This window comes from Macaca thibetana, chromosome 20 (assembly GCF_024542745.1).
Source record: "Macaca thibetana thibetana isolate TM-01 chromosome 20, ASM2454274v1, whole genome shotgun sequence".
Classification (NCBI taxonomy): domain Eukaryota; kingdom Metazoa; phylum Chordata; class Mammalia; order Primates; family Cercopithecidae; genus Macaca; species Macaca thibetana.
In genome coordinates, this window is record NC_065597.1 from 10004640 (window position 1) to 10126535 (window position 121896).

A 121896-nucleotide genomic window follows, 5' to 3' on the forward strand; every position below is an offset into this window, starting at 1 on the left:
TCTTAAGACACGAGTCTGCTGACGCTCCCGGCCGAATAAAAAACCTCTTCCTTCTTTAATCTGGTGTCGGCCGGGCGCAGCGGCTCACGCCTGTAATCCTAGCACTTTGGGAGGCCGAGGCAGGCGCATCACGAGGTCAGGAGATCGAGACCATCCGGGCTAACATGGTGAAACCCCGTCTCTACTAAAAATACAAACAAATTAGCTGGGCGCGGTGGCGGGCACCTGTAGTCCCAGCTACTCGGGTGGCTGAGGCAGGAGAATGGCGTGAACCCGGGAGGTGGAGCTTGCAGTGAGCGGAGATCGCACCACTGCACTCCAGCCTGGGCGACAGAGCGAGAGACTCCGTCTCAAAAAAAAAAAAAAAAAAAAAAAAAAAAAAAAAATCTGATGTCTGAGGAGTTTTGTCTGCGGCTTATCCTGCTACATTATAGTCTTTCTTTACCAATAATTTTGCAAAGGAAAAAGAGGCTGGGTGCAGTGCCTCATGCCTGTAATCCCAGCATTTTGGGAGGCCAAGGCTGGCAGGTCACCTGAGGTCAGGAGTTCAAGACTAGCCTGGCCAACATGGTGAAACCCCATCTCTACAAAAATACAAAAATTACACAGGCATGATGGTGGCTGCTTGTAATCCCAGCCACTTGGGAGGCTGAGCAGGAAAATCACTTGAACTCGGGAGGCAGAGGTTGCAGTGAGCCGAGATCGCACCACTGCATTCCAGCCTGGGCGACAGAGTGAGAGTCTGTCTCAAAAAAAAAGAAAGAAAAAAGAAAAAGAAGCATAGGCCAGGCATGGTGGCTCACGCCTGTAATCCCACACTTTGGGAGGCTGAGGCGGGCAGATCACCTGAAGTCAGGAGTTCAAGACCATCCTGGCCAACATGGTGAAACCCCGTCTCTACGAAAAATACAAAAATTAGCTGGGTGTGGTGGTGCATGCCTGTAATCCCAGCTACTTGGGAGGCTAAGGCAGGAGAATCATCTGAGCCCGGGAGATGGAGGTTGCAGTGGGCCAAGATCTCACCACTGCACTCAAGCCTGGGTGACAGAGCAAGACTCCATCTCAAAAAAAAAAAAAAAAAAAAAGCGTAAAATAAAAAATTAAAATTAAGTTATAGTCATTATCTAAAGATAAATAAAAACCACAGCATGGGGCTGGAGACGCTAACTGTCTTCCCTGGAGGAGCATGCAGGAGCTCTCTCTCTGACTTTGGAGATGTCCAACCTGGCTCCTTCAACTACTAAATGTGGGAAGCTTCCAGAAAGGTGGCTTGATGGGAGTCCAGAGAATGGGGTCCAGGCCCATCTCAGCCAGGAGCTTAAAGTAGGATTCTAGAGAACTTGCAGAAGTCAGTTTAGGTCTCTGTACTTTATTTTACATCTTAAAGAATAGATGGGCTGGGCAAGGTGGCTCACATCTGCAATCCCAGCACTTTGGAAGGCCAAGGCAGGAGGATTGCTTGTACTCAGGAGGTTGAGACCAGCCTGGGCAACATAGTGAGTCCCATCTCTACAAAAAATAAAAATTAGCTGGGCATGGTGGCACATGCCTGTAGTCCCAGCTACTCAGGAGGCTGAGGCAGGAGGATTGCCTGAGCCCAGGAGGTCAAAGCTGCAGTGAGTTGTAATCATGTCACTGTACTCCAGCCTGGGCAACAGAGCAAGACTCTGTCTTAAAAAAAAAGGATAGAAGGGTGTCTCACAAAGTACATGAGTCCAGTCAGATGTGACTAGTTTCTACAGCAAAGAGGAGGTTCATGGGGAAGCATTTGGCATTGCTGCAATAAAACTGGATGGATTCCTCTTACTGCAGAATTTTACAGTCTTGACTATATACACTGGGCATTCTGAATCTCTTCCAAGGGTGGGTAGGGGGCTATGACTCTTTTCTCTCAGATCATTTTGTGGGATCATGTTCCAGGGAGCACGCTTTAGGAAAGCAGGAGGGAGATGCCCTCTCAAGTCCTTTCCAGCCCTGGCCCAAGGGTTGGAGATGGGGCAGGCAGCCCTGGCCATAAAATCCAAGCCCTTCCTTTGGCCCACAAGGCCAGGACCTTTGCCCCTGCTGCTTTCTCTCCATGGAATGCTGTCTCTCAAATTCTATGAGGATTCATCCCCTAACTTCCTTCAGATCTCTCTTGAAAGCCTTCCTGGACTTGCCATCTACAAGGTTGGTGCCTCCAGTCCTCACCCACAGGGCAGGTGCAGCTGCACCCTGGCTTCCTCCCTGTTGCCTTCGTGCCCCAGAAAGTGGGTGTGCTGTGTCTTCTTCCCTCCCACTCCTATGTGTAAGTGTGTAAGCCAGACTTTAATGAATTGTTCCTGATTACTAAATATATGTTCCATGTTTAAAAATAAGAAAAGTAGGCCAGGCGCGGTGGCTCATGCTTGTGATCCTAGCACTTTCAGAGGCTGAGGTGGGAGGATTGCTTGAGTCCAGGAGTTTGAGACCAACCCCGGGTAACAGAGTGAGACTCTGTCTCTATTAAAAAAAAAAGGATAAATGAGTAGGGCCGGAGTGGTGGCTCACACCTGTAATCCCAGCACTTTGGATGACTGGAGAGGATTGCTTGAGCCTAGGAGTTTAAAACCAGCCCTGGCAACATAGCAAGACCATGTCTCTATTAAATAAATTAGTAAAAATAATAATAATAATTTAAAAGATATAAGAAAAGTAAATAATGAAATAAATGGAAAAATAAAGAATGTGAGAGTTCCAGCTGGGCTGTGGTAGTGCACACCTGTAGTCCCAGCTACTTAGGAAGCTGAGGCAGGAGGATCTGTTGAGCCCAGGAGTTCAAATGCAGTGAGCTATAATTGTGCCACTGCACTGCAGCCTGACCGGAGACTGTCTCAAAAATAAATAAAGAAATAAAGAAATAGACCCATAGTTTTATGACCCAGAGATAAGCATTGGTAACTGCTGGCTTGTGTGTCCTACTAAACTTTTCTCTGCATATAAACAGGCGTGCACACGGGGAGGAGAAGGGGAAAGAGAAGAAATACAGAAATAAATTATTGTTGTTATTATCAAAACGCCTTCTCTTCTTTGTTGTAAACGTGTTTTTCCACTTGATGTTCTGTCCTGGCCAATTCCAACCGCGCGCCTGCTCAGGCCGAGGTGGGATCCCTGCAGCCCCCACCTGGGGTGCTGACACCCTGCACACCACCCTCGTGCGCAGACCCCGGGCCTGGCATACTTTTTGCATAGAGTTGCTCACCGGCTCGCTCCGACCAGGGCTTCCCCGGAAAAGCTGGGGAGGGGCTTCTAGGCACTCGCGGTTTCCTGGAGATCCACCGTCTCCCGGGGTAGCTCAGGCCGGTGCTTCAAGGCCATTGCCTGCTGACGCAGCAGACTCTGCAGTCTCCCACAGCGGGCGCCTCCTGGGCGCAAGCTCGCCGGGCCGCGCCCCCTGCTGGTCGTGTCCCCTGAAGCCTCGGCCGCAAATGCGTGCTGCTTGAGCGCCTGAGTCTCCTCTCCCAGTTTCCTCTTCTCAGTCCACGCACACCAGACTTTTAGGCCGTTCTACTCTCCAAACTACCTTTCTTGAAAGGATGTGAGTCATTTGCACATTGGAGTGCAAACGACAACCACAAAGCCCACACAAAATGCCCTTCCATGTAGTTTTACTGAGGCTAAGAGAGAGGAAGTGACTGGCCCCCAGGGTCACACAGCAAGTAGGTGGCAGAGCTGGGCCTCAGCCCTGAGACCCACAGGGTGATGGAAAATTCTTCTCTCTCCTTCCTCACCCTCCTCCTCCCCTCCCCTCCCCTCCCCCCTTCTCCTCCTCTCTCTCTCTCTCTCCTCCCCCCCCCCCCTCCCCCCTTCTCCTCCCTCTCTCTTCCTCCTCCCCTCCCCCCCCCCCCCCCCCCCTCCCCCCCCCCCCCCCCCCCCCCCCCCTCCCCCCCTCCTCCCCCCCCCCTCCCCCCTCCCCCCTCCCCCCTCCCCCCTTCTCCTCCTCCCTCTCTTCCTCCTCCCCCTCCCCTCCCCCCCCCCCCTTCTCCTCCTCCCTCTCTTCCTCCTCCCCCTCCCCCTCCCCCCTTCCCCCCCCCCGCCTCCCCCCCTGCTCCCCCCCCCCCTCCCCCTCCTCCCCCTCCCCCCCCCCCCCCCTCCCCCCCCCCCCCCCCCCCCCCCCCCCCCCCCCTTCCCCCTCCCCCCCCCCCCCCCCCTCCTCCCCCCTCCCCCCCCCCCTCCCCCCCCTCCTCCTCCCCCCCCCCCCCCTCCCCCCCCCTCCTCCTCCCCCCCCCCCCCCCCTCCTCCTCCCTCTCCCCCTCCTCCCCCCCCTCCCCCCCCCTTCCCCCTCCTCCCCCCCTTCCCCCTCCTCCCTCCCTTCCCCCTCCTCCCCCCCTTCCCCCCCTCCCCCCCCCCTCCTCCCCCTCCTCCCCCTCCTCCTCCTCCCCCCTCCCCCTTTCTTCCCTCATCCTCCTGCCCCCTTCTCCCCCCTCCTCCCCTCCTCCTCCCCCCTCCTCCTCCCCCCTCCTCCTCCCCCTCCTCCTCCTCCCCTCCTCCTCCCCCTCCTCCTCCTCCCCCATCCTCCTTCCCCATCCTCCTCCCCCATCCTCCCTCCTCCCCCTCTCCTCCTCCCCCCTCCTCCCTGCTTCTTCTCCTCCTCCTCCTCCTCCTCCTCCTCCTCATTTTTCTTTTCTCTCCTCCTCCTTCCTCTCCTTCTTCTTCTGTTGGCCTGTCTCTGTTGCCCGGGCTGGTCTCAAACTCTTGGCCTCAAGGTATCCACCTGCCTTGGCCTCCCAAAGCACTGGGACTACAGGCATGAGCCACCACCCCTGACCAAGGTGATAGAAAATTATGAGCCTACTCCTGAATAAGGCCTAATTGGGGATGAGTGTGAGTTGGTGGTGGCAAAGAGAGTGGTTGTTTTGCCCCTAGGGCACAGATCACTGCAGTCTTGTGTGCAGCTGCTCTTTCTGGTGAGTGAAAGGAATTGCCCCTGTTTGGAAAAGAAGCTGAAAAACACAGGTCATATTTCCCCCAGAGAGTCTGCCCATCCTCCTCTATAGAAGAGCAAGCCTTAGCATTGGCTTTAGCTTGAAGCCCTTAAAACAACAATTTTTATGTCTGCGGACAACCTGGTAAACTTGTTGGTATTGTTACTTCAGAGGATATTTGAATAAAGGACTGAAGAAGGACTTGTATTTTTCAAAAATTCTCAAGCATTTTTCACTGGCACAGCCTCAAGACTTGCTAAACCATCCCTGAGCTAGCTGCCCCACAGGGAGGGGTAGCCATTCCCTCTGAAGAAAAGGGGGCCCTGGGGGTGTGTTTGTGTGGGCCCACATGTGTGGTTAATTTGGGAGGGGACAGTGCCAAGAAAATTCACCTGGTAAGCTAAAAGATGGTGAGGTGGCCGGCCGCGGTGGCTCATGCCTGTAATCCCAGCACTTTGGGAGGCTGAGGTGGGTTGATCACGAGGTCAGGAGATCAAGACCATCCTGGCTAACACGGTGAAACCCCGTCTCTACTAAAAGTGCAAAAAATTAGCCGGGCGCAGTGGCGGGCCCCTGTAGTCCCAGCTACTCAGGAGGCTGAGGCAGGAGAATGGCATGAACCTGGGAAGCGGAGCTTGCAGTGAGTAGAGATCACGCCACTGCACTCCAGCCTGGGCGACAGAGCAAGATTCTGTCTCAAAAAAAAAAAAAAAAAAAGATGGTGAGGTTAAATCACTTGATTTGGGATGACACAGGTCTCTGGGAGAATTTTCTCAGGGCAAAAATATACTCAGATCCACAAGAAGGCTCTTCTGGCTTTATTCAGATGCTCTGGGGAGTGAGAATGCCACAGAACTGCTGCAAGGACAAGCTTTTCTGCCAGCTGGCAAAGAACAAAGACGCTTGAGATTTTTGCAAATTATCCTAGATATCAGCGTGGATGCTACAGCTTTTTTTTTTTTTTTTTTTAAAGACAGATTTTTGCTCTGTTGCCCAGGCTGGAATGCAGTGGCATGATCTCTGCTCTCTGCAGCCTCCACCTCCCGGGTTCAATCAGTTCTTGTGCTTCAGCCTCCTAAGTAGCTGGGACTATAGGCATGTACCACCACACTCACTTGGCTAATTTTTGTGTTTTTGTAGAGACTGGGTTTCACCATGTTGGTGAGGCTGGTCTCAAACTCCTGGTCTCAAGTGATCCGCCCACCTCAGCCTCCCAAAGTGCTAAGATTATAGGCATGAGCCACTGTGCGTGGCCAGATGCTACAGCTTTAACAGTGAGAGAGAAACTGGCTGCCACCATCTCCGATCTTCCTGACACAAGATCATCCTCAAATCCAGCTTTCCTAACATTCCATAGAACTCTTTTCTGTAGCCAGGCACAGTGGCTTATGCCTGTAAGCTCAGCACTTTGGGAGGCCAAGGTGAGCAATCAGTTGAGCTCAGGAGTTCAAGATCACCTGGGCATCACAGTGGGAGTCTCTCTACAAAAAAAAAAAAAAAAAAAATTAGCCAGGTGTGGTGGTGTTTGCCTGTAGTCCCAGTTACTTGTGGGTCTTGAGGTGGGCGGATCGCTTGAGCCTGGGAGGTTGAAGCTGCAGTGAGCTGTGATTGCGCCACTGCACTCCAGTATGGGTGACAGAGCAAGACCCTGTCTCAAAAAAAAAAAAAAAAAAAAAAAAGTCTTGTCTGCATAGGTGAGGAATCAGGGGACTTTGCAAGAATCATCCAAGAGGTCCATTTCGCTAACCCTGTGACTCACCTGGGTGGTTTTGTTTTTGTTTTGTTTTGTTTTTGACACAGAGTCTTGCTCTGTCATCCAGGCTGGAGTGATCTCAGCTCACTGCAACGTCTGCCTCCTGTATTCAAGCGATTCTCATGCACCTGGCTGTTTTAAAAATAGTTTCGCGCCCAGGCGCGGTGGCTCACGCCTGTAATCCTAGCACTTTGGGAGGCCAAGACAGGTGGATTGTCTGAGCTCAGGAGTTCGAGACCAGCCTGGGCAACATGGTGAAACCCTGTCTTTACTTAAAAAAAAAAAAAAAAAAAAAAAAAAAAGCCGGGCGTGGCAGCGTGTGTCTGTAGTCCCAGCTACTCAGGAGGCTGAGGCAGGAGAATTGCTTGAACCCGGGAGGCGGAGGTTGCAGTGAGCCAAGATTGCACCACTGTACTCCAGCCTGGGCAGCAGAGCAAGATTCTCTCTCAATAAATAAATAATAAAATAAAAATAGTTTTGCTTTTTTTTCCCCCTCACTATACAAGTTATGCTAGATGGAGTAATGTATATTTACTGTAGAAAATTTGTAATGTTCACCTTTGTCTCTTTAGGATAAATTGAAAGAAGTAGAATTAGTGGATCAAAGATATAAGGTAAGCCCATTGAGTAGCCTCCATGTACGCTCTGTATTAGTCCATTTTCACGCTGCTATAAAGAATACCTGAGACTGCATAAATTATAAAGGAAAGAGGTTTAATTGACTCACGGTTCCGCATGGCTGGGGAGGCCATAGGAAACTTACAATTATGGCAGAAGACAAATGGGGAAGTAAGACACTTTTTAAATGGTGACGGGCAAGCAAGAGCACAGGGGAAACTGTCACTTATAAACAATCAGATCTCCACAAGGTCAGGAGATCGAGACCATCCTGGCTAACACGGTGAAACCCCATCTCTACTAAAAATACAAAAAATTAGCTGGGGGTGGTGGTGGGCACCTGTAATCCCAGCTACTTGGGAGGCTGAGGCAGGAGAATCGCTTGAACTTGGAAGGCGGAAGTTGCAGTGAGCTGAGATCTCACCAGTGTACTCCAACCTGGGCGACAAGAGCGAGACTCTGTCTCAAAAAATAAATAAATAAATAAATAACATCTCGTGAGAACTCACTCACTATTATGAAAACAGCAAGGGGGAACCGCTCCCATGATCCAATCACCTCCCATTATATCCCTCCCTTGACACATGAGAATTACAATTTGAGATGAGTTTTGGGTGGGGACAAAGAGCCAAACCATATCACACTCCCTGCTAAGATGGCAATGCTGTCTTGCCAACATTATGTATTTAAACCATGTTTTAATATTTACCAGGTTGACTGACAAAAATCAATGGTTGAAGGGGTGGCCTGCCCCTCCACACCTGTGGGCGTTTCTCGTTAGGTGGAAGGAGAGACTTGAGAAAAGAAATGAACGCCTGTAATCCCAGCACTTTGGGAGGCCGAGACGGGCGGATCATGAGGTCAGGAGATCGAGACCATCCTGGCTAATATGGTGAAACCCCGTCTCTACTAAAAAAATACAAAAATTAGCCGAGCGCGGTGGCGGGCGCCTGTAGTCCCAGCTATACGGGAGGCTGAGGCAGGAGAATGGCTTGAACCTGGGAGGTGGAGCTTGCAGTGAGTGGAGATTGCGCCACTGCACTCCAGCCTGGGTGACAGAGTGAAACTCCATCTCAAAAAAAAGAAATGAGACACAGAGACAAAGTATAGAGAAAGAAAAAGTGGGCCCAGGGGACTGGCGCTCAGCATACAGAGGACCGGCGCCGGCACCAGTCTCTGAGTTCCCTCAGTATTTACTGATCATTATCTTTACCATCTTAGAAAAAGGGAAGTGGCAGGATAATATGATCATCATAGGGAGAAGGTCAGCAGTAAAACATATGAATAAAGATCTCTGTGACATGAATAAGTTTAAGGAAAAGTGTTGTGCCTTGATATGCACATGCAAACATCTCGATAAACCTTTTCAGCGCATAAAGAGTGGCATTGCCGCTAGCATGTCCCACCTTCAGTCCTAAGGCGGTTTTCTCCTTTCTCGGTAAACAGAACATACAATCGGGTTTTACACCGAGATGTTCCATTGCCCAGGGACGGGTAGGAGACAGATGCTTTTCTCTATCTCAACTGCCAAGAGGCCTTCTTTCTGCTTATACTAGTCCTGCTCAGCACAGACCCTTCACGGGTGTCAGGCTGGGGAACAATCAGGTCTTTCCCTTCCCACAAGGCCATATTTCAGACTATCACGTGGGGAGAAACCTTGGACAATACCTAGCTTTCCTAGGCAGAGGTCCCTGCGAACTTTGGCAGTGTACGTGTCCCTGGGTACTTGAGATTAAGAGAACGGTGATGACTTTTCACAAGCATACTGCCTTCAGGCACTTGTTTAACAAAGCACACCCTGCACAGCCCAAAATCCGTTAAACCTTGAGTCACCACAGCACATGTCTCTTGCAAGGACAAGGTTGGGGGTAGGGTCACAGATTAACAGCATTTCAAATACAGAACAAACTGAAGTCGCTTATGTCTACTTCTTTCTATATAGACACAGTAACAGTCTGATCTCTCTTTCTTTTCCCCACAATGGTTCATTTAATTACCATTTCTTTTTCTTTTTTTCTTTATTATTATTATTATTATTTTGAGACAGGGTCTGGCTCTCTTGCCCAAGCTGGAGTGTAGTGGCACAATCTCGGCTCACTGCAACCTCTGCCTCCCAGGCTCAAGCCATCCTCCCATACTCCCACCTCAGTCTCCTAAGTAGCTGGGACTATAGATGCGTACCACCACGCCCAGCTAATTTTTTTTTTTTTTTTTTTTTTGAGACGGAGTCTTACTCTGTCATCCAAGCCGGAGTGCAACCTCTGCTTACCAGGTTCAAGCAATTATCCTGCCTCAGCCTCATGTAGCTGGAATTACAGGCATGAACTACCATGCTTGGGTAATTTTTTGTATTTTTAGTAGAGAAGGGGTTTCACTCTGTTGGCCAGGCTGGTCTCGAACTCCCAACCTCAAGTGATCTGCCCACCTTGACCTCCCAAAGTGCTGGGATTACAGGCGTGAGCCACCGTGCCCAGCTTAATTTTTGTATTTTTTGTAGAGAGGGGGGTTTCATCATGTTGCCCAGGATGGTCTCGAACTCCTGAGCTCAAGTGATCTACCTGCCTCGGCCTCCCAAATTGTTGGGATTACAGGCATGAGCCACCATGCCTGGCCATTTCTTTGGTTTTGAGTGAGGCTGAATATTTTTACATCTTTTCTCTAAAAATGCCAAATGAACGGCTGGGCATGGTGGCTCACGCCTGTAATCCCAGCACTTTGGGAGGCCAAGGCGGGTGGATCATGAGGTCAGGAGTTCGAGACCAGCCTGGCCAATGTAGTGAAACCCCCTCTCTACTAAAAATACAAATATTAGCCAGGTATGGAGGCACATGCCTGTAGTCCCAGCTACTTGGGAGGCTGAGCTGGGAGAATTACTTGAACCACGGAGGCAGAGGTTGCAGTGAGCTAAGACCACACCATTGCACTCCAGCCTGGGTAACAGAGTGTGACTCCGTCTCAAAACAAAAACAAAATAAAAAAAAAAAAAAACCTGCCAATTAAGCTATGCCTTCCCTTTCTTGAAGGAGAGATAAGTAATCCTTTTCCTTCGTATTTGCTTATAAGACCTTGGGACAAGGAAGCTTGAGAGATCCAGTGAGGGACTTGGGCTGGCCATCCTATATAGGGTGACTGAACTGGTTATAGCCTTGAAATGAAAGTTTCAGTGCACATAAAATCCTCCAGGGTGCATTTTTACTTTGGAAGTGGGTGTGTGTGGTAACTTAGAAAAACTCAGTGGTTTCAGACTTGGTGGAATGATGTAATTTTTCTCAGGAAAGTGGTGGGGGCAGCCATCTGCGTGTCTCAGCAGTCAGTCCAGGGCCTGACACCTTGTGGGCACCCATAACGCCTGCAGATTGAATAATTAAACACTGCTGCCTCTGTCCGGAAGGGTAACCCATTGTGACCCTATATGACCTATCTGCGGGGATGGGGGGAGGGCGGAAGTGTGCTTTCGCATTCTCTTGCACTCATTTATTAGAAACCCTTAGACTTACTTTTAGTTTGAGTCTGAAACAGTCCTCTTATTATGCAGGAAGACAGATATTGCAAATCCTGACTTTGAACTTCTGGAAAGGGCTAAGGGTGAGTGGAACTATAAATATACAAGGGCAAGTCTGACAGGAGCTGTTTTATTGCAATCACGTCCTTGGGTCCAGAAGGCTGGCCAGGCTCCCCAGGTAAGCCAGTGTGTCCTCCTTCTGGAAGACCACGTTCTCAGGGCTCCAAGTGGTTTTTTCTAGTTGTCTTCCATTTTTCTCTGTCTCCAGGGAAGGACTCCATCTGACTTATCATAGTTACAAGAGTTCTGTTAAAATAATTTATAAGGAAGCAGGTGATCACGAGAATTCCACAATGTTAGGACCAGAAGGGATGGAGGGATTATCTGGTGTCAGGATTCTCTGTCTCTCTCAACCTACCAGCCACCAGCCATACTGGGTTAATTGTCAGTAGTAGGCCAATATAATGGTCAGTTCAAAGCTTAAGGGTTTGTGGGAAACCACTAAAGACGTTAGGGCAGGAATTTGAGGGGTTTTTTGGTTTGTTTTTTTTTTGAGACGGACTCTCACTCTGTCTCCCAGGCTGGAGTGCAGTGGCATGATCTCGCCTCAGTGTAACTTCCACCTCCCTGGTTCAAATGATTCTCGTGCCTCAGCGTCCTGAGCAGCTGGGACTACAAGCATGCGCCACCACTCCCAGCTAATTTTTGTGTTTTTAGTAGAGACAGGGTTTTGTCATGTTGGCCAGGCTGGTCTCAAACTCTTGACTTCAGGTGATCCGCCCAACTTGGCCTCCGAAAGTGCTGGGATTACAGGCGGAAGCCGCCGCCCTCGGCCTTGGAATTTGAGTTTTAGAAGTGTCATTCTGCCAGGCGTGATGGCTCACGTCTGTAATCCCAGCACTTTGGGGAGGCTGAGGTGGGAGGATCGCTTGAGCCCGGCAGTTTGAGACCAGCCTGGGCAACATTGAAAGACCTTGTCTCTACCCTCCAACCACGAAAAAAAGGGGCAGGGGCGTCATTCTGGCTGTTCTGCTCTGGGGTTAGGACCAAGTCAAAGGTGGAGGAGGGAAAACCGGAAAACCAAGTGAGAGGCTTGGAATAGGGTGGCTGCGTCGCTGGATGGATGAGGGGAGAGAAATTTAGAAGATCGGATTTACAGGATTAGATAATTGAAAAGAGAGGGTGAGGGAGAGAAAGGAGTCAAGACCCGAGTCAGGGGTTTGGCTTGGGTCTCTGAGCAGATGGTGGGTCCATTACTGGGTTAGGAGAGAAGAGAAAAAGCAAGTTGGCAGAAGCTGAGTTTGGGGGAAGTTATGTTTGAGGCGCCTAGGGGCCTCCAGAGGCAGGTGTCCAGGTGGTTGGATACCAGGGTGTGGCTCTTAGGAGAGGGTTCTGGAGTGGTCGACACCGAAATGGAGAGGAAGCAGTGGGGTGTTCTAACAGCGGTGAGGAATTGGGGAGGCCGCTGGGTTCGGGGTGTGCAGATCGGCCACGTAGCTGGCGATCTCAGGCACGTGATTGCCTGGTCCCGTAGCCCCGCTCTCGAACACTTTCAGCACCCAGGCAGCGGTAACAGGCGGTGTTGGCCCCTCCCGGGTCCCGCCTTTCTGCCTGCCTCTCACCCTCTTTAACCATTGGGCAATAACTCTGTCCATCAAGGGCCCGCCTCCGCTATTGAGCCAACCAGGGCTGGCGAGAGGGCGCTTCCTTCTGGAGCTGGGTCCTGACTAGGGACTGCCTGGGTGAGGTGAGGACCTGGTGGCCGCAGTTGTGGCACTGTGCGCAGGCGCGGGACTGACCCGACCGAGCAGGCGGCTGTGGCCTCGCCAGCTGGTGAAAAGTGGGCGAGGGTCCGAGGTAGGGAAGGGAACGAGCGGGGGATGTGGACACCTCTTTCTCCTCCAGGCCTCGCCGGCGCCTGACCCTCCCAGTCTGCGGCACCAGCTCAGGTGACTGGGCGGAGAGCTGAGGTGAGGGGGCGGGCCCGCGGCAGAGAGGGACCAGCTGGGCCTACGACCACGGTCACCCCACTCACGTGCGCGCGCCACGTGGGCCCGCGGGCTCGCCGAGGACCCTTGGCTACCTACCGAGGCACCCCACTAGCTGCTCTGGCCCTTCGAGCACCCCTTGGAGCTCTGTGTCCCGACTGCGCGCTCCTGTTTTACAGGCTGGCAAGCCGGGGCTCAGAGACACCAAGCGGGTCGCCCGGGGGCACCCAGCTGGGGTACGGCCCACGGAGTTCTAGGCAGATCGGTTTTGGTGGGCTCCGGAGTCCGTGCACTTAGCGATGAGGCTGTAGTCAGATATTTGAACTTGGGACCTGTCTGTTTTCTTTAAGGATGCAAAATGGTTTGCGTCCCGGGTGCGGTGGATTGCCCTGCACCGCTGTCTGCCTTGACTGCAGGGCCAGAGCCTCAGGCGCCCTCTGCTCCCGGACCGACCGCCCCCGCCCCGACTTCTGCGGGGTGGGCTGGCAGGGGTGGGGGAGTGAGGGGACGGTCCTCAGTCCTGGGAGCTCTTGAGATCCCGACAAATGATCTCGAGATCCTGAGGGCAGGATTCATACATGAAACCGCAGAAAAGCTCATTATAATGGGTCAAGGTTTTGTTCTTTTTTTTTTTTTTTTTTTTTTTTTCTATTTTATTTATTTTATTCCAAGGAGAAGTACCACCAGAGGCTAGTGAAGGGACTAGGAAACTCGTCACCCCCTTGCGGAGGCAGATGTGAAGCTTTTGGAAATCAGTTTGGCAATGAGTCTACACCCTTGGACCTACTGACTCCTTGTTTGGGAAATAACTAGGATAAAACCTAAATAGAGAAAAGGTTACTGCATAAGGCAGTACAGTTTGGTGGGGTTTTGTTGTTGTTGTTGTTTTTAGAGACAGATCCGGCTCTGTCGCCCAGGCTGGAGTGCAGCGGTGTGATCATAGCTCACTGCAGCCTTGAACTCCTGGGCTCAAGCGATCCTCCCACCTCAGCCTCGTGAATAGCTGGGACTACAGGCACATACCACCATGCCCAGCTAATCTCAAAATTTTTGTAGAGATGGGGCACTTCCTGTATCACCCAGGGTTGTCTTAAACTCCCTAGCCTCAAGTGATCCTCTCACCTTGGCCTCCCAAAATGCTGAGATTATAGGCATGAGCCACTGTGCCCAGTCCAGTTTGGTATTTTATATTAATAAAGAGCAAGTAGTGGAAATAACCTCTAAATCTCCAGCGGTAGAGAATAGTTAAGTAAGTTGCAATTCTTTATGCCAAAATGTAGCCATCAGGTGTGAAAAAATACTCTTATCAGGAAAACTAGATTCAAAGTTGTGGTTACAACTCTACAAAAATATGTACGGAATGACAGGGTGCGGTAGCTCCCACCTGTAATCTCAGCACTTTGGGAGGCCAAGGGCAGAAGATCGCTTGAGCCCAGGAGTTTGAGACCAGCCTGGACAACACAGGGAGACCCTGTCTATTAGCTAGGCATAGTGGCTCATGCCTGTAGTCCCAGTTACTTGGGAGGCTGAGGCAGGAGTATCCCTTGATGCCAGAAGGGCAAGGCTGCAGTGAGCCATGATCTTACCATTGCACCCTAGCCTGGGCACAGAGCCAGGCTCCATCTCAAAAAAAAAAAAAAAAAAGTGCAGAATGACTAGAGGGGTATATACCTAATGATGAAAATAATAACTACTTTTTTTTTTTTTTAGTAGAAGGGTCATATTTTATTAAATTCTCACAAAACCTTCTAAGACTAATATTCCCATTCCACCAATAGATAACTGGAGTGTTACCTCATCAGCAGTGTGTCTGATGCTACACAAGATAGTATCACAGCTAGTGTGCTATTGGGCCTCTGAAAATGTCATATTTAGCCAGTATTTGAGGACTTAGTGTGTGCCGGGTACAGGTCCAGGCACTGGAAAGCTGTTGGTGAGTAAGGCAGCCATAGTTGCTTGAGTCATGGAGTTTATAGACTAGTGGGAAAATACATATATATATATATAAAATTTATTTTTTGAGACAGGGTCTTGCTCTGTCACCCAGGCTGGAGTGCAGTGGCAGGAGCACCGCTCATTGCAGCCTTGGCCTCCAGGGCTTAAGCAATCCTCTCACCTCAGCCTTCCAAGTGAATGGGACTATAGGTGTGTGCCACCATGCCCAGCTAATTTGTAAGAAAATTTTTTGTAGAAACCAGGTCCCCTTCTGTTGCGCAGGCTGGTCTCGGAACTCCTAGGCTCAAGTGATCCTCCCGCCTCAGCCTTTGGAGTGGCTGGGGTTATAGGTATGAGCCACTATGCCCGAAGCAGATTATTTATTTGTTTGTTTGTTTTTGTTTTTGTTTTTTTCGAGACAGGGTCTCACTCCTTCTCTAGCAAGAGGCCCAGGCTAGACTGCAGTGGCACAATCACTGCTTTCTGCAGCCTCAACTTCCCAGGCTCAGATGATTCTCCTACCTCAGCCTCCCAAGTAGCTGTGACTATAGGTGCACACCACCATGCCTGCCAATTTTTTTTTTTTTTAAATTTTTTTGGAGAGACAGGGTTTCACCATGTTGCCCAGGCTAGTCTCGAACTCCTGGGCTCAAGCTATCCACACACCTTGGCCTCCCAAAATGCTAGGATTACAGGCATGAGCCACCACGCCCGGCGCCCGAAGCAGATATTTAAATGAACACTTATAGTCTGCTGGTGAGAGTGAGTTTAGTGTATTGTAAATAGTTTATTCTAAGTCATTTTTGTTCAGGATATTAGCAAATGTTTTCAGAAGTCAGTATGTTTAAGAAATTAAATTTGAAACTTCAACTTTTTAATTTTTAGGTTTAAAAATATCCTTGTTTTGCTGAAGGAACACATTTGCTGATATAGTTTCAGAATGTCAAGTACTGTGTCCTACTGGATCTTAAATTCTACAAGGAACAGCATTGCCACACTGCAAGGGGGCAGACGCTTATACTCCAGGTATGTCTCAAATAGGAATAAATTAAAATGGAGGCTCTTTTCCCGGGTGCCACCCACCCTAAACAGTTCCCCATGTGGTGGCTTCACTCTGTGCAAAGCCTACAGACACACATCAACAGAGGAAGATGATTTTCACTTGCAACTCAGCCCTGAGCAGATAAACGAAGTGCTTCGAGCTGGCGAATCAGCCCACAAGATTCTTGACCTTGAAAGTAGAGTTCCAAATTCAGTGTTGCGGTTTGAGAGCAATCAGCTGGCTGCCAATTCACCAGTGGAGGACCGGCGAGGTGTAGCCTCCTGCCTGCAAACCAATGGACTAATGTTTGGCATCTTCGATGGACATGGCGGTCATGCATGTGCCCAAGCAGTGAGTGAGAGGCTCTTCTACTATGTGGCAGTGTCCCTGATGTCCCACCAGACCCTGGAGCACATGGAGGGAGCTATGGAAAGCATGAAACCCTTGCTGCCCATCCTGCATTGGCTCAAGCACCCAGGGGACAGTATCTACAAGGATGTCACATCCGTGCATCTTGACCACCTCCGTGTCTATTGGCAGGAACTGCTTGACTTGCATATGGAAATGGGACTAAGCATTGAAGAAGCATTAATGTACTCCTTCCAGAGACTGGATTCTGACATCTCGCTGGAAATCCAGGCCCCTCTGGAAGATGAGGTGACAAGGAACCTGTCACTCCAGGTTGCTTTCTCTGGGGCAACAGCTTGCATGGCCCATGTTGATGGAATTCACTTACACGTGGCAAATGCTGGTGACTGCCGAGCCATCCTTGGTGTCCAGGAGGACAATGGCATGTGGTCTTGTCTGCCCCTTACCCGTGACCACAATGCCTGGAACCAGGCCGAGCTGTCCCGGCTAAAGAGGGAGCACCCTGAGTCAGAGGACAGGACAATCATCATGGAGGATAGGCTGCTGGGTGTCCTCATCCCCTGCAGGGCCTTTGGGGATGTTCAGCTGAAGTGGAGTAAAGAGTTGCAGCGCAGCGTTCTGGAGAGGGGCTTCAATACTGAGGCCCTCAACATTTACCAGTTCACACCCCCACACTACTACACTCCACCCTACCTGACTGCTGAGCCTGAGGTCACATACCACAGGCTGAGGCCCCAGGATAAGTTCCTTGTGCTGGCCTCAGATGGCCTGTGGGACATGCTGAGCAATGAGGACGTGGTAAGGCTGGTAATGGGGCACCTGACTGAGGCAGATCAGCACAAGACAGACCTGGCCCAGAGACCCGCCAACTTGGGGCTCATGCAGAGCCTGCTGCTGCAGAGGAAAGCCAGCGGGCTCCACGAGGCTGACCAAAATGCAGCCACGCGGCTGATCAGACATGCAATCGGGAACAATGAGTATGGGGAGATGGAGGCAGAGCGGCTGGCAGGGATGCTGACATTGCCAGAGGACTTGGCGAGGATGTACAGGGATGATATCACTGTCACTGTGGTATATTTTAACTCAGAATCAATCGGTGCATATTACAAGGGGGGTTAAGAATCTCCCATCCTATTGTCAAGGTTAACATAAATGCTCTTCTAAAACGTTTCACTTACTCTTAAACTAGCTATCCAAACCTTACTATTAAAAGCGCAGGCAGGTTTAATTTGCTAAATAGACTAACAGGAGGAAGAAACAAAGAAACAAACAGCCTAACTTTAAAAAACAGTTAAATAGCAGTGATTTCATGTCCGTGTATGTCTGATCAAGTCTTATATGCAGAGAGGACAGAGCATAAAGTCTACAGAATTGGTTTGGGCTCATGTAACCCAAGTCGTTTGATAAAGATGTGAAACTGTGTCAGCCTTGAGCCTTCAAAGGGTAAATTTAATCATGATTCTGAGAATAAAGAACTTCAGGATCTTGTGAGGTCTTGCCACAAAAATCTGCAAATTCAATAATTCTCCTGAATTCACAATCATGGACTTCTAGATTATGAAGAGATACTTTATTTGTTTGTCTTTTATTTAAATTACTAAGGCCTAGGTTTACAAAGCATACTACAGGACACTTTTCTATGCAATATCCTAACTTTTTTGTGTGTGATTATGGTTATGAGAAATTTTGTAATACTACATTCTAGCTCTGTTTTCGTTTATTTTAAAACTGAATCCTTAAGCTTGCAAACACGCCTACTGTAAGCATGCTTGGAATGACTTGTTTTGATTTTCAGCTGATAGGATCTATGCCTCTGGACCAGCTGAATTTACTGTTGCAGCTTTTGGTTCCCTCTACTGAGTCCCATTCCAGAAACTTTGAGCCATGCTAGTAGGTAACTAGTCTATGCCTTAACTCCCGACCTTTCCTGCATTAGTAAAATTTCCTCCTGGGCTGAGCCTTTGGGGGTTGATTCACAGCATTTAAAGCTTTCTGATTATACCTCTCAAATATTCTTCTGTCAATTCCACACAATCCTTCTACCTCTGCTATGCTGAATCCCTCATTTACCCTGCACCTGCCAACTACAAAATACTGTCTGAAAGAATTTTTCACATGTTCCTGCTGCCTATGGCTGCAGGAAAGGAGAAAATGTGATTGCATATGGTAGTTGTGGTGATAGATGTTTAGACAGGACAGGTTTATTTAGCAGATGGTGGACTTAAGATTCAATCTCTATCTGGAGAGGTGAAAACACAAAAGGCTTAAGGACAACAGTTTCTAACCAAGGTTCTCTGAATCCTTTCCTGAGAGGTGGTGGGGAGGAGGGAGAAGTGAGACTTATCAGATGGGACACTTGCCCTAAGACTGTGGGATAAACCACCATTGCTAGTCCTCAACTTTAAACCATATTTAGTATAGGAGTTGGGGCAAAAATAAAAAATAATTTGTAATGGTTTCTGTGGGCTGTAGACTCTTTGTATTTACTTGGAAATTCGTCATGTGGATACGTTTTTGGAGATGAATTTCATCTCACGAGTTGCTGTGGGATTTAAACAACAGGAAATATGTCCCTAAATGGGAACAAATATAATCCCACAAAACCAACAATTTTATTTGCTTCTACTACATCAGGCAGAATTCTTCAATTAAGTTGAACTACATTTGTTGATCCCTTTTCTCAACTTACCCCTTTATGCCACCCACTGAAAAGAAAAGCAAATAGCTAGGTCTGGCTTCCTGTTTTTTGTCTACGTCCCAGCTGACATTCAGTCAAATGCTGGGATACTTCTAATTTGGTGGTGTTTCTCTGTACATTTTTCAGTGCAACTGTTTAGTCATGTGTTTTCATCTAAGAAATTCTCTTTTGAATATTTAAGCCTTGATGCTTTTATTCTGAAACCATTAATATTCCTTCTTGGCCAGGTGCGGTGGGTCACGCCTGTAATACCAGCACTTTGGGAGGCTGAGGCGGATGGATGACCTGAGGTCAGGAATTCCATACCAGCCTGACCAACATGGAGAAACTCCATCTCTATTAAAAATACAAAATTAGCCAGGTGTGATGGTGCATGCCTGTAATCCCAGCTACTCGGGAGGCTGAGGCAGGAAAATCACTTGAACCTGGGAGGTAGAGGTTGTGGTGAGCTGAGATCACACCATTGCACTCCAGCCTGGGCAACAAGAGCGAAACTCTGTCTCAAAAAAAAAAAAAAAAATCCATCTTATCTCTTAGTCCTTCCTTCCTCTCTCTCTCTCTCTCTCTCTCTGTATTTCTTTCATTCCTTCCTTCCTTCCTTCTGGACAGGGTCTCCCTGTCACCAGACTGGAGTGCAATGTCATGATCTTGGCTCACTGCAACCTCTGCAGCTGAGGCTCAAACAATCCTCTTGCCTCAACCTCCCGAGGAGCTGGGACTATGCACCACTATGCCTGGCTAATTTTTAAAATTTTTGTAGAGACAGGGTTTTGTCATGTTGTCCAGACTGGTCTCATACTCCTAGACTCAAACAATCTGCCCACCTTGGCCTCCCAAAGTGCTGGGATTATAGGCATGAGCCACCACACCCAGCCTATCTCCTAGATCTTAAAAATAAAATGTAAATCACTTCCATTCTGCTAGCATGAGGGTTTGTTGTTAAAATTGAGGATTCTATCTGATGTTCACTTTTTGTTGTTTTTTGAGACAAGGTCTTGCTTTGTCGCCCAGGCTGGAGTGCAGTGACATCATTATAACTCACTGTCAAACTCCTGGACTCCAATGTTCCCTCCCCTCTTAGCCTCCCAAGTAGCTGGGTCTACAGCATGAACCACCAGGCCCAGATAATTAAAAAATATTTTTTTTGGTAAAAACATGATCTTGCTATGTTGCCCAGGCTGGTTGTCTGACATTTTCTTTGTTCTTTATTCTTTATAGCGGCTAAACCCTGGAGTACCCTTGAAGCCTTTACTGGCATACAGAGTACCTGAATCTTACTTTGGAGCCTAGCATGGGTCATAAATGTATCTGATTCATTAACTTGTGAGACAGCTGAGAGAACACAGACTCCTTACCTGTGTCTCCAGGCATATCTGGAGTTTCTCTGCCTAATAGATTTTCCTGCTTTCTAATTAGTAATATTGAGAAAGAAGAAAGGCTTATTTATCATTTGCTTTTTTTCCATTGTGAATCATCAGTTCTTTCCATGAACATTCTGGGGAGCACCTCCTGATTAAACTCCTGTCTCCCTGACCACTATCCTGCTGTCCTTGGACTTCTTGAAGCACATGGGCTACTTCCTCAGGACACTGGGATTTGAGAGGAGGTTAGTGGTACTTGTCAGGTCTTTCAAAGCATTTATTATTGCTTTTATACAGAGATTTCAGTATTGAGACTCAAAATGAACTGAAAAATAAAATTGAGCATTTAATATTTTGGATGTAACTTTTGAAGAAAGTATGCTTTGGTGCTTAAAATTGTATATGATTTTAGGTAAGAAAGTTTGATACTATTGGTATAATTTAGATTTATTTTCTTTCTTTCTTTTTTTGAGACAGTCTCACTCAGTCGCCCAGGCTGAAGTGTAGTGGCACAATCTCAGCTCACTGCAACGTCTGCCTCCCAGGTTGAAGTGAGTCTTGTGCTTCTGCTACCAAGTAGCTGGGATTACAGGCATGCACCACCACACACCGCTAATTTTTTGTATTTTTAGTAGAGACAGAGTTTCGCCATGTTGGCCAGGCTGCGAACTCCTGAGCTCAAGTAATCCTCCCACCTCAGCTTCCCAAAGTGCTAGCGTTAGAGGCATGAGCCACCACGCCTCACCAGATTTTTAAAAAATATATAACTGTATCTCTGTTGATTCTGGGGCTTGGTCAAAATGGATAGGTAAGATAGTATTCTAAATTCAAATTTGTGGCTAGGCACAGTGGGCCACACCTGTAATCCCAGCACTTTGGGAGTCCAAGACAGAATTCTCGCTTGAGCACAGTATGAGACCAGCCTGGGCAACATAGATCTTGCCTCTACAAAAAAAAAAAAAAAAAAGCCGGGTGTGGCACATGCTTGTAGTCTCAGCTACTTGGGAGGCTGAAATGAGAGGATCTCTTGAGCCCAAGAGGTCTAGGCCGGAGTAAGCTGCGATCATGCCTTTGCACTCCAGACTGGGTGACAGAGTAGACTGTGTCTAAAAAATAGTTTGAATTAAAAAAAAAAAAAAAAAGTTGGCTGTGCATGGTGGCTCACACCTGTAATCCCAGCACTTTGGGAGGCTGAAGTGGGTGGATCACCTGAAGTCAGGAGTTTGAGACCTGCCTGACCAACATGGTGAAACCCCGTCTCTACTAAAAATACAAAAATTAGCCGGGCATGGTGGCGCTTGCCTGTAATCCCAGCTACTTGGGAGGCTGAGGCAGGAAAATCCCTTGAACCCAGGAGGCAGAGGTTGCAGTGAGCCGAGATCGTGCCACTGCACTCCAGCCTGGGCAACATGAGCAAAACTCCGTCTCAAAAAAAACAAAAACAAAAAACAAAGTCAAATTAGCATGGTAGATCAGGTTACTTAGATTCAACTTTCTGAGATGTTATTTGTTAACATTAAGGCTAATTTATTATAATGAAAATGCAAACTTTGAGGTATATTAATATATAAACATCTTTTTCCCAGAAGTACCTTTGACCTAAAAGGTCTTTAGTATTCAGCCCACTGCGTAAAGTTCAGTTTAGACACAATCAAATTGGCATCTTTTTTTTTTTTTTTTTTTTTTTTGAGACGGAGTCTCGCTCTGTCGCCCAGGCTGGAGTGCAGTGGCGCGATCTCGGCTCACTGCAAGCTCCGCCTCCCGGGTTCACGCCATTCTCCTGCCTCAGCCTCCCGAGTAGCTGGGACTACAGGCGCCCACAACCGCGCCCGGCTAATTTTTTGTATTTTTAGTAGAGACGGGGTTTCACCGTGGTCTCGATCTCCTGACCTTGTGATCCGCCCGCCTCGGCCTCCCAAAGTGCTGGGATTACAGGCTTGAGCCACCGCGCCCGGCCCCAAATTGGCATCTTTTAAACATAAGTGAAATATAGAGAGTTTGAACTTGAGTTACTTAAAAAAGATACAGTATAATTAATTATACAGAACAAAACAAAAATGTGTTTAGAATGACTCTGGCTTGACTCTTTTCCATCAGCCCCTAGTGGCCTATCTTCAGCCTTTAGGAAGTCTTAACTTCCCAGGTTAAACTAGAATATTCTGGAAGTGAGCTGTGCAATTTTCATCTTAAAGTGAATCATTTGACTCTGAAATGTGACTCTTGTGGCAGAAAAAGTCCTGGTGTTGCCTTGGAGCTGGGGATAAAGGCCAGTGAGCCAGCCTGTGATGAGAGCTGCCCCTGGCACCATCTGAGTGGAAAGCTCATTGGGACAGCCGTGCAGCTATCCGAGCCTGAAGCCCTGTCCCTTATCCCTCAGGCACCTGACGCTTAACTTGCCTCCTGGGAAATAATGATTTAACATTTACTTGGAACAATTATTAATCATGTTCTTTAACAATTACTGACATTTGTATTTTAAGCTGTATGCCAATGTTCGTATTTGACACTGATTTTCTAACCATTAGAGATATTTAATTAAAACTTGTAAGTGTAAGAAAAAAAAAGAAATTTGGTTTCTTTTGGTTTGAATCCTCATTTTTTTTTTTCAGTCCTTAGGTTCGTAGATTAGGCCAACCTTTGTTTCACCACTTTTATCTGACCATGGAAGATTTTAGGCTGTTCAAGAGTCCACCCAAAAGAGAAGTATGCTGCTCTGCAAAGTTTTGGTGGCTATTGCCCAGGAAATTATTGTTTAGCGTTAACCATGTGTGTGGAGACCTGAAAAGAAGTGAAGGCTTTTGTCGTGAGGGACTCCACACACTCAGGGCCAAAGCCTGCCAGAATTTCATACTATTTAACATGAGACATTAAAACCAACTTGGCACATTACCCCACCCCCTGGAAGAGAGAAGTGGACAGAAGTGGAAGGGTGCGGTGGCTCATGCCATCATGTCCAGCCAACCCTCCTTTTCAGCTTGATCAAATTGATGCCCAGAGGTTGAAAAACACCCACGACACAGTGGTAGGGCCAGGATTTGAACCAAGTGCAAAGTCCCAATAGCGGGCTTTCAGAAAGGGATAATTATGTAGTTTTTTGCACAATTTTGGCCTGGAATGGGTGGGGCTGGGAGGAGAGGTTGGTGGTCCTGAAAGGAAGCTAGAAGGCTTTTTGGGGGTTATTGCTGATAACATAGTTCTGTGGGCAGAGTGTGGTGGCTCACACCTGTAATCCCAGCACTTTGGGAGGCCAAGGTTGGAGGATTGCTTGAGCCCAGGAGTTCGAGACCAGCCCGGGCAACATAGTGAGACCCCTCCATCTCTACAAAAATAAAAATAAAAATTAGCCAGGCAAGGTGGTGTGTTCCTTTAGTCCCAGCTGCTACTTAGGGGGCTGAGATGGGAGGGTTGCTTGAGCCCCGGAGGTGGAGTCTTCAGTAAGCCATGATTGTACCACTCCACTTCAGCCTGTGTGGCCAAGTGAGACCTAGTCTCAAAAATAATAATAATAAAATAAGGCTGGGCGTTGTGTCTCATGCTTGTAATCCCAGCACTTTGAGAAGCCAAGGTGGGCAGATCACCTGAGGTCAGGAGTTCAAAAGCAGCCTGGATAACATGGTGAAACCCTGTCTCTGCTAAAAACACGAAAATTAAATGGGCATGGTGGTGCACACCTGTAATTCCAGCTACTTGAGAGGCTGAGGCAGGATAATTGCCTGAACCTGGGAGGCGGAGGTTGTAAGTGAGCCAAAATGATGCCACTACACTCCAGCCTGGGCAACAGAGTGAGACTCAGTCTCAATAATAATAATAGTAATTATTATTATTATAATAAAATAAAATAGCTCTGTGGACTCTGATAATGCTTTGGCTCTTACGAGTAAAGCTACATATATTTAACTTATACACATGCCAATGTCCCATCATTTTGGAACATGATAAAGTGAACACAGGGAGAATTATTTTTTTTTTTTTGAGATGGAATTTTGCTCTTGTTGCTCAGGCTGGAGTGCAGTGGCACGATCTCAGCTCACCACAACCTCTGCCTCCTAGGTTCAAGCGATTCTCCTGCCTCAGCCTCCTAAGTAGCTGGGATTACAGGTATGCGCCACCACGCATTCTTAGTAGAGATGGGGTTTCTCCATGTTAGTCAGGCTGGTCTCAAACTCCTGACCTCAGGTCATCTGCCCACCTCGGCCTCCCAAAGTGCTGGGATTACAGGTGTGAGCCACCACACCTGGCCAGAATTAAAAATTTTAAAATTGAGCTGTTTGAGCTCTTTAAATAGACTGGGAAGGAATTAGATTTATAGACTTATTTTTCACCTTTCATCTCTATAGGTTTTGTTTACTTGTTTGTTTGTTCATTTGTGTTTTGAGACAGAGTCTGGCTCTGTCACCCAGGCTGGAGTGCAATGGCATGATATCTTCCTACTGCAACCTCTGCCTCCTGGGCTCAAACCAGCCTCCCACCTCAGCCTCCAGAGTAGCTGAAACTACAAGTGTGTGCCACCATGCCCAGCTAATTTTTTTTTTTGTATTTTGTAGAGATGGGGTTTTGCCCTGTCATCTAGGCTGGTCTCAAACTCTTGGCCTTAAGTGACCCTCTTGCCTTGGCCTCCCAAAGTGCTAGGATTCCAGGTGTGAGCCTCCATGCCTAGCCCATCTCTAGAGTTTCTGTTTCCGTTTTACTTGATGCTACTAAATGCCCTTAAATGGTCCCCAGCTTAGTGATCCTCTGAATTGTTGGTGACCAGTGCTCCAACTGGCTCTCTGGGATGAATGAACCTTTACTGACGTGTGTGGGTCTGAATGTCTTTGCTCCATTGGCCCCTGACTTTCTCTACCAGCAAGCAGCCTTGATCTGGAAAATCACCTAGCTGGGAGGAGCAAGGCAGGAAGTAGGAGGGAGGGTGGAGTAGGGGAGTGGGGCTGAAGAGGCCTGGGCTCCAGTTCTGACATTTTTTTTTTTTTTTAAGCAGGGTCTTGCTCTGTTGCCCAGGCTGGAGTGCAGTGGTGCAGCCATGGCTCACTGCAGCCTCGAACTCCTGGCCTCAAGTGATCCTCCTGCCTCAGGCTCTCAAAGTGCTGGGATTACAGGTGTGAGCCACCGTGTCCAGCCCCAGTTCTTTCTTTCTTTTTTTTTTTTTCATTTTTTCTTTTTTTGAGATGGAGTCTCACTCTGTCACCCAGGCTGGAGTGCAGTGACATGATCTTGGCTCACTGCAACTTCTACCTCCTGGGTTCAAGTGATTCTTGTGCCTCAGCCTCCCGAGTAGCTGGGACTACAGGCACATGCCACCACACCCAGCTAATTTTTGTATTTTAATAGAGATGGGGTTTCACCATGTTGGCCAGGCTGGTCTGGAACTCCTGACCTCAGGTGATCCACCTGCCCTGGCTTCCCAAAGCAGCCCCATTAACCTAGCTCCTGGGAGAGTGGTCTGTAGGGGGAGTCTCCAAAGCCTACTCTGTCTCAGTTCTCAACTTCTCCTGCCTTTCTGGGATTCTGGCAAGCCGTCCCACGCCTCACCCCATTTTCTCTGCAACAGATGAACAGAAGGAATGCCTGCCATGAGCTACTACTCTGTCCACCCTGCACAAACTTGTGTGCCCCAGGGCCAGGCATGTGGAGCTGTCCAGGGGTCACCTCATCCTGATAGAGGCTGAGAGGCCACCATGGGGACCGGGAGGGGCTAGTCCAAGAAAGGGAACAAATAGAGTGAAGCACAGGAGTGGCCCCGGATGGGGCTGCAGGGGCACTATGGAGGCAGGGGGACTAGCCAATGTGGCTGGGTGGGAGGAGCCCTGCAGGTGACCTCCTGGAATGAGAAAATAAGCAAGGTCATGTGGTGGCCTCAGGAAGGGCTGGGGGCATGGCTGGCTCTTCATCAGCATAGAGGTAGGGAGGGGGCAAAGCAGAAAGTCCTGTCTCAATCCCCTACTTTCCCTGCGTGTTGATACTAGGGCTTTTGGGTATTTGTCCTTGTTTTCTCATTTGCCTCCTCCTCATCCCCATCCCTGTGGCTGCAGTCCTGGTCCCCTGTCCTGCCCTGGGGATGCACAGGCTGCCTGTGGAATGAGTGAGGAAGGATGGGAGGACTGATGGAGTGGTAGATAGAAAATTAAGGGAGGAGCAGGTGAGAGAGAAGGAGGCAAACAGTGAGCGGCTGCATGGCTGTGAAAAGCAAGGAAAGTTGGTGAGGAGTGTCCAGTACCAGAGGGGCCTTGCGTGTGGATGGATGGAAATGAACAATTTGTCAAAAAAAGAACACTACATAGCCAGGTGTAGTTGTGCATGCCTGTGGTCCCAGCTACTTGGGAGGCTGAAGTGTGAGGATCACTTGAGCCCAGGAGGTCAAGGCTGCAATGAGAGATGATCGCACCACTGCACCACTGCACTCCAGCTTGGGTGACAGAATGAATTCCTGTCTCCGAAACAAAACAAGACAAAACAAACAAAAACAGAAAAGGGGGAACACTACAGAAAGGTGAGGGCCATTCGGTGTTCTCACTCAGGACGCTGGACACAGGACGGTCCCGGATGGTGAGGTGGAGGTAAGGACATTGCTGTATGAGCGGAGAGTTGGCTGAGCTGCTAGAATCCCTCTGAAATGAAGCAGTGCAGGAATGGGGAGGGGAAGGTTGTCAACCAGCCAGCATACTCCTGGGCCTGTGGGAGTGGAGAGTGTCCACGGTTCACTTGGGGTCCCAGGGGCCTTGCCAGCCCTGCACTGGGCTTTGGCATGAAGGGGTGGAGGAGCTCTTCCAAGCTCTGACTGGTGTCTTGGTTACTAAATCCTGAGGGTGGCATGATGGGAACACCAGTGGGGAGCCTTTGGCTGGGGGGTTCTGTGAGTGAGGCAGCGTGAGGTGGAAGTTGCCTCTAGATGTCGCCATCTGACCACGCTAGTGTCAGCTGCCACCTGAGTTGGAGGAAAGTGTTCCCGAGATGTGGCCTGAGGCTCATCTCCAGCCCAAGCTGGGCCTCCCGGGGACTGCAGCCTGGAGCACCCTAGGGAAGCCTCCTGCGACTCGGGATGTCTTTGGGGCTGGGAGCAAGTGTGGGTGGAGGAAGGGCTGGGTCCCTGTGATCACCCAGCTCTGTCTTGTAGGGAAGAAATTGCTGGGGTCCCAGGAGGAGCCAGAGCCAGGCAGTGGGCTCCAGATGGTGGGGGAGTGGCTGCCACCTTGACCATATTCCCCCGCATGGCTCTTCCCCTCTGTGGACCTCCCCTTGCCTCTGACTCCCATCCTCCCACCCCATTCCCTACAGCCAGTCCCCACAGCCACTCTTCCAGCAGCCCTGGGGGGCCATTCCCATCTGTCTTCCCCTGTCCCAGTTCCAATAATGGACCACACCACCTTTATCCTCTCCACCCTAAATGACGGCTGTCCCTCTAGTCAGTTCCACCCACCACACCGCTGTGTGTGGTGACATCCTGACCATGTCACTCCTTTGCTCTGAACCATGGCTCCCCCTCACCCTAAGGAGGAAAGCTCAGACTCCCTCTCCCCAGGGTGGCCTCTCCAGCCTCCTCCATCTGCTCCCAGCAGGGTAGGCATGGCCATCATGCAGAGCTCCATGTTCCTAGAACATGCCAGGCCTTTAGCCTTGCTGTTTCCTCTGCTAGAACACCTACCACTGCACCGTCCACCTCCGCCTGGCTTGCTTCTGAGACTCAGCATGACTCTACTGAAGCATCCCCTGCCCTGGGAAGACTTCCTGGCTTTCCAGGCAGTACCAGCTCCTGTCTCCAGTTCCCATGGCACTGGGACCTCCATCACATCTCCTCAGATAGCTCCCCCATGTCTGTCGGTTTGTCTGCCCTCTTGGCAGCACCAGGGACCTCCTCTGACTCTCCTCTGAGTCTCCAGGGATCAGCCCAGTACCTGGTATGAAGTAGGCACTTGTACATGCATTTAAAATATTAGGGAGGAAAGAGTGGGAAAAGAGAAAGGGCCCTTGTCTTTCCTCACAAGCTGAAATCAACTCTTGCAAGCATTGGGCCTGTGCCCTGGTTATCCCTGGGATGGAGCCCAGAACCCTCCACCTTTTGCTTCTTGCTATGGGCTTTTTGTTTTGAGACAGGGTCTCACTCTGTTGCCCAGGCTGGAGTGCAGTGGCATGATCACAGCTCACTGCAGCCTCAACTTCCCTGGCTCAGGTGATCCTCCCACCTCAGCCTTCCGAGTAGCTGGGGCTACAGGTGTGCTCCATCACCTGGCTAATTTTTGTATTTTTTGTAGAGACAAGGTTTCGCCATGTTGCCCCAGCTGGCCCTGTTATGGATTTAAAGATAACCACAAATTCTTTGACACTCTTTCCATCAAGCAGTGGGGTCAATTCCTCTCCTCTTGGATCTGGGCTAGCCTTAGGGACTTGCTTATAACTGTCTCATGCATGTCCGTGTAAAGAGAGTCCACCAGACACACTTTGTGTGAGCAACGAGGCTGTTTATTTCACCTGGGTGCAGGCGGACTGAGTCCGAAAAAGGAGTCAGCAAGGGTGGTGGGATTATCATGAGTTCTTAATAGGTTTTGGGATAGGCAGTGGAGATAGGAGCAATGTTTTGCGGGCAGGGGGTGGATCTCACAAAGTACATTCTCAAGGGTGGGGGGAATTACAAAGAACCTCTCTTAAGGGTGGGGGAGATTACAAAGTATATTGATCAGTTGGGGTGGGGCAGAAACAAATCACAATAGTGGAATGTCATCAGTTAAGGCTATTTTTACTTCTGTGGATCTTCAGTTGCTTCTGGTGATCTGGATATATATGTGCAGGTCACAGGGGATATGATGGCTTAGCTTGGGCTCAGAGGCCTGACAATATCTAATAGAATATAGTAAGTCTTTACATAATGTCCTCACTTAATGTAGTTCTTGGAAATTGCAGCTTTAAGCAAAATGATGTACAAGGAAACCAATTTTATCATAGGCTAATTGATATAAACAAGAGTTAAGTTCCTACAGCATATTTCCGGTCATGGAAATATCATCAAACTTCCAAATAAAGACCCAAATGCTTCTCATATTAAACACTGACTAAGAAAGACTAATAGAAACAAGGCCAGGTGTGGTGGCTCAAGCCTGTAAACCTAGCACTTTGGGAGGCCGGGGAAGGCGGATCGCCTGAGGTCAGGGATTTGAGACCAGTCTGGCCAGCATGGCGAAACCCTGTCTCTACTAAAAATACAAAAATTAGCCAGGCGTGGTGGTGGGCACCTGTAATCCCAGCTACTCGGGAGGCTGAGGCATGAGAATTGCTTGAATTTGGGAGGCGGAGGTTGCAGTGAGCTGAGATGGTGCCGCTGCACTCCAGCCTGTGCAACAAGAGCAAATCTCCGTCTCAGAAAAAAAAAGAAAGAAAGACTAATAAAAACAAGTAATACAATTATTTATCCAGTTATTCCAGTTCAAGGTCATGGATGACTAGAGCCTATCCCAGCAGCTCAGGGCACCAGGCGGGAACCAGGCCTAGACAGGATGCCATTGCCTTGAGTACACTCACACTCATGCAGGCTGGGAGCATGCAGACAAGCTAGTTAATCTAACATGCACATCCTTGGGATAGGGGAAGAAGCCAGAATACCCGGAGAAAGTCCGCTACAGACTCCGCACAGACAGTAGCCCCAGCCAGAAATAGATTTTTTCCCTTATCAATGTTTTTTTTTTTTTTTTTTTGAGACGGAGTCTCGCTGTGTCTCCCAGGCTGGAGTGCAGTGGCGTGATCTCGGCTCACTGCAAGCTCCGCCTCCCGGGTTCACGCCATTCTCCCGCCTCAGCCTCCCAAGTAGCTGAGACTACAGGCGCCCGCCACCACGCCCGGCTAGTTTTTTTGTATTTTTAGTAGAGACGGGGTTTCACCATGTTAGCCAGGATAGTCTCGATCTCCTGACCTCGTGATCCACCCGCCTCGGCCTCCCAAAGTGCTGGGATTACAGGCTTGAGCCACCGCGCCCAGCCTATCAATGTTGTAACAAAATAATGTTGAGCAAAATGAGCTGGGAGTGGTAGCACACCCCTGCAGTTCCAGCTACTTGGGAGGCTGAGGCAGAAGGATCGCTTGAACCCAGGAGTTTGAGGTTACAGTGAGCTATGATCATGCCATTGCACTCCAGCCTGAACAATCGAGGGAGACCTGTCTCTGAAACAAACAAACACATCATTAAAAAAATAATAATAAAAGCTTTCAGTGACATCCTCCCATTTCTGCCTCCCACCATCCTCCCCTGCTTCCAAGGAGTCAGGAAAATGTCACAATCCCGTCATGATGTGCAAGGCTGAGTGTGACCTGGCCCTGCCCACTCTTCAACCCCATCTCATACCTCTACCACCTCTGTGCTTCAGCCACTGAGTTGCTTCCAGTGAGGGAGTCTCTCTGTTAACTGGACATAGTAGGGAATCAATTTGTGATAATTTGTGATCATAAACTAGGTCACATTTCTGAGCCTATGCTCAGCACAGCTCTGTACATGTATTATCACTTTTATACATGATAATACACTTTACATGTATTAGCTCATTTAATCTTAATGCAATCCTATGATCAAGTATTATTAACGCATTTTACAGGTGAAGAAACTGACCCTGGGCAGGCAAAAGGATGTGCCCAAGGTCACAAAAATAGCAAATGCAGAGCTGAGTTTGAAACCCTGGTGTCTGACTCCAAAGCTTCCTCAGCAATCATGTGATTCTGCTGAATCTGTATTGATTGGATAAGAAGCACATGCTCCACCTGCTCCCTAAAGGCCTGGCAGCAACTTGGGAAGGAGAGTGAGCTGTTGGTCTATGGAAGCATTCTAGCAAGAGCTGGAGAGCACTAGGCAAGACGTGAATTGGTCGGAGTGTGTGGGCCCCACCCTGAGGCTGGGACCTCTGCCTATGTGTGGGATAGGGGGCTGTGTGCCTGCATGGGTCATGGGATACCCTGTATATGGCCTTTCCCTGTGTCCGGGCCAGCCCAGTCCTTGGGGCTGGGGGTGAACAAGAGCAGGTGGAAGCTTGGGGAGCCCGCCTCAAGCAGGCAGAGTTCAGCAGACCACAGCCTGTCCACTGTCCTGACCCTGTGGCCCTGGACTGGCCTCTGACCCCTCTCTCTGCCCTGGGCCTGGCACCTCTGGCTTGGGGAAGGGCCCAGAACTACTCAGGCACACAGTGAGGCCTGCCCTCCCACCTACTACCAGTCAGAATTTGTCTCAACTAAATGAGAAATAGAGAGGGGGAGAGAGAGAGAGAGAGAGAGAGAGAGAGAGATTGAGAGAGAAAGTCAGGCAATTGCATAAGAAGATTTGAACAAAAATGGTTATGGCACTGGTGTTTGTAAGAAAGAGAAACTAGACACCATTGACATGTCCTCCTTGAGGGCTGGACAAAGAGATTCTGATGTGTCCATGCTGGCAGACTTTAGAAATAAATAGGAAAAGAAAAAGTGAGGGGGGAAGATCTTCATAGTTTATCTGACAGGAAACTGCTAATTGTCAATACTGTAAATGTCGGGGGGAATTGATCACAAAACAGAATGTACAGAATGTACCCCAAGTTGAAATCCTTCCCCCAGCCCTCACACACACTCTTCCACCAGCTCCCTCGTGACTTACCCTATTGGCCAGTGGCCAGAGGGTGGGGGAGGGGACTTATCTTGGGAAGTGGATGAGATCACCCCAAGGCTGGCTGATTTAGTACTGGGTAACTTTTTCCACCCTTATGGCTCTCAGAGGCTTCTGTGCTGGCTCCTAAACCTTGGCGCCAGCCTCAGGCTGGAGGGGGGTTATGCTCCCCCTCCCCAGGGTGGAGATGGTGGCCAAAGCCGGATAGGGCACAGGTGCTGGGCTGACACAGAGATGGAGTGGCAGAGGGGGTCTGGGGAGTTCCAGGGCTCAGCTGGGACCCTATGAGTACTTTGCTCCCAGCAGATCTGGGTGTCCTGTCATTTCCCAGGGACCTGTGTGTGCAGAAAGTGCATTTTGTGGATACAGGAATATCCCAGAAGATAGCCACTGTGTGAAGAACTGGCAGTGCCTCTAACACCTTGGCATGTCTTGGGATTCCAATCAGCCAGTCAGGCTCTCCTCAGACAGGACTCCCCTTGTTTCTGGGCAAAATTCTGGTGGGGATGGTTGTGGGGGGAAGACGTAAGTCTGTGTTGGGAAAGGGATTGGGGCTCAATTCCAGCTCAGCAAGTAACTATTCAGTTCAACTCACTGCCTGCCCCCACCTCCCACACCCCCACTCTCCCACCCCCCAGAGCCCATCAGGCCACTTCCAGCTTTAAGGAAACTGCAGTGTGTCCCAATCCCCCGAGCACAGTCACACCTCTGAGCCTTTGCCCAGACAGTTGTCCCAGCCTGACCACATTTCCCCTCTCCAGCTGCCTTTGTCAAACCCCACCCTGGAGCTGGGTCAGGTGCCATCTGTCCCCAAGTCAGTGTCCATCATGTCAGCTTGTCTGTGTTCAGCTGGGATGAGCCTGAGGGCAGGAGCTGTGTCCAGGGAAAATTCTAGGACATACTGGATGAAGGAAAGGCTGGGCTCCTCGAAGGGGCCAGGGGTCAGGAGAGGACCAACTGTGTGCTCAGACCAGCTGTTCTGTGCCAGGGCCTCGAGGGGGGAACCTAGGAGCCTCAGGCCCCTCAAACCCCACAGCAAACAGCGAAAGAACAGGGGTGGGGCACTCTGCCTGGGCTCTGCCGGCGAGGAACAGGAACTGGGCAGAACCAGAGTGAGCTGGAGTGTCTCCTCCTTAGCCTGGGCCCTGGGCAGCAGGGCTGCGAATGGAATTCTCCAGCTGGATGGAGCTATTCCTGGAAAATCCCCATATGCCCTCCCAGAAATGTGCTTTTGTGCCTGGCTCTGGCTCCTTCAGAGTTGGAGGAGAAGGGACCTTTCTGCTGCTGGGCAACTCAGGCAAGGCCCTTACCCTCTCTGGACCCCTGGGCCTGGACTCCAGGACAGATGAACAAGGATTCATGCATCTATTGAGTGCCATCTGTCAGCCTCACTAAATTCTCTCACCCGCCCTGAGAGGCAGGGATCAGGGTTCCCATCATCTGAGAAGGAGGTAGATGCTCAGAGATGCCAAGTGACTTACCCAAGGTCACATGGCTGAGTCGGGACTCAAGCCCCCACCGATCGAGGGCCAGCCTGCACGCGGTTCCAGCTCCCACTGCATTTAGGGTCTCTGAATGGGCAGAGTGAGCCTGCAAGCTGAAGACACCACTGCCAGCTCAGGTCCACCTGAGGCCAGGCCTGGCTCTGTGCCTGCCACTAAGAATAACTCTGGTGGTTCTGGGCATGGATCGTGGCCCATCACCTGGGACCTATTTTTGTCCTTCGGGTAACAAGGAAGTCTCACCTTGTGCAGTAACCATTTGGGACAAGGATGGAACATGTGACCCCCAACCCCAGCTGATCTTGCTGCCCTGCCGGAAAGTGACCCCAATAGGGAAGGGGAGGGCGTGCCCCAGCCACTTCCCAGAATCTGGCTTCCTACCCCCATCCCCCTCTTCTCAGCAGCCCATACCCCTGCACACACACACACACCATAACCAGGGTGCCCAGAGCATCTGCGTTTGTCCTTAGGATCCATTGCCACACCTCATGCAGTGGCAATTCCACTTACACCTAGCTGTGGACCAAGCCCATTTCCTCAGGTTCTAGTCAGAGGGCTCTAGAACCCAGGTACAGCGGCCAGCCAGGGATCTAGCATCTAGAACTGGACATTCAGAATTGGGGGCCTGGAATCCTATGGGGCAGTGGCTGATGGCATTTGAAGAAATCACAGAAGCTGTGGACATGACTACATCCACTCTGAAAGGTCAAGTGCCATCTCAGGGATCAACCCCAAAAGCGTTTTAGAGAAGGGGTGATCCCTGTATGGAGTGGAGCACAGAGACATAGAGGGCACCCCAGCAGATTTAGAGGAGCTCCTTTCTGCTGAAACCAGGCGTGTACACATGTATGGGGATGGAGTGGTAAGGGTCATGTCCAGAACCCAGTAACATAAAATAGATGCATAGAAAAAAGACTGGAAAGAAATCTGGTAAAAACATTACTGTAACAGCAAAACCAAGAATGACTGCAGCTGTAATGACAATAATAACAGAAGCTGTTCCATTTTTTGAGAGCCAGTTATGTGCCAGCCTCTGTGCTAAGTAAGGGCTTTGCTTGTATTATCTCAGTTAATCCCCACAGCGTGCTCCTCTCCGGGTGGGGGTGGTTGGGCAGTGGCCTGTGGGGTGAGCTCTATAAATGTGGTTTTTTTTTCTGCCAGGTCTGCAGCTTCCGCCGAGGTGGACAGAGGAGCCCCTAGGCCCCATCCATAGGGGATGTCGTGCTCTCCCTGCCAGCAATGCAGGGTGTGAGATGGCATAGCCAGCCCCCCTTGGGGATGCCTTCGGGGAGCCAGCCAGGCCCACTGAGCTAACCTCAGCCCCCACTTGGCCCTACTCCTCTAGGCGTTGGGGCTCAAAATAGCAGCTGCTAGAGAGCTGACAATCAAAGGCCAGCTAAAAAAAGGCCCCTCAGTCTGGGCTCTGTCGCACACGGCTCATAGAGCCTATTTCAGGGGAGAGAGTGCCGACGTGCCAATGGAAAATCCATAGGGCGGGAGTCTCCCAAAGTGGGAGACCCATGTGCCTCCCTCTCCCCACCCCGGCCCCCCACCCAAGTGCTCACGTGCACACACACTCACACTTTGCAGCCCTTAGCCTGCCTTCCTGACCACTGGACCCTGTTATCTCCACCACAGCCCAGGAGACGGATGAGGGGATTGAGGCTCAGAGAAGGGAAGTGACTTGCCCAGGGTCACGTGGCTGGGAAGTGGACAGGACGGCTGCCAGATGGGTCCCTGTGGCTCACAGTCCAGTGCTCTCCTGTGAAGAAAGCCGCGTCATTGAGGAAGCCAATACATTGTTCTCTGGAGTGCCCAAAGCTCAGAGATGGGGCCAATGGTGGGGTGTTCTGGGTTGGACTGAGGGTGAGTAGGAGCTGAGGGTGACCTGTGGTCTTAGTCTCCACATCGAAGAAATCTCACTAGAAACCCTCAGGCCAGTTCTGAGGGGACCTTGCCTGGCTGTGGGAGAGGCGGCTGAAGCGGGTCCTCATCTGCACTGAGCCCAGCCCAGCCCCCTCATCCTATCCCTGTGACCACCCCTCGCCCTGCCCCGCCCAGGCCCCCAGAGACTGGCAGGCCCTGCCAAGTTTCCAGGGAATGTGTCAGATAAAGGGCTGGTGCTCATGACTCTCTCCCACCCAGCAGCTATCTCTGACCCTGCTGCCACTACTGCTGCCACTGCCACCGCCACCGCCACTGGGAGTTGGATACGAATAGCAACAGCCCCAGTGAGTGGGCACCCACAGGGACACCAACCGTGTCTTTAGGTGGCCAGCCTCAGCCTCAGACTGAGGATAAGTCTCCAGGTTCCCCTTTACATCAGTTCCAGCCCCACCTAGCTCCCCCATCATCCCGGGGCCCAAATCCTGCCACATCTTAGGGTAAAACTCCAAGCCTCGTCTCCTGTGGCTGCTGCCTCAGCAGGGGGAATCTGGAGGGGATGCCATCGCCATATTGATCCTGAGCTGGGGCCTGAGCCCTGCCCTCCTCTGGGGAGCTTGTGACCTGGAGCTGGACATTGTCCCTCTCAGGGCCCACAAGCAGGGCAAGGTGGCACAGCAGCGCCCTGGAGAATTACAGATAGCCAGCTGAGGCCTCTCCAGGGGCTGGGTCCCCCGTTGTCCTGGTGACCACAGTCTGGCCTGGCTTCTGAGTGCCCCTGTGAACTCTGACTTTCTGGTCAGTGGGGATGTGAAGAAGGTGAGGGTCCTCATGTCTCACAGATAGGGATCACTGGGATACGACCACTGGGTGGTGTTGGGGGGGCCCTGCATGAGTTCTGTGACACTCCTGTGAGGGTGTGAGGGTGGCTGTGTCACTCTAAGGTAAGAGGCTGTTGTCATGGAATCCATGGTGAGTGTAGTTGTGACACCAGAAGCAGGAGATCCAGGGAGCCTCATCTCCACCTGTGACACATGGGGGTGATGGAGGGAGCCGAGTCCCAGTCCCCACGTCAGTGATCCCTGCAGCTCTCACAGCCTGACTCATTGCATGGCCCCGGACCTGGTATCCCCAGCCTCCTTGCCCCTGGCTCTGGCGCCTTTCTCTCCTCGTGTCCTCCCTGTTCTCAGGTGACTCTTACTCTTTTGTCCCCCCTATGTCACCTACCTGCCAAAGGGGTCCCAGGGAGGAGGTCAGGGATGCTAGGGAAGACGAGGAAGGGTGGACCGAGGCAAGCTCTTCACACACTCACACATTCTGATGTATGCATCACACAGACCAGACTGCAGCATACACTTATACACCCACAGACACACGTGTGCACACATGCCTGGTAGAGTGACCGGGCCACTAGGAAGTCTCCCAAGCTCCGTCTTCCAACACCAGCCCTGTCTGGTAGGCCCCCACCACCCCTTAAGTCAGGGCCCCACGCCGCTGAGTCCCTCGCATTAGAAATGCATTGTCCTGCCACGGCAGCGTGTCTGGAGGTGATGTCCTAGGAAGAACTTCTCCCCCGAGGCCCCAGCTAGAGTCCTGGGTGGGTGTAGGTAGGTGTGGGTGGGGTGGGGTCTCTGAGACTGTTGCTTTCTTTGTGGGTGAGGACCAGACTGACCTCTGGGCCTCTGGCTTCAAGAGCCCTAATTGCTGGGGCTGGAAAAAGTTTAAAAATATCCTCATGTTTACATTCTTTCCAAGCTGCCTCCCGATCCTCCGAGCTGGGTCCCTTTGATCTGGCCTAGTGCCTCTGGAAGGGGCCAAGGAGAGGGGCAGCATGAGGCTCTGCTGGGGCCAACCCCACAACCCCCTCCAGCTCCAGCCCAGAGCCCCGTGAGACCCTGGACATCACAGACCCAGTGAGCACCTGGACACTGGAAGGGAGCTGGGGCTAGAAGGGGTGTCTTGCACTCTTGGATTGGGGCTGGAGCTGGGGCCCCTCTCCAAACTCCCTCCCAAAAGCCTGGGCCTCTTGGGACCTCTAGGGAGTGTGTGTAAGTGTGGGGCTGTAGGTCCCTCAACAATCCATGTACTGGGGAAAGCCACATTTACTGAGCCCTGTAGTGCCTGGCACTATGCTAAATGCATTGTGCAGGGATTATTTCATGTAGTTTGCCTAACAACAAAAACTTGTATCACCAAGTAAGCCAAGGCTCAGAGAGGTGAAGCAGTTTTCCTGGGAACACATCGCATGGATAAGCACAACAAATGTTCTTCTACCCAGACAGCTATTGGTTGGCCCCCACCTTGCTCTAGCAGGGGCGAGGCCCTGACTGCAGAATGAAGCCTGCCTCACTAGCATTAATCTCCACAGGCATTCACTGACCCACTGCCAAGCCTAAAGACCAATCAGCTTTGTGTCTCTCTTCCTCTGCAACCCAGGACAAGCCACATCCCCTCTCTGATCCTCACCTTTCTCTCTTTCTCTATTTATGTAGAGATAGAGTTTCACTTTGTTGCCTAGGCTGGCCTTGAACTCCTGGCTTCAAGCAGTCCTCTCACCCTGGCCTCCCAAAGTGCTGGGATTACAGGCGTGAGCCACTGCACCTGGCCACCTTCCTCTGCAGAACGGGACTGAGGATACAGGAGAGTTTTATATCCCCAGATGCCCAAGGAACCTGGGCCCTTGTCTGTGGAGAAGGGGCTTGTGGACCTGGCAGACAACTTCAGCACCGACACAACCAAGAGTGGTCTGGGACCTGGAGGCCCAAGGAAGAAGCCCTCAAACTAGAAAAGATGCCTTCATTTGTCCTGGTATCCTGTCATCTACCCTTTCGTCTGTGGGTCTCCCACCCACCTGATTACCAACCCACCCATCCATCTACCCACCAATCCATCCGGCCATGCATCTGCCTAGCCATCCACTTATCCACTCACCCACGCACCCTCCTATCTCCCTACTTATCCATCTAGGATGAAGGCCAGAAAGTGGTGGTTATAGCTCAAGTGACGCATCTTATGGCTGTATGAACCTACAAACTTCCCTCCTTCTCTTTGCAATTCACCTTTCCATCTTTACAAGAAGGAGCTGATCTGGGTGATCGCTAAGGCCCTGCTGGGAGATCTTGGAGTAGCAGAGACCACCTGAATACTGTGGACATTTCCAGAGAGGTAACATGGTCCTCGACCATGTTATGCCATGTGCCCTGGTTCTAAGACTCCCAGCTACGGCCCTTAACCTCCCTGACCTTCAAGATTCCCCACTGAAAAATGGGGCCAATAATCCACCCTTGTAGGTTGATGGAAAGATTAGATGAGACACTACCTCCAGAAGGTTTGCACCCTGAAGATTTCTGAGTGCATGCAGGCCGAGCAGAGGATATCCTGGCAGAGGGGCAGGGAAGCCCTGCCTGGACAAGGGTAGTCAGCAGAGCCTGCAGTGGGGGTACCTGAGCCAGAATGACAGGGGCCAGCCTCAGAGTCCAACCCCTGGGCTGGGGATCCTAGCTGAGTCTTCGCCAGATTGCCCGCCCTGTCTCTCTTAGCTGGGCTTGGCCCCTATCCCACAGAATCTGCCAACAGTGGAGAGATTATCTCCTAAAAATAGTGCCTGGGCCCCACAGAGGTTGTTTTTCTCCCTTCCCCGTGATTTACCATCATCAGCTCATGGTGCTTGGGACAGCAAGTCCCACCTTGACTCCCCAGAGATGGTTGAGAAGGGGACATAGGGGATCAGCTTGTATCTGGGGTCACCCACAGATCAGGGATTAAAGGTCAATCTGGAGAGCTCAGCTCTTAGCAGAGCTTAGCCCGGCTCAGCAGAGCATCAGGACATGGCTTAATCTTGGGCCAGGGCCAGGGGTTAACCTCAGAGAGGGGCAGTTCCAGAGTAAGCCACAGAGGTGCCTGTCCCGCTCCGATGGTGTCCATCTAAGTGACTCCCCTTCTCTGATTTCCTGCAGATGCCCTCATGCACTCACCAGCCTGTGTGTGAAACACAGCAGTGGCTTGCCTTGGAGCCTGCACTGGGGCAGAAGGACACATCTCCAGCCTCACCTCTCACGCTCCTGACCCATGGGGCCTCACCATCCTGCCCAGGCCCCTGCAGAGACTGAGGGACCTCTGCCCATCCCTGGGTGTAGGTGACTCATGCACAGGAGCACAAGGTGCTCATACATGAGCAGAAGATGGAGACTCACAAGGTTTTGCCTTCCCATAGCAAAGATGACATCCAGGAAAACACAGAGATGACACCCTCAAAGGCACCCCTCCTTGACCATCACCTGCCTAGTGTTCACCCATCCAGGATCTGCGAATGGTGAGCTCTGGATGCCCACAAAAATGACCCACTTTGCTGTGGTCCCAAGCTCTCACCAATAGCCCATATGATGTCTTCATGTCCTTCCCTGCAGGGGACCTCAGTCTTGTCTTTCAAGCCCAGACCCTTTCTATGTGGCAGGAGATGGGGAAGGGATGAAAGAGCAGGTGTGTGCACACGAGCAGGTATGCGCACACTCACACACACACATGCACACATAGACACTGAGACACAGACACACCAATCCCGTAGGGCCCAGCCCAGCTCTCTGGGGCTTTATTATTGGGCAAACATCCTGCCATTTGGAGCACTCCCATGGACAGTCCATAAAGTCGGTGTCCAGGCTCTGGAGACGTGCCTGGTGATGGTGATGGTGCCTCCACCCCAGGGCAGATGGAGGGGCTTCTACTCTGTCCTGTTCCCTGCTGGATCTTGGGTGCTGGGCTCTCTCCCGGGGGACTCGGATGGAGCCAGAGGCCAAGCTCCCAGCTAGAGCTGCCTGGGCCATTCAGACGGTCGCCTTCAGTGGCACACTGTCTGCTGGTTGATTCAGGTCCTTCTTCCTTGACAGGGTCCAGTGGGTGAAGATGAGGATGAGGAAGATTCCTGTGGGACCCAAGAGGGATGGATCAGGCCTCAGAAGGGGCTGTGGGACTTGTTCTTCACGAGGGACTTCCTGTGATTGGCATTGGCTTAATGAAGAGATGAGTTTCCTGGACAGCATCCCGAGGCTGGGCTGGGTATGACTCTGTGGTCCTGGTGCCTGGAGAAGCTTGACTGCTCGGCCTGCTTGGCCCCTATCCCTCTGAGGCTGTCCCAGTATACTCAGCCTCCAAAGTCCCCTTCTCTGGGGGACACTGGGGAACCAGTAAGTTGGGCCCCAACTCCATGGACCTCCAAGAGAAAGGCCCATCACAGCAGCGTGCTAGAACCAGCAAGGACAACCAGCAAGGACAAAATTTGAGGGGCTAAAGAAATAAAGGGGATGGAAGGGGTGGCTTAGACTGACACAATTAGGCTAGAAAGACCTGGGCTGTGTCACAACCTGACTGTGTAACCTTGGACCAGTCACTTAACCTCTCTGAACCTCAGTGACCTCATCTGCGAAATGGGGAGATACGAGGATCTGCCTCACAGTGTTGCTGGGAGGATTCCGGGCAATAGTCCCTGCCACCCAGTCAATGTGCAATCATGTAACCGTAGATGCTATTATCAACTATAATGACAATGACTATGATCAAAGGGGCAGGCACATAATGACTAGGAGAGTTGGGGGCTTCCTTTTCAGAGCTGGGGGCACCATGGGGACAAAAGTGTTTATTTGGAGGCTGTGGTTCCAACCACCCATCGCCCTCGCCCACACAGGTAATGTCCAAACTCCATTACCTATTGCTACCAGGGTGCCTACAAGGATGCCCACTGCCGACAGCTTCGTGGGCATGCCCTTCATGCGGCCCACCTTGCGCATGCACTGCCCCTCCACATTGCAGCGACACACAATCACTGGGGGGAGAGGGGAGGAAAGTAAGAGTAGGGAGGGGAGGACTCCCCAGCAGCTCAGAGCCCCCAGCCCAGCCACCTGGCTGATATGTGTGTGTTTTTGCACATGTGTGTATTCACGTATGTGTGAAGATATATGCACTGGCCAGGCGCAGTGGTGGCTCACACCTGTAATCCCTGCCCTTTGGGAGGCCGAAATGGGTGGATCACTTAAGCCAGGAGTTCAAGACCAGCCTGGCCAACATGGTGAAACCCCGTCTCTACTAAAAATACCAAAATTAGCTGGACGTGATGGTGCACACCTGTAATCCCAGCTACTCGGGAGTCTGAGGCAGGAGAATTGCTTGAACCTGGGAGGTGGAGGTTGTAGTGAGCTGAGATCGTGCCACTACACGACAGCCTGGGTGACAGAGTGAGACTCTGTCTCAAAAAAAAATGTATGTGCCTCTGTGCCTGTTCCTGTGTGCACACAGGTGTGTGTGCCCAGCCATAGGTGTGCAAGTGTGCACAGGCATGTGCTGTCCACATGAGGAGCCCATCCCATATGCATTTGTACCCAGCTCCCTCCCCCTGCATGCCAGCAGTTCCCTCAGGAACTGCAGGCTGCACCCAAGTCCACCCTCACCTCGAACCAGGAGCTGCCACATCTGGGCATTGTGGCTGACCACCACGGGGATGATGTGTTCACGCGGCTCCACCCAGTGCAGGGCCAAGGTGAGGTAGGCATGGGAACCTTTCGGGACAGCAGGCAATGACCAGGGTCACCAGCCTGGACAGGCCCTCTGGGGGCTGCTCCCCCTATTCCCAGCCCCACCCCCATGGTAGAAGGGCATCTCACTTCCAAGTGACACCCCCTCCCTGCCTTGGCCACAGCCTCCCTCCCTTTCCCCACCACACACCATTGAGAGTCTGGAGGCGCCAATCCCGTTGCACCGTGGGGTTGGGGCCAAGGGCAAAGCTGTAGGGACCGTGTCCACTGGCCAGATCGGAGTCCTTGCTGGGTCCACTCACGATCACGCCGTGGTCCTGGCGGGGCGTGCAGAGGTATCGGGAGGGCACAGGGGCGGGAGTCAGGGCTGGGGCAGGAGGGGCCTTCAGGAAGTGGATCACCAGGGGCACAGAGGTGCTCAGTCTCGGCTCATCTGCAGAAGAAGCAGTGCTGAGCTGGCCAGGTGTTGGCAGGGGCAGGGGTGAGCTCTGAGGTCCCTGTGCTGCTCCCACAGCCCATGAGTCTCGCCCTACAGACTCCTCTGCCACTCACCCTCCATGCTTCTCTTCACCTGTCATCATCTCCATGCCACTGTGGACATCCTTGACTGTAGCAGAGCTCACTGCTGCTGGGTCTGCCCTGTATCACAGCCCAACTCAGAGCTGAAACCTGCCTCCCGGGGCTCCCCACACAGGGGCCAGCTCTCTGTCCTGAGCAGTGTTCAGAGTCCCCCCTCCCCGGCTCCAGTGGCCCATTCACTCCAGCACTTCTTCCCCGGGGCAGCCCCTGGTCCTTCTGCCACCTCCCCAGCCCTGTACCAGTCCCTGAAGCTGACACCCTGAGAGGCCCTCCAGGGGCTAAAGGACAAGGTTGGGAGATTTTGCATGTCGATCTAGGAGAGTGGTCAGCGAGGGGAGCACACGCCAGACCTGTCCACCAGAGGAGTAGATCCGTTCTCAGAGAGGAACATTGAACCCAGCTTCATATCTGCCTCTCCTGCTTGGGGCTGGGGGTTGCCAGCGAGGGCCTCTGGGAGGAAGCTCAGTCCTGCTGTCTGTCTGCCTGAGGTTTGTACCCCCTCCCAGGGGCTCCCACCACTTCCTGGCCATACCTGTATCCTGGGCCTCCACGAGCACTGTGTAGGTGTCCCCAGGCTGGGTGCCCTGCAGGGACTGGGCGGTGTGCACCTCCCCGGAGACCTTCTCAATGCAGAGCCAGCCCTCTGAGTCATTGACTAGGGAGAACCTGCCACCCAAGGAAGCGGGTGAGGAGGTACTGGGACTACATATAGAGTTTTGTTCAGAATCGCCCAGGGCTATATGATTTGCTTAAATTCCACATCCTCTCTGTGACTCAGAGGCCACAGCAAAGCCTGGGATGCCCAGTCTCTCTCTCCAGCTTCAGGATTTGTGGTGATGGTGGTGGTAGTGGGTGTGGGATGAACAACAGATCATGCGGGTAGGGGAGAAACTCTTAGAGCCTGGGAGGCCCATTTCAACTTTGCTCACTCCAGGTCACTCTGTGAAGGAATCAGAGTCTGGGAACAACCTTGTCTGTCTGTAATCTGTTGGGGGGCATTGGAGGAGGGCCTGGTCCTCCCTCCAGGTGCTGAAGCATAATCCGAGCTCTCATGGGGTCCAAAACACCCCTCTCCGTGCCCCACCCAGTCCATCCAGCCCGGATCCCTGCCAGGAGTCACAATCTTGGCATTTGCCATAGTTTGAAAAATATTGCAGGCTGTAGATAATATGAGTCCCCTCTGAGGCCCTGGGGTCATCCCCAGGGAGCAGGGGAAATCCAGTCCAGGTAAGGGGCTGGGATTTTGGCTCACCTGAGGGATCGGCTGATGGGGTCGGAGGGCTGGATGGTCAGCAGGAGGGAGCCAGCTGGGGCACTGATGGGGACACTGGCCTCGTAGCGTTCCTGGTCCAACTTTGGGGGTGGCATCACTCTCTCCACCAGCACAGTCACCGTGGCCGTGGCTCCAGGGCCTGGGCCTGGCCCCACCAGCTCTGCCACACTCCGCACCACCACCACCACCTTGTGACTTGGAGCTGCCTCATAGCTGAGGTTCTGGAATCAGGAGGCCCAGGTCACTGTGGGGGCCTAGTCAAGGCACACGTGCATGCATGCGTGCGTGTGTGGACCCCTTTCCCAGCCACCCCGGCCCTCACCTTGCAGAGTCTGAGTCCAACATGCCCAGAGTCTGGCTCCCAATCCAGGTCAAAGGTCCCGTCCATGTCTCCCCTCTCAATGGCAAAATCCATGAGGCGGAAGGCGGGCTTGAGGTCAGCATCAGTGGCTGTGAGCATGGCCACCAGAGTCCCGGGCTCCACATCCTCAGGGAGGCTTATAGGCCCAATCTGGAGAAGGAGGAGGGATGGTGAGTGAGCCCCCTGCCAGCATCCTTCCCAAGGTCTTCTCCCCTGCGTCTGCTTACCTGGGAAGTGGTGAACTCAGGGGCGTGATCATTGATGTCTGTGACTTCGACTTCGACCTCACACGTGCTGCTGAAGCCTAGGGCAGGGAGGACATGTTGGTGAGGTCAGGGTAGGAACAGAGGGCTCTCATGGGGTCTCATGGGGTCATGGGGACCTGGGCCACCAATCAGGGCACTTACCACCCTCTGCGCCTGCCAGGTCCATGGCCAGCACCAAAAGCAGGATGTTCTGGCCAGCTTGCAGTGGGAGTGCCCCCAGTGTCACACTGCCTGAAGTGGAGTCCACCTGGAAGGCTCTCCCCTCTACCCCATCCTCAGACTCAGGGTTCAGGAGCTGATACACAATATGGGAATTGGGGGAGCCTGGGGCATCTGCATCCTCTGCTGACAGTCTAGTCACTTCAGTACCTGCAAGACAGCACCCGCCTGGCTAGGACCACAGCCCAGCCGGGAGGCCTTACCCCACCCACTCCTTATTTTGTGCCGAACTGAACTTGAGCTTGTGTGTGTGTGTGTGTGTGTGTGTGTGTGTGTGTGTGTATGTTACGGAGGGACATTGACATGGAGCCTGAGGCTGGGTCCTTATCCCAGAGAAGAGCAAGACTGGGTGGTTCATAGAGACTTCGCCCCTCTCCCATCCCATAGCTCACCTGGGGGGCTGAGCTCAGGGATGCTGACTGCGGGGCCACGTGGAGGGCAGACAGGCACGTTGTCATTCTCATCCATCACCAGCACATGCAGCTCCAGAGGGGCTGCATAATCCTCGCCACGGGAATTCTGAGCCCACACCTGGAGCACGTACTGTGGTGGGCAGTAGGGGGCTTCAGGTCAGGACCAAGGGCAGTTCCAGCCTTGCCTGGCTCTGAGTTTCCTTCTGGTGGGCCAGCTGCAGCTCTTCGGGGCTCTTTCCCACTGCCTCAGCCTCTATTGTAGTTGTGACACCCCCAAAAGCCAACTAGACAGTGACCAAGCACCCCCAGCCTGTGTCCCTGACTCCCCGTTCATATCACCTCAGCCTGGGCTTCTGTGTCCAGCTCTCTGGTCACGTAGAGGTTTCCCTCTGCATCCACATCAAACGGTCCCAGGGGATGGCTCTCCAGGCGATAGTGCACATCAACCCCACTCCAGTGTACCTGGGGGGGACATCCCGGGCCAAGGGGCAGGAGCAATCCATGTCAGCCCTTGTGCCCCATCTGATTTCTGGGTGAGGAGCCTGAGCCGCAACTGTGTGACCCAGGCAAGGTGCTGCCCTTCCTGGGCCTGGAGTCCAGGTGGGATCCTTCTGTTCAGGGTACATGTTGTTAGTGGCCTTGCCCTGGTCCAAACCTGGACCCTGCCCAACGTGCCTGAGTGACCAGGTTACTTTATTTTCTACCGTCTCAGCCTGGGCCTGACCCCAGGGCATTCCTAGAAGAGGCCTGAGACATTCCTAGCCCGGGGTGACAATCCCTATGGCAGCAAGAGGTAGCAGCTGTTCTCCCTGAGGAAGCCTTGGGCAAGTTCAAGAGGTCAGAGCACAGAGTCACGCCTGCTAGAGGATGGCAGGGCAGGCGAGGGGCTGTGGGCCTGCGCCCGGGGCTTTGAACACCCCAGTCCATAGCAGGAAGTGATGGGAGGAGTGGAGGGAGGAGCAGGGGTCATGTGAGTTCCAGACCCAGCCCCCAAATATCCATGAGTCTTGGGCCCAGCTGCACCATCCATGGGGCTGCTTCAGCCACTGACAGCCGCTTACTCACCTGGGCAATGTGGTGCGGGTATAGGACTTTGAGATTCTCTGCCAGGTGGATAGGCTCTAGGGGCACCCAGGTGCTCTCTATGATGGAGACTTCCACAGTGGCAATGGCCTGGTGGCCTGAGGCCTGGTCGCCCATGTCCTTGACCTGTACCAACAGCCGGTAGGTCTTCTCCAGGGCGTGATCAAGGCTGGTGCTCCCTAGAACAGGGAGGATGGTCAACTGAGCAGGCAGCTGGGGAGCAGGGGCCAGGGCATCATTCTCAGCAGATACCAGACACAAAACCAAGCATACGGCCGGTGACTGGGACACTCTCTTGGCCAAGGGAAGAGAGGAACTTTAAGCACTATTGTGAGCCTCCAACCAGGACATGACAGTTTGCAAAGCCACCTCCGTATCTCTCCACACAACGAATGCAAGATAGACTAGAGGGGTAGGTGGATGACCAGGATGAGGAGGTAGGTAGACGGTAGATGATGGGCTGGTTGGATGAATGGGTGGTTGACTTGGTAGGTGGATGGGAGTTTGAGTGTGAGAATTGAAGAGTGTAGTGATGGGTGATTGGATGGACTGTGTAGGCGGTTGGGTGGTAGGTGGGTGAATGCATGGCTGGCTATGATGGTGTCTGATTCACTTTTCTTTCCATCCCTAGTTCATGCCTCTGGTTTGAACTTCTAGGTCCAGGTCTCTTCTGCCATCAGTCACAAGGTCGCCCAGCAACATCTTAGGCTGTAACCCCTTAGACTGTTCCTATCCTTGTTCCTTAGGCCCAGGTCTCCGTGGAGCGTGGAGTTGAGGCCCTCCATTCACACCATTTCCTAACTCTACATGCCTGGCCCTGCCTCCACAGCCCCCTGCCTTGTTGCTGTCTCCACCTAGAGTGCCCTTCCCTCCTTTTTTACCTCTCAAGTTCCCACCCACGCTTGTCTTATGGTTCAGATACCACCTTCTCCAGCTTTCACTGACCCTCCCTCCCCAGCACACCCTGCTCAGGCTCACCCTTGGGGCTGAGGGCCAGAGCCCCCTGCCGAGGCTCCAGCTGGAACATGTCTGGGAAAGGCTGGGCTGGAGCCTGGCTCAGGATGCGGAATCGAAGATCCGAGTTGGCTGTGCCTGGCTCATCCTGGTCTGAAGCCTCAAGGAAGAGGAAGGGGATGCCTGGTTCATGGTGGGAGGGTAAACTGTAAGGGATAGAGAGGGTGGGGAGAGTCTCCCATGCCTCTCCTATTTCTCCTCTGTCCTTTCTTCCCTATCCATCATCACATCAGGACTCTGGAGATGAGTCACGGCTTTTCGTCCTACTTCCCAGATGAGCAAACTGAGGCCAAGAGTGGATGGTACCCTCAGTGGAGTAGGGAGGTACAAGATGGGACAGAAATGGTACAGGATGGGCCAGGCTCAGTGGCTCATGCCTGTAATCCCAGCACTTTGGGAGATCGAGGTGGGCGGATCACCTGAGGCCAGGAGTTCGAGACCAACCTGGCCGAAAAGGCGAAACCCCGTCTCTACTAAAAATACAAAAAATTAACCAGGTTTGGTGGCGGGCACCTGTAATCCCAGCTACTTGGGAGGCTGAGGCAGGAGAATTGCTTAAACCTAGGAGGCAGAGGTTGCAACGAGCCAAGATCACGCCATTGCACTCCAGCCTGGGGGGCGACAGAGTGAGACTCTATCTCAGAAAAACAAAAACAAAAACAAAAAAACAAAACAAAACAAAACAAAAAAGCAAAGCAAAGCAAGAAAAGAAATGGGACAGAAATGGCTGACCTGTCCTATGCCAACTGTCTGGCCATCTCTTTGCTCTTTGCCGTTCCATCAAGGCCCACCTGACCTTACTGTAAATTGTCTGACCTGGTCACTCACCAGGCCTGGTGCCCCGGCTCAGCTGAGCTCTGTAGATGGCTTGAGAGAAATGGGGCACCTGGTCATTCTCGTCTTTCACACGCACAAGCACAGGCTGTGGACCCCACAAAACACGTCTATCCTGTGTCTCCAGGGTGACCTGGCAGGAAAGGGGAATCAGCGTCTGGCCCTGCCTTGCCTGCGCTCCCCCACACCTGGCCCAGCCATACCTGTAGCTGGTACTCTGCCTGCTCCTCTCGGTCCAGGGCCCTGGTCACCAGCAGGAAGCCAGAATCTGGATCCATAGCAAATGGGCCCTGAGCTGCCTTGCCTGAGTCCCCTGACAGCATGATCTGGCCTTCAGCCCCCTCACGGGGCAGCAGCAGCTGATGGGGGTGAACAGAAGTGAAGGCAGCAGTGGCCAGGCCTGGGAGATGACCCCCTTCCACCTGATGGCCTCATTTTGCATGTGGGGAAACTGAGTCTCAGAGACATCTGACTCCTGTCTGAGGTCACACAGTCAGTAAGCATCAGGACTGAGACTCAGAGACAGAACTCTTTTCCCTGGACCTGGTGCTCCCCAAAACTCCCTGCCCTTCTTTCTGAAGCTTGAAACCTCACCACCAAGATTTCATTCTTTAACCTAAAGCTGTACTCTCCGCTAGGATTAAAATCTGTTAGTCATTCCCACTGCAGGTTGAACATCTCTAACCTGAAAATCTGAAATCTGAAATACTCCAAAATCTGACACTTTTTGAGCATCAACATGATGTGACAAGTGGAGAATGCCGCATCTGACCTCATGTGACAGGTCACAGTCAACACATAGTCAGAACTTCGTTTCATGCACAAAATCATTAAAAATATTCACCCAGGAGCAGTGACGCACACTGGGCTCTTGGCCCCTCAAGGACTTTATTGGAATTTCACCTCTATACCTTCAGCTCCTTCTCGCCATAGCCTCCCCAGCTCGCAAATCCCAAAGTCGTAATCCCAGCACTTCGGGAGGCCAAGACGGGCAGATCACCTGAGGTCAGGTGTTCAAGACCAGCCTGGCCAACATGGCAAAACCCTGTCTCTACTAAAAATACAAAAAAAAAAAAAAAAAAAAAAAAAAATTAGTTGGGTGTGGTGGTGCATGCCTGTAATCCCAGCTACTCAGGAGGGTGAGGCAGGAGAATCTCTTGTACCCAGGAGGTGGAAGTTGCAGTGAGCTGAGATCGCACTACTGCACTCCAGCCCAGGGGGCCAAGAGCGAAACTTCGTCTCAAAAGAAAAAAAAATGTATAACGTTACCTTCAGGCTATGTGTATAAGGTGTATATGAAACATAAATGAATTTCGTGTCTAGATTTGGGTTGCATTCCCCAAGATATCTCATGATGTATATGCAAATACTCTAAAATCTGAAAAAAAATCCAGAATCTGAAACACTTCTGGTCTCAAGCATTTCAGATAGGGGACACTCAACCTGTATAACATGGATAACCTGTATAACATGTATAACTCTCTGGAAAGCAAGGTTTCAAAGAGAAACAGCAAGAGGAAGGGTGCCAGAGGAAGGAGAAGCAGGACTTTGTGGGGAGGGATTCCCCCCACCCTCCCACCCCCCCAGCTCTCTGGCTCACCTTGGTCAGGTATAAAGGGAAATTCCCACCGTAGTTTTCTGGAATTTCCACAGACAGCTCTGCAGGCTGGGCCTCCGGGAGAGCCTGTGGGAGGATTCTCACCTTGTCACCAGGCTCTATCTTCCTGCCTGGGCACTGGGACCCAACAGAAGAGGGGAATTTCTGCCCCTTCTCAGGGCCTGGCCGTACCTTAGTCCATCCACCCGTGCTCTGGCCTTTGACCTCCTCATCCCACGATAGCTCTGTAGTCCCAGCTCTGACCCCTCCCATGCTTTGCACCGTTCTCACAGTCAGTGCAATTCGTCCAGGTGGAGTTAGGGGCAAGGGTGTCAACCCCCAAGGCCAAGACCTGAAGGAGTGGGGGCAGTGCCCAGCTCACCTGGGGGACAGAGATGCAAAGCAGCCACAGCCAGGCAGGGACCATGGTCAGGACGGGCCTGAGGGACATAGCAGTGAGGAGCCAGCCCAGGTGGGTGGGGAGGGGCTTTCCTTCCCACACACACAGCTAGTGGGATCGCACTGCAGGCTAGCCTCCTCTTCCTCCCCTGCAAAGGAGCTGAGGTTCCCCATCTGCTGCAGGGTAGTGCCCTGCTCCTCAGCCAGGCCCACCAAGGCCCCCAGGCCCAGCCACCCTGCGTCTGGGCTCTTGGCCCCTCAAGCACTCTATCGGAATTTCACCTCTAGACCTTCAGCTCCTTCTCACCATAGCCTCCCCAACTTGCAGATCCCAAAGTGGTAATTTTCTAGCAACCCCCCAAATCACAAAAGTTTGAAGCTGGAAAGTTCCTGAAGACTTGGAGCGTCACTTCCTGAAGTCACCTCTTGTTGCTGGCAAGGCCTGAAGGCTGGGGTCTGGCCAAGGTCACAGAGGACTTGACCACAGGAAGATTCCTCCTAGCTCAGGGCCTCCTGGACTGTCCTGCCTCCCACTGCCACCTTCTAGACAAGGAGAGCCCCCGGAGCAGGAGCCTGGCTCTTGTCTCATCATTTTCCAGCCCTTGTCATGGAGCTGGGCAGACAGAGCAGCAACAAATCAACAACCTCTCTAAGATGAGGCCCTGGGAATTCTTTCTCAGACGGCGAGGACAGAGCAGTGTTTCTCCTTTTCCCGCCACCAACCCCAGCCTCAGCCATGCCCTCCCCTCCACTCCCAGCCCCTCACCCTCCAATGCCCAAGACTGGCTCCCTTGGTCCAGCTGCTAAGCAAAAGGGCTTCTTCTCCAGGGAGCTCTGGCCAGGCTGGGCTGGGTGGGGCAAGGCAGGGCACTTGAGCAGGTAGGAGGGTTCAGCCACGCTTGCTCAGGAATGGAAAAGGCCACTGGGCCCATAGCAGCAGGCCTGGCCCCGCCCAGCCCCCCAAGTTACTCATTGACTTTGGAAAGTTTAGGAGCTGCTCAGCATCCGTGACTGCCAGCCCCGGGAGGTGGGGAGATGGTTGGCCTGGCACTCCCTCGACCCCAACACAGCCCAGGGGGTATTCCTTGGCCCTCTGGGTCTGGACACTACTTTTTCTGTGGCTCCAGACTTGGTCTCACTTATCTCCCAGGCTCCAGCGTCTGCAGCCACACCCTTGCACACTCTGTTCCTTGTGCCTGGAACACCCTTCCCACTCGTTCATGTGTGTGGTAAGCACCTGCTCATGCTTCAGTATTCAGCTCAAATACTCCTTTTTCCAGGAAACTTCCCCTGTGTTCCCAGGCTGGTTCAGGAGTCTCCTCTGGGAACGCCCCACCCCCTCACGCCATGCCATGTGCTATCTCTATTAATACACAGAGGACACCAGATTGTCATTGTCTGCGTCTTCCATTAGACTGGGAGCCCCTTGAGAGCAGAACTCAGGGACTCAGAAATGACCTGGCTCTCGTTCTGCCCTGGCAGCTCCCCATGGCTTGTGGAACTAAGACAAGGAGCTGGAGGTGGCAAAGGATGGATGAGCAGTGCATGAGTGGAAGTGGGTATTGGGGCTCCAGACCACCCCCCAGGGGGACCTGTGGTGGGGGAGTGCAGCAGCCTGTGAGCTCCCCAAGTCCTTACACTGGCCACTCAACAGTGACAGGGCTGAGACAATGGGCGGTCTTGTGCCTCTAAGAAGATTAAACCGGCTCAGGCGACCTTGAGGGAGTTACAGGGCTGAACACGGGCTCTCCCCGCAATGAGGGCAGCCAAGCAGAGCCAGGAGACACTTCTGAGGCCTGGGAGTCTGGAACGAGGGGAGAGGGTGGGAAGATCCTGGTCTCCATTCCCTCCCCAGCCTTGGTCCCCGCGAAGCCTCCCATGGTCCCCGTGAAGTCCTTCCCACTGTGTACCTGATTAGTCTCTCTCAGGTCAGAAGCTACCCCCAGCTGCCCCCAGCCTTGTCACAAGCTGAGTGCCTGCTTCAGGGTCACTCTGGCACCCAACCAGGAGCAGTGCATTGTGGAGAGGTTGAAGGGGGTTTCAAACGTGTTAAGCTCCTGCTATGTGCCCAGCACTGCTCTGAGCACATACCTTCATTATGCCACATACTGTGTTCTGAAGGGGCATTGCACCCATGTCACACGCTGGGGCACAGAGAAGCTGAGTGGTTTGCCTACGGTCACACAGTCAATAAGTGACAGAGCCAGGAAGGCCTGAGGACCCTCACTTGCTCTGAAAATACCATGCCTTCTGTATTCCTTGAAGTATGTTGGGAGGAGGGGCAGAGCAGCAACAGCTCTGAGAAGTTACCTCTGCCCTGGGGAGCACGTGGGTGCATCTCAGCACTCCCTGGTACATGGAGGGGCAGCCCTCAAGCCTCCTCCTGCAATTCAACAAGCTGCAGTCAGGATTCTAACCAGGTTGCCAGGGCTCCCTGGAGTCTGTGGAATGAATAAATTGAACTAAGGAAGGAACGTATGGACCCTGGCCCAGAACCTTCTTAGAAACTGCCCCCCACCTCGCCCCAGGCTGCCTCCAGGCTTTGGAGATGGGCAGACCTGTATACCAGTCCCCACTCAGCCACTTCCCACCCAGCACCAAATGGGGATGATTTTTCCTGAGACCATGCAGATAAAAACTCTTAGCAGCACTTGTGCCAAGCGTGAGGGAGCCACAGGCATGGGTGGGCAGGGAGACAGGTGCATCCCCAACCACAAGCACGAGTACACCTTCCTATACAAATGCAAGACCTCTCATTCCAGGCAGGGCAGGCTCCAGGCAGCTGCTCCCACCAAAACTGAATTAGCCAATGCTGAGCATGAAATGTTTTTGCCTGAATACTCATGGTGGAGAGAACAGTGAGGGCCTCCTCAGTAGCTCAACCCCAGCGAAGAGGTGGAGGAGCCATGTGGAGCTGAGTGTGCCTGTGTGTGCCTTCACAAACCATCCCTCGGCATTCTCTATCCCCAACCTCAGCTGATTCCGGTCCTTCAAGAGGGAACAGGGCAGAAATACCAGCTGTGGAGCCAGACCCAGGGTTCCTGCCTGGTTGTGAGACTCAGGGTTCCTGCCTGGTTGTGAGACCCAGGGCAGAATGTGCTCCCTTGAGCAGCCTCAGTTTCCCTTTATGGACAGTGAGTGATTGAACCCTCAATCAGTTGGGCAATGCCAGGCCCCATGCAGAAAGAGAAGAGTCTGGATAACAGGGACTGGGAGGGGTTTGTGTCTCCTGCTCCTTGAACCCCCAGCCAGACCCGATGCCCATCCCAGCTGGCTATATCCGGACCCCCACATTAACACATCATGGCCACACACTAGGGTGGGGCAGTGAGCCCCCATCCCTCAACTTCAGAAATCCTTCCAGCTCCTGAAGCGCCCAGATAGGAGGAAAGACAGTCAACAGCCATGACATATCAGGAAATAGTCTTTATTACAAAAATCTGCATGTAAACAAATAGCCACAGCACTGAACAGCCTCCCTCCAGGGCAGGCACACCCGGGTTGTGAAAAAAGTCAGAGTCCTCTCCCGGCACACAGGCCTGCCCCGCGGCTGCGCTCCGGCTGCTTGGGACGCAGATCAGCCTGCGCATGCATCTCTGTGGGCCCAGCCCTCACTGGCCCCTGGCCTCACTGGGCAACACTGTCTGTCTGTCCATGACCATGAGGTTGGGGGTACCCGGCTGGCAGCTCCAAGGGACCCAGAGTCTGAGCCAGCCCTGAGGCTCCTGGGGCAGTTGGCTGGGCCAGCCCACCAACCCGTCCGTCCGTCTCCCACCATACTGAGAGCGGGTGGGACCTAGAGAACCGAGAGGTCGTGGCAGGACTTGGACTTGGCGCGAAAGGCCATCTTCCGGCTGTTACGAGCTACGATGCGGCCCAGGAAGCGCTTCGCCTTTTTGCCAAGGCTCTCTCGCCTCCGGGTACCTGCTTGCCGTCGCGCGTTGGCCTCTTTGCTGTCCCTGCGCAGGCGTATTTGGCGCACGACACCTTCAAACAGCGCCTGGACATTGTGGTGCAATGCCGCTGATGTCTCAATGAACTTGCAGTCAAAGACCACCGCGCAGGCCCGGCCCTCTGTGTGGGTGGGGACAGGCAGGCACCAGTAAATAAAGGGTGGGTGAGTGAGGAGTCCCCTCCAACCCTGGCCACCCATGGAAACTGCCACTCGAGAATTTGCAGGGTCCTCCCCCAAAACACAGAGACCCCAGCTCCTGTACTGAGGGTACTGGTCCCTGCTGCGTCACCCAGTAGGCAGAGTGCCTTCGTTTAAGGAGCCCCCAAAACAGTGGCCCTCAAAAGGAGATCCATTTATTGAAATAATTTGAAGCCTGATACTTAAAGTACAACAGTAGTAAACACAGGAAAATGAGAAGTATGTTGGACAACTTAGTTTTTTGTTTTGTTTTGTTTTTTGTTTTTTTTTTCTGAGACAGAGTCTTGCTGTGTCCCAGGCCGGAGTGCACTGGCACAATCTCAGCTCACTGCAAGCGCCGCCTCCTGGGTTCACGCCATTCTCCTGCCTCAGCCTCCCAAGTAGCTGGGACTACAGGCGCCCGCCACCATGCCTGGCTAATTTTTTGTATTTTTAGTAGAGACCGGGTTTCACTGTGCTAGCCAGGATGGGTCTTGATCTCCTGACCTCATGATCCGCCCGCCTCAGCCTCCCAAAGTGCTGGGATTACAGGCGTGAGCCACTGCGCCTGGCACAACTTAGTAGTTTTTAATTAGAGGTTATATCATGACGAACGATGCAGTGGATTCGGGTTGCGTGGGCAAGGTCACCAAGTCACTGCTGGGTTCCTCTAAGGGGCTCAGTACCAGGACCCATAGGAAAGGATGCTGAGGCCAAGTGGGACGGGTCTTCCCCAGGGCCAAGTCTACTGTAAGAATGGCCGAGACCTAGGACTCTGACCTCCTGGCCTGTTCCCCTACACTCTCTTCCACCCACTTACCCCGAAACCAGCCAGGCCAGGACCAAGAGGGGCAGGAGAGGAGGGCCCTGCGGTCCCCCAGCTCCCCTATCAGATTTGGTTCTTTCCCCACCCCTCTGGGGCCTTCTGGAGCCCTGTGAGCAGGCACCGGCTCTCTCCCATTTCCCTCCCTGCCAGTTTTCTTTCTGAACATTTTTAGCCTCTGATTATCCCCAGGGACTCAAGCTGAGCCAAGACTGCCTATATCAGGGCCCAGCTGGGCACTCCCTCCCCCTGCAACCTGCCGCCTACTCACCATCCACTGAGACCTCACGAGAGCGCACCAGGTCGCTCTTGTTGCCCACAAGGATGATGGGCACATCATCTGTTTGCCGTGCACGACGCAGCTGGACCCGCAGTTCTGAGGCCTTCTCGAAGCTGCCCTTGTCCGTCACTGAGTACACGATGACATAGGCATCCCCCATGGCCATGCAGTGTCCGGGCAACCAGCGGCCCCCGTCCTGGGGAACACACACACACAGTCTGCCCAACAGTCCTCATGACCCTGACACAAGCCTGGCACTCCCAGACCCCTACCCCAACTCACTCCTCCCTCCCCTGCCCTGGGTCTCAGCCTGTACCCTACCTGCTCCCAAATGTCGTAGACCATGAGTGATGCCTCTTCTCCGTCCACCACAATGGAGCGATCATAGGTGTGCCCTAGGCAGGAGACCAGTAAACAGGTTACCAGCTGACTGTCAAAGCCCCTGCTGCCAGGTTTCCTGTTATGGCCACACCCTCCAGCTCCTCCCCAGAGCCCTCCTCATCCTCCACTCCACTTGCAGATGCTGGTATGTGGCAACAGCAGTGCCAGGCAGGGAAGTGGGGGCTGGAGGGCATGGTGTGCCTGACCTCTACCCACATGCCCCCCAAGCTAGCAATGTCCCAGGTGGCTGCTCCAATGCCCCCTGTCCTCCTGCTGCCTGGGTCCCAAGGTGGCTCTGACCCAGTGGCCTGAGTTAGAATAGTGACTGTCCCGCTCCCTAGGGACCTTGGCCACCTAGGGCTCCTCTCTTAGAAATCCCTCTGGTTCGAAACTCTGACCTGTCCCTGATAGGCAGGGAGGGATGTCCGGTCCCATCCCACAGAGCAGCCATATCTATGCCCTGGCCTTCTACTCTGGGCATTTCTTCCCTACCAAAGGCCAGGGGGTGTCCCTTCTCCTTTCCTTTCCCCATTTATGAAATGAGTAGGTAGAAGCGTGATTCTGAAAACACGAATAGAATTCCACAGTATTGGCCAGGCGCGGTGGCTCACGCCTGTAATCCCAGCACCTTGGGAAGCCAAGGCGGGTGGATCACGAGGTCAGAAGTTCGAGACCAGCCTGGCCAACATGGTGAAACCCCAACTCTACTAAAAACACAAAAATTAGCCGGGCGTGGTGGTGGGCGCCTGTAATCCCAGCTACTCTGGAGGCTGAGGCAGGAGAATCCCTTGAAACCCAAAGGCAGAGGTTGCAGTGAGCCTAGATCGGGCCACTGCACTCCAGCCTGGGCGAAAGAGCGAAACTCCGTCTCAAAATAATAATAATAATAATAATAATAATAAATTCTTCCATGGTATTTGCGGCTTTGAGTCCTGGTCTCAGCCCTCAGTCCTAGCCCCGGGATCTCCCCTCTCGCGAACAGCTCGATCCGCTCACCTGCTGCCTCTGCTTCGGGACCATCCTCCACACCGCCGAAGATGCGCGCCAGGGCGCTCTTGCCCACGCCGGGCGCCCCCAGCAGCAGCACCTTGTAAACGCTCTCGTCAGAGTCGCTGCCCCCCGAGCTGAGTGAGTCCTCAGAGTCCTCGGGCCAGTCCAGCCTGGGACCCTGAGTCCCCGTCCCGGCCGCAGCCGCCGCCAGGGACCCGGGGGCCAGCGCCGCCTGCAGGTCGCGCTCGTCCACCGGCATGCTGCGGCGGTGCAGCGGCGGCGCTGGGCCCCAGGGCGTGCTGCCCCGACGGCGCTCGCGCTCCCGGCCCCCTCCGCGGCTCCCGCCCGCTCCGCTGTCGCCGCCGTTCAGGGTCATCGTGTCCGGGGCCGTCTAGGGGAGCAGGAACCCGGGTGACCGTGTAAGCCGTGAGGGAGGCGGGACCCGGGGCGCACCTGCCCAACCTGGAGTCAGGCGGGATGCTCGGGCGGAGGTCCCGCCGCAGCCCTCCCCCAGCCCCGAGGTCGCGGCGCCCTCACCGGGGACCCCTCCGGACCTGGCGCATCTATCTGCAGCCGCCCCGACCCCGCTCCGCCAAGACACTCACCCACTCGCACACAGACACGCTCAGGACTAGGATCCGGGTTAGGATGCAACCCACTCGTAGTCTGGACTCGGACTCTTGGGTCTCCGCCGCCGCTGCTGCTGCAGCCACCGCCTTCTCAGCCCGCACTGGGCTCTGGCTCCAGAGTCGCCTATTTAAGCCTCCACCCGCCCCCGCTCCCGCCCCCGCTCCCGCCCCCGGTTCACGCTGCTGCGGGGGCTGACGTGTCTGTCCACTCCCACCAGGGGAATCCCCCACCCTCCTCCTCAGACCTCGCACACCCGACACCCCGCCCTACCCGCCAGGGGAGGAGCAGTAGCTGTCTGGGAATAGAGGGGCTGACTGGTAGGCAAGGTCCGGGGCTGAGTGTGTGTGTGAGGAGAGAGAGCGCGAGGCTGCCGGGGGAGTACGTGATGCGGAGGCAGGCAGCAGGGTAAACTCAACCAGCCAAGAGCAGCAACTGCCCTCAGGGGAAGAATTCGGTCTGGCCCCGTGAGAGTGAATTCTCCCTTCCCTCTCCCCAAGTCGCCGCTCTTCCTCTTAGCAAGTAAATGAGTTACAGGCTGGACAGAGATCCCTCTTCTCTGCCCATGACACCCACTCCCCAGAGGTTCAGGTCTGAGCTGGAATTTAGGGGGTGTCATTTCACACAAAATCCTTTCCACTCTCTCCCCATCCTGGAGTTGAAGATTCTCCCTAATGAGCCTACTCTTCAGGGTGAGGGTTGGTGTCACCCCGTGAGCCCCTGGGGGCCCTGAGAGGGCTGCTGGGGGTGGGGGCGGCTCTGACAGTGTTGCAGGTGGAGGTACCTGCTTGACTCCTGGGGAGGAAACCCCAGCCCAGAAGAGGGAAGGGATTAAACTCAGTCCCCATCCCACCTCCCAGCACCCACCAGGCAGCTGCCAGCAACTCTGCTAAAAATAATTTGTCCCAGCCCTGGCCCTGGCCCTGGCCCTGGCCCTGGCTCTGGTTATTCTGCTTCTGGACTGGAAGTTGCCCAGAGTTGGGGAAATCCAGGCCAACGGGTGTTGAATGCCAGCAGGAGCCAGCCATTTTGAGTCGCCAAGGTCTCCCTTCTTTTTTTTTTTTTTTTTTTTTTTTTTTTTTTTTGAGACGGAGTCTCGCTCTGTAGCCCAGGCTGGAGTGCAGTGGCCGGATCTCAGCTCACTGCAAGCTCCGCCTCCCGGGTTCACGCCATTCTCCGGCCTCAGCCTCCCGAGTAGCTGGGACTACAGGCGCCTGCCACCTCGCCCGGCTAGTTTTTTGTATTTCTTAGTAGAGATGGGGTTTCACCGTGTTATCCAGGATGGTCTCGATCTCCTGACCTCGTGATCCACCCGTCTCGGCCTCCCAAAGTGCTGGGATTACAGGCTTGAGCCACCGCGCCCAGCCTGGTCTCCCTTCTTCTTTCTAGCTGCAGGCTGAGCCAGCTGCCCAGGGCACATCTAGGGCCTGGAGGTTCAGACCCCCACCCAAGAGGGCCATAAACACAGCGTGTGGTCAAGGTATGAGGAGTGTCTTAGCTCCTTGCTCATCTCTCAGGGGTGTGAGGGTTACAGGTCAGGCTGTGAGGTATTTTGTGACAGGGACCTGCTATCAGACTGTGACATCTGATTGTGACAAGTGTGGTGGGGCTGGGAGGGCACCCATTTGGGGCTCAGGTGACATAACAGATGGATGGACCCTGGTGGGCTGTGGTAGGTTGTCATGGAGACCTGGGCCAGGCTCTTTGGCTGCTGCATCTGTTTCCTTGGCAACGCCTAAGAAGGCCTTGGATTGAGGAGGGCCTGGCTTGGTAAGATTAGGGCCCTCTTGTCCTTGAGGTCTCCAAAGTAGGCAAAAGCTGGGCTGAGGGGTGGCCTGCCCATGGTCCTAGGGGATCTTGGAGGCCTAGGCATCCCCATGCTGATTCTGGCTTCCTGAACGAACTCCAGTGGGAAGAGGGAGTTATAGCCAGAGCCTCCCATTAGCAGACAAGTCTAAAGAGCCAGCACACACTTCCCATGAGGAATCCTGGCTGGGCTGCCTGTGTCCCATCCAACCCCACAACTGTGCCACTGGAAAGAGCCTCTGGGTGTCTGGCAGAGGGTGAGGGTGGGGGGTAGCTGTGGTCCTTCCCAGCAGGGGGCCATGCAAAGAAGCAGGGCTGGGTTTCCCCTCTGGCAATCTGAGCTCTTGACCTCAGCAGTGTTTCTTCATTGCCAAGGGAACTGCATCCACAAAGGGCCACTCAAGCCCCAGGCATTCCAGTGGCTGCTCCAACAGTCCAGAGACACTCACCACAAGCTAGATATGGCCAGGGGCCCCAGAGATTAACACCAGGACACGACCTTGAGACACCCCCACTCCCACCACCTGGTCCTCCCAGCAATCTGGGCTGAGCGTGGCTGCTCAGGAGGAATAAATTGAGGCTAGAACCACCCCTAGATTGGCCTGGGCTTCAGATCCCAGCTGTGCCCCTTGCTAGCTGTTTCACCTGTGTCCATTTATCTAGGCTGAGCCTCAGTTTCTCCTGTGTAGAACAGGGATCATCTCTTCCTGACAGTTATTATGAGACAAAACAGTAGTTGGCTCAAGTCGGGCACACAGTAATATCTCACTAAGAGCACGTTTATCATCATCATCCTTGATTGGATGGGGCAGGTTAGGTGAATTTGTGTTCCCTCTCTTGTTTCTGCTCCACTCTCTCCAGGACAGTGGTCTGTCCAGGAGTGGGGCAGAGGTCTCAGAAACAATGCAGATACCTCTCCCCTAGCCCCATACCCATGCCTCCTCTCTGTAGGACCCCACACTCTTCCCCCTCCCTCAGGTGACAAGATGTTGCAGAGGGAACTGGGCTGGGCTTCAGTGTCCCCACCCCCACCTCACACCACAGCCTTCAGGCCCCGGGGCCTCTGCTGTGTTCTAAGGCCCAATGCATTCATTCATTCCACTAAACTGTACTAAATACCTACTGTGTGCCAGGCCCTTGTGCTGGGGGCAGGATGATGAGCAAAAATAGATATGGCTGGGCATGTTCATACATGTCATCTAATCCCTGGGTCAAACTCAGCTATGATTTGTTGTTCCCATTTTGTAGACATGGTAACCAAGGCCTGAGGGGTCACAGGCCAGAAACAGCAGAGCCAGACATACCTGGTAGAGGGTTTCGGGAACCTCAAACTTCACCACCCCCTGTACCCATGTCCTTAGATAGCATCTGGGGTTCCAGAAAGTTCCCTGGGCACTGGCCCAGGATGCACAGATGGTGGCCCTGCAGGGGGGGCCAGGCACAGCTGAGTCAAGAGTGACAAGGGGACTATCTGATACATCAGCTGTGGCATGAGCAGTTTGGTGTCCCTCACCCACGATGGCCTGGCTGCCAGGAAGCCAGCCGAATGACTCAACCACACCTGCCGCCCCCATGACTCCCTTCGTCCCCAGCTCAACACAGACACCATGGCCACCTCAGACAGGGACTGTCAGGCAGAAGGTACACACGTCGCAGGGTGTGAGGCCTTCAGCTTGGGAAGGCTCCCTGAGGTCCAGCTGTTCACCCTGCCTCTCTGGAGCCCTCAGCTTCCTCATCTGTGTGGGATACAGTGCCTAGATCATCAGAGCTAGGCGTAGACCCATTTAAATCTCCCAAAAGCAGTCCCAAGTGATTGCCATGACTATCCCCCTATTACAGATGAAGCAGCTCTGGGCAACAGGGGCTAATGGCTTCACCACTCTGATCTTAGGTAGCCAGATCCAGCACCTCCTCTTGGTCATTAGGTGACGAGGACATTCCCTCCTAAGAGTGAGCTGAGTGGGGACAATAGGAGTTGGAGTTCAGGATAGGCTTAGCTCCTTCTGCAGGCAATGGCGCCCCCTGCCAGCTGCACAGCACCTATCAAGCTGCTCAGGGCCTCCTTTACTCCCTAGCCAGAAGTCTTTTTTCTTTTTTCTTTTTTTTTTTTTTTTGAGACAGGGTCTTGCTGTCACCCAGGCTGGAGTGCAGTGGCACAATCATAGCTCACTGCAGCCTCAACTTCCTGGGCTCAAGCGATTCTCCCACCTCCGCCTCCCGAGTAGCTGGAACCACAGGTGTGCACCACCATTCCCCACTAATTACAAAAAAAAAATTTATTTTGAGACAGGATTTTGCTGTATTGCCCAGGCTTGTCTCAAACTGCTGGGCTCAGGCGATCCTCTCACATCAGCCTCCCAAAATGCTGGGATTACAAATGTGAGCCACGTCTTGAGAAGTAAATAGAAATAGACGTCTTGAGAAGTAAATCAGAGTTGTCCCTTGGTATCCACAGGGGATTGGTTCCAGGATCCCCATGAATCCCAAAATCCATGAATACTCAACTCCTTTACATGTATTTTTTTACTTTATTTTTTAAACTCAACTTCAGTGGCTGAGATCAAGTCTCTTACATAAAATGGCATAGTATCTGCATGCAACCTCTGCACATCCTTCTATATACTGTAAGTCATCTCCGGATTACTACTGTAACACCTAATACAATGTAAATGCTATGTAAGTTGTCGTTAGACTGCGTTGTTTAGGGAATAAAAACAAGAACAAACGTTTGTACATGTCCAGTACAGACACAGTCATCCTAGGCCTAACTACATTTTGGATCCATAGTGGGTTGTACCCATGGATATAGAACCCATGGATAATGGAGGTCTAACTACATTTCTTCTAGAAAACCATTTCCTGTCCTAAAAATTTGGGATAAAAAAAGAATAGCAAGCTAGGCATGATGACACACGCCTGTCGTCCCAGGTATTCAGGAGGCTGAGGCAAGAGAATCCCTGGAACCCAGGCATTCAAGGCTGTAGTGTGCTATAATCATACCTATGGATAGCCACCATACTCCAGCCTGGGCAACATAGCGAGATCCTGTGTCTCAAAAAAGAAAAGAAAAAAACAAAAAACAAAAAAAAAAAAGAGAGAGAGAGGATAGCAATTGCTGCATAGGGCTAGATGGAGGACTAGATAGTAAGTGTAAAGCCCTCAGCTGAATTCCACTCTTAGGATAGGCTCAATGCTGTCAGCAGGCACTCAAGAACAGATCTGCAAAATGGCCAGATCCCTACTGAGGCTTCTCTGCCCACAATCACATCTGAGCCTCAGTAGGGATGGAGTGGGGTTGGGCACTGCTTCTTAATATTGCCATTTATCCTCAGAGAATGAGACTAAGGCAGGAAGGATGTTCCCCCTGGGAAAGCGATCCTAACTGGCTAAGCCAAGGTCTAAGCCCTACAGTCTGTCCAGGTGACCAAAGGCAATCTGAGCACAGGGCCAAGGGGGAGACGGAGGCCTTAGACCCGAGCCTATCACTTCATGGTGCTGAGCTTCCCTCTTACTCAACACTGCGGGTGACACACGCCTTTGGGAGAGCTGACCAAGAAGGTGTCTCAGGTTCCCTTCAACAGAGAAGTCTGATGTCACCGCCCTTACCAGGGACCAGACGGCACATCACTAACAGCAGGAAAAGCTGGCATCACACGACTAGCGGATTTATAAAAGATATATGCCACTCCTGGACAGGGTTTTCCTCAAAAAGCTCAAGCCTGGACTCATTGAGGCCTTTAGACCAACTTCCAGTTACAGGCAACACAAATCAGGAACAAATCAGACTGCAGAACTGGGACTTCTCTGAACTTTTCCAAAAAATCACTGTGAAGAAAGACAAAGGGCCAGGTATGTTGGTTCACACCTGTAACCCCAGCACTTTGTGAGGCTTGAGCCTGGGAGTTTGGGACCAGCTTAGGCAACATAGGCAGACCCAGTCTCTACAAAAAATTTAAAAATTAGCCTGGCATGGTAGCACATGCCTGTAGTCCCAGCTATTCAGGAGACTGAGGCAGGAGGATCACTTGGACTTAGGAGGTTGAGGCTACAGTGAGCTCTGATCGCATCACTGCACTCCAGCCCCGGTGGCAGAGCAATACACTACCTCTTGATAAAATGTTTTTTTGAATTAAAAAAACTGAAAAACAGCTAGGTGTGATGCTCAAGCCTGTAATCCCAGTGCTTTGGCAGACCAGGTGAGAGAATTGCTTGAGGACAAGAATTTGAGACCAGGCTGGGCAACACAGCAAGGCTTCATCTCTACCAAAAAATAAAAAAAATAAAATTTTTAAATTGGACTGGTTGGGGTGGCTCATACCTGTAATCCCAACATTTTGGGAGGATGAGGCAGGAGGATCACTTAAGCCCAGGAGCTAGAGACCGGCCTGGGCAACCTAAGGAGACCCTGTCTCTACAAGAAAATTAAAAATTAGCCAGGCACAGTGGTGCATGCCTGCAGTCCCAGCTATTCGGGAGGCTGAGGTGCGAGGATCGCTTGAGCCCAGGAGGTCAAGGCTGCAGAAAGGTATAACTGTGCCACTGTATTAATCCAAGCTACTTGGGAGGCCAAGGCTGGAGGATTGCTTGAACCCAGGAGTTGGAGGCTGCAGTGAGTTACAATCTTGCCACTGCACCTGGGCCTAGGCAACAGGGTAAGACCCTGTTTCAAAAACAAAACAAAAACAACTATGAATGACACATTAGGGAAATCCAGATATGCCTGGGTATTAGATGGTGTTGAAGAACTGTTCATTTTCTGATCAGATGAAAGTATTGTGGCTATACAGGCTTACTCATCTAGAGGGAGCCGCAGTACTTCAAAGTGAAGAGTCAAGTCTCTGCAGCTTACTCGCAAATATACTGATGTTTATATATGCACACATAAATAAGGCCAGTGTGTAATATGTCAACAACTACTGACTCTAGTGGTGGTGGTGAGCATACAGGCACATTCATACACTACTCTTTGCATTTTGATTTTGTTTTACTTAAAGTTGCAAGTACACCACCCTTCAGAGGCACTTACCACCACCATCCTCCCTCAAACTCCAAAGGACTCCACCAAGATGAAAGACACCAAAGCATGCTGGGAACTGAATATAAATTAACTTTATTACAAAAAGCAAAATGTTAGTTTCTCATTGTGAGTGATTCAAGAAAACAAAGGTAAGAGCCCTGGCAGGAGCTGGGACCAGGACACCAGTATGCAGGTTGAGGGGCCAAAGGCCAGGCTCAGGGGCGGGCTGACAGGCACTGATTCACAACCTCCAGGAGGTGGGTGTTCTCCAAGGCAGCTGCCACCCGCTCCTTATCTGCAAGTTGCTTGTTCACTAGGTGGGAAGGAGAGTGTGGGGAAGGCAGAGTCAAAGCTAGGCTCTGGCCAGAGTGCTAGCCAGCCCTACCTCTGAACCTCTGTATAGGATATGTCCCCTGCAGCAACAGAGCCCTCCTGTCACCTCCTTCCCAGGACCCCACACCTTGATCAGGCTACTTCAACCACCTGAGCCCACCTAGCCTGCCTTCTTAGGATCCCTCCCCCTGGCTGCCTCCCACGCTGCTGAAGTCTGACACACTCTGGTCCTGTATATTTGGTGAAAGGGATTTGGGAGAAGAGGACATGGTAAGCACAGGAGATTCTTGTCAGGCCAGCTTTGGTCTAGGCTATAACCTACACTGAGGAGTCTCTGGCAATTTCACTCACGAAGTTACCCATTCCCTGTCTTGCCGATAGACTCCTAGGCAAAGGGGAAGCCTCAGACTGCTTAGGGTGCCTGGGCCAATACCCTCACCACCAGTCCACCCTTACCTGCATGCTCTGAGGCATGGGTCCCCGGAGTAATGTGCACGTCCATCTGGGAGGGAGATAACCAGGGCCTGAACACCCACCCACTGACCCACGCTTTTCCCTGCAGCCCCCAAACCCTCAGGCACCATCTCCAGCTGATCCTTCCTCCTAATCATACCTTTGGACTCTGGCCCTTCCATTGTACCCCAAACCCATCCACAGGTATTCCAATTCTTTTTTTTTTTTTTTCCCAAGAATGAGTCTTTCCCAGGCTGGAGTGCAGTAGCGCGATCTCAGCTCACTGCAACCTCTGTCTCCCAGGTTCAATTTGATTCTCCCGCCTCAGTCTCCCGTGTAGCTGGGACCACAGCACACGCCACCACGCCCCGCTAATTTTTGTATTTTTAGTAGAGATGAGGTTTCACCATGTTGGCCAGGCTGGTCTCCAACTCCTAACCTCAGGTGATCCACCCACCTCAGCTTCCCAAAGTGCTGGGATTACAGGCGTGAGCCACCGTGCCCGGCCCTAGCTATTCCAATTCTATCCAAAGAACTTGCCCACTACTGCTGATTTAAAGGCCTGCCTGTGCCCCATCCCTGGTCCAAACCCATCTGCAGCTCCCTGCTGCCCTTCCTGCCACACTCTTCAATACTTTTCTCCACTTTCCAGCTCAGATCTTTATTCTTGTCATATCGACTTGAAAAGCTTCCTCCCAGTTTCCTCTCTGCTAATTGGGATCCTTCCAGGCCCCACTCTGATGTCCTCTCCATGTTCATGCTCTCCCAGTCCCTATCCCCAGCAGTAGATCCTCAATGCCTGGTCCCACTCCCGAGGCTCAGCTCCAACTGACCTTGAAACGCTGAGGAAGAGAGCGCAGAAGCTTGACCTTGATGGACAGGCCAATAAGGGTGGCCATGCTGCAGTGCGGAATGGTTGGTGTGAAGGCCACAGCCACTGTACTCTCGGGGTCGCTAACCTGGTTATGGAGGGAACATGTCAAGAGTCAACCACCCTCAGCCCAAGGCCCCTCTTAGTTTGTTGCTTTGGGCAAATCATCCAACTTCCATGGGCCTCAGCTTCAACACCCATAAAATAAGCAGAACAATCTCCCTTCCCACAGATACCCTTCGGTGTCCGTGAGCGGAGAGCACGCCAGCTCCTGGTGCACAGAAACCTTTCTGACTCTCTGGAGCAATTCGCTCCCCTTGGAAGTGACTCACCTGAACCCGCACCTGCTCTACTACATTCAACTCCTCTAGCGTCAGTGGATGCTCCGGGTCATTGATGGAGCGAATCAGATGTGGGAAGTGAAGGAAAAGGGACTCTGCGCCCTTGCCCGCTCAGAACTTTCTGCCAGGAACGCCCAGCTGGGATGCGGCTCCACCAGCCGCTGGACATCACTGCTCCCCCGACCGCAAGCCCCCGGAACCCTCCCGCGCCCAGCAGCGGCGGATATCGAAGATCTCGCGTGCATCGATGCTGTCGGGAACCTGCTCGTCCTCCTCGCCTGCCGTCACAGGCCGCTCCCCAGAGCGCTGGTAGATGAGGGGGTTGGCATTCTCCAGGAGGCCACCGCCGCCGACCCCGCCGCCGCCTACCATCGCGGAATCACCACCGCCAACCCTAGCGGGCGTGCGCTTCCGCTCCTACCCGCGCACTTCCGGAGAACGGGAAGGGGGGCGTGGCGTGGCGACGGGGTCGCACGAGGGACACGCCGCGTTGGGGGTTTTCCGCCTGAGGTGTGAGAGAAACGGTGACCACGATGCTGGCTGCGCGGACCCGGGAACGTGATGGTCGCTGGAGCAAAGGCGCTGAGAAGGGACCCCGGTGGCGCTGGGTCATGCGAGCCCATAGCGGGCTGAAACGTAGAGGCCAGAGCCAGGTCTCAGGGGGCACAAAAGGCGGTCGGAGGTGGTCCCCACACCGCCTCCTCCGGGAAGTCGGGCTGGCCGAGAGCTCCTGTATCCACGACGGTTGGTCGCCTCTGGCCTGGCAGGGCTCCTTGTGTCTCGGGACCTCCTGGTGAGCCGCCTGGGTCCCCTGCTGCACCATAGGCCCGGGAGTGCGGTGTCCTCATCGCTCGGACCGGCAGGCGCTCGTGAAATGTTTGTCAAGTGGATAAATGACCATGGCCGTGGTCTCCGCGGGAGGTGAGGAAACTGAAAGCCACAGAGGCAAAGGGGGGCGCTCCTTAAGAAGTGCCGCGGTCACGTGTACGTTTCGAAAGAAGGGCATGACTGAGTAGGGAGGGGACCGCGAAGACCCTCAGACCCTGGACTGTAAGGGGATGAGGGACCTGATGGGGAACCCAGGAGACTGAGTCCCGAAAGCAAGGAGGAGTTTCCAGAATGAAGGGCGCCTTCAGGCCTCCCTGCTTTTGCTCAAGCGGTTCCTTCACCCCGATCAAGTTCCTTCCCATTTCTCCATCTGTGGGGATCCTGAACTCCTGCCAGACCCACCTTTTCCTGGCCCAAGCCAGCGCACCCCGCGCACTCTTTGCCCAGTCCAAACTCCGAGGCTGGGCGAGGCCAAATCCGGGGCAGTCTCTGGGTGAACAGCGGCGTGTCCACCGGCAGCGAACCGAGACCAGCGAGCCGACCATGCGACTGCACCGACTTCGCGCGCGGCTGAGTGCGGTGGCCTGTGGGCTCCTGTTGCTTCTCGTCCAGGGCCAGGGTGAGGCTCCCGCGGAGGGGCGACAGGGACTGGAGTCAGATCTGCCAAATGCTGCGGAGGCAGAACCTGACAGTGCGGGAGGGAAGGCGCCTGGGAGGTGGGAGCTGGTGGAGATGACAGCGTGGAACTCATGAGCCCCACGCGACGCCTCCCAGCCACCCAAGGTGGGCTCCTAGAAGCGCGGAAAGGTTCGGGCTGCGGGACACCACGGTGAGGAGCCAGCGGACTACAGGGGACCCAGGAGCGCCGGGACATGCCAGGCCGAGTCGGGAGCCTTGGGTCCGAGTGGGTGAGGGATTGGGGGTGCGGGGATTCAATCCATTTCCCTCATGATTGTGGCCGTAGCCGGTGCTGCTGGCCGATAATAACAATAACAGCTTCTCAAAGCATCTGGCTCTGAGTGTGTTGCGTCCTTAGCCAGGGGGGCGCCCTGACTCCTCCAAAGGGGCCTCAGACAAGGTTAGTGGTCCTTGGGGAACAGAAGCCCCCGGGTGCCAGATCCTAAAGCAGATCCAAGAGGCCGAAGTGGCTGGGTGCGATTGACTCACGCTCGTAATCCCAACCCCTTGGAAGACCGACGGGGAGAATCGCTTGAGCCCCGGAGTTGGAGGCCAGCCTGGGCAACATAGTGAGACTCAGAGTGTACAAAAAATTAAAAGAAATTAGTGGGCTGTGGTGGCCTGTGACCTGTAGTCCCAGCTGCTTGGGAGGTTGAGGTGGGAGGATCACTTTAGCAGGGGAGGTTGAGGCTGCAGTGAACCTTCATCGCACTACTGCACTCCACCAGCCTGGGTGATAAAGCAAAAATCTGTCTTAAAAAAAAAAAGCCAAAGAGCTCGTGGTGTCCCTCACGCCATTTACCTCATCCTGGGCAAGTACACAACTTGGCTTCCGGGGCAAAGATGATGGCTCTGTGTGCCTGCCAGGCTTCTCCAGGCCCTTATCAGAAACTCCGGGAGTGTTTCGGCCTTTGGTCCTCTCACCCGAAACTCTCCTAAGTGTATGATCTGACTGTCTCTCCTGAGCCTTTCCCAATTTAATCTGCCCAGGTGGAGTCCATACTCCCCCCGCCCCATTATGCACTCCTGCAGGGCTTCCTCTCATTCCTGCCCTTGACCACATTCTAGAGTTCACCAGGAGCCCAGGCATAAAGATTTGCCCGGCCTCACAGATGGCTACCTTTTAAAATATTTTGGGCCAGGCACAGTGGTTCACACCTGTTATCCCAGCACTTTGAGAGATGGAGATGGGAGGATCACTTAAGGCTAGGAGTTAGAGACCAGCTTGGGCAACAAGACTTGTCTCTATCAAAAAAAAAAAAAAAAAAAAAGAGTCAGGCATGGTGGCACACATGTGTACTCCCAGCTACTCAGGAGGCTGAGATGGGAGGATCTCAAGCCTAGGAGGCTGAGGCTGCAGTGAGCTGTAATTGCACCACTGCACTCCAGCCTGGGCAACAGATGGAGACCTTGTCTGGCAATATATACACACATACACATACACACACACACATACACACACACAATTTTGGGTTGGACCCACATTCAGGAAAAAATAATTGACAAGCCATAGGAGGGTACAGGTGATGTGTGCTGTACTCTTTTTACCCAACCAGTCCTGGCTTCTCCTGAGGGGTCATCAAAGTCCCCATGGCATGCACTGGAAACTGCCTGTTCACACTGCAGTACACACAGTGCCCAGCAATTTACACAAGAAAAGATGTGTGTACTTGTCCTTGATTTTCATCTAAATGGTCATAAAATCACCTACTTCTGGGGCAGGGCTTTTCCACTTTCTAACACATAGGGTGGCCTCCACACACCCCTACATGGTAGAGCTTCTTCATACTGATTAATGGAAGGGCTTCTCTCAAGGATGAAGCAAGTAATGAATCTCTTTATTACATGAGTTGATGTAACAGGTCTCTAACCAGGGACATTTCAGCAGGTGATGTCCTTTGCTGTAACAACCATCAGGCATCAGTGGCCACAGGGAATGACCTGGATAGACATCCCCTCCAGCAAGGAATTGTGTGCAGGAGCGTGTTACTGGGGAGAGGAGTGGGCCTTTTGACTTGGAGACATTGTTAAAATGTCCTGTCTGGTGCCTGTAAATGTCTACTGAGCCCGGCCTCACCCACACCAGGTGGCATCAAACATATTGATCCATGTTAAACTGACAGGTGTAGGGTGGCATTAGCTCCCTAAGGCTGTTTTGTTTTTTGACTTTTTTTTTTTTTTTCTTGAGACAGGGTCTGACTCTGTCGCTCAGGCTTGAGTGCAGTGGTGCCATCTCGAATTACTGCAACCTCTGCTTGGTGGGTTCAAGCGATTCTCATGCCTCAGCCTCCCAAATAGCTGGGTCTACAGGCACACGGCACCATACCCAGCAAATTTTTGTATCTTTTGCTAGAGATGGGGTTTCACCATGTTGGCCAGGCTGGTCTTGAACTCCTAATCTCAAGTGATCCACCCACCTCAGCCTCCCAAAGTGCTGGAATTACAGAAGTCAGCCACTGCGCCTGGACTGTGTTTGGACTTTTTATTATGGAAATGGGCTCAGATTTCCCAAACCCTACAGAAACAGAACCTGAGATTCCAAAAGGGAAGGTGCCAGGTAGGTGGGAGCTGGTGGGAATAACTACAGCAGGTGAACTTCCTGAGGCACAGAGAGGGTCAAGGCTGCTAGAGGGCTGCGCAGCACCAAGGGATGAGCCAAGTCTGAGGTAGAAAGAGTAATGTACCAAATCCAACGTACCCGTTGTCCACCTTCAGCAATGACAAAGATCTTGTTTTTGTTTTTGTTTTAAATCAGCTTTCTCAGGTTGAATATAACCGGGTGTTTTCTAGATGGCCACCTCCCCCTTGCACCGTTATTTGAAACAAATCCCAGATATCATCTCATCTGTAAATTTTTCATCATGTCCTACTAAAACAAAAGTAACATAAATGTATGTGTGTATTTCCATAACATACAGTTCTCAATTTAATCAAATATATAATCGAATATTCTTTTAATGTTTATAAATGATACTTGTATTAATACAAGTTTGTTTTTTTTTTTAAATCAGGATTCAAATAAGGTTCCTACTTTGCAAATTGGTAGGCATTTCTTTTTTTCTTTTTTTTTTTTGAGACAGAGTCTCACTCTGTCGCCCAGGCTCACTGCAATGTCTGCCCCCTAGGTTCAAGGGATCCTCATGCCTCACCCTCCCAAGTAGCTGGAATTACAAGCACACGCCACCACACATGGCTAATTTTTGTATTTGCAGTAGAGATAGAGTTTCATCATATCAGCCAGGCTTGTTTCAAACTCCTAACCGCAGGTGATCTGCCCACCTTGATCTACCAAAGTGCTCGAATTACAGGCGTGAGCCTCCATGTCCCACCAATTCTCTTGGATTTATACTTAGAAATGAAATTGCTGAGTCATATGGCAACTCTATGTTTAATCCCTTGAAAAACTGCCAGACTGTTTTCCAAAGCAGCTGCACCATTTTACCTTCCCACCGGCAATGTATGAAAGTTCCAAGTGTTCCGCTTCCTTACCAACACTTCTTATCATATGTCATTTTTATGTGTTTCTTGAATCTCTTTCAGTCTCCAAATTTACCTTCTGCCTCTCTTTTATGTTCTTTCTAAATTTTGTTGCATGTTGAAGAAACCAGTTTATTTGTTCTGGAGAGGATCCCACCATTTAGGTTTTGCTGATTGCATCCCAGCGGAGTCTTCTAACTGTTCTTCTGTCCACTGTCGACCCTGTAAACTTGTATTTATATTTTAGAGGCATAATCAGATTTGGGTTTTAGGTTTTATTTTGTTTTGTTTTTTGGAGGACTACTTCACATGTGGTGCTGTGTACTTCTGAAAGAAAATATGTAATATCTGGTTGCCTTGCTTTTTGTGATACGACAAAATGAGTGGTTGACATCACAGTGAGAATTCAATGTGCATTACTCTTACTATGAATGAGGTAAAGATCTCTGTTTATTTGAGAGATACTGATTTGTATTGCTTATTCTGAACATATTCTTATGCTGCTTTTCCTTTTGTGTAGGTGTCATATTCTTTGTTTGTAGAAACGTTTTATCTATTAAGGGGACTGATTTTCTCTGTTAGGTGATTTTCAGTCACTTTCTCCCTCCTTGATCCCTACAGCAGTCATGCTATGTTTTTATTGTTGGAGACTGTGTCTTGCTTTGTTGCCTAGGCTAGAGTACAAGGGCCAGATCATAGCTCATGCAGCATGGAACCCTTTCTGCCTTAGCCTCCTGAGTAGCTGAGTAGCTGGGAATATAGGCCCACACCACCATGCCAATACAGGCCCATACCACCACACCCAGAGGCTGTGCTTTTTTGTTTTTGTTTTTGTTTTTTTTGAGACAGGTTCTCACTGTCACCCAGGCTGGAGTGCAGTGACCCGATCATGGCTCATGTAGCCTCAACCTCCCAGGCTCAAGCAGTCCTCCCACCTTAGCCGGTCAAGTAGCTGGGACTACAGGTATGCACCAACGTACCCCGATAATTTATTTTCTTGATTTTTTTTGCAGAGACAGAGTCCCACTATGGTCCCCAGGCCGCTGCAGTGCTTTTTATGTCCCAGTCACAGCCATACTTCTCTCTTGTAGCTCTTTCACCAACATCACTCATGGTTAGGAGGATGCTTTATTTATGTCATTTCTTGCCACCTTGGACGTGACATCCCTGAGGACAGGAACCTTGCCTGCCCAATTCCCACCATCATCCTACTGTCACGTGACCTGGCACACAGTTGAAAGGACACTCTAGTCCCAACAAGGGCATGTGACCCTTTGTTTGAAGGTCCTAGGGCTGAATGATGATGCCGGGCCCCAAGAAGCCTCAGCCTGGTGGGATGGAGACAGGCCCAGGAAGGCAGAGCGGGAAGGGAGTGTTACAGGCAGGAAGTTTGTAAAGCCTGTGTTTATAGATCAGGATACCTTGAGCTGAGCTGAGGATGGCAAGGAGGCAGCAATACCAACAGTATGTGAGGGCAACCGATTGGACAGACCCAACTGTGATATCTGTCTCTCTGCCCACAGGCCAGGACTCTGCCAGTCCCATCCGGACCACACACACCGGCCAGGTGCTGGGGAGTCTTGTCCATGTGAAGAGCGCTGATGCGGGGGTCCATACCTTCCTGGGAATTCCCTTTGCCAAGCCACCTCTAGGTCCGCTGCGATTTGCACCCCCTGAACCCCCTGAATCTTGGAGTGGTGTGAGGGATGGAACCACCCATCCGGATGCGTAAGCTCTCCCAGGGGTCCAGGGAGTTCCAGACACTGGGGCAGGGGTGGGGTGCTCTGAGCTCACCTAGGCTGCAGTTGTCATTTCATTTCAACCCCCACAGCCAGTTTTCCTTCTGAGTTTCGTGGATTCCCACGTGCATTTTTCCAATGAGCATGCTGAGGCTCGGGAGGGTGAATAACTTCTCAGACTCCTGGCTTAAAGCTTGGCATTCAGAAGACATTGGCTCCAGGTGCTGAAGGGAGGGGCAGACACACAGATCTCCCCAGATTCTGGTTATGCCAAGCTTTCTCTGCCACCAGTGGCAGATGGTGTCTCTGGGGAAGATTTGGGTTGGCTCTATGAACCTTGTAGGAGCCCCTAACTCTAGTGGCAGATGTTGCAAATAGCTGAAGAGAACAGTAGTGGTAGCTTCCTGGGGACCTGCACTCTCCACAGTCACTGTGTCCACCGACAGGGCCAGGAGCCATTGGCCAAGAGACGTGTATATTTTTCCTACTGGAGGCCATGTGGGAATGATGAGTTTTTGAGAGTTTAGACTTGGGATGAGAGACATCCCACTGCCCTTCTCATGAGAAATTAACATCCATTCACTCATGTAGCACACATGTGTGGGCTACTCCCCTGTCCCAGGCCTGAGGGGGTACAGCGATATAGTGGTGAATGTCAACACATGCAGCCAATGGTTCTCAGAGAAACCCCTGAGAGTTAAGGTTTCCAATGTTGGGAGGAATGATACCCAAGGTCCTCAATGACCTCAAGACCTCCCTGGAAGTCCAAGCTCCATCCCAGCTTCCCCAGAGCCTGTGGCCTGTAACTTGGTGGGAAGGGATTTTTGAGAGGGATCATGTGTGAGCAGAATGTGAGAAGGGGCTGAGGGTGGTTGGGGGCACATCTGAACCCAGGGTCTGGTTTTGGCCATGATGCGGCCGCTGGACTGATTGTTTGCTCTGGTTACCAGGTGTCTTCAGGACCTCACCATAACGGATTCAGAGGTTCAGAGCCAAGTCAATGTGACCATCCCTTCCATCTCCATGTCCGAGGACTGCCTGTACCTCAGCATCTACACGCCGGCCTACAGCCACAAAGGCTCTAACCTACCAGTGAGTGTCAGGCCACAGTTCACTGGGGGTTGGAGGACAGTTCTGCAAGAAGCTGGAAAGGACAATATTAGCTCAGGCCCTGCTGCAGAGGGGACCATACTGAGAAACTTCTCACTGTCAGGTCCAGGAAATGCTCCTTACCCAGGCTGGGCAGCTGGCCCCTGGACATGGGGTCACAGAGTTCTGGCTGCTGCCAGAGGTCAAAGGCTGTGGCTCTGGGCTGGACCCAGGACTCACCCAGCCAACTCACACCCAGGACATCCACTCAAGTGCCCAAGGGCTGCACCTTGAGGTTACCAAGAATCCCAGCCATGGATAATCTGTTGGGTCTATGAGAATGGGCACTCACAAAAAGTTTTTTTTGTTAGAGATGGCATCTTGCTCTGTAGCCCAGGCTAAAATGCAGTGCCATGAACATAGCTCTCAGTAACCTCAAATTCCTGGGCGATCTTCTCACCTCAGCCTCCTGAGTAGCTGGGACTGCGGACCTAATTTTTAAAACATTTTCTGTTCAAACGAGGTCTATGTTCTTCAGGCTAACGACATGTTTTATTAATATTCATGTGGAGCCATCACCCCTTTTCTTTCCACTTTGGTGTGTTTTCTCGGACTAAGGAAACCATGCTTTGAAACAAGGGGTAGAACCCAAAGGTTTGGAGGCCTGGTCTTCCTGATAGATCTTTGATGCCTAGCCTGTGGCCCACATAATTTATTTGTGCTGGAGTTCTAATGGGGAGGTAGACAGAGGCAAAGCACTGGTTGGTCTAGCTAGTGGCCCTGGTGGGGTTCAGGCTGGGTTGGAGCATCATGGTAGCTGCCTTGATTTCCCCAGGTGATGGTGTGGATCCACGGTGGTGGGCTTGTTTTTGGCATGGCTTCCATGTATGATGGTTCCGTGCTGGCTGCCTTTGAGGACGTGGTGGTGGTCACCATCCAGTACCGCCTGGGTGTCCTGGGCTTCTTCAGGTGAGACTAAGGCTGGGCTGGGCAACGAGGGCTGAGCGGGGCCAGGACAGCCCTGTGATCCCTGTCCCTGCTACTTCTCAGCACTGGAGACAAGCATGCAACCGGCAACTGGGGCTACCTGGACCAAGTGGCCGCACTACGCTGGGTCCAGCAGAATATCGCCCACTTTGGAGGCAACCCTGACCGTGTCACCATTTTTGGCGAGTCTGCGGGTGGCACGAGTGTGTCTTCACTTGTTGTGTCCCCCATGTCCCAAGGACTCTTCCATGGGGCCATCATGGAGAGTGGCGTGGCCCTGCTGCCTGGCCTCATTGCCAGCTCAGCTGATGTTATCTCCACGGTGAGTGCCCTCAGCTGCAGAGGCCTAGGCCTGCTACCTCCTCTCATACCCCTCAGAGCCTCTGTCTGTTAACCAGGGGTGACAGGAGCCATTCAGGAGCAGGCACCAGGAGCTGCCGCCTACCTTGGAATTGCTGGGGGGCTCCAGGGTCAGAATGCACATCCTTCTGCCATTGCAGAGGCCAAGTTTGTTCTGTGGCCTCTGTGCAAAGTTGTCACCCTAGGGATCCCCATCATGAGGAGAACCATCTAGGCAGATGGGATGGTCCTTCTTTCTGGGACTTCTGAGTTGGAATAGTGTCAGACCTGCAGAAATTCATATGGAATACCCTGTGAGATTTGGGGTGCCCCTGTTCTTGGCCAGGGCATTGGGCAAACTCCCCTCCTCTACCTGGAAGGATGAGCCAGCTCCTGCCTGCTCCCTTTCCAGGTGGTGGCCAGCCTGTCCGCTTGTGAGCAAGTTGACTCTGAGGCCCTGGTGAACTGCCTGCGGGGCAAGAGTAAAGAGGAGATTCTTGCAATTAACAAGGTCGGTCTAAGCAGATGTGCGTGTAGAGGAAGGGGTGCAATAGGCATGGGGCTCTCAGGCCTGCATGCTCCTCATATTCCCTGGGCACCTCATCTGCATTCCTGGGTATCATAGCCCTGGGTGGGGACTGAAGGTTGGTGCATGCCCAAGCCAGGCATTTATCTCCTGGGGTGGATATGAGCATCTGGAGGTGAACCAGGAAGGAGTGGAAGGTACTCAGTGGTCATCGGAAGGTGTCTGGGACCTGACCTTTTTCCCTTACCTTGCATTTCCCCTCAGCCGTTCAACATGATGATCCCTGGTGTAGTCGATGGGGTCTTCCTGCCCAGGCATCCCCAGGAGCTGCTGGCCTCTGCCGACTTTCAAGCTGTCCCCAGCATCATTGGTATCAACAACGATGAATTCGGCTGGATCATCCCCAAAGTGAGGCCCAACCCAAGCCCTCAAGTGCCTGGGGAGCCCATCGGGTAGTGGGGAGTGTTCAGGGCTTTGTAGTTCCAGCCTCATCCCATCCCCAACTACAGACTCTCTCCTGGCCACCCAGGTCACGGGTATCTATGACACCCAGAAGGAAATGGACAGAGAGGCCTTCCAGGCTGTTCTGCAGAAAATGTTAACGCTGATGGTAAGGCTCCTGGGGTCCCTCGCCAATGGAGAGGGTCTCCTCTCCTGTCCTGAGGCAGAGGAAATTCAACCCCCAGATACCCTGCCTATGTAGTGACCCCCATGAGCAAAGGCCCGAGTGTGTGTGTACTTGGGGGTGGGGTCACCTCAGAGCCTCACCTTTGCTCCCTCTTCCTGTTCATTTCACGGTCCGTCTCCCCAAGCTCGAGGCCACCTCCTCCCTGCCCCTGACATCCAGCCTAACCTGCCTCTTCCTGATCCACCTGGGGTAGATGTTGCCGCCTACATTTGGTGACCTGCTGATGGAAGAGTACAATGGGGACAATGGGGAACCCCGGAGCCTCCAAGCCCAGTTGCAGGAGATGATGGCAGACTCCATGTTTGTGATCCCTGCACTCCAAGTAGCACATTTTCAGCGTGAGTATATTTGGCCCTAAGGCCTGACTGGCAGGGGTACAGCTCAGGGCTGTGGGTCCTAGGTGAGACCTGCTGCTATCCGGGTCCCCACTCATGTTTATTGGGCTCCGCGGACACTTGAGGTCCATCACTGCAGTAAATCCTCACGACTAGCCCAAGAGACAGACATTTCCCCGTTTCACAGATGAGGAAATTGAAGTTAGGGACCTTCAGTGACTTGCCCAAGATGATACAGCTAAGAAGTCCGAGGCCATGATTTATCCCGTCTCTTCCTCTGCTCCTGCCCCAGCCTGGGGCTCCACACCCCACTGTCCAGATTCCAGCCAGCTTAATGGACCTGGGTATCTTATCCCCATGGGTGAGGCAAGAAGTCTTCAGGGGAGGGGCCACTGTGTCACAGGCTGTCCACCCCACAGGTTCCCGGGCCCCTGTGTACTTCTATGAGTTCCAGCATCAGCCCAGCTGGGTCAAGAACATTAGGCCGCCGCACGTGAAGGCAGACCATGCTGATGAGCTTCCTTTTGTTTTCGGAAATTTCTTCTGGGGCAACTATGGTGAGTCTTCTTCGTTTCCCGGGAGGTGGGCTGGGTCCCTGGCTGGGTCCCTGAGGGGTGATTAATTGTCCTCACTGCCCAGATAAGGAAACTGAGGCTCAGAGACAGGATGAGATCAGGTGTCCAAGATGTTACAGCTCCAAAGGCTGTGTCAGGATTAGAATTCATGACTCTTCAGACTGTGGCCTGTGTTCCCTCCATCCCTCCCCACCCTTGGGTGTCTGCCTGGTTCAGAGCAGGTGTTTCAGGGACGTGTTTGTTTCTTCAATGACTCCCATAGGCAGAAGGAAGAAGGGGCCTTCAGGGCCAGGAAGGATGGAGTCAGCCAGAGCCTGGGCTAAGGGGAAAGTTTGTAAAAGGGGAGGACTGGCTTCTGAGGGCGGTGGGAGAAAAAGCAGAGAAATGGGACTGGGGACCAAGGGCTGGGGGGTCATGGACAAGCTCCACCTGGAATGCTGAGGTGGGCCATCCTGACCAAGACACATGTCCCCTTCCTCTCTGCAGTTAAATTCACTGAGGAGGAGGAGCGGCTAAGCAGGAAGACCATGAAGTACTGGGCCAACTTTGCTCGAAACGGGTGAGACGGCACACCCCTGCCTCAACCTCCCCGGGTTGGGGGGCTTGTGCCCATCCAGCAATCTCCTAGTCTGGGGTGACCTCATGAGCACACCCACATCCTTAATCACATGATAGCCCCTTCCCCAGCCGCGGGACCCACTTGGACAGGGTGGGGGTGCCGTGGGGCAGTGGACACGCTCCATCTCCCCGCTCTACCTGGAGGGTGGGCACCAGTGCTGTGCCACCGTCAGGGTCTCCCTCCCAGAGAGAGGGACACATCAGAGCCAGCCACCCCGCCCCCACTAGAGCTGACACTAGCTGGAGGGAATTTGTTTCCTGTTTCTGGAAGCCTCCCCGCTCCTACCCCAAGCCCACCTGGCCTGCTTGGCTGCCTTGCCTGACCAGACTCCAGGTGCTCAGGTCTGGGCTCCAGGGGCTCAGAATGACCTTCGTATCGCCCTGCTGGGACGGCATGTCTACAGGAACCCCAACGGCGAGGGTCTGCCACACTGGCCGCTGTTCGACCAGGAGGAGCAATACCTGCAGCTGAACCTACAGCCTGCAGTGGGCCGGGCTCTGAAGGCCCACAGGTTCCAGTTCTGGAAGAAGGCGCTGCCCCAGAAGAAGATGCAGGAGCTCAAGGAGCCTGAAGAGAAACACACAGAGCTGTAGCTCCCTGTGCCAGGGAGGAGAGGTTGGGCTCGCTTACAGGCGAGCGTCAGCCTGCTGTGCCCACACACACCCACTAAGGAGAAAGAAGTTGATTCCTTCATTCACATAGCCATTCATTCATTCTTCCGTCCATCCATTCAGAAAGCATTTATTAAGAACTTACTCAGGCATGAGGGCTCATATATGTAATCCCAGCTATTGGGGAGGCTGAGATGGGAGGATGGCTTGAGGCCAGAGGTTAGAGACCAGTCAGGGCAACAGAGTGAGACCCCTTCTCAAAAAAAAATAGAAAGAGAGAGTGATTAGAAACTAAATAGGAAAGTTTTGAGTTTCAAGTCAGTGACAAGTAGAAAAGATTTTTAAAAAGCAAAGAAAACAAAATATAAGGAAAAGGAACATGAGAAAATTAAAAATAAAAAGAGAATAATAGGCCAGTCCCTGTGGCTCGTGCCTGTAATGCCAGCACTTTTGGGAGGTCAAGTTGGGCAGATCACCTGAAGACAGGAGTTAGAGACGATCCTGGCCAACATGGTGAAACCCCATTCTCTTTGAAAAATACAAAAATTAGACAGGCACAGTGGTGCACACCTGTAATCCCAGCTACTCAGGAGGCTGAGGCAGGAGAATCCCTTGAACCCAGGAGGCAGAGGTTGCAGTGAGCCAAGATTGTGCCACTGCACTCCACCCTGGGCAACAAGAGCAAGACTCCATTCAAAAAAAAGAGAATAGAAGAAGCTACTGCATGATGTCAGTTGCCAAACCTGCCACGGGTCCTCTCTTTTTAGATACACTAGATAGATCCCCACAGTGAGCTCTGATAAGACACTAGATAGATCCCCCCAGTGGAAACCCATCCTCACCAACAACCCACTGAGCCCTAGGCACTGTCGTCCCTCACCTCCACCTTCTCCCTGCCTTCTCTCTTCTCTCCTCTGAGCCCCCAGGCCTTTCCCATTTTGAGGGAGGTCGTCTGAAGAATGTTGCCCACACCTGAGTGTGAGAAGCCTATGTCCGTTCATCCCTGAGAGGTCTTAAAAAAGTAAAAATAAATTCTTAAAAAAGCTTCTGTCTGCCTCTCCACAAGCCCCAGGTGCTCTTATATCTGTGAGTGTCCAACAGAAAACCTGGATACCGGAATCCTAGTGTCTTAGTCCATTCAGCTGCTATAGCAAAAATACTACTGGCTAGGCTAGGTGCAATGGCCCACACCTATAATCCCAGCACTTTGAGAGGCCAAGGTGGGCGGATCACTTGAGGCCAGGAGTTTGAGACCAGCCTGGCCAACATGGTGAAACCCTGTCTCTACTAAAAATACAAAAATTATCCAGGCTTTATGGTGCACACCTAGAATGTCAGCTACTTGGGAGTCTGAGACACGACAATCACATGAACACAGGAGGCAGAGGTTGCAGTGAGCCAAGATTGCACCACTGCACTCCAGTTTGGGTCACAGAGCGAGACCCTGCCTCATAAATAAATAAATTAAATTAATAAATAAGTAAAGTTACCAGTTAGTCCGGAAATGGTGGCTCATGCCTTTAATCCCAGCACTTTTGCAGGCTGAGGTGGGCCTCCTGAGCTTGAGCCCAGGAGTTCGAGACCAACCTAGGCAGCATGGAGAAATGCCATCTCTACAAACAAATACAAAAATTATTTGGATGTGGTGGCACACACCTGTAGTCTCAGTTACTCAGGAGGCTGAGGCCGGCAAATCAGTGAGTCTGGGCAGTCAAGGCTGCAGTGAGTGGTGATTGTACCACTACACTGCAGCCTGGGCAGCACGGCAAGACCCTATCTCAAAAAAATATAGTTTCCTCCACTGATATAAAACAAATAAAATACTACAGGTTGATATTATAAACTAGGTGCCTTATAATGACAGAAATATATTGTTTATAATTCTGGAGGTTTGGACATCGAGGATCAAGGTGCCAGCAGATTTGGTGTCTGGCAAGACTTGTTCTCTGGTTAACAGATGGCAACCTTTTGCCGGGGGCAGTGGCTCACACCAGTAATCCCAGCACTTTTGGGAGGCCAAGGTTGGGGGATGACCTGAGGTCAGGAGTTCAAGACCAGCCTGGCCAATATGGTGAAACCCCATCTCTACTAAAAATACAAAAATTAGATAGGCATAGTGGCAGGCTCCTGTAATCACAGCTACTCAGGAGGCTGAGGCAGGAGAATCCTTTGATCCCGGGTGGCGGAGGTTGCAGTGAGCCGAGATCACAGCACTGCACTCCAGCCTGGGCAACAACGTGCGACACCATCTCAAAAAAACCAGCCAACCAACCAAACAAAAAAAAACAAGCCACCCATCCAACTATCGATGTCCTGCAGAGGTGACTCACCCCGCTTTTGTAAGAAGCAAGACTGGGCTTGTCCATAGGCCCCTGAGCCTGGGCTGCCTGCACAGTGGCCAGGAAAGCCAAGCTGCTTCCTCAGTGGCCCGTCTCCTGAAGTTTGCTCTTCTTCTCAGTGGTTTACAGACACTGTAAGGCCCATACTCGCAGGATATTAGCACACTTGCCAAGAGATTCCTGTCCCCTGGCTCCCAGGGGCCTCTCTATCCAGGGAGATGTCCTCTCACCTTTCAGAGTTCCCCTGCCAACCTTTCAACCCCCTGAGCATCCCCGAACTCACCGTGTGTGTCCACATGATTATTTTCCTACTTACCTCATTGTTGTCCCTAAACTTTTCTCCTGCCCCGCTCTGCAAAAACCTCATATTTTACCTCAGTGTGCAAAGGTGGCCAATTATGTTCAATTGGCCTCTTGGTTTCACCCAAGTATATTCTCTCTGTCATTAAGAGGCTGTATGCCTGTCCCATAGGCCCTAATAATTCCCCTTATGCCCCTACCTCTGACCAACTTGCCTCTCAGGGCACTGGTTTTCCAGGGGGAAAGTCTCCCTTCTTTCCACCCACGGCCCTTAAGCCCAACTACAGAGCCTTTTGAAGTTTGGGGTGAAAGACCAGAACACCCACATTGCCCATTTTGGCCACCCGGTGGTAGACAAAGATAATATTAAGCCTGGACTGACTTGAATTTGAGAGCGGGAGGAGACTTTCCTTTCAATGAACACTGTTTGGTTCCCACTACATTCTGAAAGCGTTTATTGAGCACCAACTGCCTGCATGTCTCTGCATGTTTTTCAGTTCTGCAGATGTACAATATACTTTCCCAAAATCGGTTCCCAGGATTACTGTTTAGACTTAATAGGTAATTTTTTTTTTAAATCAGCTTTATGGTGAAATATATTCGAATTTACCTTCCCCCCTTTTTTTTTTTTTTTTTTTTTTTTTTTTGAGACAAGGTCTTGTTTTGTCACCCAGGCTAGAATGCGGTGGCGCAATCACACATCACTGTAGCCTCCACCTCCGGGCTTCAGACACTGTAAAACCTATAGTTACAGGGCCATGGCACACTCCTGTGCCTAGGTGGGTTGCTTGCCTCTGGCCTGTCAGGGCTCCCAGTGTCTCTGGACCCCCAGGTGACGTTAGAGCCTCCCCTATTGCAACATGGGCCCGGCAGTGCCGGGTTCCCAGCGCTCAGACAACAGGTCCAGGCCCTTGTGAAATGTTTGTCAACTGGATAAATGACCATGGCCCTGGTCTCCGCCAGAGGTGAGGAAACTGAAAGCCACCGAGGCAAAGGGGGGCGCCCCTTAAGAAGTGCCTCAGACACGTGTACGTTTCAAAAGAAGGGCGTGACTGAGTAGGGAGGGGACCGCGGAGACCTTCAGACTCTAGACTGTAAGATGAGGGTTTGTGAAGGGGGACCCAGGAAACTGAGTCCTGAAAGCAAGGAGGAGCTTCCAGAATGAAGGGCGCCGTCAGGCCTCCCTGCCTTTGCTCAAGCGGTTCCTTCACCCCAATCAAGTTCCTTCCCATTTCTCCATCTGTGGGGATCCTGATCGTGCACCTCCTCAGAGAAGCCCTCCTGGGTTCTCCAATTCTAGTTTATTGCTCCCTCCTGTCGATCCTCCTGCACGCTCATCGGGCTTGTGGACAAGGACTGGTTTGAGGAGAGGATTCCCTGGATCGCGGAGGGGCTGTAGAAGCAGCGCGGCCCGTTCCCAGGATGCCAAAGGGGCCCCTGCAGAAGGGAAGTGGCCGTGCCCGGCCCTGCCTGCCACTAGATGCTCACCCATCTATGACTGCTCAGTCCTGCTCTCCTACCAGACCCACCTTTCCCCGCAAAGCCAGCGCACCCCACCCACTCTCTGCCTAGTCCAAACTCCAAGGCTGAGCGAGGCACTGATCCACGGCTGGAACGACTCGGGGCAGCCTCTGGGTGAACAGCAGCGTGTACATCGGCAGCGAACCGAGACCAGCGAGCCGACCATGCGGCTGCACCGACTTCGGGCGCGGCTGAGTGCAGTGGCCTGTGGGCTCCTGCTGCTTCTAGTCCGCGGCCAGGGTGAGGCTCCCGCGGAGGGGCGACAGGGACCGGGCTCAGATCTGCCAAATGCTGCGGAGGCAGAACCTGACAGTGCGGGAGGGAAGGTGCTGGGAGGTGGGAGCTGGTGTAGATGACAGCGTGGAACTTGTGAGCCCCACGCGATGCCTCCCAGCCGCCCGAGGTGGGCTTCTAGAAGCGCAGAAAGGGTCTGGCTGCGGGACACCACAGCGAGGAACCAGCAGAGTACAGGGGACCCAGGAGTGCCGGGACTTGTCAGGCCAGGTCGGCAGCTCTGGGTCTGAGTGGGTGAGGGATTGGGGGTGCGGGGATTCAGTCCATTTCCCTTTTATGATTGTGGCCGTAGCCAGTGCTGCCGGCCGATAATAACAATAACAGTTTCTCGCAGCATCTGGCTCTGAGTGTGTGGCGTCCTTGGCCAGGGGGGCGCCCTGACCCCTGCAAAGGGGCCTCAGACAAGATTAGTGGTCCTTGGGGAACAGAAGCCCCCAGGGGCCAAATCCTAAAGGGGATCCAAAAGGCTGCAGTGGCTGGGAGTGATTGGCTCACACTTGCAATCCCAGCACTTTGGAAGGCCGAGGGGGAGAATCGTCTGAGCCCAGGAGTTGGAGGCCATCCTGGGCAATATAGTGAGATTCGGTGTGTACAAAATATTTAAAGAAATTAGTGGGCTGTGGTGGCCTGTGACCTGTAGTCCCAGCTACTTGGGAGGCTGAGGTGGGAGGATCACTTTAGCAGGGGAGGTTGAGGCTGCAGTGAGCCTTCATCACACTAATGCACTCCAGCCTGGGTGAAAAAGCAAAAATCTGTCTTAAAAAAAAAAAAAGTCAAAGAGCTCGTGGTGTCCCTGATACCATTTACCTCATCCTGGGCAAGGACACAGCTTGGCTTCCAGGGCAAAGGTGATGGCTCTGTGTGCCTGCCAGGCTTCTCCAGGCATTTTTCAGAAGCTCCGGGAGTGTTTCGGGCTTTCGTCCTCTCACCCGAAACTCTCCTAAGTCTATGATCTGACTGTCTCTCCTGACCCTTTCCCAATTTAATCTGCCCAGGTGGAGTCCATACACCCCCGCCCCTGCCCCATGGTGCACTCCCGCAGGGCTTCCTCCCGTGTCTGCCCTTCACCACATTCTAGAATTCACCAGGAGCCCAGGCATGAAGATTTGCCTGACCTCACAGATGGCTACCTTTTAAAATATTTTGGGCCAGGCACAGTGGTTCACATCTGTTATGCCAGCACTTTGAGAGGCAGAGATGGGAGGATCACTTGAGGCTAGGAGTTAGAGACCAACTTGGGCAACAAGACTCGTCTCTACCAAAAAAAAAAAAAAAAGCGTCAGGCATGGTGGCACACACCTGTACTCCTAGCCACTAAGGAGGCTGAGGTGGGAGGATCTCAAGCCCAGGAGGTAGAGGCTGCAGAGAGCTGTAATCACACTACTGCACACCAATATGGGCAACAGATGGAGACTTTGACATATATATATATATATACACAAAATTTTGGATTGGACCGACATTCAGAAAAAATAATTGACAAGCCATAGGAGTGTACAGGTGATGTGTGCTGTACTCTTTTTACCCAACCAGTCTTAGCTTCTCCTCAGGGGCCATTAAAGTCCCCATGGCGCACATTCGAAACTGCCTGTTCACACTGCAGTACACACAGTGCCCAGCAGTTTACACAGGAACAGATGTGTGTACTTGTCCTTGATTTTCATCTAAACAGTCATAAACTCACCCACTTTCTGGGGCAGGGCTTTTCCACTTTCTAACACATAGGGTGGCCTCCACACACCCCTACATGGTAGAGCTTCTTCATACTGATTAATGGAAGGGCTTCTCTCAAGGATGAAGCAAGTAATGAATCTCTTTATTACATGAGTTGATGTAACAGGTCTCTAACCAGGGACATTTCAGCAGGTGATGTCCTTTGCTGTAACAACCATCAGGCATCAGTGGCCACAAGGAATTACCTGGATAGACATCCCCTCCAGCAAGGAATTGTGTGCAGGAGCGTGTTACTGGGGAGAGGAGTGGGCCTTTTGACTTGGAGACATTGTTAAAATGTCCTGTCTGGTGCCTGTAAATGTCTACTGAGCCCGGCCTCACCCACACCAGGTGGCATCAAACATGTTGATCCATGTTAAACTGACAGGTGTAGGGTGGCATTAGCTCCCTAAGGCTGTTTTCATTTTTTGATTTTTTTTTTTTTTTCTTGAGACAGGGTCTCACTCTGTCGCTCAGGCTTGAGTGCAGTGGTGCCACCTTGAGATACTGCAACCTCTTCTTCCCGGGTTCCAGTGATTCTCATGCCTCAGCCTCCCAAATAGCTGGGTCTACAGGCACATGCCACCACGCTCAACTAATTTTTGTATCTTTTGCTAGAGATGGGGTTTCACAATGTTGGCCAGGCTGTTCTCGAACTCCTAACCTTAAGTGATCCACCTGCCTCGGCCTCCAAAAGTGCTGGGATTACAGACATCAGCCACCACGCCTGGCCTATTTTTTGACTTTTTATTATGGAACTGGGCTCAGATGCTACATAGCAGAACCTGAGATTCCAAAAGGGAAGGTGCCAGGCAGGTGGGAGCTGGTGGGAATAACTGCAGCAGGTGAATCTCCCTGAGGCACAGAGAGGGTCAAGGCTGCTAGAGGGCTGCACAGCACCAAGGGATGAGCCAAGTCTGAGGTAGAAAGAGTAATGTACCAAATCCAGCGTACCCATTGTCCACCTTCAGCAATGACAAAGATCTTGTTTTTGTTTTCATTTTAAATCAGCTTTCTCAGGTTGAATATAACCGGGTGTTTTCTGGATGGCCACCTCCCCCTTGCACCGTTATTTGAAACAAATCCCAGACATCATACCATCTGTAAATTTTTCATCATGTCCTACTAAAAGAAAAGAAGCTGGGCGCGGTGGCTCAAGCCTGTAATCCCAGCACTTTGGGAGGCCGAGACGGGTGGATCACGAGGTCAGGAGATCAAGACCATCCTGGCTAACACGGTGAAACTCCGTCTCTACTAAAAAAATACAAAAAACTAGCCGGGCGTGGTGGCGGGCGCCTGTAGTCCCAGCTACTCGGGAGGCTGAGGCAGGAGAATGGCGTGAACCCGGGAGGCAGAGCTTGCAGTGAGCTGAGATCCGGCCACTGCACTCTAGCCTGGGCAACAGAGCCAGACTCCGTCGCAAAAAAAAAAAAAAAAAAGAAAAGAAACATATATATACGTACTTGTGTATTTCCACAACATAATATGTTCTCAATTTAATCAAATATATAGTCAAATGTTCTTTAATGTTTATAAATGATACTTGTATTAAAACAAATTTTTTAAAAATAAATCAGGATTAAATAAGGTTCATACTTTGCAAATTGGTAGTTTTTTTTTTTTTTTTTTTTGAGATGGAATCTCACTCTGTCACCCGGGCTCACTGCAACCTACATCTCCAGGTTCAAGGGATCCTCATGCCTCAGCCTCCCAAGTAGCTGGAATTATAGGCACGTGCCACCACGCATGGGTAATTTTTCTATTTTTAGTAGAGACAGGGTTTCACATGTTGACCAGGCTGGTTTCGCACTCCCGACCTCAGGTGATCTACCCACCTTGACCTCCCAAAGTGATGGGATTACAGGTGTGAGCCTCCATGCCTGGCCAATTCTCTCGGATTTATACTTAGGAGTGGAATTGCTGAGTCATATGGCAACTCTATGTTTAATCTCAGAAAAACTGCCAGACTGTTTTCCAAAGCAGCTGCACCATTTTACCTTCCCAACGGCAATGTATGAAAGTTCTAAGTTTTCCACATCCTTACCAACACTTCTTATTATGTGTCATTTTTCTGTGCTTCTTTTTTTTTTTTTTTTTTTTTTTTTTTTTTTTTTTTTTTGAGACGGAGTCTCGCTCTGTCGCCCAGGCTGGAGTGCAGTGGCCGGATCTCAGCTCACTGCAAGCTCCGCCTCCCGGGTTCCCGCCATTCTCCTGCCTCAGCCTCCCGAGTAGCTGGGACCACAGGCGCCGCCACCTCGCCCGGCTAATTTTTTGTGTTTTTAGTAGAGACGGGGTTTCGCCGTGTTAGCCAGGATGGTCTTGATCTCCTGACCTTGTGATCCGCCCGTCTCAGCCTCCCAAAGTGCTGGGATTACAGGCTTGAGCCACCGTGCCCGGCCTTTCTGTGCTTCTTGAATCTCTTTCAGTCTTCAGATTTACCCTCTGCCTCTCTTTTATTTTCTTTCTAAATTTTGTTGCATGTTGAAGAGACCACTTTATTTGTTCTGGAGAGGATCCCACCATTTAGGTTTTGCTGATTGCATCCCAGTGGTGTCTTGTAACTGTTCTTCTGTCCCCTGTCTTCCCTCTAAACTTGTATTTATATTTTAGAGGCATAATCAGATTTGGGTTTTAGGTTTTATTTTGTTTTGCTTTTGGAGGGCTACCCTCCCTCCTTGATCCCCACAGCAGATAGGCTGCCTTTTTTTTTTTTTTTTTTTTTTTGAGACAGGTTCTCACTGTGTCACCCAGGCTGGAGTGCAGTGACCCGATCATGGCTCAATGTAGCCTCAACCTCCCAGGCTCATACAATCTTCCCACCTCAGCTTGCCAAATAGCTGGGACTACAGGCATGCGCTACCTTGCCCTGCTAATTTATTTTCTTGATTTTTTTGCAGAGACAGAGTCCCACTAGGGTCCCCAAGCCAGCAGCTGTGCTTTCTATGTCCCAGTCACAGCCATACTTCTCTCTTGTAGCTCTTTTCACCAACATCACTCATGGTTTGGAGGATGCTTTCTTTATGTCATTTATTGCCACCTTGGACATGACATCCCTGAGGACAGGAACCTTGCCTGCCCAATTCCCACCATCATCCTACTGTCACATGACCTGGCACACAGTTGAAAGGACACTCTAGTCCCAACAAGGGCATGTGACCCTTTGTTTGAAGGTCCTAGGGCTGAATGATGATGTCAGGCCCCGAGAAGCCTCAGCCTGGTGGGATGGAGACAGGCCCAGGAAGGCAGAGCGGGAAGAGAGTGTTACAGGCAGGAAGTTCATAAAGCCCGTGTTTATAGATCAGGATACCTTGAGCTGAGCTGAGGATGGCAAGGAGGCAGCAATACCAACAGTATGGGAGGGCAACCGATTGGACAGACCCAACTGTGATATCTGTCTCTGTGCCCACAGGCCAGGACTCTGCCAGTCCCATCTGGACCACACACACGGGCCAGGTGCTGGGGAGTCTTGTCCATGTCAGAGGCGCCGATACCGGGGTCCATACCTTCCTGGGAATTCCCTTTGCCAAGCCACCTCTAGGTCCGCTGCGATTTGCACCCCCTGAACCCCCTGAATCTTGGAGTGGTGTGAGAGATGGAACCACCCATCCGGATGTGTAAGCTCTCCCAGGGGTCCAGGGAACTCCAAGCCCTGGGGCAGGGGTGGAGGTACTCTGAGCTCAGCTAGGCTGCAATTGTCATGTCACCTAAACCCCCACAGCCAGTTTTCCTTCTGAGTTTCGTGGATTCCCACGTGCATTTTTCCAATGAGCATGCTGAGGCTCGGGAGGGTGAATAACTTCTCAGACTCCTGGCTCAAGGCTTGGCATTTGGGAGGCATTGGCTCCAGGTGCTGAAGGGAGGGGCAGAGACACAGATCTCCCCAGATTCTGGTTATGCCAAGCTTTCTCTGCCACCAGTGGCAGGTGTCTCTGGGAAAGTTTCGATGTAGCTCTATGAACCTTGTAGGAGCCCCTAACTCTAGTGGCAGATGTTGCAAATAGCTGAAGAGAACAGTAGTGGTAGCTTCCTGGGGACCTGCACTCTCCACAGTCACTGTGTCCACCGACTGGGCCAGGAGCCACTGGCCAAGAGACGTGTATATTTTTCCTACTGGAGGCCATGTGGGAATGATGAGTTTTTGAGAGTTTAGACTTGGGATGAGAGACATCCCACTGCCCTTCTCATGAGAAATTAACATCCATTCACTCATGTAGCACACATGTGTGGGCTACTCCCCTGTCCCAGGCCTGAGGGGGTACAGCGATATAGTGGTGAATGTCAACACATGTAGCCAATGGTTCTCAGAGAAACCCCTGAGAGTCAAGGTTTCCAGTGTCGGGAGGAATGATACCCAAGGTCCTCAATGACCTCGAGACCTCCCTGGAAGTCCAAGCTCCATCCCAGCTTCCCCAGAGCCTGTGGCCTGTAACTTGGTGGGAAGGGATTTTTGAGAGGGATCATGTGTGGGCAGGGTATTGTGAGAGGGGCTGAGGGTGGCTGGGGGCATATCTGAACCCAGGGTCTGATGCGGCCGCTGGACTGATTGTTTGCTCTGGTTACCAGGTGTCTTCAGGACCTCACCACAATGGATTCAGAGGTTCGGAACCAAGTCAATGTGACCATCCCTTCCGTCTCCATGTCCAAGGACTGCCTGTACCTCAGCATCTACACACCGGCCTACAGCCACGAAGGCTCTAACCTACCAGTGAGTGTCAGGCCACAGTTCACTGGGGGTTGGAGGACAGTTCTGCAAGAAGCTGGAAAGGACAATATTAGCTCAGGCCCTGCTGCAGAGGGGACCATACTGAGAAACTTCTCACTGTCAGGTCCAGGAAATGCTCCTTACCCAGGCTGGGCAGCTGGCCCCTGGACATGGGGTCACAGAGTTCTGGCTGCTGCCAGAGGTCAAAGGCTGTGGCTCTGGGCTGGACCCAGGACTCACCCAGCCAACTCACACCCAGGACATCCACTCAAGTGCCCAAGGGCTGCACCTTGAGGTTACCAAGAATCCCAGCCATGGATAATCTGTCGGGCCTATGAGAATGGGCACACATAAAATTTTTTTTGTTAGAGGTGGCATCATGCTCTGTTTCCCAGGCTAGAATGTAGTGGCATGAACGTAGCTCTCTGTAGCCTCGAATTCCTGGACGATCCTCCCATCTCAGCCTCCCGAGTAGCTGGGACTGCAGGCCTATGCCACCATGCCTGGCTAATTTTTAAAACATTTTCTGTTGAAAGGGGGTCTAACTACGTGCTTCAGGCTAAGGACATTTTTGATTAATGTTCATGTGGAGCCGTCAGGGAGACGCCCCTTTTCTTTCCACTTTGGTGAGTTTTCTGGGACAAATGAAACCAGGCTTTGATACGAGAGGTCAATCCAAAAGATGTGAGGCCTAGTCTTCCTGATAGATCCTGGGTACCTAGTCTGTGACTCACGTAATGAATTTGTGCTGGAGTTCTAATGGGGAGGTAGGCAGAGGCAAAGCACTGGTTGGTCTAGGCCCTGGTGGGGTTCTGGCTGGGTAGGAGCATCGTGGTAGCTGCCTTGATTTCCCCAGGTGATGGTGTGGATCCACGGTGGTGGGCTTGCTTTTGGCATGGCTTCCATGTATGATGGTTCCATGCTGGCCGCCTTTGAGGACGTGGTGGTGGTCACCATCCAGTACCGCCTGGGTGTCCTGGGCTTCTTCAGGTGAGATTAAGGCTGGGCTGGGCCATGGGGGCTGAGCGGGGCCAGGACAGCCCTGTGATCCCTGTCCCTGCTACTTCTCAGCACTGGAGACAAGCATGCAACTGGCAACTGGGGCTACCTGGACCAAGTGGCCACACTACGCTGGGTCCGGCAGAATATCGCCCACTTTGGAGGCAACCCTGACCGTGTCACCATTTTTGGCGAGTCTGCGGGTGGCACAAGTGTGTCTTCGCTTGTTGTGTCCCCCATGTCCCAAGGACTCTTCCATGGGGCCATCATGGAGAGTGGCGTGGCCCTCATGCCCTGCCTCATTGCCAGCTCAGCAGATGTTATCTCCACGGTGAGTGCCCTCAGCTGTGGAGGCCTAGGCCTGCTACCTCCCCTTCTGTCTGTTAAGTGGGGATGACAAGGGCCATCGGGGAGCATGCCCCAGGAGCTGCCACCTACCTTGGAATTGCTGGGGGGCTCCAGGGTCAGAATGCACATCCTTCTGCCATTGCAGAGGCCAAGTTTGTTCTGTGGCCTCTGTGCAAAGTTGGCACCCTAGGGATCCCCATCATGAGGAGAACCATCTAGGCAGATGGGATGGCTCCTATGTCTGCGACTTCTGAGTTGGAACAGTGTCAGAACTGCAGGAATTCATACGCAGTACCCTGTGAGATTTGGGGTGTCCCTGTTCTTGGCCAGGGCCTTGGGCAAACTCCTCTTCTCTACTCGGAAGGATGAGCCAGCCCCTGCCTGGTCCCTTTGCAGGTGGTGGCCAATCTGTCAGCCTGTGGCCAAGTTGACTCTGAGGCCCTAGTGGGCTGCCTGAGGGGCAAGAGTAAAGAGGAGATTCTTGCATTAACAAGGTTGGTCTAAATGGATGTGGGTGTAGAGGAAGGGGTGTAAGAGACATGGGGCTGGCAGGTCTGCATGGTCCTCATATTCCCTGGGCACAATTACCTTATTTGCCTGCCGGGGTATCATAGCCCTGGGTGGAGACTGAAGGTTGGTGCATGCCTGAGCCAGGCATTGATTGGATATGAGCATCCAGGGATGAACCGGGAAGGAGTGGAAGGTACTCAGAAGGCATTGGAAGATGTCTGGGACCCAACCTTCTTCCCTGACCTTGCATTTCCCCTCAGCCTTTCAACATGATGATCCCCGGAGTGGTGGATGGGATCTTCCTGCCCAGGCATCCCCAGGAGCTGCTGGCCTCTGCTGACTTTCAACCTGTCCCCAGCATCATTGGTGTCAACAATGATGAATTTGGCTGGATCAACCCCAGTGTAAGGTCCAACCCAAGCTGTCAAGTGCCTGGGGAATCCATCTGGTAGTGGGGGGTGTTCAGGGCTTCATAGCTCCAGGCTCATCCCATCCCCAACTATAGACTCTCTCCCGGCCACCCAGGACACAAGTATCTATGACACTCAGAAGGAAATGGACAGAGAGGCCTTCCAGGCTGTTCTGCAGAAAATGTTAACGCTGACGGTAAGGCTCCTGGGGTCCCTCGCCAACGGAGAAGGGCTCCTCTCCTGTCCTGAGGCAGAGGAAATTCAACCCCCAGATACCCTGCCTATGTAGTGACCCCCATGAGCAAAGGCCCAAGTGTGTGTGGACTTGGGGGTGGGGTCACCTCAGAGCCTCACCTTTGCTCCCACTTCCTGCTCCATCTCACGGTCCATCTCCCCAAGCTCGAGGCCACCTCCTCCCTGCCCCTGACATCCAGCCTAACCTGCCTCTTCCTGATCCACCTGGGGTAGATGTTGCCGCCTATATTTGGTGACCTGCTGATGGAAGAGTATGTTGGGGACAATGGGGAGCCCCAGAACCTCCAAGCCCAGTTGCAGGAGATGATGGCAGACTCCATGTTTGTGATCCCTGCACTCCAAGTAGCACATTTTCAGCGTGAGTATATTTGGCCCTAAGGCCTGACTGGCAGGGGTACAGCTCAGGGCTGTGGGTCCCAGGTAAGACCTGCTGCTATCCAGGTCCCCACTCATGTTTATTGGGCTCTGCGGACACTTGAGGTCCATCACTGCAGTAAATCCTCACGGCTAGCCCAAGAGACAGACATTTCCCCGTTTCACAGATGAGGAAATTGAAGTTAGGGACCTTCAGTGACTTGCCCAAGATGATACAGCTAAGAAGTCCGAGGCCATGATTTATCCCAAGTCTCTTCCTCTGCTCCTGCCCCAGCCTGGGGCTCTACACCCCACTGTCCAGATTCCAGCCAGCTTTGGACCTGGGTATCTTATCACCATGGGTGAGGCAAGAAGTCTTCAGGGGAGGGGCCACTGTGTCACGGGCTGTCCACCCCACAGGTTCCCGGGCCCCTGTGTACTTCTATGAGTTCCAGCATCAGCCCAGCTGGGTCAAGAACATCAGGCCGCCACACGTGAAGGCAGACCATGGTGATGAGCTTCCTTTTGTTTTCGGAAATTTCTTCTGGGGCAACTACGGTGAGTCTTCTTCCTTTCCCGGGAGGTGGGCTGGGTCCCTGGCTGGGTCCCTGAGGGGTGATTGATTGTCCTCACTGCCCAGATAAGGAAACTGAGGCTCAGAGACAGGGTGAGATCAGGCGTTCAAGATTTTACAGCTCCAAAGGCTGTGCCAGGATTAGAATTCATGACCCTTCAGACTGTGGCCTGTGCTCCCTCCATCCCTCCCCACCCTTGGGTGTCTGCCTGGTGCAGAGCAGGTTTTCAGGATGTTTGTTTCTTCAATGACTGCCAGTGACAGAAGGGAGAAGGGGCCTTCAGGGCCAGGAAGGATGGAGTCAGTCAGAGCCTGGGCTAAGGGGAAAGTTTGGAAAAGGGGAGGACTGGCTTCTGAGGGCGGTGGGAGAAAAAGCAGATAAGCGGGACTGGGGACTAAGGGCTGGGGGGTCATGGACAAGCTCCACCTGGAATGCTGAGGTGGGCCATCCTGACCAAGACACATGTCCCCTTCCTCTCTGCAGTTAAATTCACTGAGGAGGAGGAGCGGCTAAGCAGGAAGATGATGAAGTACTGGGCCAACTTTGCTCGAAACGGGTGAGACGGCACACCCCTGCCTCAACCTCCCCGGGTTGGGGGGCTTGTGCCTATCCAGCAATCTCCTAGTCTGGGGTGACCTCATGAGCACACCCACATCCTTAATCACATGATAGCCCCTTCCCCAGCCGCGGGACCCACTTGGACAGGGTGGGGGTGCCGTGGGGCAGGGGACACGCTCCATCTCCCCACTCTACTTGGAGGGTGGGCACCAGTGCTGTGCCACCGTCAGGGTCTCCCTCCCAGAGAGAGGGACACATCAGAGCCAGCCACCCCGCCCCCACTAGAGCTGACACTAGCTGGAGGGAATTTGTTTCCTGTTTCTGGAAGCCTCCCCGCTCCTACCCCAAGCCCACCTGGCCTGCTTGGCTGCCTTGCCTGACCAGACTCCAGGTGCTCAGGTCTGGGCTCCAGGGGCTCAGAATGACCCTCGTATCGCCCTGCTGGGACGGCATGTCTACAGGAACCCCAACGGCGAGGGTCTGCCACACTGGCCGCTGTTCGACCAGGAGGAGCAATACCTGCAGCTGAACCTACAGCCTGCAGTGGGCCGGGCTCTGAAGGCCCACAGGTTCCAGTTCTGGAAGAAGGCGCTGCCCCAGAAGAAGATGCAGGAGCTCGAGGAGCCTGAAGAGAAACACAGAGCTGTAGCTCCCTGTGCCAGGGAGGAGGGTTTGGGCTCGCTTTCAGGCAAGTGTCAGCCTGCTGTGCCCACACACACCCACTGAGGAGAAAGAAGTTGATTCCTTCATTCACATAGCCATTCATTCATTCTTCCATCCATCCATTCAGAAAGCATTTATTAAGAATTTACTCAGGCATGATGGTTCATATATGTAATCCCAGCTATTGGGGAGGCTGCGATGGGCGGATGGCTTGAGGCCAGAGGTTTGAGACCAACCAGGGCAATACAGTGAGACCCCTTCTCAAAAAAAAAAAAGAGAGAGATTAGAAATTAATAGGAAAGGTTTGAGCTTCAAGTCAGTGACAAGTAAAAAAGATTTTTAAAAAGCAAAGAAAACAAAATATAAGGAAAAAAAACTCTGAGAAAAATAAAAATAAAAAATGAATAATAGGCCAGGCACTGTGGCTCATGCCGTAATCCCAGCACTTTTGGGAGGTCAAGGTGGGCAGATCTCCTGAGGACAGGAGTTTGAGACCAGCCTGGCCAACATGGTAAAACCGCATCTCTACGAAAAATACAACAATTAGACGGGCGCAGTGGTGCACACCTATAATCCCAGCTACTCAGGAGGCTGAGGCAGGAGAATCACTTGAACCTGGGAGGCAGAGGTTGCAGTGGGCCAAGATTGTGCCACTGCACTCCAGCCTCGGCAAGAAGAGGAAGACTGCGTTTGAAAAAAAAAAGAGAGAGAGAGAGACTAGAAGAAGCTACTGCATGATGTTAGTTACCAAGTCTGCCATGGGTCCTGTCTTGTTAGACACACTCGATAGATCCCACCACTGAGCTGTGGATGGGCAAACCCCAGTGGAAACCCACCCTCCCCAACACCCCACTGAGCGCTGGGCCCCATCCTCCCTCCCTCACCTCCACCTTCTCCCTGCCTTCTCTCTTCTCTCCTCTGAGCCCCCAGGCCTTTCCCATTTTGAGGGAGGTGTTTGAAGAATGTTGCCCACACCTGAGCGTGAGAAGCCTATTCCTGTTCATCCGTGAGAGGTCTGAAAAAATAAAAATAAATTCCAAAAAAGCCTCTATCTGCCTCTCCACAAGCCCCAAGTGATCCTATATCTGTGAGTGGCCAGTAGGGAACCTGGATACCGGAATCCTAGTGTCTTAATCCATTCAGCTGCTATAGCAAAACTACTACCGGCTAGGCTAGGCGCAATGGCCCACACATCCCAGCACTTTGGGAAGCCGAAGTGGGCGGATCACTTGAGGCCAGGAGTTTGAGACGAGCCTGGCCAACATGGTGAAACCCTGTGTCTACTAAAAATACAAAAATTAGCCAGGCTTTGTGGTGCACACTTAGAATGTCAGCTACCCGGGAGGCTGAGACACAAGAATCACTTGAACCCAAGAGGCAGAGGTTGCAGTGAGTCGAGATTGCACCACTGCACTCCAGTCTGGGCAACAGAGAGAGACCCTGCCTCAGAAATAAATTTAAATAAATAAATAAATAAATAAATAAATATTACCGGTTAGGCCAGGTGCGGTGGCTCATGCCCGTAATCGCAGCACTAGTGGAGGCTGGGGTGGGCCTCCTGAGCTTGAGCCCAGGAATTCGAGACCAGCCTAGGCAGCATGGAGAAATGCCATCTCTACAAAAAAAAGCAAAATTATTTGGATGTGGTGGCACACACCTGTAGTCTCAGTTACTCAGGAGGCTAAGGCCAGCGAATCAGTGAGCCTGGGAGGTCAAGGCCACAGTGAGTCGTGATTCCACTGTAGCAGGACGAGCCGCAGACAAAACTCCTCAGACACCGGAGTAAAGAAGGAAGAGGCTTTTTATTCGGCCGGGAGCATCGGCAGACTCGCGTCTTAAGAGACGAGCTCCCCGAGCAAAAAATACTTGGCCTTTTTAAAGGCTTACAACTTTAAGGGGTCCACGTGAAAGGGTTGTGATAAATCGAGCAAGCATGGGAAACGTGACTGGGGGCTACATGCATCAGCTAACAGAACAAAAAGTTTTACAATGCTTTTTTCATACAGCGTCTGGACTTTACAGATAACACAAGTAGTTTAAGCCAGGGGTTGATGTTATTATTATTACTTTGTTTAACTCGTAGGGCCGGGTGGTGGTGCCAAGGTTGTCTGGCTATTTATCTTACTTTTGTTTCTTTCTCGCTTTCCTCCTGTCTTGTGAACTTTGCAAGGTGGGGGGAGGAGGGCAGCAGGAGTAGTAGTGGTCTCCTTCCTTATCCCCACCTTTGAGAATTTTCACTAATTAGTGGGAGTTCTCACTTTTATTTTTACTTTCTGAGTCTCTTTGCAAGACAGAACAATAGTGTTTTATGTCATATACTTGTGCTGAAGTTTTCTGATGAACCATGGTAGCTACAAAACCTTCTTTCATTTGAAGGAACAAGTGTAATACACAGGGGAGCAGCAAGCAACTTTCTATTATCAGTAACATACTTATAATGAGGTGTTAAATTTTTATAGCTGGAAACTGTTTTCTAAATGAAGACCTAGGATCAAACCTGTGTTAAACTTGTACAGGCACATGTATCAACTTTGTCATGTCCTAAGCAGATTAGTTTTGTCACTGGGTCTGAAAAGCTTTTTCTTAGCGAGTAACACAGTTTTTTTTAGTAACAAGTTTTTAAGAGCCAGATGCTTGAACTCAGGGCATCTGTTTGGGGAAAGAGTTAAAGTAAAGTTATCTTGAGGCATTAACTCTTTTGCTTCTCAAGGCCATTGGTCTCTTATGTTAGCCTTTTTATAAACACAACATGAAGAAACATCTAGGCTGCCAGCAATGTTTTCAGCCAACTGAGCAAATAGGTTTTTTTCTGTTTTTACTAAAGAAAGAGGTTCTACTAAGGAACCTCTAAAGGAAGAGGTTTTGGTAACTTCTGGTTTATATGTTTAAAGAATGACTGTAAGACTCGGAATTGTTGCTGGACTGAACAGGTCTGGGTTTTCTAAGTAGTAAATGTACAGTGGGGACACCTTATATAGGTGTTTCTTCTAGCGTGGTTATGGGGAGTGTAACAACAAAACAATGTACAGCATATTCATATCCAGCAAGGGTAAAAGAGGTCCTCACTTGGGGAAAAGGTTGAACACAGCGACAGAACAATAGGAAAACAGTTAGTATTGTGGGAAAACTATTAAGATTTTTAACTACATTTACTTGCTTGATGAGTCCTCAAGCTTCGGCCGTGTGTAGACTAGTCAGCCTCCGGCGTGTGACTAGAGCAGGGCTGTTGTCCTCAGCAGCAGCTTGGTCTCGTCTCAGAATCAGTCGGGTTGGATGATCTGCGTCCTGCTGGCTGGTCCACTTCTCCTGAGCTGCCGGTGTTAGCTCACTGTGGTGGATCCAAGACACAACACCTGCAACTTTAACAGCAGTGGGAGTGGACAAGGTTACAGTATAGGGCCCATCCTATATGGGTGCTAGAAAAATTAGATTTTACTTTAAACAGAGTCACTAGATTTAAAGGGGTGTCAGGTTTTTAGGCATGTTAATTTATTTAATTATGAACACTTTGTATGGCTATTTTTAAAGCCTGCATTTGTTTTCTTAAGGTTAATTTCTTTAGTTTCTGGAGGTCACCTTTAATTTGACCTATGATTTGGGGGTGGCCGACCAAACAAAATTTTATACGGCAAATACCTAGTTTGTTTGGTGGGGGTGCACCTGACTCGGAGGAGGACCATAGGCGAAAACCTGATTTTTATCTTAAATGAGCAAACAAGCGCTAGCATGTACAATAGTCTCCAGCATGGGGCAGTTCTGCAAAGTCTATAAGCAAGTTTTCACAAGGTATGGCTCTTTTTACTGTTTAAGTTTCTTAGAGGAGGGGTTTTTCTCCCCACCCCCCCCTTCCCCCCGTTTGTAACTCTGTTTAGTGGCTTAGCCTTCAGTGAGAAATTGGAATCCAGATACGGCAGAATCTTGCTGCTTTTAACTTCTAATGTGACCATAGGCTCCTGGGAGCCTAATGAGAAGGTGCTTAGTCTGCCCCAGTCTTTATATTCTTCAGCTCCTGTCAGTCTGATCAGATCAGTGTACTGAGTAGTGACACCTGACTCCGGATCTTCCCACTGAAAGGCAAACAGCTTCTGGCTCTCAGGGGCTAATCTGATGCTAAAGAAAGTGTCTTTCAGGTCCAAGCAGGTGAACCAGGTGTCCTCAGCTGGCAGCAACCCCAGCAATGTGTACGGGTTAGGTACTGTTGGATGTAAAGTCACTGTAGCTTGATTAACCAAGCGCAAATCCTGTACCGGCCTGTAGTCCTTGGTCCCTGGCTTGGGAACCGGCAGGAGGGGAGTATTCCATGGAGACTGACAAGAAACTATAATTCCAAAGGTTCTTAGGTGCTTGAGATGGACCTGGATACCTTCAAGAGCTTCTCTGGGGACCGAGTACTGTTTTTGCCTAACCGGCTGTGCCCAGGCTTAACTTCTGTAAGTACGGGGGCTTGGTTGACAGCCAACCCTGGAGGGTTGTCTTCTGCCCACACTTTTGGCCACCGCTTAGCTAGAGCTGGTCTTATCTCTTGGCTCAGCTCAGTTAAGAAAAGTCTCCATTCTTCCTCTCAGGGTACCGTAAGGGTCATAATGACTCCCGTTCCAGGTCAGTTTAGCAGCAAAGAGCCGTGCTCTGACAAAGAGATAGCGGCTCTCAGCTTGCTAAGCAAGTCCCTTCCCAACAAGGGCAAGGGACAGTCAGGCATGTACAAAAACTGGTGAATCACTTTATGTCCTCCTACAGTACAAGTCTGAGGGAAGCAGAAAGCTTGCTTTGCTGAAACCCCCATGGCTCCAATTACCTCAATAGTCTTTTTGGATAAGGGAGCAACTGGGGTGGTTACTACAGAATGTTCAGCACTGGTGTCTACAAGAAAATCAATGTCTTTACACCCGACTGTCATCCTGACCATAGGCTCTCTGGGGGCACTTGAGCCGGGTCCCCCTCAGTCCAATAACCCTTCTGCCAGGTTGAGCGGGGCCCCTTCCTCCTTGTCTGGGGCCTCCTGCTTTGAGTCTCCTTGCTTTCCTTTTAGCTGAGGGCATTTGTTCTTCCAATGTCCCATTTCTTTACAATAAGCACACTGGTTACTCTCAGGGGCATTTGTACCCCAGTTTTGGGTCGTAAATGAGCTGCCAAGGGAGGGGTTTCTCCCGAGGTTTCACCTCCTCTCTTGTCTACTCTGGATGGCCTAGGGATATGTTTGTCTTGCGGAGGCGCAAGCACTGTGGGCTCAAGAGTGGGGAGCCTCTCTCCCTGGTAAGGGGAGGGCACCCCTGGGATCACTGGTGCCATCTCCTGCAATGGATCTTTTGATACTGGGTCGACAGAACTTCAGGAGTTGATTTCCCTCGGTGAGTGGAGCGGGATCCTTCCTTGGCTGTCTGTCCCTTTGCTACTAGCACTGCTGCTGCCTGCCCTCTTAGCCACTGTGGGAGGTCTAGCACCAGTTGTAACCAAGTGTCTATGTATGGGAACTGGTCTGCGTGTCCTGACTTACCAGTTACCTTGTGACATATGCCATACCTTAGAAACAAGGGACCTGTCCAGGCTTCCTTCTGATGGCCAACCCACTTCTAATGATGGCCAATCTATTTCACACAAAGTTCTAAGTTTTCCTGCTGTCATACTAACCCCATAGTCTCCATGAAATCTCTTCTTAAAATTTTTCAACATAGTTCCTAGCGGAAGGGCTTACTTTGTGTCTGACCCATGTTTCCTCGAGACAAAACACCACGCTCACACCACACGCACACCACAAAACAAAGAACGGGTAAAAAGGGCGCGCACACACCTTTTCACCAAAAGGTGAATCAAAACCAAAATCAGAGTATCCAGAAATCCGAGCCAGGTCAAAACCAAAGTATCAAACAATTCAACTCAAGTCAAAAACAAAAACCAAAGTATCAAGCAATCAATTCAAGTCAAAAACAAAAACAGGCCGGGCACGGTGGCTCAAACCTGTAATCCCAGCACTTTGGGAGGCCGAGACGAGCGGATCACAAGGTCAGGAGATCGAGACCATCCTGGCTAACACTGTGAAACCCCGTCTCTACTAAAAAATACAAAAATCTAGCCGGGCGAGGTGACAGGCGCCTGTAGTCCCAGCTACTCGGGAGGCTGAGGCAGGAGAATGGCACAAACCCGGAGGCGGAGCTTGCAGTGAGCTGAGATCCGGCCACTGCACTCCAGCCTGGGCGACAGTGCCAGACTCCGTCTCAAAAAAAAAACAAAAAACAAAACAAAACCAAAGTGCAGGTACAGGCACGCCCTGGGTGATCAGGCCATGCTTCCACTCAAATGGAGTGGGCAAGTTCCAAAGACTAGTCTTACCAAGTTTCAGATGTCCAGACTTAAAGTGCCAGTTCCTTCCTGGTGTTTAGCCACTGTGTTGATCCTCCACAGGGGCCTGCTGTGCACTGCTAGGAGGAGGCATTCCACCCGGGCAATTGCCTACACGGGAGCGCTCTCAGGATCCGCATGGCTCAAGCTGGCCAGAGTCCCACGAAGGGATGCTCTACAGGGCAAGCATAAGCTGCCTAAGGGGCTGCCTCGACCATCTGTTAATCACCTCGCTTCCCGGTCAGGGAACCAAGAAATGTAGCAGGACGAGCCGCAGATAAAACTCCTCAGACACCGGATTAAAGAAGGAAGAGGTTTTTTATTCAGCCAGGAGCCTCGGCAGACTCGCGTCTTAACAGCCGAGCTCCCCGAGAAAGAAATATTTGGCCTTTTTAAAGGGAGAGGCTGTAGACACCGCGCAGCCCGTTCGGAGGATGCTAAAGGGGCCTGGGCAGAAGGGAAGTGGCCGTGCCCGGGCCTGCCTGCCAGCCACTAGATCCCCACCCATCTATGACTGCTCAGTCCTGCTCTCCTACCAGACCCACCTTTCCCCGCAAAGCCAGCGCACCCCACCCACTCCCTGCCCAGTCCAAACTCCGAGGCTGGGCGAGGCACTGATCCACGGCTGGAACGACCCGGGCAGCCTCTGGGTGAACAGCAGCCTGTCCGCGGACAGCGAACCGAGACCAGCAAGTTGACCATGAGGCTGCACGGAATTCGAGAGCGGCTGAGTGCGGTGGCCTGTGGGCTCCTGCTGCTTCTAGTCCGCGGCCAGGGTGAGGCTCCCACGGAGGGGCGACAGGGACCGGGCTCAGAGCTGCCAAATGCTGCGGAGGCAGAACCTGACAGTGCGGGAGGGAAGGTGCCTGGGAGGTAGGAGCTGGTGGAGATGACAGCGTGGAACTCGTGAGCCCCACGCGACGCCTCCCAGCCGCCCGAGGTGGGCTCCTAGAAGCGGAGAAAGGGTCTGGCTGCGGGACACCACAGCGAAGAATCAGCAGAGTACAGGGGATCCAGGAGCGCCGGGACATGCCAGGCCGGGTCGGCAGCCCTGGGTCGGAGTAGGTGAGGGATTGGGGGTGCGGGGATTCAGTCCATTTCCCTCTTAGGATTGTGGCCGTAGCCAGTGCTGCCGGCCGATAATAACAATAACAGTTTCTCGCAGCATCTGGCTCTGAGTGTGTGGTGTCCTTGGCCAGGGGGGCGCCCTGACCCCTGCAAAGGGGCCTCAGACAAGATTAGTGGTCCTTGGGGAACAGAAGCCCCCAGGGGCCAAATCCTAAAGGGGATCCAAAAGGCTGCAGTGGCTGGGAGTGATTGGCTCACGCTTGTAATCCCAGCACTTTGGAAGGCCCAGGGGGAGAATCGTTTGAGCCCAGGAGTTGGAGGCCAGCCTGGGCAATATTAGTGAGACTCAGTGTATGCAAAATATTTAAGGAAATTGGTGGGCTGTGGTGGCCTGTGACCTGTAGTCCCAACTTCTTGGGAGGCTGAGGTGGGAGGATCACTCTAGCAGGGGAGGTTGAGGCTGCAGTGAGCCTTCATCACACTACTGCACTCCAGCCTGGGTGAAAAAGCAAATATCTTTTTCAAGAGAAAAGAGCCAAAGAGCTGTTGTGTCCCGCACGCTATTTATCTCATCCTGGGCAAAGGTACAACTTGGTTTCCAGGGCAAAGGTGACGGCTCTGTGTGCCTGCCAGGCTTCTCCCGGCCCTTATCAGAAGCTCCAGGATTGTTTCCGCCTTTGGTCCTGTTACCTGAAACTCTCCTAAGTCTATGATATGACTGTCTCTCCCAACCCTTTCCTAATTTAATCTACCCAGGTGGAGTCCATACTCCCCCTGCCCCATGGTGCACTCCCGCAGGGCTTCCTCCCATGCCTGCCCTTGACCACATTCTAGAATTCACCAACAGCCCAGCAGGAAGATTTGCCCGGCCTCACAGACGGCCACCTTTTAAAATATTTTTGGCCAAGCACAGTGGCTCACACCTGTTATCCCAGCACTTTGAGAGGCAGATATGGGAGGATCACTTAAGGCTAGGAGTTAGAGACCAACTTGGGCAACAAGAATTGCCTCTATCAAAAAAAAAAAAAAAAAAGAGGCATAGTGGCACACACCTGTACTCCCAGCTACTTAGGAGGCTGAGGTGGGAGGATCTCAAGCCCAGGAGGTGGAGGCTGCTGTGAGCTGTAATTGCACCACTACACTCCAGCCTGGGCAACACATGGAGACCACGTCTGGGGAAAAAAAAAAAAAAAAAAAAAAAAAAAAAAAAAAAAATATATATATATATATATATATATACACACACACACACAGAGGAAATTTTGGGTTGGAACCACATTCAGGAAAAATTATTGACAAGGCATAGGGTACAGGTGATGTGTGCCATCCTCTTTGGTCCCAACCAGTCTTGGCTTCTTCTCAAGGGCCATCAAAGTCCCCATGGCACCACACACAGTGCCCAGAAGTTTACACAAGAACAGATGTGTGCACTTGTCCTTGATTTTAATCTCAACAGTCATAAATTCACCCACTTTTGGGGCCAGGCTTTTCCACTTTCTAACACATAGGGTGGCCTCCACACACCCCTACATGGTAGCGCTTCTTCATACTGATTAATGGAAGGGCTTCTCTCAAGGATGAAGCAACTAATGAATCTCTTTATTACATGAGTTGATGTAACAGGTCTCTAACCAGGGACATTTCAGCAGGTGATGTCCTTTGCTGTAACAACCATCAGGCATCAGTGGCCAGTGGCCACAGGGAATGACCTGGATAGACATCCCCTCCAGCAAGGAATTGTGTGCAGGAGCGTGTTACTGGGGAGAGGAGTGGGCCTTTTGACTTGGAGACATTGTTAAAATGTCCTGTCTAGTGCCTGTAAATGTCTACTGATCCTGGCCTCACCCACACCAGGTGGCATCAAACATGTTGATCCATGTTGAACTGAAACAGGTGTAGGGTGGCATTAGCTCCCTAAGGCTGTTTTGCTTTTTGACTTTTTGTTTTTTTTTCTTGAGACAGGGTCTCACTCTGTTGCTCAGGCTGGAGTGCAGTGGTGCCATCCCAAATTACTGCAACCTCTGCTTGGTGGGTTCAAGCGATTCTCATGCCTCAGCCTCCCAAATAGCTGGGTCTGCAGGCATGCGCCACCACGCCCAGCTAATTTTTTTATCTTTTGGTAGAGATGGGGTTTCACCATGTTGGCCAAGTTGGTCTTGAACTCCTAACCTCAAGTGATCCACCCGCCTCAGCCTCTAAAAGTGCTGGGATTACAGACATCAGCCACCACGCCTGGCCTGTGTTTTGACTTTTTATTATGGAAATGGGCTCAGATTTCTCAAATCCTACAGAAGCAGAACCTGAGATTCCAAAAGGGAAGGTGCCAGGCAGGTGGGAGCTGGTGGGAATAACAAGGGCAGGTGAACGTCCATGAGGCACAGAGAGGGTGAAGGCTACTCGAGGGCTGCACAGCACAAAGGGATGAGCCAAGTCTGAGGTAGAAAGAGTAGTATAACAAATCCAACATACCCATTGTCCAGCTTCAGCAATGATAAAAATCTTGTTTTTGTTTCTGTTTTAAATCAGCTTTCTCAGGTTGAATATAACCAGTGTTTACTGGAAGGCCACCTCTCCCTTGCACCATTATTTGAAGCAAATCCCAGACATCATATCATCTGTAAATTTGTCATTATGTCCTAGTAAAAGAAAAAAAACATATGTATGTATGTGTGTGTTTCCACAACATAATATGTTCTCATTTTAATCAAATATATAGTCAAACGTTCCTTCATATTTATAATTTAAAAAATCAGGATTCAAATAAAGTACATATTTTGCAAATTGACAGATGATCTATCTTTCTTTCTTTCTTTCTTTCTTTCTCTCTCTCTCTCTCTCTCTTTCTTCCTTTTTCCTTTCTTTCTTTCTTGTTTTTTGAGATGGAGTCTCACTCTGTTGCCCAGGCTCACTGCAAACTCCACCTCCCAGCTTAAAGGGATCCTCATGCCTCACCTTCCGAAGTAGCTGGAATTACAGGCACATGCCACAACACCTGACTAATTTTTGTATTTTTAATAGAGACAGGATTTCTCCATGTTGACCAGGCTGGTTTCGAACTCCTGACCTCAGGTGATCCACCCACCTCGACCTCCCAAAGTGCTGGGATTATAGGCATGAGCCTCCATGCCTGGCCAATTCTCTTGGCTTTATACTTAAGAGTGGAATTTTTGGATCACATGGCAACTCCATGTTTAATCCCCTGAAAAACTGCCAGACTGTTTTCCAAAGCAGCTACACCATTTTACCTTCCTACCGGCAATGTATGAAAGTTCCAAGTTTTCCACATCCTTACCAACACTTATTATCATATGTCATTTTTATGTGTTTCTTGAATCTCTTTCAGTCTTCAGATTTACCCTCTGCCTCTCTTTTATGTTCTTTCTAAATTTTGTTGCATGTTGAAGAAACCAGTTTATTTGTTCTGGAGACGATGCCACCATTTAGGTTTTGCTGATTGCATCCCAGTGGTGTCTTGTAACTGTTCTTCTGTCCCTTGTCTACCGTGTAAACTTGTATTTATATTCTAGAGGCATAAGATTTGGGTTTTAGGTTTTATTTTGTTTTGTTTTTTGGAGGACTACTTCACATGTGGTGCTGTGTACTTCTGATACAAAATATGTAACGTCTGATTGTCTTGCTTTTTGTGATACCACAAAATGAGTGGTTGACATCACAGTGAGAATTCAATGTGCATTTCTCTTACTATGAATGAGGTAACGCTCTCTTTATTTGAGACAGACTGATTTGTATTGCTTATTCTAAACATATTCTTATACTACTTTGTTTTTGCGTGGCTGCCATATTCTTTGTTTGTAGAAATTCTTTATCTATTAAGAGGACTGACATTCTCTGTTAGGTGATTTTCAGTCACTTTCTCCCTCCGTGATCCCCCACAGCAGATAGGCTGTTTTTTATTTGTTTGTTTGTTTTTGTTTTTGTTTTGAGACAGGTTCTCACTCTGTCACCCAGGCTGGAGTGCAGTGACCCGATCATGGCTCACTGTAGCCTCAACCTCCCAAGCTTAAGAAATCCTCCCACCTCAGCCTGCCAAGTAGCTGGGACTACAGGCATGTGCCACCACACACAGCTAATTTATTTTCTTCATTTTTTTGCAGAGACAGAGTCCCACTAGAATCCCCAAGCCAGCCTCTGTGCTTTTTATGTTCCAGCCACAGTCACACTTCTCTCTTGTAGCTCTTTTCACCAACATCACTCATGGTTTGGAGGATGCTTTCTTTATGTCATTTCTTGCCACCTTGGGCATGATATCCCTGAGGACAGGAAACATGCCTGCCCAATTCCCACCATCATCCTACTGTCACATGACCTGGCACACAGTTGAAAGGACACTCTAGTCCCAACAAGGGCATGTGACTCTTTGTTTGAGTGTCTTAGGGCTGAATGATGGTGCCAGGCCCCAAGGAGCCTCAGCCTGGTGGGATGGAGACAGACCCAGGGAGGCAGAGTGGGAAGGGACTGTTACAGGCAGGAAGTTCATAAAGCCCGTGTTTATAGATCAGGATCCCTTGAGCTGAGCTGAGGGTGGCAAGGAGGCAGCAATACCAACAGTATGGGAGGGCAGCTGATTGGTCAAACCCAACCATGATGTCTGTCTCTCTGCCCACAGGCCAGGACTCTGCCAGTCCCATCCGGACCACACACATGGGCCAGGTGCTGGGGAGTCTTGTCCATGTCAGGGGCGCCGATACCGGGGTCCATACCTTCCTGGGAATTCCCTTTGCCAAGCCACCTCTAGGTCCGCTGCGATTTGCACCCCCTGAGCCCCCTGAATCTTGGAATGGTGTGAGAGATGGAACCACCCATCCGGCCATGTAAGCTGTCCCAGGGGTCCAGGGAACTCCATGCCCTGGGGCAGGGATGGGGGTGCGTGCGCTGAGCTCAGCTAGGCTGCAATTGTCATGTCACCTAAACCCCCACAGCCAGTTTTCCTTCTGAGTTTCGTGGATTCCCACGTGCATTTTTCCAATGAGCATGCTGAGGCTCGGGAGGGTGAATAACTTCTCAGACTCCTGGCTCAAGGCTTGGCATTTGGGAGGCATTGGCTCCAGGTGCTGAAGGGAGGGGCAGAGACACAGATCTCCCCAGATTCTGGTTATGCCAAGCTTTCTCTGCCACCAGTGGCAGATGGTGTCTCTGGGGAAGATTTGGGTTGGCTCTATGAACCTTGTAGGAGCCCCTAACTCTAGTGGCAGATGTTGCAAATAGCTGAAGAGAACAGTAGAGGTAGCTTCCTGGGGACCCGCACTCTCCACAGTCACTGTGTCCACCAACTGGGCCAGGAGCCATTGGCCAAGAGACGTGTATATTTTTCCAACTGGAGGCCATGTGGGAATGATGAGTTTTGGAGAATTTAAACTTGGGATGAGGGACATCCCACTGCCCTTCTCATGAGAAATTAACATCCATTCACTCATGTAGCACACATGTGTGGGCTACTCCCCCATCCCAGGCCTAAGGGGGTACAGCGATATAGTGGTGAATGTCAACATATGCAGCCAATGGTTCTCATAGAAACCCCTGAGAGTCAAGGTTTCTGGTGTCGGGAGGAATGATACCCAAGGTCCTCAATGACCTGAAGACCTCCCTGGAAGTCCAAGCTCCATCCCAGCTTCCCCAGAGCCTGTGGCCTGTAACTTGGTGGGAAGGGATTTTTGGGAGGGATCATGTGTGGGCAGGGTATTGTGAGAGGGGCTGAGGGTGGCTGGGAGCACAGCTGAACCCAGGGTCTGGTTTTGGCCACAGCCTGGCCCCTGGACTGATTATTTACCCTGGTTACTAGGTGTCTGCAGGACCTCACTACACTGGAGTCAGAATTTTATAGCCAGTTCAATGTGACCATCCCTTTGGTCCCCATGTCCGAGGACTGCCTGTACCTCAGCATCTACACGCCAGCCTACAGCCATGAAGGCTCTAACCTGCCGGTAGGTGTCAGACCACAGTTCACTGGGGGTTGGAGGACAGTTCTTCTGCAAGTAGGTAGAAAGGACAATATTAGCACAGGCCCTGCTGCAGAGTGGACTGTGCTGAGAAGCTTCTCACTCTCAGGTCTGAGAAATGCTCCTTACCCAGGCTGGGCAGCTGATCCCCGGGCATGAGGTCACAGAGTTCTGGCTGCTCCCAGAGGTCAAAGGCTGTGGCTCTGGGCTGGACCCAGGACTCACCCAGCCAACTGATGCCCAGGACATCCACCTAAGTGCCCAAGGGCTGCACCTTGAGGTGACCAAGAACCCCAGCCATGGATAATCTGTTGGGTCTATGAGAATGGGCACACATAAAAACTTTTTTTTTTTTTTGAGACGGAGTCTCACTCTGTTGCCCAGGCTGGAGTGCAGTGGTGCAATCTCGGCTCACTGCAAGCTCCGCCTCTGGGTTCATGCCATTCTCCTGCCTCAGCCTCCTGAGTAGCTGGGACTACAGGCGCTGGTCACCAAGCAAGGCTAATTTTTTTTTGTATTTTTTTAGTAGAGACAGGGTTTCACCGTGTTAGCCAGGAAGGTCTTGATCTACTGACCTTGTGATCCGCCTGCCTCGGCCTCCCAAAGTGCTGGGATTACAGGCGTGGCCACCGTGTCTGGCCACAAAAACTTTTTTTGTTAGAGATGGTATCATGCTCTGTTGCACAGGCTAGAATGCAGTGGCATGAACATAGGTCTCTATAACTTCGAATTCCAGGGTGATCCTCCCACCTCAACCTACCGAGTAGCTGGGACTGCAGGCCTATGCCACCATGCCTGGCTAATTTTTAAAACATTTTCTGTTGAAAGGGGGTCTCACTATGTGGTTCAGGCTAAGGACATTTTTGATTAATGTTCATGTGGAGCTGTCAGGGAGACGCCCCTTTTCTTTCCACTTCGGTGAGTTTTCTGGGACAAATGAAACCAGGCTTTGATACAGGGGCTGGTCTTCCTGATAAATCTTGGATGCTTAACAATTGGCCCATGTAATGAATTTGTGCTGGTGTTCTAATGGGGAGGTAGACAGAGGCAAAGCACTGGTTGGTCTAGCTAGTGGCCCTGGTGGGGTTCAGGCTGGGTGGGAGCATCATGGTAGCTGCCTTGATTTCCCCAGGTGATGGTGTGGATCCACGGTGGTGCGCTTGTTATTGGCATGGCTTCCATGTATGATGGTTCCATGCTGGCCGCCTTTGAGGACGTGGTGGTGGTCACCATCCAGTACCGCCTGGGTGTCCTGGGCTTCTTCAGGTGAGACTAGGGCCGGGCTGGGCCTTGGGGGCTGAGCGGGGCCAGGACAGCCCTGCGATCCCTGTCCCTGCTACTTCTCAGCACTGGAGACAAGCATGCAACCGGCAACTGGGGCTACCTGGACCAAGTGGCCGCACTACGCTGGGTCCGGCAGAATATCGCCCACTTTGGAGGCAACCCTGACCGTGTCACCATTTTTGGCGAGTCTGCAGGTGGCACGAGTGTGTCTTCACTTGTTGTGTCCCCCATGTCCCAAGGACTCTTCCATGGGGCCATCATGGAGAGTGGCGTGGCCCTGCTGCCTGGCCTCATTGCCAGCTCAGCTGATGTTATCTCCACGGTGAGTGCCCTCAGCTGCAGAGGCCTAGGCCTGCTACCTCCTCTCATACCCCTCAGAGCCTCTGTCTGTTAACCAGGGGTGACAGGAGCCATTCAGGAGCAGGCACCAGGAGCTGCCGCCTACCTTGGAATTGCTGGGGGGCTCCAGGGTCAGAATGCACATCCTTCTGCCATTGCAGAGGCCAAGTTTGTTCTGTGGCCTCTGTGCAAAGTTGTCACCCTAGGGATCCCCATCATGAGGAGAACCATCTAGGCAGATGGGATGGTCCTTCTTTCTGGGACTTCTGAGTTGGAACAGTGTCAGAACTGCAGGAATTCATATGCAGTACCCTGTGAGATTTGGGGTGCCCCTGCCCCCTGCCAGGGCCTTGGAAAACTCCCCTCCTCTACCTGGAAGGATGAGCCAGCCCCTGCCTGGTCCCTTTGCAGGTGGTGGCCAACCTGTCAGCCTGTGACCAAGCTGACTCTGAGGCCCTGGTGAACTGCCTGCAGGGCAAGAGTAAAGAGGAGATTCTTGCAATTAACAAGGTCGGTCTAAACAGATGTGGGTGTAGAGAAAGGGGTGCAATAGGCCTGGGGCTGGCAGGCCTGCATGGCCCTCATATCCCCTGGGCACATTATCTCATTTGCATGCCTGGGTGTCATAGCCCTGGGTGGGGACTGAATGTCGGTGCATGCTGAGCCAAACATTGATCTCCTGGGGTGGATATGACCATCCGGGGATGAATCGGGAAGGAGTGGAAGGTACTCAGAGGGAATTGGAAGGTGTCTGGGACCTGACCTTGTTCCCTGACCTTGCATTTCCCCTCAGCCTTTCAAGACGATCCCTGGAGTGGTGGATGGGATCTTCCTGCCCAGGCATCCCCAGGAGCTGCTGGCCTCTGCTGACTTTCAACCTGTCCCCAGCATCATTGGTGTTAACAATGATGAATTCGGTTGGATCATCCCCAAAGTGAGGCCCAACCCAAGCCCTCAAGTGCCTGGGGAGCCCATCTGGTAGTGGGGAGTGTTCAGGGCTTCGTAGATCCAGGCTCATCCCATCCCCAACTACAGACTCTCTCCTGGCCACCCAGGTCATGGGTATCTATGACACCCAGAAGGAAATGGACAGAGAGGCCTTCCAGGCTGTTCTGCAGAAAATGTTAACGCTGACGGTAAGGCTCCTGGGGTCCCTCGCCAATGGAGAGGGTCTCCTCTCCTGTCCTGAGGCAGAGGAAATTCAACCCCCAGATACCCTGCCTATGTAGTGACCCCCATGAGCAAAGGCCCGAGTGTGTGTGTGCTTCGGGGTGGGGTCACCTCAGAGCCTCGCCTTTGCTCCCCCTTCCTGTTCATTTCACGGTCCATCTCCCCAAGCCCGAGGCCACCTCCTCCCTGCCCCTGACATCCAGCCTAACCTGCCTCTTCCTGATCCACCTGGGGTAGATGTTGCCGCCTATATTTGGTGACCTGCTGATGGAAGAGTATGTTGGGGACAATGGGGAGCCCCAGAACCTCCAAGCCCAGTTGCAGGAGATGATGGCAGACTCCATGTTTGTGATCCCTGCACTCCAAGTAGCACATTTTCAGCGTGAGTATATTTGGACCTAAGGCCTGACTGGCAGGGGTACAGCTCAGGGCTGTGGGTCCTAGGTGCGACCTGCTGCTGTCCGGGTCCCCACCCATGTTTTTTGGGCCCCTGGGACACTTGAGGTCCATCACTGCAGTAAATCCTCATGGTTAGCCCAAGAGACAGACATTTCCCCGTTTCACAGATGAGGAAATTGAAGTTAGGGACCTTCAGTGACTTGCCCAAGATGATAACAGCTAAGAAGTCCGAGGCCATGATTTATCCTGTCTCTTCCTCTGCTCCTGCCCCAGCCTGGGGCTCCACACCCCACTGTCCAGATTCCAGCCAGCTTTGGACCTGGGTATCTTATCCCCATGGGTGAGGCAAGAAGTCTTCAGGGGAGGGGCCACTGTGTCACGGGCTGTCCACCCCACAGGTTCCCGGGCCCCTGTGTACTTCTATGAGTTCCAGCATCAGCCTAGCTGGGTCAAGAATATCAGGCCGCCGCACGTGAAGGCAGACCATGGTGATGAGATTCCTTTTGTTTTCGGAAATTTCTTCTGGGGCAACTACGGTGAGTCTTCTTCCTTTCCCGGGAGGTGGGCTGGGTCCCTGGCTGGGTCCCTGAGGGGTGATTGATTGTCCTCACTGCCCAGATAAGGAAACTGAGGCTCAGAGACAGGATGAGATCAGGCATCCAAGATGTGTGTGTCAGGATTAGAATTCATGACTCTTCAGACTGTGGCCTGTGCTCCCTCCATCCCTCCCCACACTTGGGTGTCTGCCTGGTGCAGCGAAGATGTTTCAGGGACATGTTTGTTTCTTCAATGACTGCCAGTGACAGAAGGGAGAAGGGGCCTTCAGGGCCAGGAAGGATGGAGTCAGCCAGAGCCTGGGCTAAGGGGAAAGTTTGCAAAAGGGGAGGACTGGCTTCTGAGGGCAGTGGGAGAAAAAGCAGAGAAATGGGACTGGGGACTAAGGGCTGGGGGGTCATGGACAAGCTCCACCTGGAATGCTGAGATGGGCCATCCTGACCAAGACACATGTCCCCTTCCTCTCTGCAGTTAAATTCACTGAGGAGGAGGAGCGGCTAAGCAGGAAGACCATGAAGTACTGGGCCAACTTTGCTCGAAACGGGTGAGACGGCACACCCCTGCCTCAACCTCCCCGGGTTGGGGGGCTTGTGCCCATCCAGCAATCTCCTAGTCTGGTGTGACCTCATGAGCACACCCACATCCTTAATCACATGATAGCCCCTTCCCCAGCCGCGGGACCCCTTGGACAGGGTGGGGGTGCCGTGGGGCAGTGGACACGCTCCATCTCCCCACTCTACCCGGAGGGTGGGCACCAGTGCTGTGCCACCGTCAGGGTCTCCCTCTCAGAGAGAGGGACACATCAGAGCCGGCCGCCCCGCCCCCACTAGAGCTGACACTAGCTGGAGGGAATTTGTTTCCTGTTTCTGGAAGCCTCCCCGCTTCTACCCCAAGCCCACCTGGCCTGCTTGGCTGCCTTGCCTGACCAGAGTCAGGGTGCTCAGGTCTGGGCTCCAGGGGCTCAGAATGACCCTCGTATCGCCCTGCTGGGACGGCATGTCTACAGGAACCCCAACGGCGAGGGTCTGCCACACTGGCCGCTGTTCGACCAGGAGGAGCAATACCTGCAGCTGAACCTACAGCCTGCAGTGGGCCGGGCTCTGAAGGCCCACAGGTTCCAGTTCTGGACGACGGTGCTGCCCCAGAAGATCCAGGAGCTCGAGGAGCCTGAAGAGAGACACACAGAGCTGTAGCTCCCTTTACAGGGTGTGGGCTCGCTTACAGGCGAGCGTCAGCCTGCTGTGCCCACATACACCCACTGAGGAGAAAGAAGTTGATTCCTTCATTCACTTAGCCATTCATTCATTCTTCTGTCCATGCATTCAGAAAGCATTTATTAAGAACTTACTCTGGCATGATGACTCATACCTGTAATCCCAGCTATTGGGGAGGCCGAGATGGGAGGATGGCTTGAGGCCAGAAGTTTGAGACCACCCAGGGCAATACAGTGAGACCCCTTCTCAAAAAAGAGAGAGAGAGAGGGAGTGATTAGAAACTAAATAGGAAAATTTTGAGCTTCAAGTCAGTGACAAGTAAAAAAGATTTCTAACAAACAAAGAAAACAAAATATAAGGAGAAAAAAAAACATGAGAAAAATAAAAATAAGAGAATAACAGGCCAGGCACTGTGGCTCATGCCCATAATCCCAGCACTTTTGGGAGGTCAAGGTGGGCAGATCTCCTGAGGACAGGAGTTTGAGACCAGCCTGGCCAACATGGTAAAACCGCATCTCTACGAAAAATACAAAAATTAGACGGGCGCAGTGGTGCACACCTGTAATCCCAGCTACTCAGGAGGCTGAGGCAGGCAGGAGAATGACTTGAACCCAGGAGGCAGAGGTTGCAGTGAGCTAAGATTGTGCCACTGCACTCCACCCTGGCCAACAAGAGCGAGACTCCGTTTCCAAAGAAAAAGAGACAAAAGAAGCTACAGCATGATGTTAGTTACCAAACCTGGCACGGGTCCTCTCTTTTTAGACACACTCGATAGATCCCACCACTGAGCTGTGGATGGGCAAACCCTAGTGGAAACCCACCCTCCCCAACACCCCACTGAGCGCTGGGCCCCATCCTCCCTCCCTCACCTCCACCTTCTCCCTGCCTTCTCTCTTCTCTCCTCTGAGCCCCCAGGCCTTTCCCACTTTGAGGGAGGTGTTTGAAGAATGTTGCCCACACCTGAGCGTGAGAAGCCTATGTCTGTTCATCCCTGAGAGGTCTGAAAAAATAAAAATAAATTCCAAAAAAGCCTCTATCTGCCTCTCCACAAGCCCCAAGTGATCCTATATCTGTGAGTGGCCAAACGGAAACCTGGATACCGGAATCCTAGTGTCTTAGTCCATTCAGTTGCTATAGCAAAAATACTACCAGTTAGGCTGGGTGCGGTGGCCCACACCTATAATCCCAGCACTTTGGGAGGCCGAGGTGGGCAGATCACTTGAGGCCAGGAGTTTGAGACCAGCCTGGCTAACATGGTGAAACCCTATCTCTACTAAAAATACAAAAATTAGCCAGGCTTTGTGGTGCACACTTAGAATGTCAGCTACTCAGGAGGCTGAAACACAAAAATCACTTGACCCCAGGAGGCAGAGGTTACAGTGAGCCGAGATTGCAGCACTGCGGTCCAGTCTGGGTGGTAGAGAGAGACCCTGCCTCAAAAATAAGTAAACAAATAAATAAATATTACCAGTTAGGCCGGGTGTGGTGGCTCATACTTGTAATCCCAGCACTAACGGAGGCTGAGGTGGGCCTCCTGAGCTTGAGCCCAGGAGTTTGAGACTAACCTAGGCAGCATGGAGAAATGCCATCTCTACAAACAAATACAAAAATTATTTGGATGTGGTGGCACACAGCTGTAGTCTCAGTTACTCAGGAGGCTGAGGCTGGCAAATCACTGAGGTCAGGCCACAGTGAGTAGTGATTGTACCACTACACTCCAGCCTGGGCAACACAGCAAGACCCTGTCTCAAAAAAATAGTTTCCTCTACTGATATAAAACTTAAACAAAATACTACAGGTTACTATTATAAACTGGGTGCCTTATAACAAAAGAAATGTATTGCTTACAGTTCTGGAGGTTTGGACATCGAAGATGAAGGTGCCAGCAGATTTAGTGTCTGGCAAGAACTTGTTCTCTGGTTAATAGATGGCAACCTCGGGCTGGCTGTCGTGGCTCACATCTGTAATCCCAGCACTTTTGGGAAGCCAAGGTGGGGGATGACCTGAGGTCAGGAGTTCAAGACCAGCCTGGCCAACATGGTGAAACCCCATTTCCACTAAAAATACAAAAATTAGATAGGCATGGTGGCAGGCGACTATAATCCCAGCTACTCAGGAGGCTGAGACAGGAGAATGGCTTGATCCTGGGAGGCGGAGGTTGCAGTGCACTGAGAGCACAGCACTATACTCTAGCCTGGGCAACAGCGCAAGACACCACCTCAAAAAAAAAAAAAATTAGGCCGGGCGCGGTGGCTCAAGCCTGTAATCCCAGCACTTTGGGAGGCCGAGATGGGCGGATCACGAGGTCAGGAGATCGAGACCATCCTGGCTAACACGGTGAAACCCCGTCTCTACTAAAAAATACAAAAAACTAGCCGGGCGCAGTGGCGGGCGCCTGTAGTCCCAGCTACTCAGGAGGCTGAGGCAGGAGAATGGCGTGAACCCGGGAGGCGGAGCTTGCAGTGAGCTGAGATCCGGCCACTGCACTCCAGCCTGGGCGGCAGAACGAGACTCCGTCTCAAAAAAAAAAAAAAAAAAAAAAAAATTAAAACAAGCCACCCACCCAACTATAGATGTCCTGCAAAAGTGACTCACCCCGCTTTTGTAAGAAGCAAGACTGGGCTTGTCCATAGGCCCCTGAGCCTGGGCTGCCTGCACAGTGGCCAGGAAAGCCAAGCTGCTTCCTCAGTGGCCCGTCTCCTGAAGTTTGCTCTTCTTCTCAGTGGTTTACAGACACTGTAAGGCCCATACTCGCAGGATATTAGCACACTTGCCAAGAGATTCCTGTCCCCTGGCTCCCAGGGGCCTCTCTATCCAGGGAGATGTCCTCTCACCTTTCAGAGTTCCCCTGCCAACCTTTCAACCCCCTGAGCATCCCCGAACTCACCGTGTGTGTCCACATGATTATTTTCCTACTTACCTCATTGTTGTCCCTAAACCTTTCTCCTGCCCCGCTCTGCAAAAACCTCATATTTTACCTCAGTGTGCAAAGGTGGCCAACTGTGTTCAAGCAGCCTCTTGGTTTCACCAAAGTATATTCTCTCTGTCATTAAGAGGCTGTATTCCTGTCCCATAGACCCTAACGATCCCCTTATGCCCCTACCTCTGACCAACTTGCCTCTCAGGGCACCGGTTTCCCAGAGGGAAAGTCTCCCTTCTTTCCACCCACGGCCCTTAAGCCCAACTACAGAGCCTTTTGAAGTTAGGAGTGAAAGACCAGAACAGCCACATTGCCCATTTTGGCCACCAGGTGGTAGACAAGGATAATATTAAGCCTGGGCTGACTTGAGAGAGGGAGGAGACTTTCCTTTCAATGAACACTGTTTGGTGCATAATGTTCCCACTACATTCTGAAAGTGTTTATTGAGCACCAGCTGCATGCATGTCTCTGTACGTTTTTCAGTTCTGCAGATGTACAATATACTTTCCCAAAGTCGGTTCCCAGGATTACTGTTTAGACTTAATAGTTACTTTTTAACAGCTTTATAGTTAAACAATTTACAATTAAATTTACCTTCCCCCCGCCCTTTTTTTTTTTTTTTTTTTTAAGACAAGATCTCATTCTGTCACCTTGGCTGGAATGCAGTGGCACAATCACAGCTCACTGCAGCATCCACCTCCTGGGCTCAAGCCATCCCCCACCTCAGCCTCCCAAGTAGCCAGGACCACAGGCACACGCCACCATGGCTGGATAACTTAAATTTTTTTTATTTTTTATTTTTGGTAGAGATGAAGTCTTACTAGATCACCCAGCTGGTCTCCAACTCCTAGGATCAAGTGATCTTTCCATCTAGGCCTCCCAAATTGGTAGGATTACAGGCAGATGTGAACCACTGTGCTCGGCCTAAACTCACCCATTTTCAGTGTACAGTTTGATTACTTTGAGTGAATGTATAAGACATGCAAACACCACCACATGGAGTTTTAGAATGTTTCTATCACTCCAAAATTCCCTCAAGCCCTTTTGCAGTCAATCATTGTCCTGATCCATGCCCTTAAGCAACCACCAAATTGCATTCCGTTGCTATAGTTTGCGTTTTCTAGAATATAAATGAATACAAAGGATAAATTAATATGATAGTACTAATTATATAAATGAAATAACTTGCTATTGGCTTCTGTCAAGTGTGTTTTTTAAATTCAACCAGTTAGTTCTTTTCTTTTATCGCAGAGTGGTATTCCATGTATAAATATACCCCCTTTCCTTTTCTTTAGAGATAGCGTCTTGCTGTGTTGCTCAGGCTGGTCTTGAACTCCTGGGCTTAAACAATCCTTCCACCTCAGCCTCCCTAAGTGCTGGGATTATAGAAGTGAGCCACTGTGCCTCGCCAATATACGCAATTGTATTAATTCGTCAGTGGGTGCACATTTGAGTGACTTCCATTTTGGGAGTATTTTTATAAAGCTGCCATGAACATTTTCAGACAAGCCTTTCATTTCTTTGGGGTAGATAGCTGAGAGTGGGCACTCACCATATAATGCCATTCTGGGTCATATGGCAAGGGTGTGTTTCACTTTTAAAGAAAATGCCTCTTATTTCAAGATATATACTAGACTGGGCTTGGTGGCTCACGCCTGTAATCCCAGCACTTTGGGAGGCTGAGGTGGGAGGATCACCTGAAGTCAGGAGTTCAAGACCAGCCTGGCCAACATGGTAAAACCTCGTCTCTACTAAAAATTCAAAAATTAGCCGGGCATGGTGGCACATGCCTGTAATCCCAGGTTCTTGAGAGGCTAAGGCACGGGAATTGCTTGAACCTAGGAGGTGGAGGTTGCAATGAGCCGAGATTGCACCACTACACTCCAACCTGAGCGACAGAGCAAGATTCTCTAAATAAATAAATAAATATCTACACTACACGATAAATAGATTTTTTTTTTTTTTTTCGTGACGGACTCTTGCTCTGTCACCTAAGCTGGAGGGCAGTGGCATAATCTTGGCTCCCTGCAACCTCCACCTCCCAGTTTCAAATGATTCTCCTGCCTCAGCCTCCCGAGTAGCTGGGATCATAGGTGCCCGTCAGCACGCTCGGCTAATTTTTTGTATTTTTAGTAGAGACGGGGTTTCACCATGTTGGCCAGGCTTGTCTTGAGCTCCTGACCTCAAGTGATCTGCCCACCGTGGCCTCCCAAACTGCTGGGATTACAGGCATGAGCCACTGTGCCCTGCCAGAATTTTTTAAAAAATAAAATGCCAAACTGTTTTCCAAAATGACTATGTCATTTTTGCAACCCTACCAGCCATCCGTGAGGGTTCCAGATGTTTTCTATCCTCACCAACACTTGGTCTTATGGACCTTAAATCTGATTTTTTCGGGTTTTGGTTTTTGTTTTTTTAGAGTCAGGGTCTCTCTGTCACGAAGGCTAGAGTGCAGTGGCATGATCATAGCTCGCTATAACCTTGAACTCCTGGGCTCAAGGAATCCTCCCACTTCAGCCTCCTGAGTAGCCAGCAATACAGGCATTTTAAAAAATTCTGTGGCGGGGCGCGGTCGCTCATGCCTGTAATCCCAGCACTTTGGGAGGCTGAGGCAGGCAGATCACGAGGTCAGGAGATTGAGACCGTCGTGGCCAACATGGTGAAACCCCGTCTCTACTAAAAATACAAAAATTAGCTGGGGGTGGTGGTGTGAACCTGTAGTCCCAGCTACTGGGGAGGCTGAGGGAGGAGAATTGCTTGAACCCAGGAGTTGGAGGTCGCAGTGAGCTGAGATTGTGCCACTGCACTCCAGACTGGCGACCAAGCGAGACTCCGTATAAAAAAAATTAAAAAAATAAAAAAAACTGTAGAGACGGGATCTCATTATTTTGCCCAGGCTAATCTCAAAATCCTGGGCTCAAGCTATCCTCTTGCCTGGGCCTCCCAAATTGCTAGGATTACAGGTGTGAGCCATCACACCTGACCCTGATATTTTAATGGGTGTGTAGTGGCATCTCATTGCAATTGGTTACGTGGACTTTTAGTCTCCACTTCTGACTCTTTCTCTCTCTGTGTGTGTCTCCATCTCTCTACATTTACTATATATGTAACATTTCCTCACACACAGATAAATGTGCTCCTGAGATGACTCTTCTTTTCCTTTCACTTTTTTTTCTTGAGACAGTCTCCCTTTATTATCCAAGCTGGAGTGCAGTGGCACGATCATGGCTTACTGCAGCCCTGACTTCCTGGGCTCAGACAATCCTCCCACCTCAGCCTCCTGAGTAGCTGCAACTAAAGGCGTGCACCACTAGCCTAGCTAAAAAATAAAAAATAGGCCGGGTGCGGTGGCTCACGCCTGTAATCACAGCAATTTGGGAGGCCAAGGCAGGCGGATCACGAGGTCAGGAGATCGAGACCACGGTGAAACACCATTGCTACTAAAAATGCAAAAAAAAAATTAGCCGGGCGTGGTGGCGGGTGCCTGTAGTCCCAGCTACTCGGGAGGCTGAGGCAGGAGAATGGCGTGAATCTGTGAGACCCTGTCTCCAAAAAAAAAAAAAAGAAGAAGAAGAAGAAAGAGAAAGGAAGGAAGGAAGGAAGGAGGGAGGGAAAGAAAAACAGGAATGGAGCAATAGCTAGAGGGCAAAGTGGGTCAAGGCAGGCTTTGTATGGTGGCATTTACACAGAAGCTGGGTTTGCAGCTGATCGGAGGGATGCTGCTGCCGAAGAGACAGCCCTGAGGAGCTGGGAGGGGACCAAGGTCTAATGTCCATGGGTAGGTCCAAGAGCTGGGACTAGAGCAAGACAAGCAAGTATAAAATTTAGAAGGCACTCATTCTCAGGTGCTGACCCTCTACTGGTATGACCCCGGGGGTGAGTGACTCTTTAACTTTTATGCCCTGGGTGTCTTGCTGACCTGTCTCACCCTGGTCCTGACCCTGGTAGGCCCATCCGCAATGCTAGGAGGGAGGGCAGACCTAGCTGCAGGGAGTTGGGAAACTTGGCCTTGGGAGCAGATGGAGATCTCGCCTGACAGCATCCACACCTGAAGATGGAAGGTAAGATTGCAGGCAGAGAAGAGATCCAGGTGCCTTGATTTGAGTGTTGAAGGTGGAAAGCATGCTAGAGCCAGGTGCTAAAATCTTCAGCAAATGATCAAGAGGGTGTGTGGCTGGGGAGTGGCAGGGCTGTGATGGCAACAAGAAGAGGAAGGTGGAGAAAGGAAAGACAAAGGTCTGGAGGCAGCTCTGAAAAGCAAAGCCCACCCCAGGCTGCCAGGATGATTCAGGAAGCTGCAATGTTTTTTGGGGGGTTTTTTTGTGTTTTTTTTTTTTTTTTTTTTGAGACAGAGTCTTGCTATGTTGCTCAAGCTGGCCTCAAGCTCCTGGGTTCAAGAAATCCTCCTGCCTCAGCCTCCTGAGTAGCTGGGACTATAGACTTGTGCCACAATGCCCAGCTGGCACTGGTTATTTTTGGCAGAAGGGAAGTTTCATCCTAAAGCCTTTCTCTTCAGCTCTGGGTGCCAGCTGGAGCCCCGGAAGAGGATCTGGCATCGTGTTTAGGCACAACCCTCACTCTGTCCTTCACTGGGCCAGCACATATCTATCCATCCTCCCACCGCCTACTCCCAGCCAGCCATGTTCCTGACACTGAGGCCCAGAAGTGAGTCCTGCTCTCCCTTGGGGTGGGAGTCTCCTAAGCCAGCAGAGAGACAGATGCCCTGCAGATCCCCGCCCTGGTCAAGAGCAGGCTTCCATCAGTTCTGGTTCCAAGTCCCTCCCCTCCCCTCGCCTCCCCGGCCTTCCCCTCTGCTCCTCTCCCCTCCCCCCTTTCTTTCTCTCTTTCTCTATTTTTCTTTTTCTCTTTTTCTTTCTTTCTGTCTTTTTCTTTCTTTCTCTGTTTTTCTTTCTCTCTCTCTTTTTCTTTCTCTCTCTTCCTTCCCTTCCCTCCCCTCCTCTCCCTTCCCCTTCCCTTTACCTTCCCTTCCCCTTCCCTTCCTTCTTTGTCTTACTCTATAGCCCAGGCTACAGTGCAGTGCCATTATCACAGCTCACTGCAGTCTCGACAACCTGGGCTCAAATGATCCTCTCACCTCAGCCTCTCATGTAGCTGGGACCACAGGCATGCACCATCACACCTGGCTAATTTTTTTTATTTTTTCTAGAGATGTGTCTCCCTGCCTGTGTTGCCCAGGCTGGTCTCAAACTCCCGGGCTCAAGCGATCCTCCTGCCCCATCCTCCTAAAGCACTGGGATTACAGGTATAAGCCACCACACCCAGTCCCAAGCCTCATGTTTTCACACACACACACACACACACACACACACGAAACATGTACCCTCACTTCAGTGCTATGAGGTGGGTCCTATTATCATCACTGTTCTATTTTCTTTCACATTTCAACATGAGATTTGGAGGGGACAAAACATCCAAACCATATCAAGCCCTCACCTCAGGCCAGGTTGCCTACTCAGAGTGGCACCCCGGGGTCACTGGCCACCACTTCCTCGGGTCAGTGATGTGGTCATCTTGAGATGAAGGCACGGGATTTCATGGAGATCACCAAGTCAGGAGAGCTGGAATTTGAAAACAGTGGGTCGGGAAGGGCTGTCATATCATCCAGGCCTCTGCAGGGCACTCATCCAGCCCTGCCTCTGGCTCAGCCTGAGCATGAGGCATTGGGTCTAGGGGCTGGCCACCAGCTAGGCAGGGCTGTCCATGGAGGTTATATAGCACAGCCCTTTAGAGATTGGTTGTGCTGAAGGGCAGGGATCTTATTCTACCTTCTGAAGCTTCTGTCCAACTAGTTATAAGGAGAATGGAGACAGCAGTGAGAGTGGAGTCCAGGGTCCTGGTTGGAGAGGCCTGTCTTCTCCTGACATGCCCTGCCACAGCCACTGGTAAGACAAACCTGCTGGGCCTGCAGAGGGACTTGGTGTGGAGGAGTCAAGATTGAGACAGGACAGGGAGCAGGGGGCAGACTGCTCAGGAAAGAGTCCTGTTTGGAGGCTGACCAGGGGTTGTGCATTCTCTCTGGGCAGGCGCTCTGCTCTTGCTATATTTGTTGTTTGTTGTTGTTTGTTTGAGACGGAGTTTCACTCTTGTTGCCCAGGCTGGAGTGCAATGGCGCGATCTCAGCTCACTGCAACCTCCGCCTCCTGGATTCTAGCGATTCTCCTGCCTCAGCCTCCTGAGTAACTGGGATTACAGGCACCTGCCACCATGGCCGGCTAATTTTTGTATTTTTAGCAGAGATGGGGTTTCACCATGTTGGCCAGGCTGGTCTCAAATGCCTGACCTCAAATGACCCACCTGCCTTGGCCTCCCAAAGTGCTGGGATTACAGGCATGAGCCGCTGCACCGGTCTGCTCTTGCTATCTTGAATGATGGCCAAGGGCAGCCCTGCCAGGGGCCATGATTGTCTTTATGGTTTTTTGTTTGTTTGGAGACAGAGTCGCGCTCTTTCACACAGGCTGGAGTGCAGTGGCGTGATCTCGGCTCACTGCAACCTCTGCCTCCCGGGTTCAAGCAATTCTCCTCCCTCAGCCTCCTGAGTAGCTGGGATGACAGGCACATGCCACCAGGCCCGGCTGATTTTTGTATTTTTAGTAGAGACTGGGTTTCACCATGTTGGCCAGGCTGGTCTGGAACTCCTGACCTCAGGTGATCCACCCACCTCATCCTCCCAATCTGCTGGGATTACAGGTGTGAGCCACTCCACCCAGCCTTTAATAGTTACAGTGTTTTTGCTGGGGTGATGAAACCTTTTTTGTGACTAGAAATGTGGTAGTTGCATAACATTTGGA

General features: G+C 51.8%; 7 protein-coding genes across 13 annotated transcripts; 4 read left to right on the plus strand and 3 right to left on the minus strand.

Annotated features, from left to right (window-relative positions):
* Positions 1–12465: 12465 nt before the first annotated feature.
* Positions 12466–21757, plus strand: PDP2 (pyruvate dehydrogenase phosphatase catalytic subunit 2). Of its 2 annotated transcripts, none has more exons than XM_050774937.1 (2): positions 12466–12673; positions 15625–21757. In XM_050774937.1, the coding sequence occupies exon 2, from the start codon at positions 15680–15682 to the stop codon at positions 17267–17269; it is 1590 nt and encodes a 529-aa protein (XP_050630894.1). In that variant the 5' UTR covers positions 12466–12673; positions 15625–15679; the 3' UTR covers positions 17270–21757. The 2 variants fall into 2 exon arrangements, with proteins under 2 accessions (XP_050630894.1, XP_050630895.1); XM_050774938.1 differs by having other exon boundaries at positions 12530–12786.
* Positions 21758–39751: 17994 nt separating this feature from the next.
* On the minus strand, positions 39752–50703 carry CDH16 (cadherin 16). Its single transcript, XM_050774907.1, has 18 exons — positions 50526–50703; positions 49743–49800; positions 49364–49447; positions 47967–48122; positions 47758–47896; positions 46894–47052; positions 45898–46094; positions 45172–45294; positions 44812–44962; positions 44342–44569; positions 44162–44238; positions 43896–44084; positions 43553–43794; positions 42833–42966; positions 41912–42154; positions 41638–41745; positions 40899–41015; positions 39752–40118 (listed from the first exon to the last, which is right to left on the minus strand). Exons 2-18 carry the CDS (start codon positions 49785–49787, stop codon positions 40021–40023), a joined length of 2490 nt encoding a protein of 829 aa, XP_050630864.1. The 5' UTR covers positions 49788–49800; positions 50526–50703; the 3' UTR covers positions 39752–40020.
* Positions 50704–53170: 2467 nt separating this feature from the next.
* Positions 53171–57565, minus strand: RRAD (RRAD, Ras related glycolysis inhibitor and calcium channel regulator). Its single transcript, XM_050774960.1, has 5 exons — positions 56971–57565; positions 56372–56756; positions 55316–55389; positions 54986–55190; positions 53171–53833 (listed from the first exon to the last, which is right to left on the minus strand). Exons 2-5 carry the CDS (start codon positions 56739–56741, stop codon positions 53556–53558), a joined length of 927 nt encoding a protein of 308 aa, XP_050630917.1. The 5' UTR covers positions 56742–56756; positions 56971–57565; the 3' UTR covers positions 53171–53555.
* A 6327-nt stretch (positions 57566–63892) lies between these two features.
* On the minus strand, positions 63893–66207 carry CIAO2B (cytosolic iron-sulfur assembly component 2B). The gene is made up of 5 exons (XM_050774985.1): positions 66039–66207; positions 65805–65882; positions 65435–65560; positions 64605–64650; positions 63893–64128 (listed from the first exon to the last, which is right to left on the minus strand). The coding sequence occupies exons 1-5, from the start codon at positions 66183–66185 to the stop codon at positions 64031–64033; spliced, it is 495 nt and encodes a 164-aa protein (XP_050630942.1). The 5' UTR covers positions 66186–66207; the 3' UTR covers positions 63893–64030.
* A 46-nt stretch (positions 66208–66253) lies between these two features.
* LOC126945004 (cocaine esterase-like) lies at positions 66254–79107 on the plus strand. Its single transcript, XM_050774929.1, has 12 exons — positions 66254–67260; positions 72320–72524; positions 73486–73627; positions 74460–74593; positions 74675–74933; positions 75363–75461; positions 75741–75884; positions 76006–76086; positions 76358–76502; positions 76919–77056; positions 77561–77633; positions 78097–79107. Exons 1-12 carry the CDS (start codon positions 66933–66935, stop codon positions 78284–78286), a joined length of 1938 nt encoding a protein of 645 aa, XP_050630886.1. The 5' UTR covers positions 66254–66932; the 3' UTR covers positions 78287–79107.
* On the plus strand, positions 67172–113189 carry LOC126945006 (cocaine esterase). 5 transcript variants are annotated; one of them, XM_050774933.1, is made up of 13 exons: positions 67172–67260; positions 71646–71760; positions 105877–106081; positions 107050–107191; positions 108339–108472; positions 108554–108812; positions 109241–109339; positions 109623–109763; positions 109885–109965; positions 110237–110381; positions 110797–110934; positions 111425–111497; positions 111960–113189. In XM_050774933.1, the coding sequence occupies exons 3-13, from the start codon at positions 105912–105914 to the stop codon at positions 112144–112146; spliced, it is 1569 nt and encodes a 522-aa protein (XP_050630890.1). In that variant the 5' UTR covers positions 67172–67260; positions 71646–71760; positions 105877–105911; the 3' UTR covers positions 112147–113189. The 5 variants fall into 5 exon arrangements, with proteins under 5 accessions (XP_050630890.1, XP_050630891.1, XP_050630889.1 ...); XM_050774934.1 differs by lacking the exon at positions 67172–67260 and adding an exon at positions 67267–67470; XM_050774932.1 differs by lacking the exons at positions 67172–67260; positions 71646–71760 and adding an exon at positions 67267–67424.
* Positions 91368–94882, plus strand: LOC126945027 (cocaine esterase-like). 2 transcript variants are annotated; one of them, XM_050774965.1, is made up of 6 exons: positions 91368–91434; positions 91536–91636; positions 91909–92053; positions 92470–92607; positions 93108–93180; positions 93644–94882. In XM_050774965.1, exons 2-6 carry the CDS (start codon positions 91586–91588, stop codon positions 93906–93908), a joined length of 672 nt encoding a protein of 223 aa, XP_050630922.1. In that variant the 5' UTR covers positions 91368–91434; positions 91536–91585; the 3' UTR covers positions 93909–94882. The 2 variants fall into 2 exon arrangements, with proteins under 2 accessions (XP_050630922.1, XP_050630923.1); XM_050774966.1 differs by lacking the exon at positions 91368–91434 and having other exon boundaries at positions 91566–91636; positions 91840–92053.
* Positions 113190–121896: the final 8707 nt, after the last annotated feature.

Excerpts from the sequence above, each read along its gene's own strand:
- PDP2 (XM_050774937.1), top strand. The coding sequence starts at position 15,680 with ATGTCAAGTACTGTGTCCTACTGGATCTTAAATTCTACAAGGAACAGC.
- CDH16 (XM_050774907.1), bottom strand. The coding sequence starts at position 49,787 with ATGGTCCCTGCCTGGCTGTGGCTGCTTTGCATCTCTGTCCCCCAG. Across the intron at positions 44,570-44,811 it reads CCCTGAGCTCAGCCCCCCAG|GTACTGAAGTGACTAGACTG; the intron begins GTGAGCTATGGG and ends GCTGTCTTGCAG. Across the intron at positions 44,239-44,341 it reads CCTGGCAGGCGCAGAGGGTG|GCTTCAGCAGCACGTGTGAG; the intron begins GTAAGTGCCCTG and ends TCCCTGCCCTAG.
- RRAD (XM_050774960.1), bottom strand. The coding sequence starts at position 56,741 with ATGACCCTGAACGGCGGCGACAGCGGAGCGGGCGGGAGCCGCGGAGGG. Across the intron at positions 55,390-56,371 it reads TCCCGAAGCAGAGGCAGCAG|GGCACACCTATGATCGCTCC; the intron begins GTGAGCGGATCG and ends TCTCCTGCCTAG. Across the intron at positions 53,834-54,985 it reads TCGTGAGGTCTCAGTGGATG|AGGGCCGGGCCTGCGCGGTG; the intron begins GTGAGTAGGCGG and ends CCACCCACACAG.
- CIAO2B (XM_050774985.1), bottom strand. The coding sequence starts at position 66,185 with ATGGTAGGCGGCGGCGGGGTCGGCGGCGGTGGCCTCCTGGAGAATGCC. Across the intron at positions 65,561-65,804 it reads TAGAGCAGGTGCGGGTTCAG|GTTAGCGACCCCGAGAGTAC; the intron begins GTGAGTCACTTC and ends CTCCATAACCAG. Across the intron at positions 64,129-64,604 it reads CCATGCCTCAGAGCATGCAG|TGAACAAGCAACTTGCAGAT; the intron begins GTAAGGGTGGAC and ends CTTCCCACCTAG.
- LOC126945004 (XM_050774929.1), top strand. The coding sequence starts at position 66,933 with ATGAAGGGCGCCTTCAGGCCTCCCTGCTTTTGCTCAAGCGGTTCCTTC. Across the intron at positions 75,885-76,005 it reads TCGGCTGGATCATCCCCAAA|GTCACGGGTATCTATGACAC; the intron begins GTGAGGCCCAAC and ends CTGGCCACCCAG. Across the intron at positions 76,087-76,357 it reads AGAAAATGTTAACGCTGATG|ATGTTGCCGCCTACATTTGG; the intron begins GTAAGGCTCCTG and ends CACCTGGGGTAG.
- LOC126945006 (XM_050774931.1), top strand. The coding sequence starts at position 82,629 with ATGCGGCTGCACCGACTTCGGGCGCGGCTGAGTGCAGTGGCCTGTGGG. Across the intron at positions 108,813-109,240 it reads CAGCTGATGTTATCTCCACG|GTGGTGGCCAACCTGTCAGC; the intron begins GTGAGTGCCCTC and ends GTCCCTTTGCAG. Across the intron at positions 110,382-110,796 it reads CCAAGTAGCACATTTTCAGC|GTTCCCGGGCCCCTGTGTAC; the intron begins GTGAGTATATTT and ends TCCACCCCACAG.
- LOC126945027 (XM_050774965.1), top strand. The coding sequence starts at position 91,586 with ATGGACAGAGAGGCCTTCCAGGCTGTTCTGCAGAAAATGTTAACGCTG. Across the intron at positions 92,054-92,469 it reads CCAAGTAGCACATTTTCAGC|GTTCCCGGGCCCCTGTGTAC; the intron begins GTGAGTATATTT and ends TCCACCCCACAG. Across the intron at positions 93,181-93,643 it reads GCCAACTTTGCTCGAAACGG|GAACCCCAACGGCGAGGGTC; the intron begins GTGAGACGGCAC and ends GCATGTCTACAG.